Source organism: Doryrhamphus excisus, chromosome 6 (genome assembly GCF_030265055.1).
Source record: "Doryrhamphus excisus isolate RoL2022-K1 chromosome 6, RoL_Dexc_1.0, whole genome shotgun sequence".
In the NCBI taxonomy this organism is placed as follows: domain Eukaryota; kingdom Metazoa; phylum Chordata; class Actinopteri; order Syngnathiformes; family Syngnathidae; genus Doryrhamphus; species Doryrhamphus excisus.
This window is the reverse complement of record NC_080471.1, coordinates 3777551-3921729: the sequence shown is the minus strand read 5'-3', so window position 1 is coordinate 3921729 and position 144179 is coordinate 3777551. Positions and strand designations below refer to the sequence as shown.

General features: G+C 40.8%; 2 protein-coding genes across 4 annotated transcripts; both read left to right on the top strand.

Moving 5' to 3' along the window:
• The first annotated feature begins 44259 nt into the window (after positions 1-44259).
• On the top strand, positions 44260-45187 carry LOC131131408 (uncharacterized). Its single transcript, XM_058076102.1, has 2 exons — positions 44260-44431; positions 44599-45187. The coding sequence occupies exons 1-2, from the start codon at positions 44406-44408 to the stop codon at positions 45185-45187; spliced, it is 615 nt and encodes a 204-aa protein (XP_057932085.1). The 5' UTR covers positions 44260-44405.
• A 9576-nt stretch (positions 45188-54763) lies between these two features.
• tnmd (tenomodulin) lies at positions 54764-143566 on the top strand. Of its 3 annotated transcripts, none has more exons than XM_058076235.1 (7): positions 54764-54815; positions 63398-63532; positions 106026-106166; positions 120131-120238; positions 130598-130748; positions 132388-132494; positions 142826-143566. In XM_058076235.1, exons 1-7 carry the CDS (start codon positions 54768-54770, stop codon positions 143033-143035), a joined length of 900 nt encoding a protein of 299 aa, XP_057932218.1. In that variant the 5' UTR covers positions 54764-54767; the 3' UTR covers positions 143036-143566. The 3 variants fall into 3 exon arrangements, with proteins under 3 accessions (XP_057932218.1, XP_057932220.1, XP_057932219.1); XM_058076237.1 differs by lacking the exon at positions 142826-143566 and adding an exon at positions 139678-142782; XM_058076236.1 differs by lacking the exon at positions 142826-143566 and adding an exon at positions 136726-139448.
• The last annotated feature ends 613 nt before the right edge of the window (positions 143567-144179 follow it).

The following is a 144179-nucleotide window of genomic DNA, read 5'->3' as shown; positions in this document are numbered from 1 at the left end:
GAAAAATAAATAAACAAATCAAGAATAAAGAAAATCAATCAATCAGTAATAAATAAATTAATATAATAATAATAATAAAACGTCAAATAATAAAAACTTAAGAAAGCACATATAGTTGGTGGGTAGACAAATGATTTTTTTCAGATTAAAATGAACAAAGCATTATTAGAGCCCTGTAGACATGACAAAACACGACTATAGTCACATTTATACTCTTTTTATTTACAACATATTGCGCAACTGCAGGGTCTTGAGACACATGCTAGCTCGCAAACTAGAGAGCTAGCGACTTAAACAGTAGCCTCCAAGTTATTTCCTTTAAACTTAAAAAGCCAAAAACTTACCACTTCCACACGGATAGGGAGGATAACTATTAACAGTTATTTAACCTTTAACATGAACATGAATCAAACGTAATCATTTTTTCTGGGTACATGATACCATACAGCATCCATATCAAACTTGCGCGAGCCGCACTAACATTAAACTTTCATATCAAGGCGGGGGCCTCAAACTAGTATGTGGCCCGCAGGCCGCGTGTTTGAGACCCCTGCTCTAGAACAAATAACATGGCTGGTCTCACCACAGTTTGGTATACTTTTCTTTTCATTTTAGCTGAAACTCTTTTGGGATACCCATAATATTCTAAAAAAACAAAACAAAAACTATTGTTCAGGTGTTTTAAAGTACGCAATCAAATGATTTTTGAATTTATATCCACATCCAAAAGGTTTTGGGTTAGCTGGAGTCACATCTGGTTGCAGAAAAGCCTCCCCTGACATGTTTAGTAAGCGCATGCATCCCAACATCTCAATATAAGTCCTATTTCTAAAGAACAGCACATGTCACAGTCAAGTGTAAACATCATGACAGCCAATAAAAAGAAAAGGAATGAAAGCAGTGTTTCACCAGCCCAGCCAATTGTGAATGTCAACATGTCTTCGGTTATGAAAGTTTCGCCTTTGACGACCGGAGATGTGTTGAAAATAAAACAGGAAGTGTAAATGTCAGGTGTAAACAACAAACGGTAAGGAAGATGGCCGAGGACAACAGTTGTCTGTCAGTACTCTGACTGATTTGTGCCTCAGCGGGTTCAAGAATGGCTCATAATGCAGCGTGTTTTTTCCCCGACTCTATCGCCAAACATGTCGCAGTTCTTTCTCTGCACTTATCACAGCACCTTGACAGTGAATTAGTAGGTTATTTGCAGAATGAAGCCCTCGGCGGAGGCGGGGAGTGATCCATCCACAGGCATTTTGCAGTTGTAGCAAACTGTCATTTCCGCAAACAAGGTCAAAGCATTATGATAGCGCTCAGCATTGATTAACGAGACAATGAAGAATCTGCAGGCTGGCACGTAAGGGAGCGGGGTGACTCGCAGTGGAAAAAGGCTCGGTATTGAATTTTTACATTTAATAATCTTGGGTGTGGGATTATTTCGCCTGGCAAATGCTCACACGTGGTCTGCCTCCAGCCTTGATTATTTTTCTCTCATTACCATAGCAGATTGATAGTATATTGATATAATCATATGCTCCGCTTAATACGCAGTTTACTGCCGTATATATGTATCTGCATGTCAATAGGTAATGTAATAAGAGTCCTTGGGATTCACTTAATTGAAACGATAACTCAATTTTGTAACGCAATAACGTCTCTGTGCTCTTGCACAACAGGGGCTCATAAAAGCAGTTTTTTTTATCCTCCAACTTTAAAAGTGCAGCGCTCCCACGAGTGCATGCATAATGTGCACATTATTAAATCTGTTGATTTAATGGCCGAACCAGGCGATGACATGTAGTATCTTCTAATCCGCACGTGGCGCCCATAATGGTAATTGCTCATTTGGCGCCATATTGCCGTCACTTAACTCCAGATTACCGTCAGCGCAGATCATTTATCGCCATTTATTGGTGGATGCTCAAGTCCAAATACACCCCATTAATAGTGTCTGCAACATATGTCACTTTAAAGCATTAAAGGATAGCCATGATAGATAGATGCCAAGTGAAACTCTTTGACATTTGCCTCAATGACAAACACAGTAGCTTTTAATACAACATGTGGCATGGAAATATCATTACATTTTTGTGCCGAGAGAAGACGAGCAGTCTTATATTCGACATTTATTCATATTACTCTTGATTGAATAACACAACATTTACCCTTTCAATAGAAAAATCAACATTTCTCTTACCAGGCAGTTTTCTCTGTGAGCGTGGCGATGAATGAGGCGGCTGTGCTGTCCGTGTGTCATATTTTTGTGAGACACTTCTTCCATTCTGCAAAGTCTGTGTATGTATAAAATACGGATGCGCCACTAAGCATTAAAAAAAATCCCATTTTAATAGTTTTACTGCAAAAAGGCTAAATATTGTTATATCATTACTATTTACATCTTTTTCCTTCCTCATTGTGCAAAGCATCTCATTGTTTGTCTTTTTAATTGGCTAAAGCTCCTTTTTGTTTCTGTTTCATAAAGGAAAAAGAAGTGAAACACTGAAGAACTATAATTGGATGCATTCGTATTTAGCTCAATACTGGATTTATTTGAACAAAATAGTCATGAACACTCCAGCTGCTGCAATGTTTTCCACCCGGTGGCATAATACTTTTTTTTTTTTTTAAGCTAACGCCAAGCCAGCCGAATAATGCGCGGCTAAATGAAGTAATCATTTTTACTGGAGACATCAGTCACAGGAAGATAGCAGCTAGGTATATCACTTCCCACCATATGGTCATGGCTGTCAAGCAGCAGCCAATCAGAGGGCTACAATTGGCCATGGTGGTCCATGTTGTGATTAAATAGTTCCAAGGACGACTGTGGCACACAGGGAGGCTCTTTGACCAGACCGATACTCATCTCTGGATACTGATTGGAAGTTATGTGTCACTCTGGCTGTCTGGATTTGCTATGTTGTTGTTTTTTTTTTTTTTACATGCACACACACACACACACAAGGTCTTTTTCTCATGAATACTTATAAAAAATCTACTTGAGCCACTCAAGGTAGAGGGGGTAGCTGCATATGAATATATTGAATATTTCAAGTTGAGAAATCACAAATAAGTGGGCTGTGAATAATCAAGAATACTTCATAAAAGAGCAACTTAGTGGCCTTTGAATGCATCTTGTATTACATATTTCAATTGCATACAAATACACTTTTTCGGCTCGTGGCTTCAAACTTGTTGGATCATTGACAATGTATTGAGAGTTCAAGAAAGACAGTTCAAAAGACCAAAAGAGAAGAAAAAATAATCAAAAGGTTGATTAAAACCTTATTCCTCGTTAAAGGTTGCATATCGTAGTACTTTTCACCAGCCTTAAATAATTCTGCGAGTGTATTGGAAGTGTGTTGGGTAATATCAAGCCTTGATGTTGGAATTTAGATGCTTTTAGTAGTTCCTACGTGGAACTTGGCGTTATGTGTGTCTGTGGCTTTAATACTAGAGGGTTGCAGTTGAGGTGATGATGCAACTCCACAATAGAAGAGAGCACATTTGGTGCAGTTTTGACCCGAAAAACACAACCTCCATCTTGTAAAAAGTTTGTGAAAAAGCTTGGAGTCGTGTTGCGTGAAGGAAGTTATGCCTTAAAGGGAGATCTCGCACACGCGTGCACGTGCGCACATACAGTTAATTGAAAATATGAAAATTGAGAATAAGTTCATGGTGTTATGTTTGTAAAAACATGTGTTTTTATGTACAACAACCATTCTTTGTGTTGTTTATGTTGCTGCATCGTTGACATTTTGGGAAAAAATATATGGCTAAATTTGTGTCAAAGTTATGCTTGAAATTTATCTTTTTTATCCCTTTTGTGTTGAGAATGGATATTTTGCTGAAAAATGTTCTGCTGCTGCTTACTAAAAAGGGAAACGTAGAAACAAACTATGTTTTTCTGTTGAAAGATGAGTCTAATCTTTCTTTCGTTATATATAGCTCACAAACATAATATTCTGGGAAATCAGCAATCAACATAAAAATGGCTGGGATCGAATGAGTAAAGTAAAGTGGGACAAGAGGACCCTGCTGGGAAAAAAAAAAACAGCATATACCAGCATATGTTTTGTGCATATGTTGTGTTTTCGTGCAGGTAAGCTGGTCTGGGGACTAGAATACCAGCAAGACCAGCATATGTTGCTGGTATGCTGGTCTATACAGCAAGGGACACAAAAGTTAGCAACATTAGCATCGTTACCTGAGCTAAAGTGCTTGCATTACACTCGCATTTTCAGAATCAGAATACCCTTTATTGTCATTTTACAAATAGTAGAATGAAATCGCAGCAGCTCCATTTCCAGTGCAAGACAGTATGACTACAAAATATAAAGAACAGCAACATCATGCTAGGTTAGCCCTGCTGGAAAGAACAGCATAGACCAGCATACGTTTTGTGCACATGTTGTGTCTGGTCTGGGGACCAGCATACCAGCAAGACCAGCATATGTTGTGTTTAGCTGGGTAGCTGGTTTGGTTTGGAGACCAGTATACCACGTATGCTGGTATGCTGGTCATACTGGTAGCTGGTCTATGCTGTTTTTTTTTTTTCAGCAGGGGACACAAACGTTAGCAACATTAGCATCCTTTACCTGAGCTAAAGTGCTTACATTGCACTCACATTTCAACAGCAACATAATGCTAGGTTAGCCCTGCTGGAAAAACAGCATAGACCAGCATACGTATGTTGTGTTTTTGTGCTAGGATGCTGGTCTCGAGACCAGCATACCATATAGCATATCTATGCTGGTCTACGCTGGTCATGCTGGTAGCTGGTCTGTGCTGTTTTTTTTCATCAGGGAGCATATTGGCTGAAGAAAATAATAATAATCAAACTTAAATATTCCACATCCGTAGCTGACAGTAGCAATAAGTAGCAATAAATACTGACTTTTGCTGGTATGGAGTGTGCATTAGAAACAAACAGTAAACATTGTTTTGAGTGCTAATAATTGGTTTGTATACATGCAAGGGTCATGGCTATTACTGCAAATTCAGTGGACATTTTAGTGAGAGGTGTTTATGTAAATAAATGGCATATAATACGGCACATAACATTCAATCTACTGTAAAAGTGTCAGCGTCAAGACTGACCTCTTGTTTGGCTTTCAAGCATTTCTAAAGTTCGCACTGAAATGTCAAAGCATGCACTGAAAGCACGCCCAACAACATTCCATCAAGATGGCAGACTGAATACAGTAAATGCTGTGAGGTCAGTGCCAGGCAAGGCAAGAGAGATAAAATCATAAGCCTCATAAGCACACATGATTTTGAGGATAAATGTTAAAAAAAAAAAAAAAAAAAACACGTCAGGCGTCTTTTCAGTGAAGTTATTGAGGTTTCCATGAAGGGGTGTTAACCTCCAAACGGCCCTTACTTAATGTTTTAGCTGCGATAAATAGCATTAGCCTTAGACAGCTTAAGAGGTCAGACTAATGCATGTTATTGAAAGACAGTTTCAAGATGATAGTCACGCGGGGGGGATATAAGCATACAATATTCATCTTATCTGTTAACCTGGGGGTGTTTAATGGGAATGTCCACAGGATTATCACCTGCCTCAACAGACGTTCAATTCCAAAACATATGTCAAGACTTAAACCCCGCTGTAAACACCGACCAGTGAATATTGTCCAACACTTTACATACAACATGGCCGAGCGTTTTAAACGCGTCAGGCCGATCCAGCGACTCAGCTGTCATCACCTTGGCTGAGTACACGGCTCTCTTTATCAGGGAAACGACGCTCAACACTGCAGATTACAATCGTGATGTCATCTTAGAACATTTGTCATTCAAGCAACGACTCTGATATTTGTTGCATTTGCTTGCTCTCCTTTTGTTGATAGAGTATATTCACTCAGCTGCACAGGGGACAGTGCTACAAACAAATATAGATATGGGAAATGTGGTGTTGTTTGTTTGCTCTTTATGACAAATATATTTACCATTATATCAAAGATCATGGGGACTTTCTGTTGCCATTCAGTATTTTATTGTCTCACCATTTTGGCTGTGTTGTATGAATATAGGTGAAATTTGTCAGCGGATATTCATTTCTTACAACATTTAAGAATTGTCTCAGTTCCTTACATTTGCCTAAAATGGCCATGCTACAGAAAAAGACAAAAATGAAAAGCACTGAAAATGTCATTTTTGATCCCCAATTTATCTAAACACAAACAAATGTAGTCCTTTTTGTTCATATTTCAGTTTGGACTATTGGCTTTTGAGTTTTTTATTGTTATATTTGTACACCAGAAGACACAATTTTTCCCATTCAAAGCATGAAAACAATATTTTTTCAACAAAAATGTGAAATTGTACACTTTATATTGTTTTGTGCAATAGTGCCTTGGAGTTGTAGAACCATATTTAATATCATATTTACTTTAAAGGGTAATAATGCAATTTGGAAACAATACTGTATACTGTACATCCTCGCTTTCCGTGGGAGTTCGGTTCTGGATCTGCATGTAATTGATACACCCATTAAACTGTCTCTTTTTGGCATAGGACCAGCCTCCCCTCCCCTTTCTAAACCTTGTTGTCATTGTTAACCATCTCAGTCTGGCCTCTCTGACTTTATCTCTAAGGCCTACAACATGTAATGTCCCTCTGATGTACCCCTTCCTGATCCTATCCATCCTGGTCACTCCCAATGAGAACCTCAGCATCCTCATCTCTGCTACCTCCAGTTCTGCTTCCTGTGTCTAAACCAAACAACATGGCTGGCCTCACCACAGTTTTGTATCCCTTTCCTTTCATTTTAGCTGAAAGTCTTCTATCACACATCACACCTGACACTTTTCTCCACCCGTTCCATCCTGCCTGCACACGCTTCTTCACCTCCTTTTCACAATCTCCATTGTTCTGGACTGTTGACCCCAAGTACTTAATTCTCCACCTTCTGTATCTCTTCTCCCTGTAACCTCACTCTTCCACTTGGGTTCCTCTCATTCGTACACATATACTCTGTCTTGCTGCGGCTAATCTTCATTCTCTCCTTTCCAGGGCAAACCTCCACTCTTCTAGCATCTCCTCCACCTGTTCCCTACTCTCACTACAAATCACAATCACAAGGAACAGGTGCGAGTGGTGAACATCAAACATGAGGAACATGTTTACCACACCTGAATATACAAATATGTCACACAAAACAGCTAGGACTGCGAGATCAATAAATAATTTGGACATGAAATCAGTTTTCGTCCTGTCAATTTTAATTTTTATGTTCTGAGAAGGAAGTTGATTGAACTTCAAGAGTTGAATTCAAGGGCCCCCCGTGAATATTTAGCAGCGAGATGGAATAAAATGAGTATATACTATCAGTTTTGTCTAAGAACTGCAGAAAAATGTGTATTATTTGTTTTAAGCCAGGCGTGGTCAATTATTTCGACAATGGTTTTAAAAAATTTGCTATTGCGTTTAAACATCTGCAGGTTTTTAATAGTGACAGTAAGATAAGATAAACGTTAATTTATTATCTGTGTTTGCCATTTGAACTGGCTAGGGTTAGAAAAGGTTCAGAAAAGGTTGGATTGCTAACTTCGGGAATAAGACCCTGTTCAAGAATCTCGGGTTCTTGTTCATGAATGGAAGGAAGGTTAGCGTGAGGCCAACAGGCGGAGCAACGCAGCATCTGCAGTAATGTGGTCACTGTACCGAACCGTTGTGGTGAAGAGAGAGCTGAGCCGTAAGGCAAAATGGAGTAGACTTGCAGCTAACTTCATAAAGAGAGAAGCTAGTTGAGGTGGCTTGGGCATTTAGTCCGGATACTTCTGGGACGCCCCCCTGGGGAGGTGTTCAGGGCATGCCCAGCAGGCCTCAGGGCAGACCTAGGTTATGTCTTATGGCTTGGGACGCCTTGGTGTCCTCTCGGTGGAGTAGGAGGATGTGGCCGGGGACCCGGAAGTCTGGGAGACACTGACTTCCCTTTCCCTGGCTACTTTGTGTAGTAGCTCCTCCTGGCGGATCTTGATGCGTTCCCAGGCCAGCTGAGAAACACAGCCTCTCCAACGTGTCCTGGGTCTTCCCCAAGGACGCCTACCGGTTGAGTGTGCTCTGCACATCTCCCCAGGAAGGCATCCTGACCAGATGGGCGAGGAACCTCAACTGGCTCATCTCAGTGTGGAGGACCAGCCCTTCTACTCCGTTTTGTCCAGTGCTTCTTACGAATTTACAATTTACGAATTACAATTTTGTCCTTTCAGTGACTAACCTCAAAGCTCATGACCAGAGGTGAGGATAAGAACGTAGATCAACCGGTGAATTGAGAGCTTTGATTTCAGCTCAGTTCCTTCTTCACCACAACGAACCAATGCAGAGTCACATCCCATTAGATGCTGCACCAATCTGCCTGTCAATTTTGCGTTCCATCCTTCCTACACTTCTGAACAAGAACCCGAGGTAGGTAAAATCCTCCACTTGGGGCAAGATCTCACCCCCAACCCAGCGGTAGCACTCCCCCCTTTTCTAAGGGAGAAGCATGGACTCAGCTGTGCTGATTCTCATCACAGTCTTCACACTCGGCTGTGAACCGATTCAGTGAGAGTTGAAGGTCATGGCTGGATTAAACCAGCAGGACCTGCAAAAAGCAGAGACACAATCCTGAAGCCACCAAGTCAGAACAACTCAATACTCTGGCTGTGCCTGGAAAGTAACAAAACCGGTCCCATTTATTGCAGGCATTGTGACTTAACCTTACCAGAGGCCTGGCAGCCCCTGATCTTAGGACCTCAAATTTGATGTGGCCAAAAGTGGTCCACCATGCACTGTATGCCAGTACCATATCCATGTGGCCTGGAACTTGGATGGTATCATTAGGCTGTTTGTCTATTCTGTCTGAGCTTATTTTTTGTCAGTATGAATAAAGAAATTGAACTCAACCAGAGCCAAGTAAGCTTTCCCTAAGTCTTAGTCTGTCAGCAGGTCCCTACAACCACTTCAGGGTTTTGCAAGCCAAGTATTTCAAGGGTAAAGCATTATTTATCAACTTGGCAAAGAAAGCACGGGTACACTGTACACGGATGAAAAGTAGGCTCCTCCGCAAAATGTATACATCAAGGACACAGTAAATGTTGGCCTCGTCATACCTACATTACATTGATTAGAGTCGCGTGTAAAGCAGGTCTTTTTTTTTTCTTTCTCCATTTGCAGATTTGGTTTAATCACTGCCACTCTGCCCTTTCCTTCACCATGAGCAACTTCTCATTTCACAAATAGGCACCAACAGAAAACCTTTTAGTACAAACACTCACACAGGTTTTACAATGGGAATAATAGAGCATTTGCAACATTTTATCAGAGCGGGGGAAGTCTTATTTTATTGTGAAGCACAGTTTGACTATCAGGGTTTTTTTTTTTTTAATGGAGAATGAAATAGACTAGAAACCATCAATGGCGAGAACATGGCTCAGCCTTGAACTTACAAGCTCAAACGGAAAGCTATTTTCTGTCAGTAACTCCAAGGTCGTTAAAGGAAACTTTAAGACATTTGAAATCACTGCGCTTAATACCTTCACTTTTTTATATTGTAACTGGATATTACCTCTTACAGTTGTCAGTAATTTTCTTCTTTTCTCCTTTTCTTGAAAAGCCATTTTTCATTTTTGATCCAAATACAGATCATTATTTGTTACTGAAAAACCTTCCTCCAAGTACCGCCGCAGTTTAACAGTGTTAACTCTGGTGTGTTTGTTTTCCTTGTACGGTTCGTATTAGGGATGAGTGAGTACACCACTATCTGTATCTGTACTCAGTGTGGGCGGGGCATGAACAGGAAATGGGCAGGGCTTATACTAGTATATTGAAGTGTGAAATTGACATGGATTGATGAGTACTTCCTATATTTATTTTTTCACTATATGTGTACTGTGTATGTGTGTAAGTCAGGGGTCTCAAACTCAATTTACCTGGGGGCCACTGGAGCTAGGGTCTGGGCAAGGCTGGGCTGCATCAGGTTTTCCAAAAAAAAACAAAAAAAAAACGCATTTATTAAAAACGGAAAAATATACAAACTTTTTTAGTGCTTTGGTTCCGATTTTCTACAATAAAAGCTCTGATAAAACATTCCACTGTTCTCAAATATCTTAATTTTTATTTTTCTGCACAAATAAGATGAAAATAAATAAACAAATCAAGAATAAAGAAAATCAATCAGTAATAAATAAATACAATAATAATAATAAAACGGCAAATAATAAAAACGTAAGAAACCACATATAGTTGGTGGGTAGACAAATGATTTTTTTCAGATTAAAATGAACAAAGCATTATTAGAGCCCTGTAGACATGACAAAACACGACTATAGTCACATTTATACTCTTTTTATTTACAACATATTGCGCAACTGCAGGGTCTTGAGACATATGCTAACTCGCAAACTAGAGAGCTAGCGACCTAAACGGGAGCCTCCAAGTTATTTCCTTTAAACTTAAATAGCCAAAAACTTACCACTTCCACACGGATAGGGAGGATAACTATTAACAGTTATTTAACCTTTAACATGAACATTAATCAAAGGTAATAATTTTTTCTGGGTACATGATACCATACAGCATCCATATCAAACTTGCGCGGGCCGCACTCACATTAAACTTTCATATCAAGGCGGGGGCCTCAAACTACTTTGGCTATCATTTAATGATTTTTTTTAAACATGTTCTAACATGTTTTTAACAGCAATGTTCAGGCTCCGTCCCTACTATGGTCAAGGCCTAGCTCTGAATGACGTTACAAGCCCTTTTATCGGTCAGTTTCGAATTCTGGCTTGTACAGCTGGCTTTCTGATCTTTCTACACAGAGAGGAAAGAGCAACTTTAAAACGAGACATCGCTGGTCTTGTACATCAAGGGAGATGCGGCCTTGGCCTTGGAGTGGGCAGGACAGCACCAGCTCAGCGCCGCCATCCGGTGCAGGAAACTGGATGCAAAGGCTTTCTCACAAGTGATGCAAGGACAGTGAAGGAGTTAAGATGAGAAAGTAACCCTGTAACCTCAACCAATGGTGTGGAGAAGATCCAACAGCCCCTCTCTGTCCAACTCCAGCCAACCTGAAACACTTTCTGCAAGACCAGCCTGTTGCAAGGTTGCTACCCTGGAGACCAGACCACAAAGATCAATGCCCTGCCTCCCCCACTACTCCATTCAGCGTCTGGAAGAGTGTTCATCAGACGAGGTGCAACGCCAGCTGAAGTCCACACAACATTGGACATTACCAGCTTGGAGGGGCACGCTACGTGAAGTTGGTAGGAGACCTGAAGCAAAAGCTCTGTAGTCAATCTGAGATTGCCACAACAATCCTCAGATCAGACCTCGTCCTCCACACAACACAGAGTTTAAATCACTGAACTCACTGTTTCCTGGAAGGATGCTGCTGTGGCGGAGGCCTTTGAACACAACATCATCAACTACACCAAACTTGCAACTGATGCTGAAAACGAGGATGGAGAGCCAAGGTTTGTCCCGTGAAAGTCAGCTGCAGAAGCTTTGTGGGCAAGTCTACTATCAGGCTGCTCAATGATCTGGGAATTAGAAACCAAACCATTGCCTAGTTCATCCTCTGTGGGCCTATCATCAAAACACCAATGAAGCAGGGAGCCCACCTGACAACGTTTTGAGTGTGACACATTACACCGTGCAAGGACAGAGAAGAATGGAGAGAACTGGTTGACAGGTCATCTGTAGCGCCCCAACGGCGACCGCCATGGGACATATGAGAAGAGATGAGACAGTACAAGACAATACAAGACCCGCTGCTGCCAAGTAAGAAAAGTAGCTATTGGCTCTCCTAGAAGTGGCTAAATGACATCATTGTTTCATTTGCATAATTGCCTCCTACCACCCAGCAAACCCCGCCCCACACAGCCAGGACGAGCTTCACCACCAGCGAACCATCACCCACGAGGGCGAGGAAAGCCAAGGACGGCTCCCCAAGACCCTGCCCCGTGATTACCAATTAAAATTGGTGGAGGTATGGCTGGTATGCCCCATGCCAGCCCCCCAAATGATTTTTTTAGTTTGCAACTCTTTTTTTTCGTTTTTTTTGATTGGATAAAAATACACAAATGTCTCTCCAGAATGCCCAAATCATTACTGTAATTATTTCTGTAATTTTTCAGTAATAATTTTTACATCCTTGTCAGGATTTATATTTTTAGTCAGCAGGCTCAGAGAACATGCCATAAGTCAGAGAAATGTGTTGGAAGGGCTAACATGTCCGACAATGGTGCTCTCCACTGTAAACAATTACTAATTAATTAACGGCCAATCCCCAACAGTAATACACTGTGTTAACGGATTACAGTTTTTTACTGTAGTTTGCAATGCATTGTGGGTTGTTCAACGTGAAGCAATAGCACGGGCTGTCAACAGTATGCTACTGTTATAAATGACAGTAAACTACTTCTAAAATTTGGTGCGTACCAAACTCGCGAGATTTTAGTTTCTTTGATTATTCTTATTGTATTTTACAGTAACAAGATTCATGTTGACACTGCCCCATTAAATAAACATTTGTGTGATTTATATGTAAATTATATGTAAATTCTCTAATTTAACAGGAAAATTGTTACAGTGTAATTTTACAGTAGTAAGTTGTTAATTGAGAAGAATGTAGGAACTGTAAAATAACAGTATATTACTGTAATGTTTATATTCTCTTCTGTAATACTTTTACAGTAATATACTGTTGTTGTCGATCACAGTAGCACACCGTAAAATAACAGTTTGAAGCTGGCGATTCCAGCTGCCAGTAGTATACTGTAATTTAACAGCTAAATTTGTTACAGCGTATCCATCCATCCATCTTCTATACCGCTTCTCCTCACTAGGCTTGTGGGCAAGCTGGAGCCTATCCCAGCTCTGTTCAGTTGAGAGGCGGGGTATACCCTGAACTGGTCGACGAAATGCTCTCTAAAAGTATATTTTAGAAGGTTTTTGTGAAATCTAAGCTGGTAACTGTAGCATAATATGAAAAAAACACATTTATCCCAGCAGAAAGCATTCTAGTTTGGAACATTGGAGGTCTAGCTCATAGGCTGCGCAATCAAGTCCTTACTTTATGCATATTTTGCATCTGTGCAGCCTTTAGTCCCATGAGAAAAATAAAAGCGTGGAGCTTAAGTATGTGGACGAGAACACGGAACCACACGTGCTGTACAGAAAAGAACCTGATTAATAATCATTGACTGACATCTACAAGCTGTTATTAAAATGCACCTCCCCTTCTTAGTCCCCCTATATATTATTAAAGCAGTTCTCCTCTTGAGACAGAATGACCACACAGTTGCCATGGTTACAGACACTTACCACTATCCCTTTTTATGAGTTCTTCGGCCATCACCTTCTAATTACTTGGACAAATGTTTTCATTCCCACATCTGGCTTCCTTCATTCTGAGGCTGGCTGGGCGTTCCAACCCCATGGGTGCTCTCCCAAAAAGTATGAGCAGGAGTGATGCAACTCCAAAGAAACATCTCAGGATAACAAGTGTAGGGCTCTACAGGTAGTTAATATTACATGAAGGATCACAGCGGCCATGATGACGGCGACAGACTTATAAAAGCACGGCGGCTGTGATTGCTCCTCTTCTGTCGAAAAAAAAATCAGTTCCTCATTAAATTTGTCTTCACTGAGAGGAAAATATCACCTTTTTTTCTAGACACACCCACAGCATGACCCAGAAAGTAAAAGCAGATGGATGGTTATGATTGATTTTCATGTGCACCTGTTCGCCATTCAACAGGCGTTTCATAATTGAGAACGCTGTGTTATTCTTAGCAGATTTAGAACAGATCTTCAGGATAATGCATTGTGATTCCCATTTGTCACAATAACAATAACATATTTACTTCTTTGGGTGCAAAGATATCCAAGTGGTGGCGCGGTAAGTATGGTAATACATCCCATATGAGCACAAGCAGAGCTTTATTTAGCGATGTTGTTCATTCGATGCCATAAAAATGCAAAACAGTTCCAAGCAAGTTCCTGCATTGCCAAGCTTTTATATAGCAGGTCATTTAGCCTTCTTATTTTATTTCAATTTAAAGCAGATACACAAGACCAGCTGAATTGTTTTTTTTTTTTCCTTTCAATGCCATCCATTGAAAGGAAACACAATTAGCTCAACATTATCGCTTTCAGAGGTCCTGAAAATTCACTCGCTTTTGTCCCGAAGAGCCAAAAGGGTTGTCTTCCCAAAAACTATGCTGTATATCAGTAGTCACCATCCTTTTTGAGAACAAGATCCCTGGTCAAGTTCAACCCCCTCGGACTGTTTGATAGAGAGGTCACGGTTCGGTAAGCATGTGAATCAAACAATATGTAATAGGAATATGAATGTAACACATATGGCACACCCCCAGAAATCTACTATTTAATAATATCTACCAAGTACTAATATTTTAAGTTCTTGGGGTCAACGGTTCAGAACAATGGCGATTTTGAAGAGGAGGTGAAGAAGCGTGTGCAGGCAGGATGGAACGGGTGGAGAAAAGTGTCAGGTGTGATGTGATAGAAGAGTTTCAGCTAAAATGAAAGGAAATGTATGCAAAACTGTGGGGAGACCAGCCATGTTGTTTGGTCTAGAGACAGGAAGCAGAACTGGAGGTAGCAGAGATGAGGATGCTGAGGTTCTCATTGGGAGTGACCAGGATGGATAGGATCAGGAAGGAGTACATCAGAGGGACATTACATGTTAGAGGCCTTGGAGATAAAGTCAGTTATCGGCCAGACTGAGATGGTTGGGACATGTCCAGAGGAGAGATAGTGAAGGATGCCAGGTAGGAGGCGTAGAGGAAGACCAAAGAGGAGGTTTATGGATGTAGTGAAGGAGGACATGAGGGTAGTTGGTGTGAGAGAGACAGATGCAGAAGACAGGGTTGGATGGAGGAGATTGATTTGCTGTGGCGACCCCTGAAGGGAAAAGCCCAAAGAGAAAGAAGAAGATTGAGAAACTGCTATCTATTTATTTATCTGTACTTTACAGACTGAACTCGAATCTGGAACCAGCAAAATGCAACCAAACGGAGAACAGTGAACAATAAAAGCATATTCAGGAGTCAAATTGAATGTTGAGTATGACACATGTTGGCAACTGAGCCAACCGGGGTGAGAAGCACTGGGATAAAGGGATAAATATTGGGATAAATATTGATTTATTCATTCATTCATTTTTTACCGCTTTTCCTCACAAGGGTCGCGGGGGGTGCTGTAGCCTATTTCAGCTGTCTTCCGGCGAGAGGCGGGGTACACCCTGGACTGGTGGCCAGCCAATCACAGGGCACATATAGACAAACAACCATTCACACTCACATTCATACCTATGGACAATTTGGAGTGGCCAATTAACCTAGCATGTTTTTGGAATGTGGGAGGAAACCGGAGTACCCGGAGAAAACCCACGCATGCACAGGGAGAACATGCAAACTCCACACAGAGATGGCCGAGGGTGGAATTGAACCCTGGTCTCCTAACTGTGAGGTCTGCACGCTAGGAAAACTCTTTTGAAAACTCTGAAGTCAGCCAGTGCTTGGTTTGCATTAATGTCTTTTGTATTAAAGGGTACTTATTATGCTCATTTTCAGTTCTTTGTATTGCGTTGTGAACTCCTCTAGAGCAGCTACACACAATAACCAGCATAGATCTTCCAGAATCTGCCCCTATTCCAGTTGTATTTTTTTATGTGGGAATGTGGGAGGAAACCGGAGTACCCAGAGAAAACCCACGCATGCACGGGGAGAACATGCAAACTCCATACCGTGGGTGGAATTGAACCTAGCTGTGAGGTCTGCACGCTAACCACTAGACCCTCGTGCCGCCCTGTATTGATTTATATTGAGACAAAATTTGTCAGTGTTTGTTCAAGAAAAAAAACAGGTATTGAGAACATTTGGGGTGTTTTTATTTATATGGGTGTTACTTTTCCATAATATTATATTTTGTGCATCACTCTAATTCCGGCCAGAAGTAATAAAGATGAAAACACAGGGGAAAGGAGGGTCTAAAATGAACGTAAATGACTGCAGTACTGGTAAGTAATAAACTTGCTTTAATTAAAACCCAGTCTTATAGGTTTTATCTTGTAGGTTAGCAGTTTTTGGCTGCCCTCACTGTTATACACTGAGGCGGCGCTCCTCAAATCTGCTGACGGTGCTCAACTTTGTAATGACTATTTTGCCGCTCTTTGGAATGTAAAGGATGTATGCCGGCCTCGCCTCTTGGGAGCAAAGTTTCTGATTGGATCTCGTGCACAGAAATTGCCTCTTTGACCTAAAGCCTGCTTGATAGTGAAATGCACACCGTGCTGCCACTTTCACCATCAGTCAATTTCTTCTCAATTTCTTCTCTTTAATTCCAGTTACTGACCACCTTAAACTTATAACTTGTAAACTTATAAAGCTGAGATTTTGGATTTGTGTTTAAAAATAACCATTTGCATGGATACTAGGACACAACAGATACATTTCAGTCCTCTATTATATACATATTGGAACATAGTACACATGCAAAAACAGAAGATGGCTCCTGTCATATAGAAAATCTTAGAAGCAGACTCCTAAAAATAGCACAACACTCTTTTGCTACATAGAAGATCTTTGATTTGTGTTTTTGCAGGACATCCTTATAAAGTGCCAATGGATCCTGTCATATCGAGAATCTACAGTATGACTAGTATTTTAGAAGAAGGTCCAGTACAGTCATACAAAGGATCTCTGACAGGAGTTTTTGCTGGTCCTTAAACAGAGCACAACTGTCATCATGTATAGAAGATCTTTGACTAATGTTTTTGCAGTAGGTCCTTAAAAAGAGGCAATTGCTCCTGTCGTATATATGATCTTTGAGAGGCATTAACCGAATACTGTCGTTTTCATGTATGACTACGGTGCTGGAGCTGGAAACCTCATATTACAAATATACAACATAAGGTGGCCAGAAATATTTCAGTATTGAACAAAGCAAAATTTGTTCTCAATCAGAAATCACTCCACACTCTTTATTGCTCTCTGGTTCTACCATATCTTACTTATTGTGTGGAAATATGGGATAATAACTATAAAAGCAATCTTCACTGGCTAAATGTACTGCAAAAAAGGTCAGTAAGGATAATTCATAATGCCGCCTACAGAGAACATACTAACTCCTTATTTCTAAAATCACAAATACTTCAACTTGCTGATATAGTTCATCTTCGAACAGCTAAAATAACGCATAAGGCTAAAAATAAGCAATTAGCTAAAAATGTCACCCAATACTTCTCTACAAGAGAGGAGAAATATGATCTCAGGGAAGAAGTACATTTGAAACACTTCTATGCTAGGACTACGTTATGCTAGCCATAGCATTTCAGTATGTGGAATCAAACTATGGAATGGATTGAGTAAGGAAATCAAACAATGCACAACGATGAGCCAATTCAAGAAACAATACAAGCAGTTGATGTTTGCTAAATACAAGGATGAAGAGTCTTGAACCAGTCATGATGTGCTATATATATCACTATATTGACACGCACTATGGTACCCATTATGGCATTGGATGCTCATATCACCGAGTACTTTGGTACGAGGTACATTATTAAAAACAAAAAATACCTTAAAATTTATTTATAGAAAGCAGGAAGTGAACAAATGTAACAGTTAGTGATTGTAAAAGTACCAGATGGAGGGGTAGGATTTAATAAGCTTTGCTTCTTCCTACTCCTTTTGGACATGTGGAACTGTGAACTGATTATGGGATGCACTCAATTGTAATTTGATGCATGTTCAAATGAAATAAAACCATTACCATTACCATTACCATTACCATTACTATTACGGTATGATGTAGGCTTGAGGTTGTCAATCATGAAGCTAAATAGTCATATCCTTGACGATCATGACAGAAGTAATAATACTTGTTTGTTTCTACCTTTGAAAGGTTGAGGACGTGCGGGAGGGGAGAACAAAAGTAAGAATTTCAAATGATGATGATGATGATGTGAGAGCCGCCCCTTTGGGAATAATAAATAGTCAGTGAAGATGTGTTTGACCTGGTACCTGAATTTTTTCTAAAGGTGACCAGACTGGGTCCATCTGCATGCGCAAGTGGACACTTATAACTGGCATATAATTACAGAGCAAGGATGTGGCAACCTTGCCTGGGAGTGCGTATGCTGGGATGACGGAAGACTTGTGAAAGTCAAACAGCTACTTAGAAGTTGAAGGTGCATGCCAGTTGACATGAAAAATCTGGTTTGTTGGCCTAAGGGCAAGGCGAGGAATGTTGATGGGGATGGGCGGCGGTCGGAAGCTGAAAGCCCGCGATTACTCTCCGAGGCGTGCGGCGCGCTGCATGACGAGCCGCTTCCACATGACGAGACGACCTTTCACAACGACCTCCAGACAATGGTCATACGTTTTGAGCCACTCATTAGAAGTGAGCAAAAAAAAAACAGAGTGAGGGAGGGATATCTTAACCAAGACGCAGTACTACTTTCCGTCTCAGTCGTGTGCATCCAATCAATTACTGTAATTGGTTCCAGCTGTATACCAGAAAGTAAACATTGAGCAACTAGTATAGCAGCTAATGACTGCACCTCTGGGGATGCGAATGAGGTCCCATCATGTTCTATAGATCAGATTTAGTATACATTTCATGTAGTAGCTCACAAAAGCGGGATGACAAGAGATGATATATAATATATATAAATAATAAAATATATATGCATATATAAATAATATATAAAATAAAGATACTTCCTCCCTTCCTTCCGCTATGTCTGGAGACATACTGTACACTCCATCACCTTCGCCTTGAGCTTACTCTTGTCATCTTTGAGACGTGTTTGGGCTCCGTATTGTCAAGTTGGAAAATCCAGTATTCCGAGGAGGGAATCATGCTCTAATCCACAATGTCACAGTACATGTTGGAATTCATGTTTCCACTCAGTGAACCGTAGCTGACCATTGTCGGCAGCACTCTTGCAGCCCCAGACCATGACAATACTGCTTGACTGTAGGCAAGGCACAATTATGCTATTAGGACAATAATGGTTGTGTGTCGATTCATTTTCAGTGGATAGCAAATCTATACTGCAATGTTACTGTCACTGCAAACATATTACTAGTTGGCCGTGCGACACATGAAGTACTCCACTTGCTTCCCATCGCATTACCCACAAAACATTGCGCACACAAGCTTAACAATTCAGCAATTCTTAAAGGAGACCTATTATGCTCATTTTCGGCACTTTGTATTTAGTTGTGGACTCTTATAGAACAGCTACACATGACAACCCGCACAGAAAGCTTTCTAGATCTTCCAGAATCTGTACCTATTTCTGCATTATTTTAATTGACTTCCTCCTTCCTACCTAAACGGTCCCCGGATCCCCCCAGCCTTCCTCTATGTATGATTAGTCACACTCCCGAGGACTTCCAGATGCGTAGTTCCGTGTTTACTAATATATATGCATGAAGCACTTTTCACTTAAAAAATTTTAATGAACTGAACTTTCAACCGGTTCAAAATTGAAATGATGAACTATAAATGGGAACTATTCATATTCATACAATGAAGTGAACTTTGAACCAGTTAATGAGGACTACGAACTATACACAACACCCAAATGTTCTCCATTGGATATAGGTCAGGGGAACACATGGGATGGTGAAAGAAAAATCAGGGTATTTCTCTGGAAAAAAGTCCTCTGCCATGCCAGCAGTGTTGGAAATCACCAGGACCCTCAAGGTTACATTTTTCTCAGCAGAGAATACAGTTTTGTGGCACCGAAGGAGACAAAGTCCTTGAAGATGATAAAACGATTAAAAGTCTTTTCTTGCAGATGCCATCTGATGGGTTATTGGACTGCACTCAGCACCGGTAACAACCTTCATTTGGGCAGAAGATCGTCCCATGTCTTGATCCTGGTGAAGTTATTTGGGGATGGACCACTTGACAGTTTTGTGCCATAACCCTCAGGATCTTTTACGGGGTTTAAAATGTCTTACTGCATCCAACATCAGCAGCAATGGCGGAATGCGACAGGATTTGCTTGTGCAGCTCAACAATCCAACTGTTTTTCTGCCTTTGCCATCAAGAGATCATGGCAGTGTGAATACAGAATGACATTAATCCACATTTTTGCCAAGATGTTGACTTTTTTGGCTGTGGTCTTCAACTTATGATCAGCTGATGACCCGCTGATTTCACCTACATGCTTGTTTGCAGTGAATTGGATACTTCATTTTGAAGCTCCTTAAGATCCAACAGGGCAAATGTAAACATTCTTGCAATTTTACAACTGGTCCTAAAATTTTGATTGGGAGTGTGTATAAATGAGTTAAAAAAAAATGCGCCATGCACCTTTGTTGTGTGGGTGTTTCATATACTGGAACTCTCGTCTTCAGTATTTTTCCCGCATGTATGTCTTGTTTGTACTCGCAGAGGAAATAACTCATAAGGGGGGCAGGGATACAGGTGGAAAATTGGATCTCAGGAGAGTCTTGTGGTAAGACTAGGAGAACCCAGATAAGTCAATTTTAATAGCAAGTTTCTGGCAGAGAAATGAATGGAAGGAACGTCGAGGCTCTTGAGCACAAGAAAATACTAAGCTCTTGCTTGTATGTTATCCAGTCTTTTTTTGTAGCTCTTCTATTTTAATCTCTGAAGTAATAATATAAATGCTTTAACTATAGCTGACCCATTAATTGGAGGCAGGTGATAACTGCAGAGTTTTTATTTCTGAAATGAATGAAGGGGATGCAGAGATATTCGATAAAAACTCACCAACTGCCTACAGCCACAGATGTTAATGCCAATGTTTTTGAATTAATTATGAAATAAAATAATTATACATCCCAGTGGTTATTTTCTTATGTAGACCACACACCTGGCGACTTTGCTTAAGAGCTGTGCTTAAGAGGCATTGATTGGAGCATTTCCAGTAAAAGAGCTAGAAGGACTCCAAAAATAGAAACAATGCTGTACTAATTATCATGTAATTACTAATTACATCACAAATGTTTCTCCTTTCACATACGCCCACTGGAATCAGTGTCCTAAATCAGAGCTCTCAACTCAACAGGGGGGCACTAGAGATAGATTCTGCATCAAATAATATTATTATTAGTATTACATTTCATCATCAATGTACTTGTTCATGCATGATCACAGCATGTATATAAAATGCTGAAACTTTGTTGGAGGTTTTTTTTTAGGGGGCTTCATCATTGAAATGATGTGTATTGTTAGTTAGCTCATTAACTTGTGAATATGTGTTCATGTTTCACGTAAGGATTGTCAATGATGTGCAACATTCTTCAAACTTTAACTTTAACTTCAGCAACCTCTTACAAAACAAGTGCCGCAAAGCATGCTGGAAAGCCTGTCCTAACCATATAGTACAGTAACTCCTGTTGATGGTGGTTACACAAAACAGCAAATAAACATCAGGATTTGATCTTCCCTTGATCTGAAGTAACAGTACTGCCATCTTCAAAAAAACATCAACCACAGCGCTTGTTAGTTATTTATATTTTTGGTGACCATAGAAGTTAAAAACGGCATTGATTTCAAGTGGACCCACTTAAAAAAAAAAACTGGGTTGACTAAAATGACACATGAGGTGATTCAGTGAGGAAATGCCATACAGTAAATGGTTTGGTCCCCTTGCATGAAATATAGTTTAATCATTTTAGTTCCATTTCATTTCATTCACTGATAAATTACCAGTGATGTTACTGTGCGCAGCAACACATTAAAAGTAATATACTGTCTCCTGTAGTTCAAGCAGGTTATCATATATCATCATCCCGCGCATGTAAGCATAAACATCTGTGCATAAATGGTCTTTTTAGTGAGTTCTGTAATGTTTTGTGTCTACGTGGCCAGCTGGAGGCAGTGTCTAGCGTTGATGGAGAGCACAGTGAAACAATTTAACACTTGTGCCAAACGCATCTTTTTTTTTTTTCAAAAAAATGTAGCAATCGTTAGCAATGCTGTTTCAGCACCTGCTCGCTGGTCACGGGGAGTTGCTGCCTCAGGCTACAGCCGAGTCGTCATCAAAGTGACGAGTGTCACTTTTGGAAACTGACCGAGTGAAGAAAAGGAGACTGTCCTACCTGCGGGTAAATAAGATGGATATTCTAGATTCACAACATTAAACACATTTGGACCTGAAATATTCTTTTAGGCAGTGTTCATAGTTATGGTTCAGTACTCTGGTCCAGACAAAACTGCACATTGTGGCAGTTTGCATAGCGTTCACACTGGTATTTTTGTCATATGTATGCATAAAGTAAGGACTTGATTGGGCAGCTTTTATGACATATTGCGTGATGTAACACAAAGGACACTGAGGACGCTCCTTTCCATCATAGACAACCAGCATCATCCAATGCAGACCATCACCTCCCAACAGAAGAGTTGTTTCAGTGGCAGATTACTATCACTGCCGTGCTCCACCAGAAGACTGATATGTGGATTTTGAAGATTTTATTGCAGATGCAGAGGCAAGATTACTCCAGGTGAGAAAAAATGTTCATTGGAGCAAAATACAGTCCAAATGCACCGTGACTAGAGAGATAATAGGCAAGTCCAAAAAGTGGAATTAAAAGCTACCTGAGAGACACTGGAAGAGCGAAAGGAACAATAGCGAACAACCAACGTATACACAGTCCAAACTGATGCAAAGAGTGAGTCTAGTAAGATGAGACAAACCGGCATTTAAGGAACACAAACGGTACAGTAAAAATACAAAAAAATAAGGAAAGGCGTCCATGCCAAAGGTGTGACGCTACTACACAATAACAAGCATGTATTTCAGTTAATACTTCTCTGACAAAAGTCAGCATTATTACATTTGCAGAGGCATATTTCCTGTACTTTATCCTGTTAGACAGTGAATGTGTACCTGATGTTTAAGTATTGCACCACTTAGGCCCAGTGTTGCTGCGCTCTCCAGATGCCTCTCCTCCACTTCATCCCGGTCTTGTATTAAGCAGCATGAAGCACATCATGATCAAATATTCATGAGTTAACACCGGATTAAAAGCGTACAGTCACACAGTAACACTTAAATTGGCACAAGATTGTCATTTAAAGCTCCAGCGATCAAAATCACATTTTGTGGATTTTGCTTTGAAACGATGAAGTCATAAGCCTTTTGTTGATTATTAAAGCTGACACTTTAAGTGTTCCTCAAACAGAATTGTATAGTGGAAATTATAGAGATGTCTTAACAATTAAAAAAAAAAAATCCAACTGTCAAAAAATGACATTAAAATATTTAATATACAGACAGTGTCTGACGTATTTAATATTTAGATATGATATTAACTCCAAATTGTCCATAGGTATGAATGTGAGTGTGAATGGTTGTTTGTCTATATGTGCCCTGTGATTGGCTGGCCACCAGTCCAGGGTGTACCCCGCCTCTAGCCCGAAGACAGCTGGAATAGGCTCCAGCATGCACATGTCCCACGTGAGGATAAGCGGTAGAAATGGAATGAATGAATGAATATTTATTGTATACAGTATACATTTTACTTTACATACTCTACATACTGTATGCGTTCGTACCCCAGCTCTCACCCAAACCTGACTGGGATAGGCTCCAGCATACCCCCACAACCCTTGTGAGGATAAGCGGCATTGAAAATGGATGGATGGAAATGTAATTGTGGATGTTCATTAAAACATTAAAATATTATTCAATATTCTAAATGAGAGATGGTTTTCTGATGTGGTGCTGTGACTAATTTCAGAATTCAAATTTATTTTTTTAATTGAATGGATGCACTGACTATGTTAGAAAGCCTTAAATATTGCACTGTAAGTAAACGTATGCTTTTGAATAATGCATCTTTTTGTTTGGCAGTCCTTGAACAGGTCCTTAACGTCTATGACTTTGTTGATGCTGCACGGATGTATATTTTCTATTCTTCCTTTCCCCTCGTCCTTGTTCACAAATTTCACAATGCTGTGCGTAAATACACAGAGGTGAGGTTTAATAAAACGAGCTCTGTGCTGCTTGGTCCATAATCTCATGCTACAGCATATGTGTTCATATGTCCATTTGGCTCAGTAATAAGCCTCATATTGAATTCATTTCCTCATTATGGCCCTTTGTTTTCATAGTGATTTATAATTATTACATGACCTGTAACATTAGTTGCATATTGTACAGATGATTTCCATGTTGGTGCAAACCAAAGAGCACAAGTATGATATGATATGAAAGTTTAATGTTAGTGCGGCCCGCGCAAGTTTGATATGGATGCTGTATGGTATCATGTACCCAGAAAAAATGATTACGTTTGATTCATGTTCATGTTAAAGGTTAAATAACTGTTAATAGTTATCCTCCCTATCCGTGTGGAAGTGGTAAGTTTTTGGCTATTTAAGTTTAAAGGAAACAACTTGGAGGCTACCGTTTAGGTCGCTAGCTCTCTAGTTTGCGAGTTAGCATGTGTCACAAGACCCTGCAGTTGCGCAATATGTTGTAAATAAAAAGAGTATAAATGTGACTATAGTCGTGTTTTGTCATGTCTACAGGGCTCTAATAATGCTTTGTTCATTTTCATCTGGAAAAAATCATTTGTCTACCCACCAACTATATGTGGTTTCTTAAGTTTTTATTATTTGCCGTTTTATTATTATTATTATATTTATTTATTTATTACTGATTGATTTTCTTTATTCTTGATTTTTTTATTTTTCATCTTATTTTGTGTAGAAAAATAAAGAAAAAAATTAAGATATTTGAGAACAGTGGAATGTTTCATCAGAGCTTTTCTTGTAGAAAATCGGAACCAAAGCAAAGTTTATTCATTTTTCTGTTTTTAATAAACAGACGTAGAAAATGGATGTTGGATGACATTAAAATATTTAATATACAGACAGTGTCTGACATATTTAATATTTAGATATGATATTAACTCCAAATTGTCCATAGGTATAAATGTGAGGGTGAATGGTTGTTTGTCTATATGTGCCCTGTGATTGGCTGGCCACCAGTCCAGGGTGTACCCCGCCTCTAGCCCGAAGACAGCTGGGATAGGCTCCAGCATGCACATGTCCCACGTGAAGATAAGCGGTAGAAATGGAATGAATGACTTATTTATTGTATACAGTATACATTTTACTTTACATACTCATGTATGCGTTCGTACCCCAGCTCTCACCCAAACCTGGAAAATGGATGTTGGACATCTACAGTATATCCAGCTGCTGAGTACAATCAATTGACAATAATTGATAGAAGTCGCTGCATGGTGTTAGAGTGGTTAGCACGCAGACCACACAGCTAGGAGACCTGAGTTTGAGTCCACCTTTGGCCAACTCTGGGCGGAGTTTGCATGTTCTCGCCGTGCATGCGTGGGTTTTCTCCGGGTACTCCGGTTTCCTCCCACATTCCAAAAACATGCTAGGTTAATTGGCCACTCCAAATTGTCCATAGGTATGAATGTGAGTGTGAATGGTTGTTTGTCTATATGAGTGAGAATAAGCGGTAGAAAATGAACGAATGATAGAAGTCGACAATAATAAAAACCAAATGTACATGGGAAAGTCAACTTGCGATTCTTTGCATTGCTCGGTTTTTGTTTCAAGGTTTTATGCTTTTTTTTAGTCCTATATCTCTTAGAAAGTAGTTTTTTTCAATAAAAGGATTGCTTTAAATACAATGTATTACTATTAGTCAAGTCAAGTTTAGTATTTATATAGCCCTTAATCCCAAAAGAGCCTCAAAGGGTTTAACAAGCAGGCAACAGTAGATGATAGACAATAGACGACATCCCTGATCTGAACCCCATCAAGGCAAGGAAAAACTCACAACCCATTAGGGAAAAAGCAAAGGGACCACAGATGAGGGAATCCCCCCTTCTCGGATGACCGGGCAGCAATGGATGTCGAGAGGATAACATGTGACAATTAAGTAATAAGAGAGAGTATAATAATCCACGTCCAAGATGGAATGCCATCAGGAGAGTCTTGGGATGATCACCATCCCTCTGCTGCAGCGCCTCCACACGGTAGGCCACATTAAATGTTAAATGTTACGAAAAGGCTCTAGAGCCCGCATACTTCTTTCTGGCTCTCGGGATAGTCAAAAGACCAGCGTGTTGTGAGCGTAGGTTTCTAGACGGAGCATAGAGTACAATTAGGTCAACCAGATAAGAAGGTGCCAACCCATAATATTTTGTAAACCAGAAGCAGTACCTTAAAGTCACATCTTAAATGAACTGGGAACCAGTGCAGGTTGGTATTGACATTGGTATTGGAGAAATATGGTCAAACTTACGCGTCCTTGTAAGAAGTCGTGCTGCAGCATTTTGTACTAAGTGTAGGCTTTGAAACGTGCCATTGGAAGACCAGAAGCAGCACATTACAGTAGTCAAGGCGAGACGAGACAAATGCATGGACTAGGGTCTCTGCATCAGAAGTGGATAGAATAGACCGTATCTTTGCCATGTTGTGAAGATGAAAAAAATTCTGTTTTAGTAAAATTCTTAATGTGCTTATGAAAAAAGTCGGGTCCAATACCACAACCAAATTTTTCAGGTAATAATGCTTTTATCAAAGCTCAGAGTGGGCTCCTTAAACAGGCGACTCTGTTTAGCAGCCAACATCTCAGTTTTAAAGGGTTCAAGAGTAAAACGTTATTATTATTGTTATTATTATTATGGCAGTTGTTATGTTGCAGGTTAGTCATTAAAGTTAAGGCTGATCACATTTTTTACATTCAATTGAATGGTAATTAAAGACGCACCTTTTTAATCAGGCTTTTAACTAATATTGTTAAGCTTTTATTATGTTTTCATCCTTTTAGTCCTATTTTATGTTCTTATTCTTCACCTTTTAACTTCAGTGTTTTGTTTTTATCTTGTTAGTCCTATTTTATGCTCTTAATCTTCAGTTTTTAACTCCAGTGTTATGTTTTTATCTTTTAGTCCTATTTTATGGTCTTAGTTTTTAGCTCCAGCTCCAGTGTTTCCTCAGGGGGGTCCTCCACACTGGGGGCTGTTTGGGTATGCTGAGGGGGTGCCATCCTTGGGTCCCTTCGACACGGCCGGCTGGGGGGTTCCTCCCTTTAATGTGGGGGTCCGCCCGTCTAACGGAGTCGGAGGGCCCGGGTGCTGGTCCTCCGATGGCACGGCCTGCAGCTTCTCCCAGTGTGGACGGCCCCAAAGGTGGCGTTTCCTTGTTCCTCAGTACCTTGCCATGTCTCCCTAATGTGGGTGATTGTGTGCTTGCGTGTGTGTGTGTGTGGGTGGATGGGTGTGTGTGTGTGTGTGGGTCTAGTATGGAGGGTGGGAAGGAGGGGCTTTCTTTTTTTTTTTAATTGTGGTAATTGTTTTAACTCTGGAAAGCACTTTGTGTCGCATCTCCTTGCAGGAAAAGTGCTCTACAAATAAAGTTGATTTGATTTGATTTGATTTGATTTATTTCATTTGAACATGCATCAGATTCCAATTGAGTGCATCCCATAATCAGTTCCCAGTTCCACATGTCCAAAAGGAGTAGGAAGAAGCAAAGCTTATTAAATCCTACCCCTCCATCTGGTACTTTTACAATCACTAACTGTTACATTTGTTCACTTCCTGCTTTCCATAATACACTTTAAGGTTTTGGGTTTTTGTTTTTTGTTTTTTTTAATAATGCACCTCTTACCGAAGTACTCGGTGATATGAGCATCCAATGCCATAATGGGTACCATAGTGCGTGTCAATATAGTGATATATATAGCACATCATGACTGGTTCAAGACTCTTCATCCTTGTATTTAGCACACATCAACATCATGTATTGTTTCTTGAACTTGTTTTTATTTTCATATAACAGTTGCGCACATGAAAATATTACTGATTTTATTGCAACAGAACTAAAGCTTGTGTGATTAGACATCATATTACCATGAAAACACTCCCCAAATCATTTTTCTGCCATCCTCAAAATACCAGCAGGGCTGGTCAATCGATCAGATTAGACGTCCAATAAGTAGTTTGTTTGTTTCTTCCTCCCTCGGTTTAACCTTCAGCTCTGCACAGCTTCATCACCATCGTTTAATCCATCTCTGTGACTTTTTGTTGACTGTTCTGCTTTGCCTCCCTTACATCATATCGCCCCACGAGGCCCCGTTCAATACTTCAGTTTCACCAGCATTCAAGGCTGTCATATTAAAAGTAAAAGTCTGTCCTGTTCGATTTCAGTAACCAACCAACATGTTAGCTTCTGTATTATTACTTCCCATGAAGGCCATGTTTTTTTTTTTTTTTTTTTGGTGATGGAGGGGCTTAATATTTGCAGCCGGGCTCCAACATGATGATTTCCTGCAGCGAATCCACAAATCCTAGTTGCTTAGGAACCGCTTCCCAAAGAGCATCTTTCTGCACAGCTATTTATTCTACCTTCCCAAAGACCCTGAGGTTTTTTATGCAATGTACTGAATACCTTCCCCTCTTGGAATGCTTGTATGCAGGAGATTATCAGCAGCATTTAGCTTGACAATTGTTCACCTTCACCATCACTGGAGAGCCACCCTCCCCCCTCTACGGCAGGGGTCTCAAACTCAATTTACCTGGGGGCCACTAGCTCGGGTCTGGGTGAGGCTGGGCTGCATCAGGTTTTCAAAAACCAACAACAACAAAAAATGCATGTATTAAAAAAAAAGAAAAAAAAAACTGCCTTCAATGCTTTTGCTTCTGCTAGCCTACACCTTGTCAGTGCTTTGGTTCCGGTTTTCCACAAGAAAAGCTGTGATAAAACATTCCACTGTTCTCAAATATCTTATTTTTCTATACACAAAATAACATGGAAAAATAAATGAACAAATCAATAATAAAGAAAATCAATCAATCAGTGATAAATAAACAAAATCATAATAAAACAGCAAATAAGAAAAATTTAACAAACCACATATAGTTTTTCAGATTCAAATTAACAGTATTAACAGTTATTTAACCTTTAACATGAACATTAATGAAACTTCATAATTTGACCCAATTAGCAAGTTAGCATCGTACTCATTCACATCTGGGAGCAGCGTCGTAACTTTAACCACATGTTTGGTGAGCTGCTTTATCTTGTCACTTGTATTTACACTTTTATTCCAAATCATTTCCTGTATTTATTTGTACTTATGCATCATAAGCCTGTAGCTTCACTGCAGCTAAGCTAAGTAGCTTCCTGTAGCTTCACTGCTAATCCAATGTTGGAGTTGTCGTTGGACCCGCATTGACAGCATTGCCTTATTTATTGATTTGGACACAACAAACATCGCTATACTCACCAGAGACAGGCGGACAGGCACCTAGCGGCTGAAATAAAGCGCCTGTGGTTGGTTTCCTGTCTGGGAATCTTAGCGCTAACCCGAGCTAGCAGGTCCTCAAACTGAGCCTGAAGTACCGCTGGAAGACCAGTCGGAGCTCCGGTAAGAAGCATTGGAACAAGCCGAGCTCTGTGCGCCTCCAGAGGGTATCATGTACCCAGGAATGACAGCGGAGATTCGGACTTTCAGAGCAGAACAGCGCCGTGACGGTGGTGATCTCGCTGGCGTATGGGCGGGGCAAAATCGCGTTAATTGTGTCCAGTGTGCACACAGCTTTAAGCTGTCATTTCTGGGTCCATGATACCATACAGCAGGGGTGCTCATTAAGTCGATCGCGATCTACCGGTCGATCGCGGAGGTGGTACTGGTCGATCGCTGGTCGATCGCGGCGTGACATTAAAAAAATATCATCCCAGCATCAATGCCGTCACTTGATTGATATACAGGGCAGCCATTCAGATGACAACTGAATGTTGCCCTTCGGGCGACCAATCAAATCAAACAACGTCTCTAAGTGCAGCAGAACTTACGATGTCAGCCTATCATCCATCCCCGTTACTTGATTGACATACAGGACAACCAGTCAGATGACAACTGAATTTTGACCTTTAGGTCACCGCTCATGCGTAAACAACGATGCAAAGTGCTAAGCTAGTCGGCGAATTGCATCAGATTTTAAGCCCTCGCTAAAGTTTATGGTCACTAAAATGAGTGAAGGAGCTGGACCAAGTAAAAAGGCAAAAACTGGACCAAGTAAAAAGGCAAAAAACATATCACTTCCATACGGATATGGAATATTATACGGATATTATGATACGGATATTATCCATGACTGATAAACATTTGGAAGTGTGCTTGAGGCTGGCTATCAGCAGCTACTGTCCGGACTATGCATCCCTGGCTGGTTCAATTCAGTGCAAGTCATCAAAGTAAACTCAGGTAATTACAAAAAATGTTAATAGTTAATTATGTGTGTTTTGCAATATTGGCTCATTTGGTTATGTAAGGTACATCAACATACATTGTACGTACAAATAATCCTCAATACATTTGAGAATAAATAGATGTTTTGCATTTTTGTAGTGGGTAGATCATTTTGACTCGGTCATTTTAAAAGTAGCTCGCATGCTGAAAAAGTGTGAGCACCCCTGCCATACAGCATCCATATCAAACTCGCGTGAACCGCACTAACATTAAACTTTCATATCAAGGCGGGCGCCGCAAGTTTGATACCCCTGCTCTACTGTGTATGAAGGTAAGATACATATTCTAACCCAATTAAAGCATGTTGGAAAATCATGTCTCCATCTGAGTTTAAAATGAATGATAACAGACTTTTAGCGGCGTGGTTGCGTACCCAGCAGTGCACCTTTACGTACTTTCTGGGGGTTATGCAGAAATATGATGCATAAGCACTTTTTGCGCCTGTAACATCGCTAGCTCTAAAGGAAGATGTGTTCCAAAGCAACAGGTGTGTTGGTGCTTGTTCAGCTCAGGATGCTTCCGTAGATCATTTCATCACATTTCACACATGCTGCCATCTGTGGCGCTTTGGTCTGAGCTTCAAACGGATCAAGCTGTCCAAATATTACACTTTTTCAATGTACAATTTTTCTTTTTTATTGATTTCAATAAAAAAGTGGTAGAATCAAGACCAAGTAGTAGTACTATATGACTAAATTATGAACTCGGGCCTAATAATCCAATAATGGATTAGGAATTGATTGTTTATTTGCCATTAAAGCGAAAAGTGCATTACTTGGCTCCAACCAGCCCAAAAAAAGTAAAAAGTAAACCTGAAAGATGTTGAACAACACCCATCATATGGACGTTATCACACTCAATACAACACATCTGTGGAAACGGGAGTTCAGAAGATTCTGTGAACGATTATCCTATCCTTTTATAAAATGTACAATAATTCATTCATTTTCTACCGCTTATCCTCACAAGGGTTGCGGGCATGCTGGAGCCTATCCCAGCTGTCTTCACACTCACATTCATACCTATGGACAATTTGGAGTGGCCAATTAACCTAGCATGTTTTTGGAATGTGGGAGGAAACCGGAGTACCCGGAGAAAAGCCACGCATGCACGGGGAGAACATGCAAACTCCACACAGAGATTGTTGAGGGTGGACTCGAACTCGGGTCTCCTAGCTGGGTGGCCTGCGCACTAATCACTCGATCACTGTGCAGCCTTATAATAATATAATAATTGATAATCAATTTTGTACAGTATAGTATTCATTCATTCATTTTCTACCGCTTTTTCCTCACGAGGGTCGCGGGGGGTGCTGGAGCCTATCCCAGCTGTCTTCGGGTGAGAGGCAGGGTACACCCTGGACTGGTCGCCAGCCAATCACAGGGCACATATAGACAAACAACCATTCACACTCACATTCATACCTATGGACAATTTGGAGTGGCCAATTAACCTAGCATGTTTTTGGAATGTGGGAGGAAACCGGAGTACCCGGAGAAAACCCACGCATGCACGGGGAGAACATGCAAACTCCACAAAGAGATGGCCGAGGGCGGGGATGGTCTCCTAGCTGTGAGGTCTGCGCACTAACCACCAGACCGCCGTGCCGCCCAGTATAGTATATATAGTAAATTAATCTGGCTAAAGGCTACAATTAAAAAATGAAATACAACTATTTCAAATTAAACAATAAAATAATGAAATAATCATTTCAAAGAATGTGAAAAATAAATTAAAAAGTAAACTATGAATAATTATTTGTACAGCGTAATTATAGTTGAATATGTAATATTTATATGACTTTATTACACATTGTTATAAGTTGGTCTAATTTTAATTGAAAATTACTAATGAATTTTGTTCAATATTATTTATGTTTATGAAATAGAACACCATAAATGTATGTTGATAACCTTATTTAATTAGAATGTTTTTTCCACTTTTACGATACTAGTATATACTTTCACACCACTCACGAGCCAAGACGATACAAGACGATGATGGGATTGGGCCCACAAGACAAGATTTTAATATCAATTTAAAGAAAAATATGATGGAAAAATATGAGTGGACAAAAACACTTTTTTTTAGATTTATACATACATTGTTAACTTACGAGTGGGTTTTTTTTGTCTTTTGTCTGTTTTTTGTTTTCTGGTAGACATGGCCAAGAACAGGAAACAGTGTCAGTGTGACGAAGGCGGAGGTGAGCAAGCACACAACCTGCTCAATCAGACAATTCATTAGTCTTATTATTTATTACAGATTGATTGTGTTTGTGATTGAACTGCTGTGTTTGTTAAAGATGACAGAATAAAAGGTCAACGTTGAAAGACCTTCTGTGTCTTTTTGACCTTCGTTGAAGTGGCAAGATTAAGAAACGTGATCTCGTGGGTGTGATTGTGTGTGTGTGTGTGTGTGTGTGTGTGTGTGTGTGTGTGTGTGTGTGTGTGTGTGTGTGTGTAAAAAGAGCGTTGGGAAGTGAAGGAGCTTCTATCTATTTACCAAACAGCCACAGTTTACTAAGCATAATTATAATAGGTAATAATTATATCGACATTTTTCATTGATCTGAAGCTTTTCATTTATTAATATTTCATGACTGAGAAAGGAAATATATATTTCTTTATTTCCTCAATCCACCCCGATGAATGTGATTTTCCTCAAAGTTGTCTTAATATTTCTGAATTTCATGAGAAAGGTATTATTCTATCAAATGGGTGCATTTGCTCACATGATAATCTTTTTTTGTATTTTCTGTCACCTATGAGATGATTGGTAATTAGGCGTCTCACAAACAGCAAGCAGTGTGTTGCTCAGAAAGAATTGTTGTATCGAGGAATCCCCCAAAGATGTCACACACTTCTTAACTTGACAACACTTTCAGGAAAACTTTCTATTTATTCATGTATTTTTTCAGAAAGAATACATAAGTAAACACTTTCCTGTGTACATGTTTTTCCTCTTATGTAAGGCCACACTGTAAGCAGCCAGGAGATGTGGAAGATCTGGCTTTGAATCTGGGTTTGTTGGACATCTCTGTGTGGAGTTTGTGTGGGTTTTCTCTCGGTACTTCAGCTTCCTCCTTCCTCTTTAGGATAATTGGCATCTCGAAATTGTCCATTGGCATGAATGTGAATAGTTGACTGTATGTGGCCTACAATTGGCTGGTGACCAAATACTTGTAAGTATTATAAGCTGTATAAAACTGCTGTTTATTTGCAGCCACTATATCAAATATTAAGTCAGAAATACAGTATAACAACTACTTAATGAGTGGCCGAGTGGTTAGCATGTCGGCCACTCAGTCAGGAGATTGGGAAGACCTGGGTTCGATTCTCTGTGTGGAGTTTGCATGTTTTACCTGTGCATGCGTGGGTTTTCTCTGGGTACTCCAGATTCCTCCCACATTCCAAAAACATGCAAGTTAGGTTAATTGGCAACTCCAAATTGTCCATAGGTATGTCCAGTCCATGGTGTACCAACTGGGATAGGCTCCAGCATACCCTTGTGAGGACAAGCGACATATAAAATGGATGGATGGAACCTCTTAGTTTACTGTAAATCAGAAAAGACCCTAATTTGGCATACATACAATGTAAGATGATTTGATCTTACAAAGTGATGATGTACGGGACGATTTGCTAAAATAATACGCCTGCAGGATAAATATACAAATGTCAACAGTGAGTCATAAGTTCAGCCCAAAATAACATACTCGGTCTCCCTGTGCACCAACAATAGTCCTTCAGCCCGTGGCTAATCACTGCCCTTTACCTGTCGTCGTTCATCTCCAAGAGTCAATTGGTCTGGTTCTGCGGGGTGCAGAGGTAATTACCATTTGGCTATGACTAACGCCTGGTGCGATGGTATGATTGCGTATGCACTCATGATGGGATGTCAGGGACATGAGGCTCAAAGCTTATTCAGTTGAGAGACCCCAAGAGAGTAGATAACGGAACAGAAAGAGAAATATTTTTTATCTCCGACCCGGAGCGGCGTATTTGTTGTTACAGTGTAGACTAGGAAGCAAAATAATTCTCTCTTATTAATGCTGTTCCAGTTTTGTGTGATTAAAAACGCTGCAAAGCAGGAAGAGCAAATTTCTGCTATTCCCGTCGAATCCCACAAATGAGTCAGAGCTTTTCTTCCTGTCACACACACACACACACACACCAGAATCTGCTAAGAAAAACAGTTGAAAACTTGGTTGGCTTTATCACCATATTGACCCTTACATTGGGGTTCTTCTGCTTCTGCTTTATACATACAAACCAAGACGTGACGACATAAAAATGCTCCCCAAGAAAGACCGACTGGGAAAAAGCCTGACTAAAAGATACCTTTAGGCACTGTTTACACTTGCAGACATTTTGCCTCTGCATTATCCCACAGTTTGCCACGGTGATGCGTGTCATTTATTTATTATACTGTATACTGAAAAGCATGAAGACCAGTTCATGCAAAGTTTGAGTTATTTTTATGCATTAATGACACAGTTTGTGACTAAAAGTGGTGCGCAGTGGCATGGAACGACCCCACTCTTGCACAACTTGTGAAGTACTGTTTACATACAGTGTAAGACATAGTACTTGTGATGCGCATTGTTCCCACAGGGGGTATGCATTGTCATCGCCACGTCCTGCATCCGTGAAGCAGTCATGGCATTATTTGGAATCACTTACTTCATTAATTCCTCGATTTGCAAGGGACCTACAAGATGTTGGACTCCAGAGAAGAAGCTCTGAAAAGCACAGAAAAGAAAAGTAAGTCTATATTATCTCGCACTGGCAGAAAGAGTTATCGGGAAAGAGTTAGAAGGAGGCAGAAACTACCCAAAAGGAGGCACAGACAGTTTGGGTGAGTGATTGGCTACTCGATGAATTATAATCTCATTATTAATAGAAATTGACACGGAACATCCATCAGGCTACAGAAATTACTTGAAAGTTCCCCCCAACTTGCTCCATGAGGTGGGGGGGGGGGGGGGGGGGGGGGGGGAGTTAAATTTTGCCTACAACAAATTTTCAAAATTGTATTTGTATCTACGAATACATCATACCTGTTTAGGACAAATTTACTAGTTGGCATGGAAAACTGCATACCACTGTAGTGCAAATGTAAACGTGCCTTTACATTATGACATTATTATTACGTATTGACTATTATATCGTTTCAATACGCCTTTATGAATGCGTTACTACAATGAATGAAATTCATTTGTTCATTCATTTTCTGCCGCTTTTCCCTCACGAGGGTCGCGGGGGTGCTGGAGCCTATCCCAGCTGTCTTCGGGCGAGAGGCGGGGTACACCCTGCACTGGTCGCCAACCAATCACAGGGCACATATAGACAAACAACCATTCACACTCACATTCATACCTATGGACAATTTGGAGTGGCCAATTAACCTAGCATGTTTTTGGAATGTGGGAGGAAACCGGAGTACCCGGAGAAAACCCACGCATGCACGGGGAGAACATGCAAACTCCACACAGAGATGGCCGAGGGTGGAATTGAACCCTGGTCCTCCTAGCTGTGTGGTCTGCGCGCTAACCACTCATCCGTCGTGCCGCCCATGAATTAAATTATGAGATGGTAATTTTTTTCTTCAAAAAAAATGTGACTAATAAATATATCATTGAGATCATTTGCAGAGGAACGCCCCCTCTTCAAATCCAAAATTGTCTTCATTTTAATGGCATTACAAATTGCACAGGGGAGTAGAATTATATAAGTAAATACATCTGTCTCTCCAAGCAAGTAATTGAGAAAATTCCCCCAGCGAGTGGCAAGGTGAGATGTGGGAAATGACTGCTAAAGCGCAGAGCAGCGTAAATCCAGCACATTTCTATTCATTCACTTCCTCAGTGTCAGAGGAAGTCCTCGGAGATTGGCCTGGTTATTCTTCTCTATCAGATGTTTAGTCTTTGCTTTGAAGAGTAGCGATGAAAGGGAGCAGCCGATGCTGGAGCATATTAAAAATGTATAAGCAGCATTTCCATCTTGCGTTCTGTCACTGCAATTATCAATTAATTTGTGCTAGAGGTCTACAAATTGCTCTAGTCTGGTTGGTCTAAATAATAGGCAACCCCATTTTCCAATTGCTAAAACAAATAGATGCTTTCAAGTGTCAGATTTGATTACTGTAAAACATGCATTGGAAAAACTCACAGTGGACTCAATGCAATTCCTAAACAGACTAACTTTTGTGTTTCTAATGATTCTTGAATAGCACAAAAGTCAAACCACCAGGCTTTTGCCATCATGAGACCTCTCTTCACGGACATGAAAGGATTACATGTGAGTTTTGTGCTTTCTTTGAATTTTCTATTGGAACATATCTTACTAAAGGAACCAACATCATTAACCATGTATCACTAATCACGCTTGTTAAGAAGGACTGTTTTATTGTCTTCACATTAAAGGTGGTTGATTTCTTTATACACGATTATTATTATATCTTTGCAATACACATCCATATACTATATGAGACACTTATTTTCACGAGAAAAAAGTCTGAGAAAGACAAGTATCTTTTATACATGCAAAGCAACAAGTGGCGCCAAACAACGCAAATCAGAACTCCTGTCTCACACGAGCACACACACACACACACACACACACCTGTAACCTGGTGACTTTCTCTAAATGACACCCTGTGACCAGTACAGTAATACCTTGTTTATAGCGGTTAACTGTTAATAACTGTTCCAGACCCATCCATGATAAGAGAATGAGCAGAAAGTGGGATTACTTATTTCTAGACAAATATTTTCAAAGTTAGAGCATAGAAAACCTCTTTGCAAGATTCTAAATATGGTTTTAAAGCCTTTTTAGGCATAAATAAGACTCACACTAGCTGTGTGTGTTTTAGCTTGGTGTGGCTGCAACATTTTCTATGCCGCTTGTCTCCATGAGGGTCGCAGGGGCGTGCTGGAGCCTATCACAGCTGACTTCTGGTGAGAGGCGAGAGGCGGGGTACACCCAAGACTGGTCGCAGCACATATAGACAAACTTCCTTTCACACTCATACCACTCATTCATACCTATGGACAATTTGGAGTTGCCAGTTAACCTAGCATGTTTTTGGAATGTGGGACAAAACCTGAGTAACCGGAGAAAAACTGAGCACAGGGAAAACATGCAAACTCCACACAAGCTCAGATTCAAACCCAGGTCTTCCCGATCTCCCAAAGTTCATGACCATAGGTCAGGGTGAGAACATCGATCGACATGTGAATTGAGAGCTTTGCCTTCCGGCTAAGACAGTCTGGTACATCGACAGCATTACTGCAGACATAGTGCTAATTTGCCCATCAACCTCCAGCAGGGGCAGGACCTTATTCCCTACCCTGAAGGAGCACTCCATTGTTTTCTGACTAAGGACCATGGCCTCGGATTTTGAGGTGCTGAGTATCATCCTACACTCTTAAAATGCTGGGTTAAAAACAACCCAATCTGGTTTGTTTCCCAACCCAACGCTGGTTAAATATAGGACCAACCTCGCGTTGGGTTATTTTAACCCAACAAGTTGGGTTGGTTCTCTTAACCCAACAATTGGGTTGTACATTGGGTTGTTCAAATGACCCAACGCTGGGTTCATATTTACTACACGGCTGGGTTATTTCAACCCAGCAAGTTGGGTTGCCAATATACCATATATATTTATATATATATATATATATATTAATTATTATTTATTCATTTTTATTGTATGCTAATACTATTAATAATATATTACAATGATAATGACACCAATGTAACAATAAAATATTTATTAAAATTCAACATTTCCAGAACATACAAATATAACAACTCACAACATTTCCTTCACATATGAACAAATTATGTACAAAAAAATAACATTTTAAGAACGGGTGAGGGGGACAGCTATGAGAGAGTGATATATACATAGAACAAGAGGCTCTGTGAGCAGCAGCACAAATGGGGAGGCGATTCTGCCTGCTGCAAGTATTCCACCATGTTAGCTTCGACCTATGATGAGAAAAGAAAAAAAGGTAAGTATTTTGTAAGTATTTCTAGCAGTGCAGAGCAATTGTCATCAGCTCTCTACTGAAGCTATTTCAATATACATTCTACAGGGAGAAGTATGACACCTGTAAATTCAATGGAGTGTTCAACAATTTATTCAGGGGGTTTGGCCAGTCTTATGTTTGGTCTGTGGTTTATATGTTACACATCACTATGGAGTAACAACTTACACCAAGTTACAACTTGTAAGAATAGTGCTTCATGAAATGAGAAACACAGCCAAATGTTACGTTGTCACACATTCCATGAAATACAATCTTTTCAAGTAGCTCCTCAAAAAAAGAGTCCTTCTTTAAAACTGTGTAAGAGAACAACTGGAGTCATTTCACAATTCATTTACATTTTAATTTCTATTGAAAGGTAAATTACTTACGGGCTTAACATCGATGAAGGCTCTCTTCACCTCCTGAATACTCGCCCGGACCAATTTCCTGCCCTTTTTAAACACAGGCGGAGGGAGCAGGATGGGCAGAAGCGTCAGGGCGACTTCTCCCCTGGCATCTGTAGGACAATTATGGGTGTCATTACCAGATTGTTGAGAACATGAGTTTTAAATAATATAATATAATATTACAATTTTAGATAAAACTGTCTTGTTTTCAATATGTCCCACTACTGTGCAGTGTTGTCGTATTGCAATCAACCCTAACATAATATTAAGAAAATGTCTCGATTATGTTTACTTGGTCTATTTTAAAACACAAAAACACACCCCAAACATTTTTTTACCAATTGGGATCATAATGTGTACCATAGAGGGTTTGTCAGCATTGTCTAGAGCAGTGGTGAGCAAACTTTTTGACTATAACAGCAATATACGTATATTGGAATCACAAGATGGATCACAATCAAAATCAAATCAAAATTTGGGTATTGGTACAAGCTACAGTGACTGACCCACCGCCATTTCTTATGTATAGAACATATAGTAGGCACAGTAGCTACTGTTAAACAATACCCATAAAATGAAGGCATGAAGATGACTTACCTTTCAATCAGCCCCGGTAGCTGCCACTCAGTCAATTTGGAACTGTCAAACTCATCCATAGATGCTTTCCAGCGAACTGAAACATCACAAAGAGGGTCCATAAGAACAAACATACCATGAAATGAAATAAGATTCAGTAGTCCAAACGTATTCTCCACATTTATATGCGACTTACAAAACTGTCGTCGAATTCGCGCCCAAACTAGTTGAAACTGCTAAGTATACAGTGGACTATCGGTGGCTAATGGAAGCCCGCTAGCATGCAGCAGTCTAGCTTAAAAAAACACCGGTTCATCAGCACGCTCGTATTAATTCACAAGATTCTTTAACTTGATATCACATAAAATGGCAAATTGACGAGATAACTGACGTTGTCCTCATAACTATCACACATAGTGCATGTCTCTTGTAACTTCAACAACATAGTTTGGTTCCTACATAGCTCGCCAGCGAATGTGTTCGCTTGCCACTTTTGGAGGGAATGGAAGTTTGCTAAGGTTACCGATCCATTCATGAAGCTAGTACTCAACAGTGCTTCACAAACTTACATTTTAACTGTCATGCCTGCCATTGCCTACCCCGCCTTCGCCTTGGAGACCACGCCTCCTGCCTGATTGTGCTCAGGTGTCCCTCATCACCTCATTTCCTGCTGGCTATATATTGCCTCTGATCCCTCCTGTCTGGTGCAAGTTCGTTGTACTCCCATGTCTCGTTCTAGCATTCCTTGTCATCGCCTCGCCTGGTTCTCGACCCTCGCCTGCCTTTCGACCTCTCCTTCTGCCTGCCGCTCTTGGATACCTTTGCCTTATTGGACTGACTTCCCGTGTACCGACCCTCACCAGCGTGTAGAACCTTACCTCGTGTCGTGCCTGCCAATTCTGCCTTTGGGTCCTCCTCCCCACGTCCTGCCCCTGACAGAACGAACTTGCCATCATGGACCCAGCGGAGTTGGAGTCTGTTCGACAGGCACTCCGGACGCAAGTACAGCGCCAGAGACAGCAAGAGGAACAGCTTGCCGCTCTAGGCTCGGCGTTGCAATCCCTGTCGGAGCGACAAGACGCCATGGCTGGGAATCTAGGCTCCCAGCTGAACTCCCTGCTATTGGCTCTTCAGCCCGCTGCTCAACCCGCGGCTCCAGTGGATCCAGCAGCGGCTTCGCTTCCTCCACCGGTCCCGACTTCCGCCTTGCCGGCCGCCACGTGTCCACAGTTGTCACGGCCGGAGTGGTTCTCTGGCGAGTCGGGCGACGTACGCCCCTTTTTGACCAAGTGTGAACTCCATTTCGAACTTCAAGCCCCCGCATTCATGTCGGAGCGTGCCCGGGTGGCTTTTGTGATCTCCCATCTCACGGGCAGGGCAGGAGCGTGGGCCACCATGGAATGGAGCCGTCGGTCCGCGGTGTGCGAGTCCTACGCAGCATTCTCCAAGGCACTGGAGCAAGTGTTCCAACGCCAGCCGTCCGGCAGAGAAGCAGCTCGCTCCCTGCTCCAGCTACATCAGGGGCGTCAGCGTGTCACCGACTACGCTGTCGGATTTCGCGCTCTCGCGGCAAACAGCGACTGGAACGCCCCCACATTGTTAGACGCGTTTTTTCTTGGACTGTCCCCCCACATCCGTAAACAAATGATCCCTCTGAAACTGCCAGGAACAATTGATGAGCTCATCGCCTTGGCGGTCATGATTGAGAAGCACCTTCATGATCATGAGGAGGAGAGCAGGTCGCGTGGGCGAGATTCCATCACACACTGGGGTGGCAACCTCGGGTGCGTCAATGATGACCGGCCCACCCCTGTCGCCGTGCCACTTGCTGCGCCCTCTGCTGATGAACCCATGCAACTGGGACTAACCCGACTGTCTCCAGAGGAAAGGACCCGCCGCCGAAGTGAGGGCAGGTGCTTTTATTGTGGTCAAGGGGGACATCTAGTGGCTAATTGTGGGGTCAAGATGGGCAAAACAAGCAACCTGGGACATGGCTCGGTGAGTCTTAATGTTATTATCAGCAATCCGGCTCTCTATAAACCTTTGGTCCAATTTTGCTCTCAGCACACATCCATCATGGTACCAGTATTTGTGGACTCCGGGTCTGATGCCAATCTCATTAGTACTTCTCTCGCCAGGAAACTAAAGCTTCGCCTGTGCCCTCTACGACACCCTCTAACAGTGAAGGCGGTGGACGGAAGCTCTCTGGGCAAAATTAGTCACAGGACTCATCCCGTCAAGATTTCATTTCCAGACAGTCACACAGAAAAACTAAGTCTCCATGTATTTTCTAGCTCTGATCATGAAGTTATCTTAGGGCATCCTTGGTTAAAGCAACATAACCCCCACTTCGATTGGGCTTCTGGTCAGATCGTCTCTTGGGGGCCTGGCTGTCAAGGCAACTGTTTGGGGAGTGCCAAAACAGTGCTGGAACCTCAAGGGGAGGTGAATCTAGCATCTGTTCCAGAGTGTTACCATGATTTAGCAGCGGTATTCAGTAAGTCAAGGCCAAGTCACTGCCCCCCCACCGGGTCCACGACTGTGCGATTGACCTGTTGCCAGGAACCACACCCCCACGGGGAAGACTCTTCTCCTTGTCCCCTCCCGAACGTCGTTCAATGGAGGAATACATTCAGGAGTCACTTGCAGCAGGGATTATCAGGCCTTCCTCATCTCCTGCTGGGGCGGGTTTCTTCTTTGTCGAGAAAAAAGACAAATCCCTTCGGCCATGCATAGACTACAGAGGCCTTAACGACATCTCCATCAAGAACCGGTATCCCCTGCCCCTCATTGCCACCGCCACTGAGCTCCTGGAAGGAGCTAAGATTTTCACCAAGCTGGATTTGCGTAATGCCTATCATCTGGTCAGGATACGAGAGGGGGACGAATGGAAAACAGCCTTCAACACCCCAACCGGACATTATGAGTACTTGGTGATGCCCTTTGGACTGACTAATGCCCCAGCAGTGTTTCAGGGCCTTGTCAACGACGTTTTGAGGGACATGTTGAATATTTTTGTGTTTGTGTATCTTGATGACATTCTTATTTTTTCTCGTGATGAATCTACCCATGTGCAGCATGTCAGGAAGGTGCTGCAAAGGCTCCTTGACAACCACCTATTTGTGAAGGCAGAAAAATGTGACTTTCACCAGTCTTCTGTATCGTTCTTAGGGTTTATTCCAGGGGTGGGCAAACTACGGCCCGGGGGCCACATCCGGCCCGCCAAGTGTTTGAATACGGCCCGCCCAATCTTTCAAAAGTATTTAATTTAAACTCAACATACAACCTGGCATCATGGCCTGAGCCAACCTTTTGATGGTTGTATCAATTTCGTTGTTTGACATGGTCTGTTGTTTACAAAGTGCTCCTGAAAAAAGAGACACAAGCACATAATAATAATAAAAATTAAAATAATAATTATTATATTATTATTATAACTATTATGATTATTATATTTATTATATTAATGATAATTATTGTATTAATTATATATAATAATATTGTTATATTTGCATATTTTACATAATAATAATATAATTATTATTTTTATTTTATTTTAATTATTATAATATTTTATTATTTTTAAAATATTTAAATATAAATATAAAATAAGAAATAATAATAGCAGATTGCATGACAATTTTACAGATACAATAATACCAGGTGGACTGTTACGTGTAAAATATATAGTCTGCCCCCCCTGGAAATTTTGTTATATCAATGCGGCCCGCGAGTCAAAAAGTTTGCCCACCCCTGGTTTATTCTGTCTGAGGGGGAGGTGAGGATGGACCCGGGAAAAGTCTCGGCGGTTGCAGAGTGGCCCACTCCAAAGTCTCGCAAAGATGTTCAAAGATTTCTGGGATTTGCTAATTTTTATTGTAAATATATCAGAAATTTTAGCTCGGTAGCCTCTCCTCTCCATGCCCTCACCTCTCCGCACAAACCATTTGACTGGACTTCTGAGTGTGAGAAAGCTTTTGTGAAGCTTAAGGATAGTTTCACCACAGCCCCGGTGCTTGCCATCCCTGATCCCCATCTGCAGTTCGTGGTTGAAGTAGATGCATCAGATATTGGAGTCGGAGCCGTCCTGTCCCAGATCGGTACAAAAGACGGTAAACTACATCCATGTGCCTTTCTGTCTAAAAAGTTGTCTTCAGCAGAGTGCAATTATGACATTGGGGATCGCGAGTTATTGGCAGTCAAGACGGCTCTGGAAGAATGGAGACACTGGCTGGAGGGGTGCCGTTCCAGGTATGGACAGACCACAAGAATTTGGAATATCTCAAATCCGCCAAGAGATTAAATTCTCGACAGGCTAGGTGGTCATTGTTCTTCAGCCGTTTCAATTTTACCTTGTCATACCGTCCGGGTTCCAAGAACACCAAGCCGGATGCTTTGTCCCGTATTTTTTTTCCTTCGGAAAAGGAACCTGAGGAAGTCGCAACCATCCTGCCTAACTCATGTTTTGTCTCGGCCTTGCAGTGGGCAATAGAAGACAAGGTTAGGGAGGCAGGACTCGAAGTGCCTCGGCCCCCAAACTGCCCTGCAGATAAGTTATTTGTTGTGGAAGCCATGAGGGGTCCGGTCATTCATTGGGCTCACACCAATAAGACCTCCTGTCACCCTGGGGTTAAAAAGACCATATTCGTAACCCAGCAACGCTTTTGGTGGCCCAACATGGCAAAGGATGTTTCGGAGTATGTCTCTGCCTGTCCTGTTTGTGCTGCTAACAAATCTTCATCACAGAAACCCGTGGGAGAACTCCGGCCCTTGTCTATTCCCCACCGGCCCTGGACCCATATCTCGTTGGATTTTGTTTGTGGATTGCCCCCGTCAGAGGAGAAGACAGTGGTACTCACAGTTGTGGACAGATTTTCCAAAATGTCAAGGTTCATTCCTTTTGTTAAGATTCCCTCGACCAAAGAAACGGCCGAGGCACTGATGAACAATATATTTTGCATTTTTGGTTTCCCTCAGGACATAGTGTCCGATCGTGGTCCTCAATTTGTCTCCTTGTTTTGGAAGGAATTTTGTGGCTTGCTGGGATCCACAGTCAGTCTCTCATCCGGATTTCACCCCCAGTCGAATGGACAGGCAGAAAGGATCAACCAGGTGCTTGAGACAAAGTTGAGGTGCCTTGCCTCTCAAAACCCCTCCTCTTGGGCTAAACAACTCTTGTGGGTGGAATTGGCCCACAATACCTTGCCTAGTGCATCCACCGGTATGTCTCCGCATCATGTGGTATTTGGTCACCAACCCTCCTTGTTCCCCTCTCTCAGCAAGGATTCCGTTGTTCCCTCCGCCTTGGCCTTGGTGGGCCGCATCAAGAGAGTTTGGCAGAGGGCCCGCAAAAACCTTCAAAGGCAGTCTGATATTTACAAGGTGGCGGCGGACCGTAAAAGAATTCCTGCTCCTGCCTATACGGTGGGCCAAAGAGTTTGGCTGTCCTCCAAGACCCTTCCCCTGAGAGTGGAGTCTAAGAAGCTTGCTCCTAGGTTCGTCGGCCCATTTCCAATTTCCAAAGTTATTAATCCTGTCTCAGTCCGTCTGAAACTACCTAGGTCCATGCGAACCCACCCATCCTTTCATGTGAGCCAGATCAAGCCTGCGAAAACCAGCCCCCTGGTCCCGCCAGCCAGCCACCCACCGCCCGCCCGATTCATAGATGGAGGTCCGGTTTACACAGTCAGGAAACTGCTGGCTGCTCGACGGCGGGGTCGAGGTTGGCAGTATCTCGTCGACTGGGAGGGGTATGGACCTGAGGAACGCCAATGGGTACCCTCCCGGTTCATTTTGGATCCCTCCCTCATCAAAGACTTTCATGTAGCTCACCCTGAGGTTCCTGGGCCGTCAGGAGCCGGCCATTGAGGGAGGGGTTCTGTCATGCCTGCCATTGCCTACCCCGCCTTCGCCTTGGAGACCACGCCTCCTGCCTGAATGTGCTCAGGTGTCCCTCATCACCTCATTTCCTGCTGGCTATATATTGCCTCTGATCCCTCCTGTCTGGTGCAAGTTCGTTGTACTCCCATGTCTCGTTCTAGCATTCCTTGTCATCGCCTCGCCTGGTTCTCGACCCTCGCCTGCCTTTCGACCTCTCCTTCTGCCTGCCGCTCTTGGATACCTTTGCCTTATTGGACTGACTTCCCGTGTACCGACCCTCACCAGCGTGTAGAACCTTACCTCGTGTCGTGCCTGCCAATTCTGCCTTTGGGTCCTCCTCCCCACGTCCTGCCCCTGACATTAACAAGTTTATGAAGTTTTATATAATAATATAAAGTCAATTCTACGCTAAAACAATAGTGGGCATGTAACAAACCTTGCTCTGTGCTGAAATTCGTCTCCTCAGATGAAATGTGGGGTCCGAACGAAGTAAGTTTGTGGGCGGGGCTTTGTTGCTCGTGTTCAAAATTCTACCCAACGCTTTGGGTTGTCCAAAATAACCCAGCACAATAAGAGTGTAGAAACTTCACACTCAGATGCAAACCATGCCAGTAAACGTTGAAGGTCACAGCCCAGAGAGGCCATCAGGACCACATAGTCCGCAAATAGCAGAGATGACATCCTAAGGCCCCCAAACTGGACTCCTTCGATGCCTTAGTTGTGCCTAGAAATTTGGTCCATGAAAATTATGAACAGAATCGGTGACAAAGGGCAGCCTGGCTGAGGCCAAAGTTCACCGGAAACAGGCTCGACTTACTGCTGGCAATGCCAACCAAGGTCCTGGTGGAGCACACCCCAAAGGACGCCACGGGGGACATGGTCAAATGTCTTTTCCAAATCAGCAAAGCACATGTAGACTGGTTGGGCAACTCCCATGTACCGTCCAGCACCCTCACAAGGGTGTAGAGCTAGTCCAGTGTTCAGCAACTGGAACGAAAACCACATCACACTTTTTGCTGCTGAAGTGCGACTAACGGTCATACCCTTCTCTCAAGCACTCTGGAATAGACTTTCCCAGAGAGGCTGAGGAGTGTGATCCCCATAGTCAGAACACAACCTCCGGCCAGATAGCAGCAGACACAAAGGTTTCTGACAAGACATTTCCAACATTCAATACAACTTTGACAGTGAACACTCAACAATTCTATCAAATTAAAAACAATTACATTGGCCAAGCCCATTCATTACACGATCCTTTAAAATAATTTTAAATTCTCCAAACGTAATAAGTTGAGGTAAGTTTAATTAATTTTGCTAATCATTCCATGCAAAGAGAGCAGCATATTGGAATGCTGTCTGAACTCTGTTCTGACTCTAGGAACTACCATCAGTATGTTTTTCTGAGAGCGCAGAACATGTTGGTATTTGTGCATGTATGTACAGAGGTAAGATGGTAGGAGCCCGAGAATACATTTGTAGATAAAAATAAACCAATGAACCCACCTGCAAACATACAGGGATGGAAACTCAGCTGCAGCATACAATGTACATTGGTGAACACCAATGCCTTGGCCAGTCATGAAGCGTAAGACAGAGTGGTAAACGGTGATTTGATGCATTCAAAAAAAGTCACCATAATCCAGCAAAGATAATAAAAAAAGTAGCAAAAATTAAATACTTTTAAGTTGAAAGTTTTATAAAATGAGTAGCAATGTCACACTCTGTGTGACCGGTTGATCTATGTTGTGTTGGTTCTCCCCATTTCCTGTTTTATTTTGCAAGCACTTCCTGTTTTTTGCCATTTTACTGTCACCTTTGCTCCGTTTCCAGGGAAGCTGCTGCTGTCTGTCCCAGCTGGTGGCATTTGGCAATTAGTTGGCTTTTTCAGGAAAGTGTGTGGCTTGTCTCAGTGCTGTTTCATTAGCCACATTTACATGGACCAAAATATTCCAATTCCATCTAACCTTTGTATACACCTCATTCTGAAAGAAAAGTGCCAATCCGAATGAATATATATATATAATTATATATATTGTGACATTTTTGCAGAGCTTTTGAAACTAACCATGAGTATTCTGTCCACAGCGAAGACAAGAAAAGTACAGCACGTGTGGACTTTTTATGCGGAAATGAACTTTCCCATAAAACCCATCATGAAGCTTGTCATGGTTTGACAAGTTAAGAGTGTAACCTGTGGAACTTGAGGCTCAAACCGCTTCCTCTGTGAATGTTTTGCACTTTTGAAGCGGTATTTCATCACCACCATCAGAACTTCCCTGCAGCCTGTAGACAAGTCAAGGGGGTCCCCTGGGAGACCAAAGAGCACAATGTAAACTTCCTGCACAGAGGCGTGCTTCATACTGCCGCTCTACCTTCAATGGATCTATGGATATGAAAACCAGTAAAAGATGACAGTTGGAGGGTCTCAAATTGTTAGGCCAAAGATGGTAGAGGTGAGCCAGTCCACTCTGTTGATGCTTGGTTCTCTTTAATGAAAGCCTGAGGAGTTGTAGCTGCATGGAAGCAGGAAGAGGATGATTAAATCACACAGGATTGCTTGTCATATTTGACCTGAGTGCACCCAGAGGAGATGGGCCACAAGTGGGAAACACATTGCCCATTTTCAGCCCCTCTGAGGTGGTCTGCTTTTTAAATCTATCATGCAAAATTGTTTGTCTTGTTGTATGTTCAATACTTTCCCTTCTTCTTGTTGTCGACTGCCTGTGTTCACAGTTGTGGTTCAATACTCTGGTCTTGATTTTTTTTTTATTAGACATTTTTCCTGACTATAAATTGTAAAAATGTGCTTTGCTAGACTATTCCTAACTGTATGTTCATATGTTCGTATGTTTCATTGTTTGTATTGTTCACAAAAAAGGGTCTTTATCACACACAGAACAAAGAGACAACACTTACAAAGCATTTTCTCTTACATATTTGTCATTTCTGCTTACTTTCAACTGTCATTTTACCACTGGTCTGCGTCTTTTGTCCATGTAGCATTTGAGCTGAAGTGAACCCAACTGAACTGCAAATAGACCGAGAGCCATGTCTTTGGTTTGCACCAAAGTAACGAACCACAATTGTGAATGTGGCCTTGGTCCAATTGTTTGGTGAATACCAGGGTTTGGATGTTCTTGTTCACACTTGGGATGCTCCAATCGGGCTCTTATATGGTAATGGTAATGGTTTTATTTATTAAATCCTACCCCTCCATCTGGTACTTTTACAATCACTAACTGTTACATTTGTTCACTTCCTGCTTTCCATAATACAGTTTAAGTTTTTTTTTGTTTTTTTTTTAAATAATGCACCTCGTACCAAAGTACTCGGTGATATGAGCATCCAATGCCATAATGGGTACCATAGTGCATGTTAATATAGTGATATATATAGCACATCATGACTGGTTCAAGACTCTTCATCCTTGTATTTAGCAAACATCAACTGCTTGTATTGTTTCTTGAATTGGCTCATCGTTGTGCATTGTTTGATTTCCTTACTCAATCCATTCCATAGTTTGATTCCACATACTGAAATGCTATGGCTAGCATAACGTAGTCCTAGCATAGAAGTGTTTCAAATGTACTTCTTCCCTGAGATCATATTTCTCCTCTCTTGTAGAGAAGTATTTATGGTGCCGATTCCAATCATCCATTCGTCATATTCAAGCATCCCAAGTTCACACTTGACCAAATGAACTATCTGAGGAAATGGACCAGTTTGTTTTAAATGAACCTAAAGCTGGCCTTACATCCCAACGTATAATTATTCCCTAACAGATATATTTTGGGGTGTGAATGGATTGATTGGACTAACATTAATTTCAATGGGAAAAAATGCTTCGGTTTTGGTATGTTTAGATTTCCTGAAAACAAATTACCACTGTACAATCACTGTAGCTGTTATCAATTTCTTGTATTGATATGATGATGATGATATCATTCAGTATGAGAGTGCCGCGAAGTCTGAAAAAAAAGTTAGACCCCAAATGGATTCCCTCCGTTGTGCCATACGCCTGCCGGAACCGGAGCCTACATCCGGGATTTCAACCTTGCAGACTACTTACGGAGGCTGCAACGGATTCTGTGTGACATCTGCCCAGTGATGTCACAGTTACTAAGAAAAAGTAATCCGATTACTGACTACTGATTACTGAATTAAAAAGTAACATTGTTATGTTACAGATTACGTTATTTTGAAAGTAAGGAAGTTACAAGTTATTTTTTCAGTTACTTAACAGCGGCTGCCTGCAACGTCCTTTCACCACAGAACATCACCCAGTCTATTAAATTAAATAATTATTAAAAATATTCAAAATAGAACTATTTTTATTGGTGCAACATCAGCAATGTTTTTAAAGTTGAAGAAAAATATTGTAGCGTTGGGTTGTTGTGTTGCTCCGAGCTGCTGTTTCGTGTGTGGACGCTGGAGGGCAGTTGGGTTCAGCCTTCGGGTTGGCGCGGCCATTTGGAAGAAAAGGGAGTAGAACAAGAGTTCTAAGGAAGTATTGCTGTGTGTTTACATGGGTCAACATAAGACACTTACTGTCCTGCCGGCAGACCGAGCAGGACAGTAAGTGTCTTATATTGTTTTTGAAAATAAACGGCCAACTGAATACGGCCATCCTGACCACTGTTATTCAGCTGCCGCTACAATAGTAATGCAAAGTGACGGTGGATAAGTAACTTAAATCAGATTATTTGTTTTGAAATAGTAACTAGCTGGATTACTTCAGCTACATTACTGAATAAAAGTTAATGCAAGAGTAACGCGTGACCGACATCACTGGCTCTGAGATGAGTTTTAACAGTAATCCATGTTATTATTTCAATCATGACTATTATTACATTATCATTAGTGGTTGTGAGATCATTTGAACCTGAAAAAAAGTTTGTTGTTTAAGTCTGGTGCTTCGGTGGTGGTCTAGCCGAACTAACCAGCAAATACAAATAGACGGTGTAGACATTGAAGGAAAATACATTTCTGGGGATCACAATAGATGAAAATATGAGCTGGAAACCTCATATTACAAATATACAACATAAGGTGGCTAGAAATATTTCAATCACTCCACACTCTTTATTGCTCTCTGGTTCTACCACATCTTACTTATTGTGTGGAAATATGGGCTAATAACTATAAAAGCAATCTTCACTCGCTAAATGTACTGCAAAAAAGGTCAGTAAGGATAATTCATAATGCCGCCTACAGAGAACATACTAACTCCTTATTTCTAAAATCACAAATACTTCAACTTGCTGATATAGTTCATCTTCAAACAGCTAAAATAATGCATAAGGCTAAAAATAAGCAATTAGCTAAAAATGTCATCCAATACTTCTCTACAAGAGAGGAGAAATATGATCTCAGGGAAGAAGTACATTTGAAACACTTCTATGCTAGGACTACGTTATGCTAGCCATAGCATTTCAGTATGTGGAATCAAACTATGGAATGGATTGAGTAAGGAAATCAAACAATGCACAACGATGAGCCAATTCAAGAAACAATACAAGCAGTTGATGTTTGCTAAATACAAGGATGAAGAGTCTTGAACCAGTCATGATGTGCTATATATATCACTATATTGACACGCACTATGGTACCCATTATGGCATTGGATGCTCATATTGCATGCGTGCATTATTTAAAAAAAAAAAAAAAAAAAAAAAACCTTAAACTGTATTATGGAAAGCAGGAAGTGAACAAATGTAACAATTACTGATTGTAAAAGTACCAGATGGAGGGGTAGGATTTAATAAGCTTTGCTTCTTCCTACTCCTTTTGGACATGTGGAACTGGGAACTGATTATGGGATGCACTCAATTGTAATCTGATGCATGTTCAAATGAAATAAAACCATTACCATTACCATTACCATTACCATAACTGACACCTACTGAATTCGACATTCATAAGTTGGTGGTCTCATTCAGCCATTTTATTCTTGAAAATACTTAATGTGAGCATAAAATATGTTCTAAAATATGCATATTTTCTGACAAATAGCAGGCAATAGTCAAGCACAAAACAGAAATCATTAATCAATTTATGAATGTTTGCAAATCCACGGTAGAGTGAGGGAGTGATGTTAGAAACGTAGTGAGGAATGATTGTGTCGTCCTTTCTGAGCGACTGTCTGAGGCGAGCCAGGGAAGTTGTTTTAAGGGGAGTAAATGGAAACAGCTTTTTCCAGATGGTCGGAGCAAGACAAAAGCATATATATGCTTCACAAGGAGGAAGCATCTGCTTAAAGAAGTCTTCTTCTGTTTGTTTTAAACTGTGCCGGGTCAAAAAAATGGGCTTCTCTTCTGGTGATGCAGCACAATCGGCTTGGAAAAAGAATACCAATCAAAGCTGTAATGAGGAGCCAGATTGAGTGTTTATTTTACAATCTATGCTCTCCAAATGAAGGCGTTTCTATTCCGTGTGTTACCAGAGGGAATGGAGGTCCCGGGATGCTCAACACAACTGCTGACACAACACAAATCCTGAAAGAGCTGCCACTTGATTTACCAAAGCAAAATGTCACAGTAATTGTGAAGATTTATATCAAGGCTTGGAAAGAGCTGACGAGGTGGTGCTGTTATCAGATGTGACAAGAACCATATGAGCTCAAATGAGGCCTGCTAAAGTGACCACTTCTGCCCAAGGTTGCCCCCCCCCTCCTCCCCCCTCAGACAAAGCTGATTTGAACCTTCATTTTTCACCCAACTTTAAAAGCCCTCATCACTTCCAAGACGGTTGGTTTGGATTTACATGTTATCATCATACATCCTCATCGCCTGCTCCAAAATACACTCTGTAGTTCAAATGCATTTGCAGGTGACCTCCTATGAAAGATGATGATAATGTTTAAGGTGATGATTACATATGAATGAAAGTAACATAGCAACATAGGAGGAAAATGTACAGACTGTATGATATCAGATAAAGTCAACGCTACAGACAACTGAGGTGATAGCAACACTTTGCTAACGGTGGTTTGCAAATTCATTCATTCATTCATTCATTTTCTACCGCTTTTCCTCATGAGGGTCGCGGGGGTGCTGGAGCCTATCCCAGCTGTCTTGGGGCGAGAGGCGGGGTACACCCTGGACTGGTGGCCAGCCAATCCCAGGGCACATATAGACAAACAACCATTCACACTCACATTCATACCTATGGACAATTTGGAGTGGCCAATTAACCTAGCATGTTTTTGGAATGTGGGAGGAAACCGGAGTACCCGGAGAAAGCCCACGCATGCACGGGGAGAACATGCAAACGCCACTCAGAGATGGCCGAGAGTGGAATCGAACCCTGGTCTCCTAGCTGTGAAGTCTGCGCGCTAACCACTCGTCCACCGTGCCCCCGGTTTGCAAATTCATTAAAGACTAAAGATGAGAAGTACACCACTATCTGTATCTGTTCACCCGGCTAAATGATCTGTATCCGTATATGTACTCGGAATGGGCGGGGCATAAACCAGAAGTAGGTGTGATTTTTCAAGAAAATTGGCGGGGCATGAAGATGAAGTGGCTGTAGTTAACTGGAAATGGTCGGGGCTTAATTCGGTACATTATTTTTAAATCTTAAATGAACATGTATTGATGAGAAGTTACTATATTTATTGTTATTAACCAGCTATATGTGTACTGTGTATGTGTGTAAGTCATATGTCAGATTTATTCTTTTTTTTTTTAATAAATCTTTCCATAACTTTCTGTTTTTGTCTTCTTAATTTTTTCTACACTGTAATTTTCACAGGCCCATAAAAAACAGCCACTTTGGATATCTCTGGTTTACAAGGCGCCGACACGCTGGGTTGAGGTGTGCTTCGGCAGCAAACCTCTTTTACACCTCTTTTAGGATTACACAATTTGCATGATGAAAAAAAACACTTCTCTTTCTAATGCACGCTGCACGGGAATTCGGGAAAAAAAAACTTTTTGAGGAAAATTTGCTTTTCAAGTCAGACAAAATCTAAACCACTACTTTTTGGCATCACTAAACCTCAGCTCGTAGCATGAAATGATTAAACCTGATTTTTGTTGTTTGCTTTTTGTTGGGCTTTTAGGTTTTAGAAAAAATACCTATACATTCTCAACAAAATTGGCCTTTTAATATATACATGTGTTATTTTGCAAAACAGTGAATTCATCTACTCTATCATCTAATCTATCAGAGCTAGGAGACCAGGGTTCAATTCCACCCTCGGCCATCTCTGTGTGGAGTTGGTGCATGTTCTCCCCGTGCATGCGTGGGTTTTCTCCGGGTACTGCGGTTTCCTCCCACATTCCAAAAACATGCTAGGTTAATTGGCCACTCCAAATTGTCCATAGGTATGAACGTGAGTGTGAATGGTTGTTTGTCTATATGTGCCCTGTGATTGGCTGGCCACCAGTCCAGGGTGTACCCCGCCTCTCGCCCGAAGAGAGCTGGGATAGGCTCCGGCACCCCCCACGACCCTCTTGAGGATTAGCGATAGAAAATGAATGAATATTGAATCCTACTCCACAAAAAGTCACTTATCACAGTCGGGTCTGGAACCGATTAATCAAAATAAATAAGGGACAACTCCACTTTACACCCACTCGTTGTTATTGATAACCACCACTTTGCATAAGAGAAACAAATACTATAACTCCAAATAAGCCACGTAGTCATAACCGTACCCACCAACCACCAAATTTGAGATGTGTTTAAATTCAATGCCACTGCTCCTCCCACCAGTTATTAACGGAAAACACCACCATGCGTAACTGAAGCAAAAAATAACAAATAATCACAAAATCAAAGTCCTCTGCAATGGGACAATAATCTTCCCACCAGTTATTAATGATAAATGCCACCTTGCATAATATAAAAATAATACTCAAAAATAGCACACAAATCGGAAAAAAATAGTACTGAAGTGTTGGCACACATAAATTAAAGGTAAGCCAAATCCTGCTAATGACCTTCATCATATTGAGTTTAATCTTTTGAGCCATTTTTATGAGGGCTGATGTGCACTCGAAGTAGCCAATGAAAAAGACTATTTTCACTTGTTTTTAACACCTCTGTGGTGGCATTTTCAAAGTACAGATGAGACAAACAACTGGGTGTCACCAGCTGGCATTATCAAGCTAGCCAAGAACAGAATAAAGTTTTATGGTGGAATTATTTGAAGGGCTTGCATGCGTTGTTCTTGGGTACCTAAAACTACTTCAATACCTTTTGCATTTAGGGGAAAAAACAATATTGCAGTACAAAAAGTGGGTCAGACCATTTAATACACTACACTATTTCTATTTTATTGTGTTGCTGGTGTTAAACAACTGTGTCCTGGTGCATATTTGTATTTATCCTTCCAGCAGTGTGTCATTTCTTCATTTTGAGGCTTTGCACCTTTGAAAAGGAGAGCAGGCAAGCAGGAGACATCTGCTTCACTTTAATGACTATCACAAATGTTGCAGTAATTCCACTCCGACTTACAGACTTCCCGCCCCTTCAGCGTACTCCCAAATTACAGCAATGGAATGGGGGCATTTTTTTCGGCCAGCTTGGAGAATCTGAACAATTCCGTCTGTGGGCTTGCATCATGGAGGCTCGCAGCCAGTCCAGCAGCCAACAGGTTCTATGCAAAGATGTGAGTACTTTTTTTATATACTCTATATATACCATGTCATTATATTCAATTGTATTTGACATTTAGCTCTCAAAAAATTGGTTGTCGCTTTCTGGTTCAAGAAAAAGTAGACACTAATAAAATATTGATCCATCTCCACAAATTACAACTATGCAATCTGAATAATAACTCCTCTATTTGCCTTATATCTACAATATTCTTCTCTCATTCTCTTTATTATAATCCATCCTTCTCTTATCCCCTGTTGCACACAATGCCTAACCTTGGCTGATTCAGTATATTAATATTTATACATCAGGTTTTTTTATAAAATGATGTGAATCAAAAGGTTATATGATGTTCACATGACAAATATTATCAATAAGGATAGTGTGTTTTGTTTTTCCTTCCAATGTTTTGGCAACACAAAATTACTACTTGAAGCTTTCGTCATGGAAAAAATGATTAGACCACTTTGTTTCTTCAGTTTCTTGTTCATTTTAATGCCCGGTACGATTAAAGGTTTGGCCAAATATAACGATGACAAAAATATCTCATAAGAGTCATTTTTTGTAAAGTGATTTTGGAAACATTGTCAAAACAAATATACCTTTAGAAGAAAGTGAAGAAACAATGGCTGTTTTTCCATGACTGTATGGGTTACTTTGAAAGAAGAGTAAACGTGGAATAACATGTTTGAGACTCTTGGTCTGCAATACAATTCATATAATATGAACAATTAAATACCAATTAAATATCTAATACAGTAATTGCTCAAAAATATATTTTTTATTTAAATAAAATCAAATGTTTTATTTTTGAGTAATCACTGTTGTAATTTAAAAAATTTTTACCTCGTAAACCTGAGGACCAACCTGAGTGCTGAGGACCAGCAGCGCCTGTCCCCTTTCTATACTTTGATTTCATCCACATCACCTGGTGGATGTTTGATTACGTTATCACGCCTGTAAAGGGCCTTTATTCACAAATGACGAAAACATGGAACATGAGCCTCCCCAGTAATGGCTGGCCAACCAAAATGACCCCAAGAGCGCAGCAACGACTCACCGAAGCGGTCACAAAAGACCTCCAAACCTCCAAAGAACTTCAGGCCCCACTTGCCTCAGTTAAGGGGGAACTGCACTTTTTTGGAATTTTGCCCATCATTCATAATCCTTGTACACATATTTTTTTTCCATTTTCTGCGCATTATAAAACAACAAAACCATGGAACCATGAATTCTGTTGTCTACCAAAAAAACCTCAAGGAGAATGACCGGATATCTGTTTGTGCCCTCAAGCTGAAACCAACTTGGGTTCTGGTTCTGCAAGTCCACCTCCAGTTCCCTAGTCAAAGTTCTGACCTGAATTCAATTGAGATTCTGTGACATGACCTTAAAAAGGCGGTCCAAGCTGAAACTAACTTGGGTTCTGGTTCTGGTTCTGCAAGTCCACCTCCAGTGCCCTAGTCAAAGTTCTGACCTGATTCCAATTGAGATTCTGTGACATGACCTTAAAAAGGCGGTCCAGGCTGAAACCAAGTAACAACTTGGGTTCTGGTTCTGCAAGTCCACCTCCAGTGCCCTAGTCAAAGTTCTGACCTGAATCCAATTGTGATTCTGTGACATGACCTTAAAAAGGCGGTCCAAGCTGAAACCAACTTGGGTTCTGGTTCTGGTTATGCAAGTCCACCTCCAGTGCCCTAGTCAAAGTTCTGACCTGAATCTAGTTGAGATTCTGTGACGTGACCTTAAAAAGGCGGTCTAAGCAGAAACCAACTTGGGTTCAGGTTCTGGTTTTGCAAGTCCACCTCCAGTGCCGTAGTCAAAGTTCTGACCTGAATCCATTTGAGATTCTGTGACATGACCTTAAAAAGGCGGTCCAAGCTGAAACTAACGTGGGTTCTGGTTCTGGTTCTGCAAGTCCACCTCCAGTTCCCTAGTCAAAGTTCTGATCTGAATCCAATTTACATTCTGTGACATGACCTTAAAAAGGCGGTCCAAGCTGAAACTAACGTGGGTTCTGGTTCTGGTTCTGCAAGTCCACCTCCAGTTCCCTAGTCAAAGTTCTGACCTGAATCCAATTGAGATTCTGTGACATGACCTTAAAAAGGCGGTCCAAGCAGAAAACAACTTGGGTTTTGGTTCCGGTTCTGCAAGTCCACCTCCAGTTCCCGAGTCAAAGTTCTGACCTGAATCCAATTGAGATTCTGTAAAATGACCTTAAAAAGGCAGTCCAAGCTGAGACCAACTTGGGTTCTGGTTCTGGTTCTGCAAGTCCACCTCCAGTTCCCTAGTCAAAGTTCTGATCTGAATCCAATTTACATTCTGTGACATGACCTTAAAAAGGCGGTCCAAGCTGAAACTAACTTGGGTTCTGGTTCTGGTTCTGCAAGTCCACCTCCAGTGCCCTAGTCAAAGTTCTGACCTGATTCCAATTGAGATTCTGTGACATGACCTTAAAAAGGCGGTCCAGGCTGAAACCAAGTAACAACTTGGGTTCTGGTTCTTCAAGTCCACCTCCAGTGCCCTAGTCAAAGTTCTGACCTGAATCCAATTGTGATTCTGTGACATGACCTTAAAAAGGCGGTCCAAGCTGAAACCAACTTGGGTTCTGGTTCTGGTTCTGCAAGTCCACCTCCAGTGCCCTAGTCAAAGTTCTGACCTGAATCTAGTTGAGATTCTGTGACGTGACCTTAAAAAGGCGGTCTAAGCAGAAACCAACTTGGGTTCAGGTTCTGGTTTTGCAAGTCCACCTCCAGTGCCGTAGTCAAAGTTCTGACCTGAATCCATTTGAGATTCTGTGACATGACCTTAAAAAGGCGGTCCAAGCTGAAACTAACGTGGGTTCTGGTTCTGCAAGTCCACCTCCAGTGCCCTAGTCAAAGTTCTGACCTGAATCCAATTGAGATTCTGTAAAATGACCTTAAAAAGGCAGTCCAAGCTGAGACCAACTTGGGTTCTGGTTCTGGTTCTGCAAGTCCACCTCCAGTTCCCTAGTCAAAGTTCTGATCTGAATCCAATTTACATTCTGTGACATGACCTTAAAAAGGCGGTCCAAGCTGAAACTAACGTGGGTTCTGGTTCTGGTTCTGCAAGTCCACCTCCAGTTCCCTAGTCAAAGTTCTGACCTGAATCCAATTGAGATTCTGTGACATGACCTTAAAAAGGCGGTCCAAGCAGAAAACAACTTGGGTTCTGGTTCCGGTTCTGCAAGTCCACCTCCAGTTCCCGAGTCAAAGTTCTGACCTGAATCCAATTGAGATTCTGTGACATGACCTTAAAAAGGCGGTCCAAGCTGAAACTAACGTGGGTTCTGGTTCTGCAAGTCCACCTCCAGTTCCCGAGTCAAAATTCTGACCTGAATCCAATTGAGATTCTGTGACATGACCTTAAAAAGGCGGTCCATGCTGAAAAACCCTTCAGTGTGGCTGAATTACAACAATTCTGCAAAGATGATTCCTCCACTGATAGACATCAATGACTTTCTTTCTGGGGGTGGGAGGCTCTGGGCCATGTAGCTTTGTATCTTTTTAATAATCCGTCCATCCATTTTCTATGCCACTTATTTTCCCCTTGATAATACATTTGTTTAAATAAAAAAGATGTTGTAATTGACTAATATTTAATTTAGTTTGATGGTCTGTAATATGTGAAAACAGAAAAAAAAAATCAGCACGGGGGCAAATACTTTTGTCCACCAATATACGTATGATTCATCATCTATCAAATGTATGTACGGAAGTGCGTCCTGGTGTGACAACGTGCGCCTCCTCTTGCTTGCTTTTGCTGTTTTCCTGGGGAAGCGTTCACTCTCTGCACACGAACAGCAGTAGGCTGCAGGCGTTCTTCTTCTCTAAACCTCTGGAGGGATCGTCTGGCTGATTCTCAACTCCAAAAACCTTTGAGCAGTAGCTGGCGGGGGGCCCGTGCTCTTTCACACCGCTCAGGCGGTCGCCGCTGCTGCCTCGTTGCCTGCCTGTCTTTCTCTTCACCGGCCCACCTTCCTCTTCCTGAAACCACTCGTGATTGCAAACGGCAGACAGTTAGCATTCCACTCCGTTTAAGTTGCCAGCGCTTATGCAATCCGCCACCGGAGAGTCATACGTTCACTCTGCAGACTTGGTGGACACTTTGATGTGCATCACGTTTTTATGGTCACTGTCACTGACATGTCAAATCTTCAAGAATACATTAATGGCAAATGCATTAATGGGGCTTTACCAAAGTCATGCTGGAGATAAAAAATTCTATCCATAATGCATGGAAATGATCTTTGCCACTACCTTCACCTCCTTCTAAAACAATGCAAATGGCACTTTATAGAATTATAACGTGTGAAATACAGTCATCCCTCGTTTATCACAGTTATCTGGTTACAGACCCGACTGTGATAGGTGAATTTCTGGCAAGTAGGATTCAATATTAATAAATGTAATATTTTAATAGTTGGAGCTAACTTGTTTATCACCTTCTAAAAATGGGTTTTAACATTATTAGAGACCAGTAGATATGAAATAACCCCCCTATAGTCGGGAAACAAACATGGAAACAAAACATAATAACGCAATGTTAGCATTGGGAAAGCTCCTTGTTGTTGTTTTCGTATCTTGAATGTTATATGGGTCAACGTCAGAGATCAACACCAGTCTATCAGTCAGTCTAACATTCATCTGGCAAACATCATCCACTCCGACACGACTGCTAGCTATGTTTACATCACATTGCGCCAGGTAAAATGATATCATCAGTTGTGGGGTTAAACTGTAACCATAATAAAAACTTGAGTAACTGTACAGTATTAAGAAACATTTTAACATTCTAATTCTAATACAAGTTTAAAAAAACTTTTGAGTGATAACCATGGACATACGTAGACGCCGCATCGATTGGGTTTGCCCAATGCTGCCATATTGAATGTGTCAAGGCTGCATTGTAGAGGAATACGAATAAGTAAATGGACTTATTTTATTTGATTTTTTTTAAGAACTTTATTGATCCCACACAGGAGTAATTCACATTTCATCAGCTATAGAGCACACTGTAGTGCTGAACATTTATACAGTAGTTTTAATGCAATATGCTATTATATAATAATATGATTTTTCCTTGAGTAAAATTGTAACATTACAATACTCATAAATGAGTAGAGTTGTTATTTTGTCGGGTACTCCACCCATCTCTGAGTAGATAATTCATATATTACATATTTTCATTGTTTTACATTGCTGCTGTTTGTGAGTCTACCATTAAATACGATCTATCCAAGCCAGCCACCATGCCTCCACGTCCTGAGGTGACGCTACAACATATAATAGCAAAGTGTGACATACCTATTCTCAGTAGTAATGTGTATTTCAATTCAGGGGGTGTACAGGTTCTCAATAGTATTTGAAATCTCCTCAAGCATCACATTTTTCAGACATTCTTGTTATATAACATTGGATGAAACTGCTCCTAATGCATAACAGGAGGAGAAAGTCTGAAGCTTTGTGTGATCTATTTAGATATATTTGCACAAGAAATCTGGGCTGTATTCCACATATTCAATTTTTAATTTCATATGTCAGTTAAATGCAGTGATGTGAGGTCGGGGGGGGGGGGAGCAGGCGAGTCAGTGTCACAGTATTCCAAATGTATTTTTTGTATGATTCCAGTCACTTTTCACATTTTCTTCAGTAAAAAAAATGCTGAATTTGCAGATTTGGTGGTGTCAACAAACAAACAATTGGAGTGTAAAAGTGACTTGGGTGGTATTTCATGTTGAAAGGGCTCTAATAATTGTAAGGTATTTACGTATATAAAAGGCATTTAAGAAAATCATTAACAGGCTTTCTATGCTCTAACTATGAAAATATTCAGTTAATTAATTTTAAACCCTACGTATGTCATATCTGGAACCAATTGACGGCAATAAACTAGGGTAGGGGTCTTAAACACGCGGCCCGCGGGCCAAATGTGGCCCGCAGGACACTAGTTTGAGGCCCCCGCCTTGATATGAAAGTTTGATATGGATGCTGTATGGTATCATGTACCCAGAAAAAATTATTACGTTTGATTAATATTCATGTTAAAGGTTAAATAACTGTTAATAGTTATCCTCCCTATCCGTGTGGAAGTGGTAAGTTTTTGGCTATTTAAGTTTAAAGGAAATAACTTGGAGGCTACCGTTTAGGTCGCTAGCTCTCTAGTTTGCGAGTTAGCATGTGTCTCAAGACCCTGCAGTTGCGCAATATGTTGTAAATAAAAAAAGTATAAATAGTCGTGTTTTGTCATGTCTACAGGGCTCTAATAATGCTTTGTTCATTTTAATCTGAAAAAAATAATTTGTCTACCCACCAACTATATGTGGTTTCTTAAGTTTTTATTATTTGCCGTTTTATTATTATTATTATATTTATTTATTACTGATTGATCGATTTTCTTTGTTCTTGATTTGTTTATTTAATTTTCATTTTATTTTGTGCGTAAAAATGAAGATATTTGAGAACAGTGGAATGTTTTATCAGAGCTTTTATTGTAGAAAATCGGAACCAAAGCACTGAAAAAGTTTGTATATTTTTCTGTTTTTAATAAATGCGTTTTTTGGGGGGAAAACCTGATGCGGCCCAGCCTTGCCCAGACCCTAGCTCCAGTGGCCCCCAGGTAAATTGAGTTTGAGACCCCTGAACTAGGGACTAGAGCTAGATTTACAAACAAGTCAAATGCAAGCTCTGCTGAATGAATGCATGGATTTGACTGCCAATATGGAGGATCATATTGTATATCCAAAATCACCAGGAGGTAATAAAGTAAAAAATAAAAATAAAAAGAAAGAAACACAAACGTTTTTATTTTCAGATCAAAAATTATAAATTGGAGGTTTCGGAAAAATTTTTTTCTTGACAACGTATTTTTGAAGCTTCTTTTAAAATAAGCATAGCAAAAAAGCCAAAAAAAAAAAACTATCTCACACAAATTTCTAAATATTTGTCCATGTTTGTCCATGGATATTTTTCCAAAGATTTCAGTCCAGTTGTACATCTTGAGAAGGCCAGCTTTTGAGCTTGAGTGTGTTTTTGTATTCAAGTAAATCAGCAGGCTGTCAAATCTACTGTGGCTGAACAGAAACAATAGAAAACCAAAAGTGCAAATGAGAAGCTTTCATTTTTCTCCCCGCAGAAGGTCTGCTGGAACAAAAGCCCGCCTTTATTAATTTGTGCTGTCGGGCTGAGGGAATTGCTGACAGCGGGCAGATTAAAATTAAATTTGAGAAGAAGAAAAAAAGAAATTAATAATTGTAACCTTTCTGTGTGGAACTTCCTACAATCTGCTCGTCCCTGTGCTCTGTGGAGGTAGGATGCTGCTGGTGAAGTAGTTCAGTCATCAGGAGCATTAATGGTGGAGAAATCCTGTAGCATGCCAGAGCCAAAAGGCCATTTCTTGTTTTAAAATAAGACCAAAGACAAGAAATGAAGATATATCTTTAATGACTGCATGAAGTTCGCACATTCGCTACTTGGCTTGAAATAAACAAACTTGAAATAACTTTATTTGATCGTAGAGTGCCAAGCTAAAATGAATATAGTCTTTCATACAGCTTTATAGCTTATAGCTTGTTGTTGCTCTACTGTATGTAATGTGTACATTTACAATTAAAAGGCTTGAGGATTTTACGTTGAAAATAGCAAAAAAAAAAAAAACATTATGGGTTGTGCTAAAAAATTGTGTTCTCCCCGTGCATGCGTGGGTTTTCTCCCCCGTTCCAAAAACATGCTAGGTTAACTGGCCACTCCAAATTGTCCATAGGTTTGTTTATTCATTCATTCATTCATTCATTTTCTACCGCTTTTTCCTCACGAGGGTTGCGGGGGGTGCTGGAGCCTATCCCAGCTGTCTTTGGGCGAGAGGCGGGGTACACCCTGGGCTGGTCGCCAGCCAATCACAGGGCACATAAAGACAAACAACCATTCACACTCACATTCATACCTATGGACAATTTGGAGTGGCCAATTAACCTAGCATGTTTTTGGAATGTGGGAGGAAACCGGAGTACCCGGAAAAAACCCACGCATGCACGGGGAGAACATGCAAACTCCACACAGAGATGGCCGAGGGTGGAATTGAACCCTGGTCTCCTAGCTGTGAGGTCTGCGTGCTAACCACAAGACCGCCGTGCCGAGGTTTGTTTATGGTTTATGAAAATATTCAGTTTATTAATATTGAATCCGGGGCTGCACGGTGATCGAGTAAATATGAGTATTTAAATACGAGTTAAATATGAAATATCACACCTATACTCACCGTTACACTGCTATTATTCATTGTTTACACCACATTATGCAACTCGTATGCTACAGGGACTCAAAATGGCCACAAGCTAACAAGCTAGCAGGCTAAACAGTTAGCTAAACAGTTTATTTCTTCTAAACTTAAGATGCCCAAATCTTACCACAAAAATCTTCCCCAAAGAACGACAAGAGAACTTTTTTCACTCTGTCATGTCGGCCATGTCATGGCTGACTTCATGACTTCATGCAGTTTTAAGGTAATTTAATGCAAGCTAACCCTGAGGGGCGCCATAATTGCCATCAAAAGATTACATTTAAATCTCACCATTTGCAGGTGGAGGGGTCGAAAGAGAAGAGGGCCAAGTACCACGTCTACCAGCGTGTGGCGCTAATTATGGCTCTGGCCGTCCTCATTTTGGGTCTCTGCATTTTCAGCTTGGCCTACCTGTGGAGCCCAGGCCTGGAAAAAGTAAGACAAAGCATAATACTTCATTTTATTGTATTGTTTGTCAACTTTTCAGTGTACTTACGGAACTGTGATTATGGCGTACTGTTACACCCCTACTATTTGGAGATGGAAGCTGAGGTTTACCATTGAATGTGCTGTACGACGGTTTGTCACACACAATGTATGTGGTAACATCAAGATAAAACCAAGTTTGCAGTGCATGTTTGAAAGCAGCCTCATAATCCCCACATGTGGTAAATCTTATCGAGATGAAAGTCAGATGAAAAACACCCCAAGTTTCCATTACAGCTAAAATCACACAGGTTGCATCAAAGCAAAATGACATAAGTACTCCTCAGGTTGTATTCATGCAATCTTATGAAAGGGCGAGAAAACATGTTTTTGCCTGTTGCATTTATCTACTTTTTGATCATATTGTCAATGTCTTCTTTTGTAATGGAACAAGCTGACCACAGTGGTTGGAGCAAGATGCGACAGACCTCCTGGCAATGTAATTGTCCTGGCAATTTATCTTCCAAAAATCCAATCCAATCACACTTGATGGAGAATATTTTCATTCAGCTGCTTTTCCCAAGGCACCAGAAGAAGAAGGGAGAAAAAAAGAAAAAAAGCTATTTACACAAACTAGAAGGAAAATAAATCAATAATCTGGCGTCTAGAACCATGCAACAAAATATCAGCATCGTTGAAAAGGAAATGATTGAAGTAACTGCGTTTACATTTGTGGTACAATACTCCGCACAAATTTTTAAGTACAGAGTATACACTTTGGTCTGGTTTGCTTTGCTTTCCCAATAGGAGCTGCTGCTGCCGATAGGAATACAAATCAATGATGAGTGAGACTGTCCGATACCGATCACCTGGATTAACTGTAAATTTTTCAGTGCATTTATGGTGATGATTTATCAGACGTATTACGTCCCTGTGTCAGCGGGAAATGGTTGGACAGTCAATCAAGCGACGCGCCAACCAAAGTAGCACAACAACATTTTTTGCAGATGTTGGAAGAAGGATATAAGCACAGGATAATAAGGCGCACCGTTGATTTTTGAGAAAATGAAAGGCACCTAATAATGCGGGAAATACGGTAAAACTATTTATTGAACATGCCATCTCTGCAATATATAAATATTTTTTTGTGATTGCCATTGAAAGGCATTGATCCACATGTACTTTCCACATGTGCTTTTGTGGCATAACTCAAATATTCCAAACAAAAGGGGCATCTGGGTGGTTGCATACATAGGTTATTTTAATATTGTCATAGTTTAACCAATTTAGATTTTACAAAAAGCTTCCAAAACATACTTTAAACAGCACTATTTGCCACACACGCAGAAAGAGAGAGTAGAGCAGAGAAACAGCACTTCCAACGCATTTGCTAGGACTACGTTATGCTAGCCATAGCATTTCAGTATGTGGAATCAAACTATGGAATGGATTGAGTAAGGAAATCAAACAATGCACAACGATGAGCCAATTCAAGAAACAATACAAGCAGTTGATGTTTGCTAGTACCTCCTACTTCGGTACGAGGTGCATTATTAAAAAAAAAAAAAAGTCTTATGGAAAGCAGGAAGTGAACAAATGTATCAGTTACTGATTGTAAAAGTACCAGATGGAGGGGTAGGATTTAATAAGCTTTGCTTCTTCCTAGAACTGATTATGGGATGCACTCAATTGGAATCTGATGCATGTTCAAATGAAATCAAACCATTACTATTTTCTGTAACATATTTGGCATTTCTGCATGCCTTTCGATGTTATTTTAACACTGGTCCGTGTCTTGGGTTCGTTTAGTGTTGCTCGAGTGAACCAAAATCGCTTGCAAATGAACCAAGAGCCATCCATCACTCAAGCAGACTTGGCCGGCTTATTTGGTGCCGACCATGGTTCAAGTTAGGGATGCCTGTGCATAAGAGTTGCACAATGTGGTCTAACCAAAGAAATTCGCATTTAGTGATTAAGATGGAAATGGGCGGGGCTTACATTGATGCATTATTTTAAGTCTGAAATTGACATGGATTGATCAGAAATTGCTATATGTATTATTATTCCGCTATATGTGTACTGTGTATGTGTGTAAGTGATCTGTAAGACTATTACTTCATCATTTTTTTAAAGGTCTGTCTGAAGTTGGTGATTCATGCAAACATGCAATGATGGCAAAAAGGGAAATAATCTGTCAACCTGGTTCACTGTATTTTTCTACAAAAACACAGCATTCAGTATTCCAAGCAATTTTTTCCAAGTGACTTTATGTCACCAGCCAAATTACAAGCGAGCAGACAAAAAAACACAGGCAGTGACACAACGTGGAGGTTTAAGATTGCAACATGCATGCTGCAACAAGTGTTCAATAGAACTACTGTGCAGTTGGTTACTGTTACCACTGTCTGTGTACTGCCAACTGAAAATGAACAAAATTGAATTGAATCAAACATAAATTAATCGGTAACCTTTATTTCATTATGTTATGTATAGTATATGATCGTCCCTGTTACAGTAAACCTACCATAAATATCATGGACTATTCATTTTGTGTAAGGAAGTAAACCTCCAAAATCAGCATTGGTTGAAATACTTATTTCCCTACTGTATTCATTATTCTGCTATTGACTGCTTAATGGTGAGTTCCATATAGGATGCCCTTTACCGTTATATCATCACTTCCATGACTTTTTTTTAATATCATCAAGATGCCAAAGTCTCATCTAAGCTCAAATTAAATAAGGTTCATCTTGACTTGCTGTGTGGGCAGTGTTGTCCACGTCCGCTGCTTTCAACATAGATATGAATCACCTTTAAGCAATCTCCTTTGTCCTTGTTAAATTTTTCATGCCGGAGGTAGAGCAGTCATTATTTCCACTTTAATAAGCTGTGATCATTCTCACAAGGCACAAAATGTGTTGATGGCAGAGGTTGCCAAGGCAATGAATAGCAAACCTGAGGATCCAGGGTTTTGCTTTAATGGGGTCTTTAGGGTGTGGGGGGTTCATTCTCTGGCCTCCTCATCAATCGAGCGTCATGAAGCCAATTTAAAGAGGAGAGCCAGGCTGTTCCATCTGACAGACAGGTGCTTCTCACATACAATGAAAGCATAATTCTCCAGCTTGTCTCCTTAGCAAACCACCGAGGACGCCATTCTCAGGTGGATTTGCAAACAGGTGGACAGATGGATGAAAGGATCGGTTCTGCTGGATGGATTGGTTTTGCTGTGATAATGTAGCAGTCAGTCAGCACCGCGACTGGTGATCAAGTGCAAGCTGCTAACAAGGTGGAAGGCGGCTAATGGCTAACATCTGGGTCGGTCGGACTGACTTGAGAGTATTCTTTGACAGCAAAATACAGGAAAATAGAGCTGGGTTTGACCACATTGTCGATATCGTACAACACAGCAGCAACAGAACCAGTGTTGTAATAACAATGGGAGCAAACTGCTTATCTTGTATTAATACATGACGCATGATGTATGCAACAGCTGAGTGGCAACATTTTGCAACAAATAGCACATTTCATAGATAAAACGGCCTGAAGCTGACCACTCAATGCAGATACTATCATGTTGTGGCGGTACATCATGACCGAGTATATTGGGGAGTATAGGCGACAACAGCCTCGGCCATCTGTGTTGTACCAGATGGATCTCCTCAATTAGGCCCAACATGAAGGTGCAGTGCACGGCTTTAAGCGCACTTCACCTCCTAAGATGAGTGTATAAGATGATATCAGCATGCTGCCATTGTTCAGTGGAGAGGAGAATGTCGCTGCAGTTACTAACACTGCACTTCAGATGAGGAACTTTCCTAAAAATAATCCTCACACTGTTTAAACGCTTACTTACTCTTGTACCCTTGTAAAAAGAAATACTGTAAAACGGGGTTGTCCAAAGGGAGGCACAAGCGCGAGGCGCGAACCATATGTACCATGGTACCATACGTACCATACTTGGGTTACCTGTACGATTGCATCCCCTATTACCCTGGCAGAACCTAAATTGGTCTCTAAATTGTCCTTCTTCTTTCTCTTTTGGCTTTTCCCTTCAGGGGTCGCCACAGCAAATCAATCTCCTCCATCCAACCCTGTCTTCTGCATCTGTCTCTCTCACACCAGCTACCCTCATGTCCTCCTTCATTACATCCATAAACCTCCTCTTTGGTCTTCCTCTACGCCTCCTAACCTGGCAGCTCTAAACACAGCTTTCGTCTACTGATATATTTACTATCTCTCCTCTGGACATGTCCCAACCATCTCAGTCTGGCCTCTCCCCTCCAAGGCCTCTAACATGTTAGGTCCCTCTGATGTACTCGTTCCTGATCCTATCCATCCTGGTCACTCCCAATGAGAACCTCAGCATCCTCATCTCTGCTCCGTCCAGTTTTGCTTCCTGTCTTTGCCTCAGTGGCACTGTCTCTAGACCAACAACATGGCTGGTCTCACCACAGTTTTGTATACCTTTCTCGCCTGGCATCGGGGAGAAGGCTCTGCAGCATCCGCTGTAGGACGACCAGGTTCAGAGACAGCTACTTCCCCCTGGCCATCAGACTGCTGAATGCCAAATAAGCCCCTCTATCTTACTTACATTATTATTATTTATTTTAATTATTTAAATTATTTGGGCGATTTACTGTTCACGCTGCACTTTACATTATGTTGTTCATATTTGGTGTCTATTTATTCTCCACATTATTATTATTGTTATTATTTATTATTACTTATCTTCTTTTGTGTCTGTTATATGGGAGCCAGGCAACGACATTTCGTTGGCAATTTCACTACTGTGTTTTTGTGCAATGACAATAAAGGGAGTCTATCTATCTATCTATCTTTCATTTTAGCTGAAAGTCTTCTATCACAAATCAGGCCTGACACTTTTCTCCACCCGTTCCATCCTGCCTGCACACGCTTCTTCACCTCCTTTTCACAATCTCCATTGTTCTGGACTGTTGACCCCAGGTACTTAAAATTGTCCACTGTATCTCTTCTCCCCGTAACATCACTCTTCCACTTGGGTCCCTCTCATTCACACACACATATACTGTCTTTACATATATGTCTTTCTGCGGCTAATCTTCAGTCCTCTCCTTTCCAGGGCAAACCTCCACTCTTCTAGCATCTCCTCCACCTGTTCCCTACTCTCACTACAAATCCCAATGTCATCTGCAAACATCGTAGTCCATGGAGATTCTTGTCTAAGCTCATCTGTCAGCCTGTCCATCACCATAGCAAACAAGAAGGGGCTCAGAGCTGATCCCTGATGCAGTCCCTCCTCCACCTTGAACTCTTCTGTCACACCTCCAACACATCTACCACTGTCTTACAGTCCTCATACATCCTCCTGCACCACTTTAACAGGTTGCGCAATGTTCTGTAAATTGTCCATTGGTGTGAATGTGAGTGTGACTGGTTGTTGCTGGCGACCAGACCAGGGTCCACCCCACCTCTCACCCAAAGACAGCTGACCCAAGTGAGGACAAAGGATATTGAAAATGGGTGAATGGGTTATTTGCTTTTGTAGAACGTACTGCACAGTTGGCAAAAAACTCCAACAAGCACTAATTTTGTGTTTTTGCTGTAGTTTTGATATTCAGTTGTCCCTGCTTTATCAGGGTTAATTGGTTCCAGATTCAAATAGAAAACCTGTCCATGACTGTCTAAATACAGCTTTACCATGATTAGAGCCCCGGAGACAAAACACCTTTGTTGTCACCTTTACACTCCTATTATTCTTTGTTTACACCACATTGGGCAACTCTTCTGCAAGGCAATGGGATCACTTCAGGGACACAAGAGATGGATGCTGCCTTACTGAGATAACTAGTTTGCCTCTTAATTCATTTATTGTAAACATAAGGAAGGTTTTCAAACTGAGTGGTGAAGAAGGACAAAGTAAGACGCCAAAAATATACCTTTTCCAACATATATTTTTTACTAATAGTAGGCCATAGTCAGCCAGAAAACAGTTATCATTTAATTGATTGTTTTTTTTAAAAAAACACTGTAGCGTGGGAGAGCGATGTTCGAAACACAAAATGGTGAGAGACGACTCAAATCCTTTTAATAACTTGACCTTGTCAAGTTGGCCCAGGCTCTTTTACAGATGTAGATCAGTCTCAAATGGCATTTTCATATGACAAAAAATGAAATTTCCAAATGCAGACACACTTGATGATGAGTATCCAGTCCACTAAATGCCTGAAAGATACATCATTATGTTAATTAAATGCATAAATATGAACATGTTGGCATACTATGTCTGTGTCGGTCTTTTGACCATGCAATTAGAATGCACTGAATGTATTGTATGAGACAACAGTGAGTCAGTTCAGACGACTGACGTCAGGGTGCTTGCAGCAAAGCAATATTTCATTGCAAAGAGGCACAGCAGCCTTCAGTGTATCCATCCGAGGGACAAACGTCCATTATATCTTTCCACGAGGCAAGCGAAGTAAAAGTCAGAAGGGTAGCAGCTCAAGATAGAAATACGAACACACACGAGGTGCATGGGGGGATTCAGGTGGACACATCATTGGACTTGCAGACAGAAGGACAACAGAGTAGCAACTAGAAGCAGAGAAACCTGCAGGGAAATGCACACCAGCAAGAGACTAGACGAGACATAGGTGAAGCACATTACGAGGGGCCAAGCAGTCAAAAGGTGAAGCAAACACTTTAGGAAGCAAAAGCACAGAACTTGACCTGAATAAAGGAAGGGAGGAAAAGCAGGTCCAAAACTTAGCACCAGAAAAGTCCACTCTTGTCCTGTGTTCATATTCCAAAATGAAAACGTAGCTCTTCGACCACATGATCAATTATTGCATTGCATTATTGCATTGTAATAATGCATTGAACAACAGTATCAATGTTGTAATAGCGGTATGGAGTGATCAATACCATTGATTTTAAACAACAGCATACGTACAGTAACAATTGCAACACACATGAGCTAGCTCACTAGCAACCCTTTAAAGCACATGCAGAGGTAAATAAAGCTTCTTTTGACACAGCAGCGGTTACTTGTTTTTCTACTTCTCAGTTGTTAAATATTAGGAATTACTAAACGAGTATTCGGGCGGCATGGCGGTCAAGTGGTTAGCGCGCAGACCTCACAGCTAGGAGACCAGGGTTCAATTCCACCCTCGGCCATCTCTGTGTGGAGTTTGCATGTTCTCCCCGTGCATGCATGGGTTTTCTCCAGGTACCCCGGTTTCCTCCCACATTCCAAAAACATGCTAGGTTAATTGGAGACTCCAAATTGTCCATAGGTATGAATGTGAGTGTGAATGGTTGTTTGTCTATACGTATGTGCCCTGTGAATGAATAAACAAGTATTCGTTACAGATAATGCATGTTTGCCAGATACAAGCATGAAATGAGTACATTTCGTCATTATCCGTATTCCTGTTTAAAGAAGATGCTCATTATGTATTCACTCTTCACGCTCTGTGATTGGCCAGTCACGCACAGCGACCGCCTCTCCCTCGACAGCGGCAGCTGTTTATGACTCCTCGCTGCCCGTCTTTTTTTTTTTTTTTCATCTGCTCTAACTAAATGACTTGGAAAATTTTGCTTCAAGTACCGGTGTGTTTTTTGAGAAAAATACAGTGAACAAGGCTGACAGAATATTTCCCTGTTGAATGACTCATCAACTTCACACAGATCATTAAAAACATAATTAAATAACAAGTCTTACAGATCATATACACAGTACCCATATGGCGGGATAATAACAAATATAGCAACTTCTGATCAATCCGTGTCAATTTCAGACTTTAAATATTGTATAGATGTAAGCCCCACACATTTCTATGCCCCACCCACTCTGAGTACCAATACGGTACAGATCATTTAGATCAGGGGTCTCAAGCTCAATTTACTTGGGGGCCACTGGAGCTAGGGTCTGGGCGAGACTGGGCCGCATCAGGTTTTCTAAAAAAACCAAACAAACAAAAAAACGCATTTATTAAAAACAGAAAAATGAATAAACTTTGCTTTGGTTTAGATTTTCTACAATAAAAGCTCTGATAAAAGATTCCACTGTTCTCAAATATCTTACTTTTTATTTTTCTACACAAAATAAGATGAAAAATAAATAAACAAATCAAGAATAAAGAAAATCAATCAGTAATAAATAAATATAATAACAAATAATAAAAACTTAAGAAACCACATATAGTTGGTGGGTAGACAAATTGTTTTTTTTCAGATTAAAATGAACAAAGCATTATTAGAGCCCTGTAGACATGACAAAACACGACTATAGTCACATTTATTCTCTTTTTATTTACAACATATTGCGCAACTGCAGGGTCTTGAGACACATGCTAACTCGCAAACTAGAGAGCTAGCGACCTAAACGGTAGCCTTCAAGTTATTTCCTTTAAACTTAAATAGCCAAAAACTTACCACTTCCACACGGATAGCGAGGATAACTATTAACAGTTATTTAACCTTTAACATGAACATTATTCATTCATTTTCTACCGCTTTTTCCTCACGAGGGTCGCGGGGGTGCTGGAGCCTATCCCAGCTGTCTTTGGGCGAGAGGCGGGGTACACCCTGGACTGGTGGCCAGCCAATCACAGGGCACATATAGACAAACAACCATTCACACTCACATTCATACCTATGGACAATTTGGAGTGGCCAATTAACCTAGCATGTTTTTGGAATGTGGGAGGAAACCGGAGTACCCGGAGAAAACCCACGCATGCACGGGGAGAACATGCAAACTCCACACAGGTTGGAATTGAACCCTGGTCTCCTAGCTGTGAGGTCTGCGCGCTAACCGCCGTGCCGCCAACATGATCATTAATCAAACGTAATAATTATTTCTGGGTACATGATACCATACAGCATCCATATCAAACTTGCGCGGGCCACACTAACATTAAACTTTCATATCAAGGCAGGGGCCTCAAACTAGTGTCCTGCGGGCCACCGCGTGTTTGAGACCCCTGATTTAGATGGATGAGCAGATTGAGACGGCGGTGTATTATAGGTGTATCCCTATTAAACATGCACCATACAAACCAATCCATCTGTTTTGCTATGGTTTTGGAGAGGCTATTGAAACCACTCTAAGTGGTCAAATAAAAGCATGACCCCAGTTATTAGTACTTCAGGACCAGCTCACCAAGATAACATGTTGCTATGTAGCCATCATGGTATGCCATTTGCTCTGTGCATTTTATCTTGAGATGACATAGAAGAACCATATGGGATTTTTTATTAATTACCTGCAAACATGTGTTGTTCCAGAACCTTTGGGAAGAAACCGCCATCTTCCCAGTGCCATTGCGGGTATGTGTGTGTGCACACATCCGGGTGCACAGCATTGCATCAGCATGTGTTGGTACTGTCATTCGCACGTTCTCTTTTGGCTCACGGCAAATTTTCTGTTTGCACTGCGCTCATTATTGTTCTGGGCCGCAAGTCTCGCTGGGGGAATCAGGCCTCCTTGTGAATGAATCCTCCGTTATTACTGCTTTACATCAGCAAGCCTCTCAAAATGGAGTGTGCCTGCTAAAAAGTATGTTTCCAAAAAAATCCCAATTTGATGTTGATGTGAGTCTGCACACGCGTCTGAGTCCCAAGCTTTAGAAATCACATTTTTTCTATCATCAGATGTGATAAATCCCGTGCTATTTTTAATTCATGAACCACTTCGACGGGGATTATCTGCAGACCGACAGCCGGGTGGGGAGTAATTGTGGACCTGTAGATGAACCTTGAATGGCTCACAGGTGCTTCTGCTGGTGCTGGGCTGTTTGGCAAAAACCTGCCTGAGAAACACACCAAAGTGATGCCATTTCATTATTCAAATGAAAAATGCATCGTTCATCCCATCCCAAGGTCGCTGCTGGTTTGTCGCCGCTGATAGCCTCGCTGTCGGGGGTCGGCTTTTTGTAATGATTCCATCGGTCACAGGTATATGGCCTCTAAGGGTTGTTTGTTTATTTATAGCTGGTAAGCTGTGTACGCTGTACATGTAACCATGTAACAACCGATGGGGGCCATATTATTTGATGTTAATCCGTAAGGAAAATAATCGAATGCCTTTTTTTGCTGTACCCTATGTTTATTCGAGAGAGTCGAGGAGGGAGGTACAGCTGTCCTGTGGATCGAACTGCTGCCTCAAGTAAAAAGGCAGTGGGTTTGAATCTGAGTTTATGTCTTCATGTGTAGAATCAACATATACAACATCTTCTTCCTACAGTACCCACATATGTACAAGAGTAACTGAAGACCCTACATTACCAGTTTTTGGTGATTTAACAGAGACAATATTTTTTTATATTTACCCAACAATAATATTACTATTTGGCGGAGGTAGAGCAGTTATGATTTCCTATGCAGTTAGTTCATCTAAGATATATCAACAGACAGGTGACATGATGGTTTTGCAATTTTTTTGATCAAATAGTAACAAATGAGAATTGGAAGTGTTAAAGTATAGGTTGACTTATGTATTTTGATTATCGCAAACCAGCAATGTTTCATAATATTAATCCATTTCAAGTATGCCTCGTCTGTAAGGATACAAAATTGTTAAACTGGAACAAAAATGTTCCATAAACAAAAACCCGAGGTCAAATGCTGGTTTTGTTTTAGAATGTAACCAATCTTTGTGGGAATTATGAGCCGCCCTAAAGTCGCAAGAACTTGGGAATTTGAAACGCCATTGTGCATGACGCCCAAAATTTAAAAAAATTCCATTTAGGCAAGTAAAAGATTTTTTTTTTTTACCACTTATCCTCTCGAGGGTCGCGGGGGTGCTGGAGCCTATCCCAGCTGTCTTCGGGCGAGAGGCGGGGTACACCCTGGACTGGTGGCCAGCCAATCACAGGGCACATATAGACAAACAACCATTCACACTCACATTCATACCTATGGACTATTTGGAGTGGCCAATTAACCTAGCATGTTTTTGGAATGTGGGAGGAAACCGGAGTACCCGGAGAAAACCCACGCATGCACAGGGAGAACATGCAAACTCCACACAAAGATGGCCGAGGGTGGAATTGAACCCTGGTCTCTTAGCTGTGAGGCCTGTGAGCTAACCACTGGCTCACCGTGCAGCCCCAGAAAAGATTATTTTACTTATAATTAATATATCAACATTTTTTTGTTTTTGTTTTCTCCCAAACATGGATGTATTATCTTGAGGGTGGACTTATGTATATTGTGGTCAACCATTGTAAAATTCCACCACTACAGATATGCTACCTGACCACTAGGCGTCCTTCATCCATGATGCATTCAGCCTTCTAGACTGGGAAGTGAGGATGATGCAGGAAAAAGGGCCAAAAACAGTAGCGGTGTTGTTTTAAATTGTTGCCAGTGGAGTGCCTGAGGTAAGAGCGCTTGATTGTTGGTGGCTGCTATGCAGCGGAGCGTGACAGCACTGCAAAAGCCCACCATCAGGTATTTACTGTGGCACACAGCTGGGCTGAAGCAGTCATTTACGTCTTGAAGATATGCATCTTAATTACCAACACATCATTTGGCCGGCAGCTCAGTGTGAAGTCTGATGTACATACAAGCACGTTGGGTACGCAGCATGGTGGGTAAACAAAAAATGCTTCCCTCTTTTTTCTTTTTCTTGAACTCTCTCTTAGCTTTTTCTCCCAGACCGTTTCCTCTCTCTCTCCGCCTCATCTCACGAGTTTCACTGCCAAGCAGACTCCAACTGCTCTGTTGTACAATTTACAACCTGATTGAGCTTTCACATCCACTTTCACTCTCACAGTAAGTCGGCAACACTCGCCTCTGCGGACAGAACACGAGCACATTGTGAAACATTTCTCCAGGACGGCAAAGCAATGCAGGAATGTGATATCGCTGGAGCCCTGATGAAGTTCTTGGAAAGGATTTCATCTCTATTCTGAAAATAGGCCAATTAGTCACCTCAATCAATATGCAAGGAGAGTAGCAGCATCTAAATCATCACCGCAGGTCTCTGTCTGCGACTCAATCTGACACCTCGTGAAAAATAACCACAGCTCATTAGCCTGTTAATGTGAGAAAAATCGTTGCGGCTCCAAGGAATTTCAATGGCACGTATGTATATGAAACGTTCTCCAAAGAATCCAAGAATCTTCTAGTCGACACCGTAAACCTGACAGCTGAGTTGAACTCAAACTGTTTAAGGAAAGCCTTAAATTATTTATTTATTTATTATTAACTCAAATAGGGTGGCACGGCAATCGAGTGGTTAGCGCGCAGACCTCACAGCTAGGAGACCAGGGTTCAATTCCACCCTCGACCATCTCTGTGTGGAGTTTGGGGTTTTCTCCGGGTACTCCGGTTTCCTCCCACATTCCAAAAACATGCTAGGTTCATTGGCCACTCCAAATTGTCCATAGGTATGAATGTGAGTGTGAATGGTTGTTTGTCTATATGTGCCCTGTGATTGGCTGGCGACCCCGCTTCTCGCCCCAAGACAGCTGGGATAGGCTCCAGCACCCCTGTGACCCTCGTGAGGATAAGCGGTATAAAATGAATGAATGAACTCAAACAGTATAAGATGATTTTTTTTCAATGAAGTCAAAGCAACCCTTGTTGTTTAAGACACAGGGCTGAAAGTATTCCGGCACCGTGCGGAATCTCCCGCGTTTCAATATGACCAACGGAAAAAAAAGGAATCTGCCGGACCCAGACAAACACAAAGTCATTGTAGCCATGCGGTAGGACACTGAATGCAGCAATTGCCAAGCCCCTCCCCCCACAAACTGCTCCTGTCCAATCCTACGATTATGCTGCATTCAAGACAACTCGGGGAAATGTTTTTGTGTGCTGTGCTCCAAGAAGCTAGTGTATGCCATGAGGTTGGAGCCGTACCCGAATACGGTATTCAGAACAGCATGAATAATTATTTTTTACAAATAATTAATTCAAACAAATACTTTTAAAATGGGTTAGCACGCAGACCTCACACCTAGGAGACCAGGGTTCAATCCCACACTCGGCCATCTCTGTGTGGAGTTTGCATGTTCTCCCCGTGCATGCGTGGGTTTTCTCCGGGTACTCCGGTTTCCTCCCACATTCCAAAAACATGCTAGTGCCCTGTGATTGGCTGGCCACCAGTCCAGGGTGTACCCCACCTCTCGCTCGAAGACAGCTGGGATAGGCTCCAGCACCCCCGGCGACCTTCGTGAAAAAAAAAAGCAGTAGAAAATGAATGAATGAATGAACTTTTAAAATGTTTGTATTCGGGAACAATTAAGACATATCAGAAAGTCATGAGACGGCAGTGCATGCCCAGATCAGCCAACAAGTGATTGGTGTTCAACAGTCGGGGGTGCAAACAGAGCAGTTGCTTGCCCCTCACAAGTTGCTGCGGCGGAGGAGGAGGCTGAACTTAGTTGCATCCGTACTTTCTTTGTAAACATCCTGTGGCTGTCGCAGGAAAGACTCAATATTTGGTCTCATGCAGAGCTTTATGTCACAATGTGGGAGTTAGCCTCCATGACAGTTTATTTCATTTCCTTACATGCCTTACTTCCTGGTTCATGTCCTTGTTTGTATTCATTTCCTGTGTTGCTCTGTTCCGTTTTCCGTTGTTTTGCATTTATCCTATACTGTTCCCCATTTGTGATGACTATTTAGTTCAGGTACATGCTCCTTACTTTCTTGGATCATTGTCGTGTTTGTGTTCATGCATGCTAGCTGTTTTGCTGCATGGCATCAGCCATTAAAACACGTTTACCTGCATTTGGGTCCTGCTCTCTGCATCCTGGGGTCGCAACGCAACGCCGACAAGCGCAACCGTGACACTTTATTTCCTAACGGCTCAAAACCACTGCCTCACAACGATAGACGCTAACATTTGCGCGCCTAAAAACAAGGGATCAAACCACGTCCCCAACCCGCCTGCCGAGTTGGTGAGAGACCAACCCCCGAGTGTCCACCACCATACGACCTTTCACCTCAACTGGGTTTCATATGCTGTTTTCAAGTATCAGTAATGGCGGAGTTTGACCAGGAGAATATTCTGTTGTGCTTCATTTAGTTTGTTTAGCTGCGTTTGTGGGGTTAAGTGTGTGTGTTGGGGGGGGGGGGGGCATTAATGTTCACAATGATATTTTAGTAGTTTTTGGTTCAGACCGATCATGTTTGTGATTTGAGGAATCATGTTTGCTCCGACGTATATTATAAGCAGTGTACTTTTATATAGTAAGACAGCTGGAATAGGCTCCAGCACCCCCGCGACCCTTGTGAGGATAAGCGGTAGATAATGAATAAATGAATAATTACATAATTAATTATTAATTTAAGCATTGACAGCAAATATTCACACCCTATTCGCATTGATTTTTGAAACGGTTGAAATAGTGTGCTCACAGAGTGATAATTAAGAATTGAGATTTTTTTGTAAACTATTTTCTATAAATAAAAATTACATTATCCCTGAGTAAAATTGCACATTACCATTTTGTTCTGTTTCAAACAAATTGGATTTTTTTTTTACATGAAGTTGTATGACATCCCACTCATGAGTGTAGACCATCAAGTGTGACTTACCCCCCGCTTTGTCCCATGAGCGGAGATCTGGTCGGATTTCGGTCAGGAGGAACATAGTTCCGGGTAGTTACTGGGGTCACTTAAGTAAAGTCTTTGGCTTCTCAAAACAATATGCATTCAAATGAGAAATACTACATTTAATAACGGTTCTGTGATGCAAACGTATGTCTCTACAAAAACACGTTTTTGTAAAGCCAAACTCTGTACGTGAGTAGCCCCAACAGCTAAATGGAACTACGTTCCTCCTCACGGAAATCCGACCAGAAGTCTGCTGAGTCCAAGTGGGGGGTAAGTCACTGTTGATACACTACTGATGGGAATGCCATACAACAATAATACCTGGCAAGCCTGCTGTCCTAGCTGCAGCAATCTTGTTCTTGTCCTAAAGTACACAAAAAAGACGTGAACATGGGAAGTTAGCCTGTGAAGGAACTAATCAGGTTTTATCATTAATTTACTGTATGGGAGTAGCTACGTATATGTAGCTGATCGCCCATCGCCATATGCCATCAAATGTTCTTGCAACCTCTCACCAAAACTGCCAGTTTTCTTTGTTTTGCAGAGCTGAGATGTGTACTTGCCGAGCTCAGCAAAGAAGGAGTAAGGAAGATTCTGATTGGTGATCTGATGGAATTCACAGTAAAGCTGTTAGGCTGCATAGTGTAACTGTGCAGGCTATATTAATTCATTCATTTTTACAGAGCACCCAATACACATTGAAAAAGTTCCACATCTCAATTTTAAACTTAGATACACATACACAAAAAAAATGATGAGTCAAACATACTGTTGAAGAGTCCTGGTTTAATTAACTAAGGTTAGCTATGACGAACGTTGGATAGCGCTACCAACCTATTCAAAAACTTCACTTTTTAAGCAGCCGAAAAATATAAATCTGTGAAAAGCACCGGAATAATGAACTATCGTTAACTACAACTAATTTTTGCCAGCAATACCAGTCAACAACTTAACTCTTTTATAGCTGAAAAATATAATTCTGTGGGAATCCTCGGTTTAATGAAGTAACATTAGCTGTGACGATTGTTTGCTCAACTTCAGTCTTTCAGTAAGTAAGTCAACTTTATTTATATAGCACTTTTCTCAGACATTATGTCACAAAGCGCTTCACAACATAAAAACATCATGTGCATATACAAAATACAATCAACAGGTCGGAGTCAGTGGAAGTTAAAATGTTTGTCTAAACAAATAAGTCTTTAAATCCACTGAGTCCAAAAAACTTTAAGGATTAAGGAGGTCAGTTTGTGGCTCTAAGATGGTTTCAATGAGCAGTAGAACTGAAGATGTCAGCAAATAAATGATAGGAAACATCGCTGAACTGCTGTATGAGCCGACTGAGAGGTAGGGCATGCAATAAAAACAGCATGGGCCCCAGGACTAAGCCATGGGGGACACCACATAGTCCATTTCCGAATTTTGACATGATGTGGTTGGCAGACACACTAAAACTTCTGCCAGTCAAATATGAGTTAAACCTCCAAAGAACTGGACCTGACATCCCACCCAGGTCTTGTAGTGTGTTAGAACGTTGTGGTCAAGCGTGTCAAAGTCCCAGGAGCGGTCCGGCAGCCTAGGCCTGTCCTTAGAAGGGCAGTGAGAAGGATCATCACAGAGACCACAGCTGAGAGATTTTGTGCCATGTTTGATCCCAGTACTTGAAATCAATGTGCTGACATTGATGGCTTTATGATTCTTTTGACAGAAATTGAACATGGATTATAGACTGAGCGGCGCCAATAAAATGTAGCACTGGCGCCTGGAACTGTCCGGTCTTCCTACGTCCGCAGACATCGTGATGTGACTGGATACATTCAGAAGGGCCGTTTTGGTAGGGTGGTGTTTACGAAAACCTGGCTGAAATGTTTCATAGATGTTATGTGATGGAAGGAATGACATACGTTGTGTGGAAGCCACTTTTTCTAGCAGTTTGGCCAGGAAGGAACTTTAGATATTGGCCTGACGTTCTTCTGTCCTGACTGGTCAAAGATTATTTTTTTTACGTTTTGGTTCCACAATGGCGTGCTTGGAAGAGCTAGGAAGCACAAGAGAAGAGAGTGACAAATTGAACAGCTCGGTCACCAATGGTCCAATTGTGTCAAAGGCATTAAAAAATCTTAAATGGCAGTACTCGAGTACTCCTCCAGAACTGCAGGAAGGCTTCACTTTAGCAACCAGTGTTGGGATTTCTTCAAATAACACATGATTAAAAGGGGACCAGGACCGGAAGGGGGGGTTCAACATCACTTTGACTACACTGAAAGTGAGAGTGTGTCTTTTTTGTCCCTGAACTTATTGATAAAAAATCTCATAAAGTCACTGCTGTCTGCCTTACAGAGCCCAGGAGCAAGAGGAGTGGCAGCAGACACATCCATTCATAGTGTCAAACAACATTTGGGGGGGTTTCTTATTTGAATAAATCAGTGAAAAATAGTTGGATCTTGCCTCCTGTATAGTTTTATTTAAAGAGGAGATCAGGTCTCTGAGATGTTGTCTGTGAACCTCAAGTTCAGTGGATTTCGAAAGACATTCAGTTTTGAGACAGGTTCTCCTTAACCCTTAGATGCATAAGTGGGTCAAAAATGACCCAGTCAGGTTCATTCATTCATTCATTTTCTACCGCTTTTCCTCACGAGGGTCGCGGGGGGTGCTGGAGCCTATCCCAGCTGTCTTCGGGCGTAAGGCGGGGTACACCCTAGACTGGTCGCCAGCCAATCACAGGGCACATATAGACAAACAACCATTCACACTCACATTCATACCTATGGACAATTTGGAGTGGCTAATTAACCTAGCATGTTTTTGGAATGTGGGAGGAAACCGGAGTACCCGGAGAAAACCCACGCATGCACGGGGAGAACATGCAAACTCCACACAGAGATGCCCAAGGGTGGGATTGAACCCTGGTCTTCTAGCTGTGAGGTCTGTGCGCTAACCCCTAGACCACCGTGCCGCCCCAGTCAGGTTGTTTTCGTGAAATATCTTCGTAATTAAAAATTTTTATCATTTCATATTCCAGGTATTCCTCAAAAAACATGTTTTTGATATCATGCCATTCACATTTTTAAGTTACCTTTTATACATTTTAAGAATTTATTGTTTTTGTGTTACTACCCCAACCTTCCATAAGTGGGTGAAAAATGACCTGCATGCATTTTCTATGGAATCCAACAGGAACCTTTGATTCTTATCAACTTTGGCTGTCAGGAATGAATTAACTGTAGACCATACAGACTATATCAGACGTGTCACCCCTCAAGAAGATTATTTTACACATAAAGTGCTAATACATGTAAGTATTATCTTCATATGATATTGTGTATGTGTCCTTCATGACTGTTAGTATTATCAACAAATTAGCCTACTTTATAACTAGCTGACACTAGCTGGCTAACATGACTATATGTATTGTTGGGCGTACTTTATAAATAGCTAACACTAGCACAGTTTTTGTAAAATATAATATGCAGTATAGGTATTACACCTGTCTGAGATACTGTCAATATGGAATACTATAGCATTGACATAGTCAAGTATGCTATAGCATTATTCCTAACCAAAATGGCAAAAATGGTTTAAAAACACATTGATTCTAATATGGCTCATTTTTGACCCACTTATGGAAGAGTGTCGGATCCAGTAACTCATGCATCAAAGGGTTAAATTGAGACTGTTTATATTAATCCAGGGGCCGGACAGTTTCCAGGCACCAGTGCTACATTTTATTGGCGCCACTCAATCTATAATCCATGTTCAATTTCTGTCAAAAGAATGCATAAAGCCATCAATGTCAGCACATTGATTTAAAGTACTGGGATCAAACATGGCACAAAATCTCTCAGCTGTGGTCTCTGAGATGACAATAGAGAACACCAGATCCAAGGTGTGGGTGGAGCATGATACATGCTTCTAGAGATTAAAGGGGACCTATTGTGCTTTTTCCACTTTCTTGACCTATAAATGTAGTTAGAATGTTGTATTCTTGTGATAAACATTTCCAAAGTTTCAGATAATGAGGTTTGTGCATTTGGAAGTGAGCCCTGAAATACGTTTGGGATAGCTCAAAATGCTCGGTTTCAGAGGGCTGTTCTTTTGTGATGTCACAGAGAAGCTTTGCTTCCTTCGCCCTCCACTAAGTCCTGCCGACTCTTTGAGTTCATACATGGTAAGTCAGTCTTTTCAATTAGCTCTCCAAAGACTTTTTTCATTTAATATCAACTCCTACACCCAGAATATTAGGAAGTGGTTAGGAAGCACTTTTGGTGTGTGCCGTTTCTGGAGAGTCTAGAAAGTTTTCCGTGCAGGTTATTGTGTGTTGCTGCTCTATAGGAGTCCAAAACTCGATACAAAAGGTCGGAAAATCAGCATACCAGGTCCCCTTTAAAAGATTTTCTCATGGTTAAAAGTTCCACTGCTGGGCTGGAAAAAACGATTGTCGATATGCAAGTTGAAATCCCCCATAATTAAAACTCATTCCAGTTATTCCATTTATAAAGATGCAGTCCGACTTTGAAAATCACTTATTGTGGTAAATGAATGTGTTTATGTTTAAAAAAAGTATCTCTTTGAAAACGACTTATGCCTCAAAACTGTGTTTGGCCTACCACTTGTTGAAGTATACAAACGGGCCGCAGCAGCATAGACTTGAGTATTATAGCACTGATTTTGAGTCATTTGAGTCACTTACTCTTTACTCTTACTCTTTACAGTTACTCTTGGAATCTTTCTTGATGGTTCCTACATAAGTTCTAGGTCAAGATCTTTGTACTTTATTTTCTCTGCCTCTTTCTACAAGATGTTATTGTCATCTGGGATGGTCATGTTGGGATGACCATGTCCCACATGAGAACATAGGCACCATTGTCAAACACTTTCTCCATCCTGTACTCGTACAACTTTCCAGATCCCAACTTTGTTGTGTCTTTTCAAATACTCTTTTCGGGCCAGTAGTTTGCAACCAGAGATGATATGACTGATGGTCACCTCTGCTTCGCCCCAAACACACAACATAAGCTGCTGACCAGCATGACCACCATCACATTCTTCTGGTGGTAACGGGTATTTAACGCTTGGTCCTGTGCCGATTCCAGTTTCTCCTTTGAGTCCTGCACTCTACAACCGTGAGTGAGGAAGTTATATGTCCACATAATGCATGTCAACATTGTTGGCAAACTGATCATGCATCGTTGTCCTTGTAGCATTGTATTCTTGCTGCCAGGATACTGGCTTATTAGAAGTAGCAGTAAGTAGCAGTATTTAATTTTTCTATTATCATAATTTAATTCTTTTTAAATTAAAAAATGCCATAAAATATTATATATTGTTATATATTTCACCCGAATTGCAAAAATTGAGCTACTGCACATGTAAAATGTAATTGAAATACAAATTATTAGTTGTGTTGATGTGTTCTATTGAGGAGAGAGACGAAAGCATCATTTTTCACCGGGGGTCTCTGACTCCTCCGAGCATTGTGCATCCTCTGGGGCTTTTTGTGTCTCTTGCTGAGATAATTTCGGGCTCATTAGTTGCCTGACAGGAACAAACAATAGCCTAGGTGAAATGTTGCAGGGTTTAATTAACAACAACGCCGTAATAAAGTAGACATTAATATCATGGAGCCCACTGTCGAGTGAGATTAGAGTTGAAACTTCTGGTGACTCCAGAGTTTTCCTTGTGGCTTCTGGGGTTGATAGCTTGAAATTATCATCAGTTTAATTACTGGTTATCACTGAAGGTTCATTTTTGAAGGTTAAAAATGTGAAACCTAATATTTGTAGCAAGGGTAATTATACTCTTGCTATACTTTGGTCAATACTAGCATCGATATGCCTTTGAGACACTGTAGTTATTTTCTCAAGGGTTCGTTCCTTTTATCTTCTTTGATGTCGAGCTCTAATTTTTTTGTCAATCCCCTATAGATGAGCTACACACAATCACTTTTTAGATTTTGCAGAATCTGCACCTATTCCAGCTGCATTTCCTTTGATTTGTGCTGCCTGCCAAAACGGTCAGTTTTAATTTATTCCACCCACGGCCCGCCTCCGGGCATGCCCACTCAGCTGTGATTGGTCACATGCCCAAAGTGCTTCCTGACTATTGACCATATAAGGGAGTCCGCACCTTGTGACATCACAAAGGAACGGTTTCACCACGCCTTTTCAGACGGTGTGTTTTGAGTCATCCCAAACTTCTTTCAGGGATCACTTCCAAATGTGCAAAGCTCATTATCTGAAACTTTGGCATCGTTTAACACGAGAATACACCATCGAATTACATTTATAGGTCAGAAAAGAGGAAAAAGTAGAAAAAGCATAATAGGTCCCCTTTAAATCGTACATACAACAGCTCTAGCTCATCTCTCCTGTCAATCATGAGTGATGGGAGGTGTCCCAATTGGAGGCCGCTGTAGTGTGAAGGCCCTACCAAATTTAACTTGATGCCACGGACTGGATCTGAGATCAAATCAAAATCCTGGGAGCGTGAAAGGAACGTGGTACAGTGTTGAACACATGAAGTATCTACTGTATTAATACACATCATATGGCTGATGTGTTAGCTGATAGTAGTAGTTGCCACCATATTGAATCACGTGTGTCTGCGCTGTCTTTGGTCAATGGAATCACCCATTGACATGGTCTCAGTGTCTTACTTGACTAAACCTGTTTAGTCTGTGTCTGCTGTGTATTGTTGGGATTAAAAGATTAAATTTGTACTAACGACTACAGTAGGCCGTGTCTTTAAATGTCGCAATTTAAATGTTCTCTAGTGTGCATCAGGCATTTAGCAAATTGCCAATAAGTGTTTGCTGGCTCCCATACTTCCAACTTAAGTAGTCGTTACAGGTAAATGGCTGGAGGCTTTCATTCAGTGAGGTAAATTTATGTTGTTTTTTTTCCTGATGCATCATGTGGATGTCTTGTTTCTGCATTAGCCATGATGGACAATGGGTGTCCAGTGGTGTGCTGCAAAATGTAATCAAATAATTTGCTTTGCTTTTGATTTGAATAGCAGGAGACATTCTTAATCTGTAAAAGCCCAGGCCCTGACCATTAAGGAGCACAATGTGTTATGCTCCCTCAAAGGGTCTTCAAAGTATTATCTAAAAAAATAATAAAGGCAGCGGCACTGACATGCAGCCCACTCAGGGGCCATGGCAACAAACCAAGAGCTTTTCATCATTACCCAGTGTCCCTGTGTCCCTGCATCCAACCATCACTCGCCCTTTTATTGTGTCTTCAAGGCAGACACATCATGTAAACACTGTTTGAACACTTATGAGTCCAGCAATTCTTTTAGGAATCATCTACCTTGTCGAGGGCATATGTGATAAGGAGCTGAGGAACTTTGATCATCTTTGATCATTTTTCAAACTAGAATTTATCCTTACAGTTCCCTCCAAAAATACTGGGACAATGAGGTCATTTTCAAATTTTTGCTGTACGCTGAAAACATTTGGGCGTGACATCAAATGAGACCGGACAGCAGAATTTCGAGGTGTTTACATCTGGATTGGATGACCAACTTAGAAGATGGCATCGTTGTTTGAACCCAACCATTTTTCATGTGAAAAAATACATTATCAGTACATATCACTGATTTTTGTTTTTTTTTGCCCATGTGTGTCCAATTGCATCGCATCAATACATCAAAAGCACTAGATGTCGATATTTAGTTTCAGGTTTGGTATCTGTAGACTTCATTTAGAGTTAAATGGGACCTATTGTTTGACCTATTGAATTGTGGACTCCTATAGAGCAGCTATACACAATAACCAGCACAGAAAGCTTTCTTGTTTTTCCAGAAGCTGCACCTATTCCCTACCCTAAGGGCAGGGTAAGCAAGGCTTGGGAGAGGGATAAGAGAGCCTATATGGCTTACAGCCACGCCCATATAAGGACGCCCACTCCACTGTGATTGGTCACACGGCCAAAGTGCTTTCAAACTAGGAACCATATAAATAAGTCTACTCATCTGTGACATCACAAAGGGGCAGTTTTACCATGCCTTCTGAAACTGAGCGTTTTGTGCCATCCCAAACTTCTTTCAGGGCTCACTTCCAAATGTGTAAACCTCATCTGAAAGAAAGCAAAAAGCATAATAGGTTCCCTTTAAAAACATGAAAACCTGAGAGTTATCTATGGGTGAAAAACAAACGGGTACGACACTGGTCTAACTGTGCTGGTTAGCTAATGTTTTCAAAATCACATCTGTCTATAAAACAGATTTAGACAGGTTTGCTTCAAAATAATATTTACATTTTAAAAATATATAACTTGCACTTCTTTATCAGTTAAGAAACATGTTAAGACATCAGGCGATGTCTTAAGCTTTGTGGAGAAATAACACACCGGATGATTTACCATCACCACCATCTTGTAGCAACACCGCCCCAGTAGCACTTGCATCTACGTCAAGGTTGAAAGGCTTTGAGAATTCTATTACAAGTACGGGAGCACAAGAGAGACTTGGCAGCATGAAATGCGTGTTCACACTCATCGTTCCACAAACGGAACTGCAGGGCTACATATTTTCGTTAGGGGACATACAAGTGTAGAAAAACATGGATAATAGCCTGCCATGCCGAGAAAACATCTTAGCTCACGTCGAGTGGTGGGGACGGGAAAGGACGCCACTGCGCTAACTTGGTCTTACCAAACTCAGATTTGGCCAAGTTTAGTGTCGGTTCGGCACTGAAACACAGTTTTTGGACAAGACATGTGGCTCTCCCAATTACTAGAATAAACAACAACATTGTCGAGATACAGTCAGGAAGATCACCGAGTAGACACTGCATCAGGTGTTGGAAATTGGCGGGTGCATATTTTTGCCCATAAGGCATGAACACATCAGGAGTGACGAATGCAGAATGAGTGAAAAATCTAGGAGTTTCCAGAGACTTTGGCACCACCAAACATGGTGAACTCTATGGGCTGCAATTGGGCTTATCAAACCCCTTCGTTACCAGGTAATTTACTTCCTGCTGCATGACCTCCCTCTTTGTGGGTGGGCAGTGGTATGCATGCTGCTTTATAGAAGTTGCATTACCCACTTCAATGTCAACAGTGCGGGGCCGAGCATCACACAACACTACTGGGTATATCATCTCTGGAATGGTACAATTTCATCATGTCAACATCTTCAGCGGTCAAGCATACCGATGGTATAATCGGTGTTAGCGATTCTTCTGTCTACCACTTCAGGACCTAAGGACTTAAGAATTGAGTTGTAAGAGTGGAACCAGGCGTAGGGAACAACATCAGCACTTTGTCACTTGGCTGGAACTGTCGCTGTACTGTTTGTTTTTTTAAATCATACCTAGTTTTCATCTTCATTTGAAGAAAGAGACTATTTAGCAAACTTAACAGCATGTTGCAGCCACTCCCGACAAGAACCTACAAAAACTGACACATCAGTCTTTGGAGGGGCGTTGCACACCGACTGTTTAACAATTTAAGGGGACCACGCACATTATGCCCATGAAAAAATTTCCACGGGGCTGAAGCCTAGAGATTCCTACTTTGCGAATAGTGGGTGGGTTTAAGAGCTCATATGATAATAATATGCTAATAATAAAGAAAAATAGTAATACAATTGTAATACAAAAATATGCTTGATGACGGTATACATATTTTTTTCCCCAAAGTTTATATCCCTTTACATAAAATTTGAAGTAGTTATCACTATAGTTGCACATTAAATTGTTTACCACAAAGGTATTTCCCCTACTCATTATTAATAAAAAACTTATTTCTATCTGCAATTAAATGGACAAAATGTGAGTAATCGCAATTTGCACTGCCACGGGAAGTTCAATTATCAGAATCACAAAATGTTGACTCCCTTTAATGTTCACCTGGACAAATTACAGTCTTGCGTCTAAATAACCCAAATTGCAGCCTTAGCACTGTTGACAAGCTGCTTATTAAATGCAACTTGGCTTACCACATCCCGCCGTGTGCGCTCTTGTGGATTTATTTGGACTGAACTTGACATTTTACAACAAGAAGCGACAAGGAGATGTATTCACTATGGAGGTCACTCAGAAACTTGTACGTAGTCGGCATTTTTGTTTGCCTTTGCGTTGCTGCTCAATGAATACAGCCTGGCCTTTTTATTACAGTAGGAAGTGGCATTGAAATGTACGGCTCTATGACAACGACTATTAGTGGGATCTGGGCAGTGCAGCTGAAAAAAAGAGCAGCTTGGTCTACAGCTGACCACCGTGCTTGGCTCAGAGAGACATACAGATCACAAAACCTAACTTTACTTCCACTTTGAAACAATGAAGCTACTTCATTTCCCATGTAAAATCACCAGGACTCAAAAAAGTAGGCTTCACTACACGTGTTAAAGTAAACGCTGAAGCTACCAACATGGAAGCTTGGGCGCTGTAAGTAGCTTAGCATCATCTGCTGTAGTTCAAATGTTGCCAACATTTGTGTTCTCCCATAACACTCCTTAAAAGGGACCTGTTATGCTTTTTCCACTTTTGTAACCTATAAATGTAGATAGAATGTCATATAATCTTGTTAAACGATGCCAAAGTTTCAGATAATGAGGTCTGAGGATTTGGAAGTGAGCCCTAAAAGAAGTTTGTGATGGCTGTGAACGCTCGGTTTCAGAGAATTTTTTCTAACACTGGCTCTCTGTGACATCACAGCCTTGCCAGGCGTCCTTATATGGGCGTTGGCTCTGCTTCTCTGTTTATGGTGTTAGCAATTTTGGAATGCTGCTGTTGCCATGTTCAGGATGACAGTGCCTCTCAGGACAAAACAATACCTTACATACAGGACAGAATATACATGTTCTTTTAGCTTCTTTTAGCTAACACTTTAAATATCCTTATAGGTGCGAATGTTGGCATTCATCCATAACTAATACAACACAGCCAATTTTGGCCTCCATGACCATAGTTACAACCTATGTTTACTGGGCATGTCCTCATTTTTAGCAGACGACCGGTTTTAAGTGCAAAGATGATGGAAAATCCTCCTGTGAGATTCGTTTTCCAAAGGTTTCAGTCACCAAAACACTGCTGTCGTATAAACCAGTATCCAAAACAGACCCCCCCCCCCAGCTTCTCTGCAACACCAGACTGATGAATGCTTTTTTACAAATCATGTCCAACACTTAAAGTATGCCTCATATTTGCTGATTTTATAAATGAAAAAATGACAGTACTGTATGTGTTTAAGTACATCATATTCTCCTGGCTGTTGGTACAAAGACTCTGCAACTCTTTGTTGTTTTCACTTTGATTTTGCCCAATATCATCACGACAAACTACACACTGTGCAACAATATGCCCCAGTCCATGAGTTAGTGTCATCATGCTGTGTTAGCCAACAGCTCCCTAAGTTCCTTGTACCCCCCTGCCCCCCGTGCGACTCTATTACTGGTACAGTAGCACGTATCAAGGTGATTTATTGCCACTGAGAGCTCAAGTTCTTTGAAATGACTGCTGTGATTAGTCATATATGCTTCAGAGCAGGGAAAAGAAGGCAAACGGCGCTCCTAAATTAACAGCAGCTGCAGACTGTAGTGGACCACGGCGAGGTGGTCAAACGTGTTGAGTGGTGAGAGTCGCCGGGGGACACGGAGAAAGTGGGTCATTACGCCCCTTTCAGGTAGGAGTGAGTTGACAGGAAAGAGAGAGAAATTCAGAGGTTGCGGGATTAATTGATTTTTCCGCAGTGGAAATAAAACAGCAGAAGAATGATAGCCTGTAACCTCTGCCAAACTCCTGCTTGAGTAGCTGCACATATGCTCCATATATTCCACAAATTCCCCCCCAGATAAATCCATAGTTCATTACTCTCCGGCAAAAATGTGCTTGTTGAAGAGCCGTTTGACTTGGAAGTAGTTTTTTGTTTCCAAAATAATGAATGTTTTTCTTTATCTTGATATGCTATACTATTAATAAGGTTAATTAGATTCTCTGTGTTCTCTGTTATGTATGAAACTGCAAAGCTCATCAAGCGATGAAATCCCGTCTATGACGGTAAACTCAATTTGCAGTGATTACAATGGCATTGCACTGTATTTCTGATTTCTGATCACTTTCATTTTTGGGGGAATTGTAGAAATAACACTCAAATACTCAAATTTCACATTGTATGTCAATGCAGATATTAGCTCATTTGCATACGGTATATCAAATCAAATCAAATCAACTTTATTTGTATAGCACTTTTCCTGCAAGGAAATGCAACACAAAGTGCTTTACAAAATTAAAACAATTTCCACAATTAAAAAGAAAACAATGAAGCAAAAAGAAAGCCCCTCCTTCCCACCCTCCATACTAGCCCCATACACGCACACACACACGCAAGCACACAATCACACACACAGTAGGGAGACATGGCATGGCACTGAGGAACAAGGAAACGTCACCTTTGGGGCCGTCCACACTGGGAGGAGCTGCAGGCCGTGCCATCGGAGGACCAGCACCCGGGCCCCCCGACTCCAATAGATGGGCGGACCCCCACATTAAAGGGAGGAACCCCCAGCCAGCCGTGTCGAAGGGACCCAAGGATGGCACCCCCTCAGCAGACCCGAACAGCCCCCAGTGTGGAGGACCCCCCTGAGGAAACACTGGAGTTAGAAGCTAAAGACTAAGAGCATAAAATAGGACTAAAAGATCAAACATAACACTGGAGTTAAAAGCTGAAGACCAAGAGCAAAAAATATGACTAAAAAGATAAAAACAAAACACTGGAGTTAAAAGCTGAAGAATAAGAACATAAAATCGAACTAAAAGGATGAAAACATAAGAAAAGCTTAAAAATATTAGTTAGAAGCCTGATTAAAAAGGTGCGTCTTTAATCTTCTTTTAAAAATATCAACTGTACACTTGCATACAGACTTCCTCCATTCAATCTTAGTTATATCGTGTGTGTTACATTTAACAAGATGTAGCGTTTTGTCAGGCTTTGGATGCACTAAATTGCATTTGGTGCACAATGAGGTGTTAAATCACAGCAGCTGCAACATAAGTTCCAGCCATTTCATATCATCGACAAACTTTTGTATGCCACAAAATGACGATGCGCAAACAGGCTGAAATTGACATTAGATTGTGTTGTATATACAGTAACAGTATACGTACGGCTCGTGGTGTCACTGCTGGTGTTTTTTGTTTTCGTCTGCTCTCTTCTAATTTGTCTGGTGAGATAAAGTCACTTGTAAAACTTTGCTTGAAGTACTGAATGGTGTGTTTTTTGAGAAAAACCAGTCAACAAGGCTGACAGATTATTTCCCTATTTGCCATCAATTGCATGTTTGCATGAATCAGCAACTTTACACAGATGATTAACTAATAAAGTCTTTCACATCACTTACACACATACACAGTACATATATGTATAGCGTAATAATGATAAATATAGCAAGTTTGGATCAAGGGCTTGTGTGTATCTGCTCTATAGGTGTCCACAACTCAGTCCACAACGCAGAAAAATGACTGAAAATGGGCTTACATCGACATTATTTTAAGTCTAAAATTAATATAGATTGATGACAAGTTGTTATATGTATTGTATATTATTCAGCTATATGTGTACTGTGTATCAATTTTTCTACAATTTTGAGGTTTTTCTTAAGTTTTCCTTAAGTTTTCTTGATAAGGGTTCCATAGTTACTGACACACTTAGTGACTCCGGTTTAATACATCAATGAAATCATTTGATGACATTGTGATTTTTGTGAAAACATGTCATTTTAATTTGCTATCTACGATGGCTAAAGAAAAGAATATGGAACAGGAGATTTTTTTTATCATAAATTTACTGTCTGTTTAATTCCTTGTGGGCCTGACATCCCAGACCACCATCAGTGAGGTAGAAGTAGAATGAAGTACTACATATGCAGTTACAGTGTCAACACGACTGACATAATTAAAGCACTTATTTCCATCCTTCCCCCCTTTTGGAGCTTGTAAATGTACCCGTAGAAAGCCTTTCAATCGACCTTGTGCTTTTTCTCATTGAGCGATAAGTGACAGCTGTTGGTGCACTTCTTCACAAGTACACAAAATTACATGAAAAGAAAATAGCTGAGGTTTTGGGCAGAGTGGTCAAATCCAAAAAGGCTGGTTGTGCCACACAAGGTAACATTTGTTGTAAAAAGTGGACCGCCGGTTACCCTTACATTTCACATCCAATCATGTTTGTTTTGCAGTGAAAAGCATGTCTTTGGTATTTTTTAAAGTTGAAATCAAATTTTGAAAAGCACCTCCCGGCTCCATGGCAACACATTCGCTAATCAATCCAGACATATCAAGAGTGATTCCACCTAATTCTCCCCTTTCAAATCGTCAAAGACCTTGAAGAAATTGCTATCTACGGAGCTGCCCGCGCCTCAAATGGAAGAGTTCACATATCTTCCACTGATCTTTCACCAATGACCATTTGCTCTATCCGACACCAATCTGATAGCAATTTGATCAAGGACAGAAGACCTGAAAGTATCCCAACACTATGTCCAATACTAAAATCTCAACTTTTCTACTTTGCTGCACATTAAAAAGTCAGACATCCAACCTTGTTGTGTTATGAAGTGTCACCCCTGTGTGTTAAGTGCACATGTCTGAACTTATTTTTTTGGTCAAACCATTTTCTTACATGTCTGAGGTGAGATTTCTGTCGAGATGGATTTTCACATGCGCCCTTATTCTCGTGTAGATAGATGCTGTATGTGTGATTAACCAATCTCACTGCACAAAGGTGAGATGAAGAAAATTATTTTGTTCTCTTACTCCTGTGAAACGGACTTTGGAGCCTTGGAAGTGAAACGCTTTTGAGGGTCTAACATGTATTTCATGATTTAACTGCCTTGGATAAATGGCGTGGATTTCATCATTAATCTATTGTAAAAGGTCTGATGAAAATTAAAGTAATTTTTGTAGGAAATACAATTATATATATATGGAACCATAGGGAATAAGTATAGATTTACATGCAGAAAACATAAATAAAGAACAAAAGACACTTGTTGGTGAACATGACTTTGTGTGAAGGGAGAAGGGGAGAACATGGATGCTGTTTGACTCCAGTCCGTTACAAACGTAGCGTTGAAGACCGGCTATTTCGTGCTGCAAACTTGCTCAAAATGTATTGTCAACTTCGGCAGCAGGTGTTCTGTATTGTCATCCTTAAACCCTTCCTCCTGCAACCTGTGTTAAAGTACTTTTATATTCCAATCATACTGTAACAGACGCCGAGTTTCAGTACCTCCTTAAATTCAACTGAGTGTGTTGCATTCATTCCTGTTCCAGCTGTTCCAGCACTTTTTTTGGCATCACGGTGGATTATTTTTCAGGCACAAAGAACACTCCAACACCTCCAACATCCACACAGGGCACGCAGTAGTACTAATGAGGAAGAAAGGAAACAGAACAAAGTTGTTCCTTGTTCTGTGTGTTCTATGAACAAATAAACAACAAACACACATATAATGAAGATGACTCAAGGATTCTCTGGCCGGCATCTGTCTATAACAGGGGTGCTCACACTTTTTCAGCATGCGAGCTACTTTTAAAATGACCGAGTCAAAATGATCTACCCACTACAAAAATGCAAAACATCTATTTATTTTCAAATGTATTGAGGATTATTTGTACGTACAATGTATAACCAAATGAGCCAATATTGCAAAACACACATAATTAACTATTAACATTTTTTGTAATTACCTGAGTTTACTTTGATGACTTGCACTGAATTGAACCAGCCAGGGATGCATAGTCCGGACAGTAGCTGCTGATAGCCAGCCTCAAGCACACTTCCAAATGTTTATCAGTCATGGATAATATCCGTATCATAATATCCGTATAATATTCCATATCCGTATGGAAGTGATATGTTTTTTGCCTTTTTACTTGGTCCAGTTTTTGCCTTTTTACTTGGTCCAGCTCCTTCACTCATTTTAGTGACCATAAACTTTAGCGAGGGCTTAAAATCTGACGCAATTCGCCGACTAGCTTAGCACTTTGCATCGTTGTTTACGCATGAGCGGTGACCTAAAGGTCAAAATTCAGTTGTCATCTGACTGGTTGTCCTGTATGTCAATCAAGTAACGGGGATGGATGATAGGCTGACATCGTAAGTTCTGCTGCACTTAGAGACGTTGTTTGATTTGATTGGTCGCCCGAAGGGCAACATTCAGTTGTCATCTGAATGGCTGCCCTGTATATCAATCAAGTGACGGCATTGATGCTGGGATGATATTTTTTTAATGTCACGCAGCGATCGACCAGCGATCGACCAGTACCACCTCCGCGATCGACCGGTAGCTCGCGATCGACTTAATGAGCACCCCTGGTCTATAATGTCCCAATTCTAAAAGAACCATGGTGTATTCTTCACAGATGCTGAGTCACTAGTGTGTGAATGCTTTGTCTGGGCACCGTTTGGCCTGATGATAACAAAAACGTAATTTTGGTCCATAAGCAGCGCGTACAAAAACCGAGGTTCCACTTTGTTGGTGATTTATATTTCAACATCATACAATTCAATAGGAAAGCTCCATTTGGGGTACGCTGCCAATGGCTGTTTGTTTTCCAAGATCTTTCCCGTTAAGTCTGACATTCTGACACGTTCTGGTTTATTCGTAGAAAGGCTAATAGCAGCATTTTCCTCAACCCGTCTTTGGCATCAAAGTGATGCTTAAAGTAATTGCTTGGGAGGGTTCCCAAAAGCACTTGACCGCCCCTGTGCCATCCTTGCTTTTAATGCTACATACGAAACCTGCTCAGCTGGTGGGCTCAAATATTATTTTGAAAACCAATGAAATAATTGCTGAGGAATTGAAGACGTTACAACAGCATCAAGAACGTGAAAATAGGTCTAACTTTCTTTTTAAACAATCAGAGCTTGGCAAAGTTGAATTTATTCACCCCCCCCCCCCCCCCCCCACACACACACACACTAACTAACTGGCACTAATTACAAAGCAGCACTGTAGCAGTGCCTCATAAGTGTTTATATTTAGAGGGACTTCCTTTATATCCTTTCATTACATAGCAACATAACAACCGAAATATAGGATATAGGATTGGGACTGACTCCACTCCTGGACTGATCTGAGTAAGCTAGCGCCACAACATAAGATCCTTAAACTCTAGAGACACGGAACATCGACAATGAGAAACTGCTTCAACTGTCGGATATGCGCCTGTGGACTCAGTCAAAGCAGGATTCAGCAGTACTAAATAAAACAGCTGCCATGCACCACTAGGCCACCGCGCACAGCAACAAACAACAATACACAAATTGGCAGACGTCGTAGGGTCCCTTATTCTTTTGGCAAATGGTAATACGGAGCTTGGCAGCCCATAACGTCAGCATCGTACAGATGCAAGACACACGACGCCTGTTTGTGTCTTATTCTATGGACTTGACTTGAAACCACTGATAAGAATTCCATCATTTCTGTGATTGGGATGAAGTTGGGAAGTCTTCATCATGGAGATGCTAAAACTGTCGGTTTGATTTAATTCTCAAGGGAGGGGGGGTCGCCAAATGTGGCCCGCAGGACACTAGTTTGAGGCCCCCGCCTTGATATGAAAGTTTAATGTGAGTGCGGCCCGCGCAAGTTTGATATGGATGCTGTATGGTATCATGTACCCAGAAAAAATTATTACCTTTGATTCATGTTCATGTTAAAGGTTAAATAACTGTTAATAGTTATCCTCCCTATCCGTGTGGAAGTGGTAAGTTTTTGGCTATTTAAGTTTAAAGGAAATAACTTGAAGGCTACCGTTTAGGTCGCTAGCTCTCTAGTTTGCGAGTTAGCATGTGTCTCAAGACCCTGCAGTTGCGCAATATGTTGTAAATAAAAAGAGTATAAATGTGACTATAGTCGTGTTTTGTCATGTCTACAGGGCTCTAATAATGCTTTGTTCATTTTAATAAGAAAAAAATCATTTGTCTACCCACCAACTATATGTGGTTTCTTAAGTTTTTATTATTTGCCGTTTTATTGTTATTATTATATTTATTTATTACTGATTGATTTTCTTTATTCTTATTTGTTTATTTATTTTTCATCTTATTTTGTGTACGAAAATAAAAATTAAGATATTTGAGAACAGTGGAATGTTTTATCAGAGCTTTTATTGTAGAAAATCGGAACCAAAGCAAAGTTTTATTCATTTTTCTGTTTTTAATAAATGCGTTTTTTGGTTTTTTTTTTTGGAAAACCTGATGCAGCCCAGCCTCGCCCAGACCCTAGCTCCAGTGGCCCACAAGTAAATTGAGTTGGAGACCCCTGGTTTAAGGATTCCGAAGTACCAGATCAGAACATTCAAGGAGAATCTTTTCATTTGCTAAAATATTGCAGTTGGATTTGATTGGTCCTGATCTGTGTTTCCATTGTCAAAATGTACGAAAGGCGCACTGATTAGACCTTTCAGCTTAGGAAGCAAACAAAGGCACACTCGTGTCCATCACCATCAGATTTTTGTGTAATGTTCAGTTAACTTCTGTTGTGACGATACAATATTTCCAAAGCTACCGCTGGTGGCAACAATCCCGTATCCAGCGTCAGCATAGGACGGCCATTGTAACAACCAGACGCCGTGACATGGACTGTTGCATTCACTGTCATTGTCTTGAAAGAGATTTGTGCCGCACGCTGCCAAAAGCCTCATTTTACCCCATCGCAGCTGAGTTGATGACACATTAGTGATTGACCAGAACTCTCTAAATTGAATTTTCCTGAGCTGGCAACAGTCCAGAAATTGCTACTGCATTCATCTGGCGTCGCCAAACAGCAGGCCGCATGTGTTATTCCACCACAGCGCGTGTTCATACTCCGTTTATCTGAATCCTGCAGGCCTTGGGAGTCGACAGGCTTGGTAATTAGTGTCCACAAGCATAATCCCCCTGGTCTCGAGACCCCACACTATCAGATCCAAATCACCTCATGAAAGAAAGCAGATCATCCCGCAGAGTCTGACAGCAACAAAAAAAAAAAAAAAATACATGTGTGAAGGCCATCTGTTTCTGGGAAATCTATAAAGGGTATGAATTATTTCCCTTGCAGTTCCTCATTTTCCAGCGGTATCTTTGGAAGAATCTACTGCTGCTGTTGTTTGGCTTTAATGTGTGCTACTTCTTCTTCATTACCTGTAATTATTCTGTGTTGTTTTGCTGATAAAACTTCAGCGTGCGCCGGTCTCTTTAATCATCATTATACGAGGGCTTGGTTTCATTAGTCTGCCACAAACAACAGTACTTGTGTGCTTGTATTTGGAGGTACAAATATGCAGGGGTAATTTACAAGAGGTGTAGCGGAGATGCTCTATTTTTAAAGGCTGTGATACTCCCAAAGTTGTTTTTTTCTTCACACTGAGGTAACAGGCCAATGTTGTACTTCTCCTGTGGCTGCCAGAGAACCGGACGGTGCATTGACTTTTCATGCTTAGCTCTTTTGACGTCTAATTCCACTCAAAAGTCTTGCTATTTTCTTTTGTCAACATCATTTTTGTCTTCTACGCACCTGATGAAAAGCATAGAAACATGGGACATTGAAAGGTGGAAAAATTATATGTTAGTCCAACATCCCTCAGTACAGGTCTGTTACCTATTCAGGTTTTTCTAAATATTCCCACATGTAGTGTCATTTCATACTTTCTGGGAAAATGTTTCCATTAGAAATGAATGCCCAATTTAAATGGCGCCCTCTGCTGGTGAAAAGTCATTTCAAATTGTCCATTCCAAATCATTTTGTGGCTTCTTTTACAGTGATGGCATGTTTTTTTCTTTTATTATAAAGTATGCACTTCCCAACCCATGGGTTCAATTCCAGCTTATGCATTCATCATGTTGTTTACGGTTAGATTCCATCAGACAGAAGTACCACCACCTGTCAACTAATTAGGGGCCATGGCTGAACTGACAAGACAACAAATGCTGATTTATCGACAACATTTATTTGTATCAATAATTATCCGCTATCTAATAATAATAAACATGGGAAAAAAGTCTACTTAGTCATTGTACTAAGTCAAAAGGCACCAAAAAACCTACAATAATCTACAACACCGCAGCTGTGGAGGCAAATACGGCTATTGCCTACAAGTACTTCCTGCATCCAAGGTGAGTTATCGCGTGAACATCAGCTCATGCTCACCGCGGTGCCCACCGGAGTTGCGGCAAATCGGGCTCAATGTCTCTCTCCCGTTGCCCAGAAACACATAAGCACAGATAAGCAGTGTATTGGATTGGCACGGGATTTCTTCCGGCCCACTGAAGACGGTTTCATGACCCAAAACCCACCAGTTGAGGCTAGCCTCGTGTTTGAAATCAAATATATTAAATACACACAAAGGTAAAATATGCCATGCATGAAAGTTCTAAATCAAAAAAAAAAAAGCGGAAGGGACCCCAGAAGGACCGAAACCAAAAGGACACAATGTTCACCAGTGTAGCTGTCTAAGCTGCTGCCCACCTCAATCCATCACAGGACCGCCGATGGCTCCCGAGGGGGCCCGATGCACCGCTCTGCCCCTGCGCCACCTTTCTCTCCCACAGCTGCTTCCTTACACCCACCACCGCCGTTACGGCAGCCGCTACCACCGCATCGCCCCGCGGTGAGTGACAGGCATCTAGTTCCGCCTGACTGCAGCCTCTATCTCCTTCCCCTCAAGGACAACGAGGAGGACATATTGTCATCAACTCATCTCTCTCACTCCCACGTCCGCTACCTCCTCCTCTTCTCCATCGCTGAACATATGCACACTGTCTGCTACACACACACGTCCATACATACGAGCACCCAGCCACCTGTAACATCATCTATATGACCTTTTCCCAACGGCCCCGGGCTCGGCAGCAACATTCACACAAACCACCGGTAGGTTTAGTAGTTCCTGCCGCTTTTCATTCACTGCTTCCACTCAGAGTCCTCAGTAGAAGAAGCATCTTAGCCGCTGTTGTTAAAACCACTTCAGAGGGAAACCTTGGCTGGAGTCGATGAACAAAAAGAGTCTTTCACTACATCGCGTTGGGATATCACTCCCTCGCTCTATCGTGGCCATTGGTTTTTATTTATTATTGTCTTTTATTATTATTATTATTATTCTACATACCAAATTTTGGAAAGCAAGTCATATGTAGGATTCTGATCACTACGAGGTGTCAGTAATGTTACCTTGATGAGATATCACCTGCATTAAGTCAGCCATCAAACATATTCTTAAATGTCATATAAATAAATTGCAGGCCAGGCTGCACCGCGGACGAGTGGCCTCACAGCTAAGAGACCCGAGTTCAATTCCGCCCTCAGCCATCTCTGTGTGGAGTTTGCATGTTCTCCATGCGTGGGTTTTCTCCGGGTACTCCGGTTTCCTCCCACATTCCAAAAACATGCTAGGTTAATTAGCCACTCCAAATTGTCCATAGGTATGAATGTGAGTGTGAATGGTTGTTTGTCTATATGTGCCCTCTGATTGGCTGGCCACCAGTCCAGGGTGTACCCCGCCTCTCGCCTGCTTATCCCAGACAGCTGGCATAGGCTCCAGCACCCCCGCGACCCCCGTGAGGATAAGCGGTAGAAAATGAATGAATGAATGAAACAAGAACACCAGGTGTATAATGGACGCCATATTACAGATTTTGAATCAGTGTCTCTTTGTTATTGTTTGAATATTAATGAAATAACCAGAATGTGTGTCAATACGGCATAAGGCATATCTTAATACAGATATCGACTCATTTGTATTTACTCTTCCTTGATTCCATTTTCGCTATATTGCGTGCAGACTACACTGTTTCCATTTAATAAGGTGTAACCGGCTGAGATGGACAACATCTGCAGCATCCAGAACAAGCATGTCCGCCACGTGTGGGAATTCCAGTATTTGTGAGGGTGATAGAAGTTTTGCACCCTGCAAAATGTGCCGCAAAAATGTCTCACCAGAGCCAAAATAAGACCAGAAGTACTACAGCATGTCGGCCATTTTTGTTTACAGGTGGCATTTATGATGCGGGTGGTGTTCAATTTTATGTGTAGACTATTCCATGGGCCAACAGGGATCCAGCTGTCAGTGTCAGATTAGAGTTAGTTATGAAAAGGTTGGAGTGGGTAACTTCGTATGATGACAGCAAACTCCTTTTGAATCAGGGGGCTGTCAAAAATCCCCAAATCATTAAGTGAGATTTCAAGGAGAGCACTGTGATGTCCATCAAATATTGACGTTTACATTTTCAAGGTAAAATTATTTATCCAAGCAGCTAAGCGTGCTTGGGATGTCTGCAAACATTTAAAGAATAGAGAGTAAGTCATACACAGATGAATAATGTTATTAATGATGGGTCATTTCATGGGAAGGGGTCACTTAACCCATTAACCCATGGTTGGAAATTAACCCATGGAAATTAACCCATTGTAGTTATAACTTAACTGATTGCTTTAGCCCAGGGGTGGGCAAACTACGGCCCGGGGGCCACATCCGGCCCGCCAAGTGTTTGAATACGGCCCGCCCAATCTTTCCAAAGTATTTCATTTAAACTCAACATACAACCTGGCATCATGGCCTGAGCCAACCTTTTGATGGTTGTATCAATTTCGTTGTTTGACATGGTCTGTTGTTTACAAAGTGCTCCTGAAAAAAGGGACACAAGCGCATAATAATAATAATAATTATTATTATTATGATTATTATTATTAGATTATTAGATTATTATAATTATTATTAGAACCATTATCATGATTATAATTATTATATTAATGCTAATTATTATATTAATTATATATAATATTATTGTTATATTTGCATATTTTACATAATACTAATATAATAATTATTATTTTAATTTTATTGTAATTATTATAATATTTTATTATTTTAAAAATATTTAAATATAAAATAATAAATAATAATAGCAGATTGCATGACAATTTTACAGATACAATAATACCAGGTGGACTGTTAGGTGTAAAATATATAGTCTGCCCCCCCCCCCCTCCCCGTAAATTTTGTCATATCAATACGGCCCGCGAGTCAAAAAGTTTGCCCACCTCTGTTTTAGCCTGTACAGTAAACTGTATGTATGTATGTTTGTATTGTCTATATAGTCTAGATTTTTTTTTGTTGTTGTTGGGGGGGGGGGGGGGGGGTCTCCATGCTACATAATCTACACTGCTTGTCTGTTGTAATTTGTAATTCCAGTCACGATTTATGATCATATCTTAACTTGTGTTCACCTCGCTGCCAGTTATGAAGTGGGCTTAACTGTTAGAGTAGTACTTTTTAACCAAACATATTTTTGCATCTCACAGCACACAACTATGGTGAATTCAGGGACTGCCGAATAAAGTGTGAAGTCTCAACGCTTCACAAAAAAAATCAGTAAATCATAAAGACATAAACATGTAAAAACGGTGGTACAGGTATGCCTGACATTTTACTGTGTTATCACATACTGTCATCTCTCCTTTTCCAGACCCGATCAGTAGGATTCAATAGGTTCATATTCACATCCTATAAAACGTGCTTCTGACCTTCTACAAATGTTTTTTTTCAACATTATTAGAGCCCTCTAAACATGAAATAACACCCCTATAGTCATCCTTATACTCACGTATTACCTAATGTAGTAGATGCCAAAAGTAATAATACCATTTGGAAACATGACATTGGGTTGTAGTATCTCAAACGTAATGTGGGTCGATGGTATGGTATATAAAAAACTATCATCACACATCAATATATTCATGGCAGTTTGACATTATTGCTCTCTGGTTCTACCATATCTTACTTATTGTGTGGAAATATGGGCAAATAACTATAAAAGCAATCTTCACTGGCTAAATGTACTGCAAAAAAGGTCAGTAAGGATAATTCATAATGCCGCCTATAGAGAACATACTAACTCCTTATTTCTAAAATCACAAATACTTCAACTTGCTGATATAGTTCATCTTCAAACAGCTAAAATAATGCATAAGGCTAAAAATAACCAATTACCTAAAATTGTCATCCAATACTTCTCTACAAGAGAGGAGAAATATGATCTCAGGGAAGAAGTACATTTGAAACACTTCTATGCTAGGACTACGTTATGCTAGCCATAGCATTTCAGTATGTGGAATCAAACTATGGAATGGATTGAGTAAGGAAATCAAACAATGCACAACGATGAGCCAATTCAAGAAACAATACAAGCAGTTGATGTTTGCTAAATACAAGGATGAAGAGTCTTGAACCAGTCATGATGTGCTATATATATCACTATATTGACACGCACTATGGTACCCATTATGGCATTGGATGCTCATATCACCGAGTACTTCGGTATGAGGTACATTATTTAAAAAAAAAAAAACAAACAAAAAAAACCTTAAACTGTATTATGGAAAGCAGGAAGTGAACAAATGTAACAATTACTGATTGTAAAAGTACCAGATGGAGGGGTAGGATTTAATAAGCTTTGCTTCTTCCTACTCCTTTTGGACATGTGGAACTGGGAACTGATTATGGGATGCACTCAATTGTAATCTGATGCATGTTCAAATGAAATAAAACCATTACCATTACCATTACCATTACCATTACCATTACATGCATCTGCCATGCATAGACATATACTCCGATAGTACTGCTCGCTTTATTTACATCATATTGCACGCCACTGATGCACAGGTTACGACACAGCCGCCGCTTTAAACAAAGTAATACTGTACATCAAGCTAACTACTTGGCCTCCATTTTATTTATCCTAAACCAAGGGTCTCAAACTCAATTTACCTGGGGGCCACTGGAGCTAGGGTCTGGGCAAGGCTGGGCCGCATCAGGTTTTCCAAAAAAAAAAAAAAAACGCATTTATCAAAAACAGAAAAATATACAAACTTTTTCAGTGCTTTGGTTCCGATTTTCTACAATAAAAGCTCTGATAAAACATTCCACTGTTCTCAAATATCTTCATTTTTATTTTTCTACACAAAATAAGATGAAAAATAAATAAACAAATCAAGAATAAAGAAAATCAATCAATCAGTAATAAATAAATAAATATAATAATAACAATAAAACGTCAAATAATAAAAACTTAAGAAACCACATATAGTTGGTGGGTAGACAAATGATTTTTTTCAGATTAAAATGAACAAAGCATTATTAGAGCCCTGTAGACATGACAAAACACGACTATAGTCCCATTTATACTCTTTTTATTTACAACATATTGTGCAACTGCAGGGTCTTGAGACACATGCTAACTCGCAAACTAGAGAGCTAGCGACCTAAACGGTAGCCTTCAAGTTATTTCCTTTAAACTTAAATAGCCAAAAACTTACCACTTCCACACGGATAGGGAGGATAACTATTAACAGTTATTTAACCTTTAACATGAACATTAATCAAAGGTAATAATTTTTTCTGGGTACATGATACCATACAGCATCCATATCAAACTTGCGTGGGCCGCACTCACATTAAACTTTCATATCAAGGCGGGGGCCTCAAACTAGTGTCCTGCGGGCCACATTTGGCCCGTGGACCGCGTGTTTGAGACCCCTGTCCTAAACGCAAGAATGGGTTTGAAACTGAGTCAGGAGGAAGAAGAAAATAAGCAGGTAAAACTGTACCACTTCCACACAGAATAATAGGCCATAGTCAACCATAGTGAATAGCCGTGATGCTGAATCCCAAGGATTCCACTAAATATGACTTTTGTATGGTAGCCTTAGCTAGCAAGTGTAACATCACAGTGGTATAACGAGCTTTTCAAAGGCATATAAAAGTCTTTGTTGATACAGAAGTGACATGGTGGCCTTTCCGAGTTCTTGTACAGAAAGTGTAACATGAATTGGAAGGGATTTTTTCATCTGCCCACACTGTCATGTTTTCATATTACTGTCATGGTTTTCATATTGGCTTTTTAAATGTCTCCCAGACCAGGGACGCTTCCCTGGAACTTGATAGTGGGAACTTTAGAGTACAGTTGCTGGAGTTCAGTGCTGCAGCAACAATAATGAGAACTAGCACTTCAACTAATATTAGCCGATAGCATCTTTAACAAGACAAGATCATGCACTGCGTTGTAGCACCCTCCACTAATTGCAGCACACATCCTGGATGCCGTACGCAAGTGTTGGTGGAGCAACCACAATTATGTTGCATAGCAGCGGCTTGGCAGTTTCACTTCAAATTAAACTTTGGTAATATGTTATTATTACTTGTTATTTCAGATATTTTTATCACAGAGGTGCAGATAGATGGAATTATAACCAGTCGCTGTTTTAATACAATATCAATGAATCCAACCCAACAATTTTGCAATCGTGCTAATATACTGTAAAGAACGCCAAAATAGAACTTATTGCCACTCAGATATTCCGCCTGTCTCACATTTTAAACCCATCTTGATTTGACTTCTGTTGGAAGTTTTGAAGGTTCCATTCCCTTTGTGGCGCTGATGCCGCAGTGACCCGTGTTAATGGAGATGTAGAAGTCAGAGCCACTCTAATGGTGATCTGCTGCTGAGAATGAGAAGAGTGGAATGGTACGCCATCACCATAGTTCGGTCTGCACCTCCGTTTTAAGGTCACGGATCACTTCATTGTCAGTACAGTAAGGTAGCAAAATCCAAAACATAAAACAGCTTAGCTCTTGTGTAACACCTTTAGTGATTTTTTTTAATGTAGCATAAAAAACTGCAAACTGCTAGGAAGTAATTCTCCAATAAATCCATCCGTCAATCAATATTGTATGCAGATTGCCATGCCAAAACGTGACATCTATGATACTAAAATTACACCATTTTTCCTCATAATATTATGATTTTAATCAGGAAAATTTGGGTCATTTTTCCTCATAATATTATGATTTTAATCAGGAAAAATTGGGTCATTTTTCCTCATAATATTATGATTTTAATCAGGAAAAATTGGGTCATTTTTCCTCATAATATTATGATTTTAATCAGGAAAAATTGGGCCTTTTTTCTCTAATATTTTGACTTCATTCTCATTCTTCCTGTAGATTTTTCCCAATATTGCCGTTGTTTTACAACTTTATTTTCAATAATTAACTTCTCGTAATAATGATTTTATTCCCACAATATTTCCATATATATAACTTTTCTCCCGAAACAAATTCTACTGAAGATACTACAGATTTTTCCATTTGTTCTGCTGTGTTTATTGTTAAATCATATTGTTAGAATATTCCACAAGCCAACAAAAAAAACAGCATTGTGCCACAAATGGCCGCCCCGGCTGCACTTAAAACAGCCCTGGTTTATAGATTAAAAGCGTGACAATATTATAAAGGTACCGTCCCTCACTTCATGTGTAGTTAATGCGTGTTCTGTAGCTCCATTTTTATTCCAAATACATGTGGCATTCCACCCCTAAATGTATCCCATTATGACTCTGACTACCATTCCGGTTCTGTAACCAGACAAAAAAAACCATTGCTATGTCCTGAGGCCGACACCAAACAAAGAACATTTAAAGTGAAAGCTCATTTTGTCTTTGCAGCATTGGAGGACATTTAAAATGTGTCTGATGTACATAAATCCTAGCAGAGTTCTGCTTGAACGTATTCATTAATAATGCGTCTCATTGGCGGGCATCTGATTTAGAAAGGAAGAAAGATGAAGATAGACTCAGCGATATATTTCTCCTCACAAACACAACCCCCATTGCATAAATATTAATAGCGTATTTTCAGCTGGTGGGCATGAATCGTTTTTCAAGCAGGGAATTTTAACTGCCATCCAAGCGTGTCGGCGCCGCTTTAGGGCCAGCATGACACGAGAGCTTTAACTATTTATTTTAGTTACTTGAGGAAAACACTGATCAATAATCTCGTTCATCTTTTCCTGGAGCAGCATTTTAACTGTCATTTTGCCTCAAATTGTTTTGGCATTTTATTTATCCGTTCAATTTATTGCAAAATTATGGCCTAATTTTTTTGTCATTATTCTTATCCTCTTAGGTCTACGACCATGAGTACACAGCAGTACTGGACGGCGTTGAGCGAGAAAGCCTGATGGAGATCGACCCCATTCGACAGGTTGAAATATTCCGAATCGGAAATGGGAGTGAGGAGGTTCTTGAGGTCCATGACTTTAAAAATGTAAGTAAAGGGACTGATGATCATCTAACTGATGACCACGCCGCAAAGCGAATGCATTTTCAGGATTAGTCAGACGTCAGTACACATTTTGACATCATCCATTTACACCAACTTCATGAAATGTTATTTGCCGTTATTTGATGTTTTTGTTATGCGAATTTGGAGCAGCCGAACCGGATCTTATTTGATTTCTGCAATGAGTTATTACCACAGATGGCCCATAAGACGGACGATAGACAAGATTGGTCCTACGGGAATGAGATTAGAAGAGATTTCAACATTACTTGTACAAAAGTACAATGACAAAAAATGACAATATATGACATTATATTGAAATCTGACATTTCTACTCCATTACCTTGCTTTGTTCGGCACAAGGCTACACAGTTCTTCACTCTCTGTGTACCGTAATTCAAATTCTGCCATTTATGTACTTATGTGTTTTATATATGCATGTGTGTAGTTTTAACTGTTGCTGCATGGTGGACGAGTGGTTAGCGCGCAGACCTCACAGCTAGGAGACCCAAGTTCAATTCCACCCTCGGCCATCTCTGTGTGGAGTTTGCATGTTCTCCCCGTGCATGCGTGGGTTTTCTCCGGGTACTCCGGTTTCCTCCCACATTCCAAAAACATGCTAGGTTAATTGGCCACTCCAAATTGTCCATAGGTATGAATGTGAGTGTGAATGGTTGTTTGTCTATCAGGGCTCTACATTAAAAACAAAAATGACTTGCCCATGGGGAATCCTTAAGGTGAGAACTACTTGCCCGAACTTGCCCCATGTAAAATGAAAAGACTGCCATAATGATATCATATATCAATATATGCTGATAATTCATCAGATAATAGTACTGATGCATTGTATTTGGAGGAATGTCTGAAAAATTGTGGAGATGTATGTTAACATGGCAAGCCATGCTACCTTACACATGGTAGTCGTAGTAAGCAGTGATATTTATAAGTTGTGCACCACAATGAAACATTATTGAATAGACACATTTGTGTACTAGTAAAGTGTTTTTAATCCAGAAGAAAAAGCTCAATGGTCAAACAATAATTTGTGAAGCAAAGGTGATAAAAATCCACAGAGAAATGGAAGCGCTAGATTTTGTAGCTTGTGCAAAATCAGCACTTGGTATTGGATCTAATGGGTGGTGTTTCATTGTGACCACTTCAAATTGTCACAGCAATGTGATTCACTCACCTGTGCCATCATTTGATTTGCTGCCGCTAATAAAATACTTGTTTAGGAGGCACTGGTTCATCACTTTTTGCTGTTTTCCTTCACAAGTTGTTGAAGAATTAGACGATGTTGGCAGGGACGCCATGATAGATGTTTTCCTAGTCAAACCATCGCTGATTGGTTGATTGCCAACAAGAACGGGTGTGGGTAAAACGCGGATTGTGGATTACGGACCGCGGTCTAAATAAAGGATTCTGATTGGTCCATTTAAAGATTTGCAAGGATTGCTCTGCAAATTACCACCGGAATTACGCAGTCCGTGTTTTACCAACACCCAACAAGAACCGCTTTTAAAAAAACTCTTGGCAGTATGGCATGCCAAAGTACACTTGCCCGACGGGAATATCACTGATTGGATTTACTTGCCCCAATTTTGGTTTAACTTGCCCCGGGCCATCGGTACATCGTTATTGTCAAGCCTTGTCTATATGTGCCCTGTGATTGGCTGGCCACCAGTCCAGGGTGTACCCCGCCTCTCGCTCCAAGACAGCTGGGATAGGCTCCAGCACCCCCGCGACCCTCGTGAGGATAAGCGGTAGAAAATGAATGAATGAATGAACAACTCTGCACGGTGACCTGGAGTGTCCTGAAAGGTGCCTATAATAAAACGTATAATTGTTATTACCTTAGCAGCGCCACCTCCACACACCGAGGCAAAGTGACTGTATGACTGACAAAATGTCTTACTCTGTTCATGCCGTTGTTCTATGGAACAAACACACCAAGGTGCTGAAACCAGTTTACAGAATGAACTCTTTTTCTGTCTGTTTGAAAGCAGCAGATGAGGAAAAACAGACATGCATGACACATATTTTATTACACATTACACATTATTTATTCTTTATTTTCATTTACATTTCATTTACTTTTACATTTGTTGCTGAATGAGATATCGAGTTTTGTCTGGAAGCATTCTTAACAGGTCTAGAAATCGAGCAACAAAGTCTTCTGGGTTGCAGAACTGCTCTAAGCGGAAAAGCAAACTTGATTGACACATGGGGTGTTGTGACAACGATTAAAGGGGACCTATTATGCTTTTCCGACTAAAAAATAGAATGTTGTGTTCTCCTGCTAACTATACCTAAGTTTCAGACGTGGTAGAACTGCCCCTTTGTGATGTCACAGAGGAGCAGACTTCATTATATGGTTCATAGTTGGGAAGCACTTTGGGAGTTTGACCAATCACATCGAAGTGGGCATGCCTGGAGGCGGGCCTTGGGTGGAATAAATTAAAACAGACCGTTTTGGCAGGTAGCACAAATCAAAGGAAATATAGCGGGAATAGGTGCATATTCTGGAAGATCTACACAGTGTTCTGTGCTGGTTATTGTGTGTGGCTGCTCTATAGGAGTCCACAACTCAATACGAAGGGAAAATGAGCATAAAAGGTCCCTTTTAAGCAGAGAACCCCAGTGTCTTAATGTTGCCTAGAAGAAGGTCAATTTCCAGGATAACTTCATCATTTCCAGGTTGTTTGACCTTTTCTCTCATTTTCCATATGTTGTCCATCACTGGAAAAATTGTCAGTCATTTTCCAGGTTTTCCAGGATGCTTGGTAATGCTGAGATTCATTCTTTTTTTTTTATTCCTTAAGAGAAAAGTGAATAATCGATTTGAAATCATTGATTTGTATTCTATCGCCGATCCTGTTCAGAGTCACAGATCAGCTGGAACCTATCCCAGCTGACCTAAATTGAATAGGCCACTTCATAATAGAGCAGAACTTCCAAAATTTAATTCCGCTGAAGTCGTACAAATGTAGTGAAAAAGGCATAGTGTCATACAATAATTCCATACATCTCAGTGGGCATCTAAGGAACTCTACCAGTGTGAAAAAGGCAGAATTTATTGTGACCAAGTAGTAGCGTGGCCCCTAAAGTGGTTCAATAAATAATAATTATATAATAAAATAATTTCATGTGCACAACAGCAAAAGCTTCCAAGCACATGTAAGGTTTTATCATGGTAAAACTTATTTTGAACAAGCGTACAAGTTAGATTGGAACTAGGGCTGTCAAATGATTAAAATGTTAAATGTTTATATGCTTTTCAAATTAATTAATCACGATTAATCACCATGTCTCACTATGTCTGAAATATGTCAATTTTTACCGTATTTTTATTGACAGAAAAACAATATATAGGGAGGGATATGTACTACAAATGTATGTAATAGCAATACAATCAACGTATTAAATCAAATCAAGAGATGGCACACGTCTGAAAAAGTCTGTTGTCATAACAGAGGGTGGTGGCTTGCCATGATGCCATGAAAAAAAAAAAAAAAAAAGCTGAAGTTCATCCCACCAATTAACCAAACATGCATGGTTTTGGACGGGTTTATATGAAGAAAACCATAGAAAAGCAATCTCAAAGTGGAACCCAGCACCACTTTAGCGTGGAGCCTGATGTCACTTTAAATTCAGAACAACAGTGGCTTAATGGTACCACAAATAAACCTCCATGGATGGCCTGCTTGGGCCACCAGACATACATTGCTGTCACTTTGCAGCAAAATGCAGGTCAGGTGCGATGTTAATACGTGGGCCTGGAGATGAGGGGTGTCGGGAATGGCTGGTGCTTCCCACAAACAGGATAATTGGTGCAGATAATGAGTGAGCGAATGGCCACAAATTCCTGTAATAACTGCTTAAACACACAGTCATTAGAGGAGCTCGGGCTTTACTGTTTAAATGCACTCACTGCAGCCCCAAGAGGGGGGTTGTTCTTTCCCTAAAAGATTCATTCTAAAGTAGAAAGTTGTTTGCCGTACAAACACCATTAAGAGAGCCCCCATTTGTTTTCTCACACCACACGCTTTTGTTGCTGCAATTTTGTCTCCAGCAAAACTCATTAACTTACCTTTCATTTTGAAATCCTTCTCAAGTGTGCTGGAGGTTACACAAGCGGAGCCTCACACAAGCAAGCCACCAAACTGGCAGCATTATTTACCGTGAAATGTGGCCACATGAATCTCAAATCAAATACAAGAAAACACATTTAGTTGGCAATGTTTTGCTTACAATAGCCTGGCGGAATGTTAACATCCGCAATGCACTCCTTCTCTTGCTATGTCTATATCTCAGGGAAGAAGTACATTTAAAACACTTCTATGCTAGGACTACGTTATGCTAGCCATAGCATTTCAGTATGTGGAATCAAACTATGGAATGGATTGAGTAAGGAAATCAAACAATGCACAACGATGAGCCAATTCAAGAAACAATACAAGCAGTTGATGTTTGCTAAATACAAGGATGAAGATGTGCTATATATATCACTATATTGACACACACTATGGTACACATAATGTCATTGTATGGTACCTTGTACTTCGGTACGAGGTACATTATTTAAAAAAAAAAAACCTTAAACTGTATTATGGAAAGCAGGAAGTGAACAAATGTAACAGTTAGTGATTGTAAAAGTACCAGATGGAGGGGTAGGATTTAATAAGCTTTGCTTCTTCCTACTCCTTTTGGACATGTGGAACTGTGAACTGATAATGTGGTGCATTCAATTGTAATCTGATGCATGTTCAAATGAAATTAAACCATTACCATTACCGTTATGTTTTAACACCAAGCTGACACACACACACACACATATTGTACACATATATGCCTATTGCATGTTCCACTTCCTGCCAGTGAAGCAAATCCCCCGAGGAAATCCAGTGCTCCTCCATGAAGGGTAGCTAAGCGGCAAGCAAGAAAGCACAATAATTAAAATGTTATTCTGAGTGGGGAAAAAGAAGACTGGGAAGGAGCTGATATAAAATAGGCAGCCGCATGCTGATGGCAAAATTGATTTGAAAGGAGCGCTGCTTGTCATGAAAATGACCACGCTTGGCCAGTCCAGACGCGGTGGACATCATGCCTCAGGGCGGTGCGGGTATGCCATCACAATTCGGAGGCCACAGCTGAAATCCACCTGCTGTTCTTTCACAACAATTCATGCCCCTCCAAAACAGTGGAGGGGCAAACAAAACACATCCCCAAAGCAAACCATCAGTCATTCTCACATTAGAGCAAAGTTATTATTATTCATAAAACTTGGCGAAGGGAGAAAAAACAATAATATTGTACAGTTCAAGGCACACTATTTAGCAAAATGTACTTTTTGATTGCTATTCTAACAGTAATGTGAAAGCAGCAAACTTCAGAAAAGTCTATCATTCTCTCACTAGTTTAATCAACATTTGAGAATATTTATTCACATTTGAAGTTGTGACTTTTCATGACACCATGACAGAAAAACCTCCTTCCTTATGGACACGATATCGTCTCAAACATGGCCTAGCTTGATGATCCCATTGTGTATGCCCACCATTCCACTCGGGACAACTTTATAATAAATCAAAAATACAATACAGATTGACCGCATGGTGGGGAGTGGTTAGCATGTTGGCCACACAGTCAAGAGATTACACAGTCTGGGATCGAATCTCTGTGTGGGGTTTGCATGCTCTCCCCTGCATGGGTTTTCTCCGGGTATTCCGATTTCCTCCCACATCCCAAAAACAGGTTCATTGTTAATTAGCGGATCTATATTGTCTACAGGTATGAATGTGAGTGTGAATGGTTGTTTGTCTATATGTGCCCTGTGATTGGCTGGTGACCAGTCCGGGGTGTACCCCGCCTCTCGACTGAAGTCAGCTGGGATAGGCTCCAGCATTTGACAATGTGAAATTGACCTGTAGTGTGAACTCTGCTCTGTTGGAGACTGATGTGGAGGAACACGGTTCATTAGCATTAAAGCTACAAACACACTAAATCATGTGACTTACTAAATCTAAATCCTAGCACCAGGGCTCGATTTTCTATACATTATTGTCCGAGACCTTTTTAAATTTGTTGAAAACTTTTAATTAGTGCTAAAATATGAATATCTCTCAGCGTAAAGCTAAAAAAACAACACTGCATCCGACCTTTGAGCCAGGTGACCTTTGGTCTTGCCTTCAAGTCTACTGTGGAGAAGATAAAAACTGCACACAAGTGACATTAGAACAGTTGACTTCAGGATGTACTCGGGTCCAAATAGATCAGATTGTTTTTCCGTGTATGTCATGGATGCTGTGCCCGCCGGCCAATCACATCCTGATTGTTCCCGCCCCTATACGGTTGACAAGTCAGTATCTGTGGTGCAGGTTTAACTCCACTGATCCTTATTGTGAGCGTGTCACCAAACAATGTTTGGAAAAAAAACAATAAGAAAATGTATAAGTATTCAGATAATAAAACGGTTTTGTCATCTGCCAGTTACTTTTACGCCAAATGTAACGAACACACACCTTCCAAGTTTTTTGTTTGTCAGACCACATAGTATTTCCCCAGAGGTCTTGGGGCTTTTACCAGCTGTTTTCTGGCAAAACTGACACAAGCCCTAATGTTCTTTTTCCAGCAGTAGCCATGCAGCCATGTAGCCATAACCACTTTTAGGGGAATTTTGCCCATCATTAACAATCCTTATGTGAAAAATGAACACATATTTCTTTCCATTTTCTGTGCATTTTAACAAAAAAAATGCTTTAGTATGAGCTAGCTAACAAAGCACATCATTGGGATTTACCTATTTTGACTACAAAGCTAAAAAAAAAAAACCCTCTCATGATATTTTATTATTTGCTGTACAAGTACACTGACGATAACATGTACTACTTACTTTTGATTATTAAAAAAACTATCAAATTTTTTCAAACTAATTACCAAAACTTTACATTGATACATCGGCACACTTCACTACACTTCATATAGCTTACGCTACTTCAATCAACAACAGCAGCATAAATACACTGGATTGGGATGGCTGTGTCTTCCAGCACAAGACGTGTGCTGTAGTCCTTAGGTAAAAAAATGTTGTGTCACTGAGATTAGCACAGCATTGTGCTACTCCGCCAGATAGATATAGTTTTTCATGTTAGCTGCTACAATAATAATATCACTGTAGCTTGGTTAATGTAGAAGTCCGTTATGTAAAGAAAACACCGCATGTGGTTTTTTTGTTGTTTGTTTTTTTTTATTGTCAAAATAGACACTTCCCATAGCTAGCTTATAATGCATAAGGCTAAAAACAACCAATTATCTAAAAATGTCATCCAATACTTCTCTACAAGAGAGGAGAAATATGATCTCAGGGAAGAAGTACATTTGAAACACTTCTATGCTAGGACTACGTTATGCTAGCCATAGCATTTCAGTATGTGGAATCAAACTATGGAATGGATTGAGTAAGGAAATCAAACAATGCACAACGATGAGCCAATTCAAGAAACAATACAAGCAGTTGATGTTTGCTAAATACAAGGATGAAGAGTCTTGAACCAGTCATGATGTGCTATATATATCACTATATTGACACGCACTATGGTACCCATTATGGCATTGGATGCTCATATCACCGAGTACTTCAGTACGTGGTACATTATTTAAAAAAAACAAAAAAAACAAAAAAAAAACCTTAAACTGTATTATGGAAAGCAGGAAGTGAACAAATGTAACAGTTACTGATTGTAAAAGTACCAGATGGAGGGGTAGGATTTAATAAGCTTTGTGAGTGTGAATGGTTGTTTGTCTATATGTGCCCTGTGATTGGCTGGCGACCAGTCCAGGGTGTACCCTGCCTCTCTTCCGAAGACAGCTGGGATAGGCTCCAGCACCCCCGCGACCCTCGTGAGGTAGAAAATGAATGAATGAATGAATGCTTCTTCCTACTCCTTTTGGACATGTGGAACTGTGAACTGATTATGGGATGCACTCAATTGGAATCTGATGCATGTTCAAATGAAATAAAACCATTACCATTACCATAACTTGTTTTCTTGCACTAGAATGCACAGAAAGTGGAAAGAAATGTGTTCATGTTTCACATAACGTGAATGATGGCCAAAATTCCCCTTCAAGGGGGAGTTACATCCCATCATACATGCTCCTGCTCGCTGGTTACGTGCAAAAATGGGGAAAATCGCAAGAAACACGCACATAGCTCGCATTTAGCCCGCACGGATTTTCCAGCACACAAAATCCTGTGGGAAGAAAATCGGGATGCAAATGCAAAAGTTGCACCCAGCCAGATGGCAAGGCCAAGGCAGTGGAGGACCCTTGGATGTCGTAAGTTTAAAAGTACATTGTGTACATTGTGTACATTGTGTACATTGTGTACATTGTGTACATTGGCCGGGCGACAGCAGCAGCTCCTGTCGCAGCAGGCAACTCCTGCAGCTGATTTTCCTAACCTCCATGGATGTACGGCGGGTGCTCACCAATTTGAAGTGGGTTCCAATTATGGGGGTCAAACTGGGATTCAACAACAGCATCAACATGTGGGGAAAATAATAGCGCAGGCAGCACAGTAGGCGTGCAGTTTTGTGTGTAGTGTTTCAAGAATTGAAGAGTTACACCATGTGGTTTCCTAATTTTTTCACAACAGCTTACATTGCGATATAATGTGATATAAAAACCTTAACTGTTTTGAAATGAAAATGGGTTAAAAAGAACATGCGACTCACTGGAGTCCAACTTTTTTTTCTTCTTAGAACGAGACTCGCTGACATCGCTTTAGATCTTACTCACAGGAGCTGAATGATGCATGGGGTTGCTTCCCATCCTGTTAAATAGACGCAGATGAGCATCTCCCTAGTGAATTTCTATATTTGTGTATGTCGTCTTTTTCTAACGTCGCCTCTGAAAATGACATTGCTTTTCCATTTCTCATCCCTGCGTTAATGTGTCTCTCTTCATTTTCTGGACGACCAAGCCCAGTAATCATTGTATGTCATCCAAACATTGCCCTTTGCTTTCCCGCCGCTACTCAGCAATACAGCGGAGCCAAATTAAACAGAGACTCATCACAATAAAGCCAGGCAGAAACATCATGCTTGTGTGCTTGAGACCATTATTGCTCCATCCTTCCCCGTGCCGATGAAATTACAGGCTGTAGATTACGACAAGCTTCACTTTGTATCACGTTTTACGTGGGCGCGATCTGCTTTTGTGGGTGACGGCGGCACCACCTTGGAAGAAATTGTCGAAGCGGCAGCCTCATGTTCAAGTTAACTGATTCCAAAGGAGATGTCACGCCAATTGGTGTGTTGCTGCAATTAAATTTAGATGGAATCAAGTTCATTTTCATGGCGGCGGCGCTCATACATTTCTAGGCGGTGCCATTCTGGGGCAGCTGTAGATCCCGCCATCTCTTCTAATGCGGCGTGATGAATGAGCGGCTCTCTGCAGAAAATAAATTGCATAAAATGGGATTTTGCGAGCGTGTTGCAGATGCCCATCTCCGCTGAATATCTTTACACGTGTCATGTTTGATTCGGTTCAAATGAACTGGAGTGCGTTTGCTCTGCTGTGTGTGAACGCCATCGTCGGACTGACACTGCTGGAGAGATCTCGGGCCACTTGCAAGGGAACTGTAGCGGTGTGGTTCACTTGAGCTCAAATGGGAACGTTACATAGGGAACATTTGCTCTTTAAGCCAAGTTTAATAGAACTTCATGTAATTATTTTTGCTTTGCTTTTATTTGAGCAAAACAATGCAACAAGTCAAAATTGGCTTACTAGGACTTCTTGAAATAAGATTAAGATTAAGATGTGCCTTTATTCGTCCCTCAGTGGGGAAATTTGCATTGCACAGCAGCAAGAGTACAGAGTCAGTTAAGCAGTACAAAATACACAATATAGAAAAATAAACAATATAAACAACCCAAGTATTAACAAAATCAACAGTTTTTATATACTCATTGTTATCTATATTGTGAAATTATGTGTTGCTCAAAAGTAGTATTTTTACTTTCCTCTATGTCACCTTCTTCATATTAAATGCATTAACACATTTTGAGTTCCAGTTGTAACACTGTTCTAGATTTAAGCCCACCATCTACTTGAAATATGATCATAAATTGAGGCGAAACGTCTTAAAGTAAGTGTTTTGGGCAAGCCCATACTTGATTCGAATATTCGAAAAATGTGTTGTGACCTTGTAGACTGTCTATTTCCATTTCTTTTAAGAAAATGGGTTTCGAACAGCTGCTTAACTGAATGCTCTGTTTACAAAAAAAATGGTACAGATAGAGTGTAATAAATAAAGTGCTGCTGTTTTTAATCATGTGCGGTTAAATAACATGTGCAGGTATATTTATTTGCCCCCGGCCTGAGTTTGCCACATGTGTCCCAGGGGAAAAATTGGTATATATAGCGAAATACAGACTAATCTATGTTTTCAACCCAGCATATGGGATTTTGGTTTGTGATATTTGAGGTATGTCACAAAAGTCCTTACATGCTATTTACTGTATTTTCCGGACTATAAGTCGCACTTTTTTTCATAGGTTGGTTGTTCCTGCGACTTATACTCCAGAGCAACTTATAAATGAAAAAAGTGTTTATGTTCCATAAACACTGGACACCTTTTGTGTTCATGATTATTTTTTGTGTAGCTGAATAACTATTGTGTTAGCATATCTTACACCTATTCAGCCTGTTCTCTATTCTTTTATTGTTAGAACTTGCCTTCCAAGAGGATGTAATGTCTGTTTTGGTCAAGTAGTTTGTCAAATAAATTACCCGCAAAAAATGCGACTTATACTCCAGTGTGACTTATGTATGTTTTTTCTACCAAATTATGCATTTTTGGCCTTTGCAACTTATACTCCAGAGCGACTTATAAATGAAAAAAGTGTTTATGTCCCATAAACACTGGACACCTTTTGTGTTCATGATTATTTTTTTGTGTAGCTGAATAAGCATTGTGTTAGCATATCTTACACCTATTCAGCCTGTTCTCTATTCTTTTATTGTTACAACTTGCCTTCCAAGTGGACGTAATGTCTGTTTTGGTCAAGTAGTTTGTCAAATAAATTACCCGTGAAAAATGTGACTTATACTCAAGTGCGACGTATGTATGTTTTTTTCTACCGAATTATGCATTTTTGGCCTTGTGCGACTTATACTCCGGAGTGACTTATAGTCCATAAAATACGGTACTACACAGGTTTTGATTCCATGAGCAAACTAGCAGTGTAAACGTTTTTGGTGCGGACCAGAGTACCAAAGCACCAGTATGGATTCATCCTTAGATGAACATACAACGGTGCAGGGAGAATTACCAGATCTCTCTGTTTCTTGGCGTGTCAGACGGAGGTGGAGGATCGCCAGTGAGGCTGAAGAGAGTGACTTCCACACTTGACTGCACACATGAAGAGAGCGAGCGCTACCTGCGACTGACTAATTCAATGGGGGCAGCGCTGCAGAAAACACCTCGTTGGCGACATTGTCACTCAAGTCTCTCCAGCGTATACACTATGAAGTGTTGTACAGCCACGCTGGAGCTCCCGGTGCCATTTTTCTTCTGTTCCACTTTAAAAAGCAGGAGCCATGCTGCAATGGTTCATAGTCAGCCATTATATAACATACTGCAAAAGTATGTTATTTTGTTACAAGAGCGGGGTGAACATATTTCCCTTCTATGTCAATATAAAAGGAGGATTACATGAAGTCCTGCGATGCAATAATTAACATGATGCAATAATCATCAGATATTATTATGTATTATAGTGATATATGGGTTAATATTTGTATTACTACGATGCAGATTATATTTCATTTTACAATTGCATAGTAATGTGATGATTTAACTGTAAAAACTGTGCTCCGAACAGATCTCCCTGTCCTTTCTCGGTTATATGGGGCAGGAGGTTGATTGTGGTGCAGGTGGTAGGGCAGTTTTGTCAGAAAGTGGAAGATTGCTAGTTCAATCCCTGCTCTACCCACCCTGTATGAACTTCATTCTTTAGCAGTTGTAAGAAGGTAAAAAATAAGTATTTTATTCTTAAAGTAAGTATTTCCAGCTTAAAGAAAAAAAAATCTTGGATTTCTAGATATAGAAATCTTAATTTAATAAATCTCAATTGAAGATTTCTTTCCAGGTAAAATTTACTTGCTGCATGGACAGATAATTTCACTAGTTTGAAGTCTTTTTTCTCCAAATCTAGTATTTTTATCTTCATGTATTACGTCCAGTTAGCATTTGCAATCAAACGATACAGATATACAAGAAATGAAAGTGATTATGCAAAAGACAATGGAGCCGAAATCAAGACAACATATTAAAAAGGTTTTAGCAATGGGCACTGTTTCAAATTAATGATGAAACAATAATCTCCCAAATAAAGGTGTAAAAAAGACATGTTTCTATAGTGGAGCTCAGGGCGCAAAGCAGAGGCATCAAACAATTGACATTTTTTCTACATAACTAAAAAGCGCCCTTGCAGAGGTCCAGCCTTTTTTCGATGTAAATGGGATTGTAGCTATTTTTCACTTAGGTTACATCGTCTGCACTTTTAAATGTGTTAATGACCTATTTTTTATTTCTGATTCTGGCGGCTGAGCCATTTTAGTGCTTTTAGACTTGACTGCTGCATTCCACACCACATGGACCACACTAGTCTTTTAGCCCATTTAGAAAACTGTGTGAGTGTCGGGGGGGGGGGCAGTTGTTAAGTAGTTTAGGCCTTATTTGCTAGGGAGATACAGTATCTACTGTGGAACTTGGGGACTCCTCTACATCCACCACCCCCATTGACTGTGGAGTCCCCCAGGGATCAATTCTTGGGCCCATCCGGGTCCATGCATTTAGAGTAACATTTAGAAAGGTATCTTCTATCACTTTTATGCAGATGACTGCCAAATATACCTCTCTACCAAAAAAATGACTATACCTCCCTATGACCCCTTCTCGAGTGCTTAAGCAACGTCAAAAATACATCATCACCGCATTCCCACCTCCCTGCACTGGTTGCCTGTGCATTTCAGAATTGATTTTAAAATTTTATTTTTTGTTTTTAAAGATATTGAATGGACTGGCCCCTCATCATCTAAATTTACACCTCAGCATGCTCATTGTGGTTTGAAGGCCAGCTCCAACAAGTGGTGCCCAAGACGAGACATAAGACCACGGGAGGCTGAGCCTTTTCTGTAATCTGAATTTGAAGGACCATTTTAATTTGACCATCAATCTTAGTACGTAAAGACCTGGTAACGACGATATCGATATTTCAATATCGATCCACACATAACTAATATCCTCTTGAGCAGGGGTCCTAATTACATTTTCAGCAGGGTATGGGTATGGTTTAAAAAAAAGAAATGCTATATGTATGTATGGATATGCATAATCTACAACCGCCCTTCCTGTTAATAATAAGGAGTGATGGGGGATGGACGCATCAAAGTTGTGATGTTTCTTCTGTCATTGCCAAGGCAGGTTTTACAGCAGTCCTTTGAAACAGTGTGTACTTTGTTACAAAGTAACAAAGTCATCTTCTTCTACTGCTGCTTTATTTTGATGCGTACACCTCGCTGTTGCCCCCTGCAGAGCGGAAGAAGTACATCATGAACGAGCACTTCACTCGTGAGACTGAATGGTTTCACTATTTGTGTGATGTTTTCAGGGCTAAATGAAAAGCTGTGGTGGGCCGGATGTGTGTTGTATGTGCAACCTTGCCATTTTCCTTCTATTCCGCTTTAAAGTGCCCACTTGTGACGGTTAACAGCCATCAGTTGTATAATACAGTACAAAAAATAAAGCATCATGTATTAATTTCAGCTCAAATGGGCGCCTTTCAATGCAACTGCATTACGGCAAACACACTTTGCAGGGACTTAATGAATGAAAGATATATCAGAATTTCTGAGATCTGCCTTTTTCCTTATTTTCAAAGGGACTCACTGGGATCCGCTTTGCCGAACATCAGAGGTGCTACATCAGGAGTCAAACCAGGAAGCTCCCCAGGGCTCCAGAGGAGGAAGCCGAATTTGGCGACTTAGAGGTACGGGTCCCCGTGTAGCACTCCAGAAGCGGCCATGCCTTTGAAGGGAGATAACCAGAGTGGACGCCGCGCAACCCGTTCATTTCCATCCTGTCCCTCTTACCGGGCTGTGCGGTGCCTGTGGATCTGTCAGCTGCCCACAAGCCCACAACCTCTTTGTGGCTCACATCAATTGGTGTTTGCTGTCAATCTTGAGCCAATATTAATTTTTAATCATGTCCTCCAAAGGCTCCACTCAGATAGCCTAAAGGAGGGAGTGTGCAGGAGAAGCCTGACTGAGAAGGATGACTGTAATATGCTTTTTTTTTTTTGGTAAAAGTCGTTTTCTTTTCCCAAACTTTAGAGGGATTCATTTGACTTCTCAGAGTGTTGTATCGCTGTACGGTGAACCTGACTGCAAAAGAAATGGAAGAAATTCAATCAATCAAACTTTCAATTTTTTTCCCTCCATGTCACAGTGCAATTCACTGAGTGGGCTGTGTGTTCAAAGAGAAAATCCGTACTTTGCATGCGCCCATTTCCATTTTACCTTGTAGCTGAGAAGAAGAGCCTGGCAAATATATGCAGCTTAGACACTACATTCAAAACACAGAAGGCCAAATGTCGGCCCGAGCTAAACTTAAGTCTCAGTTTCAACTTGAAGAACACGAGCGGAATCATCTAGAATAAAAAACAAACCGCGCTTTCGTTTCTCTCTCATCGTTGTCAAGTCAGATTCACGTTTACAAATATTAATTCCCTGGCTGGCACCATATGTCCACAGAATGAATCATCTGAAGCCAAGACAGCAAACAGGGTGATTTTTGGTAGCTTTTAGTGTGACTGCCACATGGAAATGTGGAGGGATTCTGGTCCTGGTTCAGTGGAAACCACAGTTTAAACGGTCTTTTTAAGCCATGACTTACAGTATGTTGTAGTAAGTAACCATCTGATGATAGAAGTCTGATTGATTTAACTGGACTATTAGCCATGTGCCAGTTTAAAGAAGCAGTACGGTTCTATTAAGCCTGGTACACTAATACACATTACTATTCATTGGAAGAACATTAAAATGTCCCCTTTATAAAAGTACGGTAGTTTACCGTCGTGGGAGGATTCAAAGCCAAATTTCTTGCTGCTACTGTTATCACATATAGACAAACAACCATTCACACTCACATTCATACCTATGGACAATTTAGAGTCGCCAATTAACCTAGCATGTTTTTGGAATGTGGGAGGAAACCGGAGTACCCGGAGAAAACCCACGCATGCACAGGGAGAACTCTACACAGAGATGACCAAGACGAGGTTCCAACTCAGGTTTTCCTGATCTCCTGACAGTGTGGCCTACATGCTAACCACTCGGCCATAATCAATTCATCATTTTTTAAATTGAAATATGTAAATATCCTCTGATTTCATCATCTCATTATTTCATTTCCTTAGTCATCCATGAAAGCAGACCTATTATATTTAGCCAAAACAGGATATCCACACATATGAGCTTTGACTTTGGAAAAACAGTATGAGAATTTTTTTCCTCCTTCTGATTTGTTGTGGACCCAACCAATAACTGTAGATAGTTTCTTCAAATCTGTTTCTGAAAAAAGAGGCGAAAATTTAAAATGTGTTTTTGAAAATTCCGATTCATTGATTAATAAAAAAAAATCAACTAATTAATCAGTTTTGAAAATAATCTTTAGTTGCATCCCTAGCTTCCACCAAGCGGGTGATTATGGCTTGGCACAGTTCTCCGACACGACGTGTCCACTGCAGGCTATGGAGGAGCTACTGTTGTGAAATCATTTTTTGCCTCCATGAATTTTTAGGATTTGATGTTTGACGGAAATGATTGCCACATGTCTGTCTGGGTTGTTGCACGGCCAACCAGTGTGTCCAACAAACTAGTGGAGTGCCAAAACGAAGCATCTACGCCTTGGTGACTCATTATTGTAAAGAATGGATAGTGGTTCTTTTAAAGTTGGGCCACTATAGACAGATTCCAGTCAGGGAATCCTGTATATTTTATTATGTATGGAATAGTATGGTGGTTGTTTTGTTGTTTTATTTGTTCTCCTTTCAAACACGGCACCTTTTACTTTGATGAGGCGTTTACCAACAAGAAAATAAAACTACATTTGTCATTCAAAAAATTCAAAAATAACTATGGACAGTTTTAGGGGTCGCTAAGTAGATAAGTTGCTTATAAGTAGATAATAAAAGTAAAAATTATTATAGGCATTAATTTGCAAGATAAATGTGTTTCTGGAGCCTGAAAAAGCTAGCATTTGAAGTTGATAATATTACTCTTTCAGTCTAAACTCCTACAGAAAGTCTGTAATCTTTTTTTTAAATTAGTTTGTCCTGTTACGGTAACCTGTATATATTCTCCCTTGTTTATCTCTGTTAATTGGCTCCATGCAGACCCAACCGCAATAAATGGTTTTAAATTAAGTAGGACTCCTTTATATTTATAAAAGGTAATATTTTTGCACTTAGAGCACAAAACCTGTTTATGACTTTCTAAATATGTTTTTTTAGAGACATGACATAACATCCCTACAGTCCCCTGTATGCTCCTATTACCCAATATATTGGGCAAAAAAACTGAAAAAATAACAGACTCAAACGTTAGCATCGGGAGAGTTGTTTGTTTCTTTCAAGGCACGTCCCTACATGTTGCATCTTTTGACTGAATGCCTTATTTTTGCCTTGTGTTTTCATTCCTTTTGCCATTTTTATGCTTGAGAATGCTTAATGTGGGCAAAGAATGTGTAAAATAGGCTTGAATATGCATAATTCTGGACTAATAATAGGCCGCAGTCAATCACAAAACAGGTAATATTTAATCATTCATTTACTTAAAAACGGTGATAGAGTGAAGCTACAAAATTCACACTGAAAAGTAGACGACTGCGTATCTTTTTTGTTCACAGCAATTATTATGACAAAGTAAAGACTAAATAGTGGCGGAGATACAGCAAGCAGGTTCATGCAGCCAATTTTCATGAAACTTTTTGGCCTGCTGACCTCAGGGCCAAGGAAGAACTTGATATATTTTGGTGGAAAGTCTGACACAGGAACCATTTTCTCCTTAATGGCATAACAGTCCATAACGAGAATCATAATGGCACCGCACTGTTTGTCATCCTGCATGAACCAGCAAGTAGCAGTGTGTTTATCCACCTATGTTTAATGGTCTTTCCATTTTCCACCCCACCATGCGCTGCTCTTAAGGATGTTTTTCCTCCAACTTAACACCGGATGGCATAGGAGAACTCCAGTAACTATCATGGGGGCTGTATTTAGATAGTATCTAATGACCTTGGCCTGGCCTCACCAACAATAGACTGAAGCCTCTGATCCGTCCCTCAGTGAGAATCCTCCCACGTTTGACCCGCACAAGTTCCTCCTCAAGTGGTGGAACACATGAAGCTCACAGGGGTTAAAGCAGAGCACTAATGGCTCCTTGCTCAACCCAGCCTCGGGCTTTCAGCAAGGAGGGCTCAGAGCAACCGCGGCGGGCTTCAGAGTGCCAAGGAAAAACAATGGAAAAATGGTGGAGAAACTGCAGGCGGCTGATAACAAAAATCCAGCCCATACGAGGGCAACACCAGGTGACAAACATGAATTGTTTGCCAGCGCATCCCCCCCAGCCCCCACCTTTTCAATTTGCCTCTTCCGTGCGACGTCTGAGGGAGTAATCCTTGAGCTTCATTTCAGTCTGACACACAAGTCGCCTTCTACCTCCCTCACTGCCTTTATTGTCAACGGATGCTGCCTGCTCCATTTAACAGTCACTTAATATGGATGACCAAAGCTCGCCCGGCGCTCAAAAACCTCCCACTCAGACGACTGCATACACAAGTGCATGTCCACACACAACAAAGTCCTGCTGCTGCCTCTTCTTCCTCTTCAGACTGCACCGAGACACCAGAGCAGAGCACAAGAAAGGTGTGATGACAAAAGTATCGACCAAGGTAGAAGTCATCCTTTGAAACAACTCGGGATTTTATAGGGTGAAGACAACACAATATTTTGAAAACTGCATTGGTCCAAGTAGTATAACTGCATTGTATTCATCTAATGGAGTAAATGAGGGTACGGTGCTGTTTGAAACCAATGCAAAGCACCACAGGGACGATGCAAGTCAATCAGCCTTAAAGGGATTGTTTTGATCAAAGCCGTGTATTAAATCTCACCAGATGATATGGGTGAGTGTACAGTCATTGCACTAGGAGTAGAGCACAACAACAAAATAAGGTGTCGTGACAAAAGTATTGACAAAAGTCTAACACACACACAGGTAGGTATACTTGGCTGAGTTCAATACAAGAGCTGGATCCAAAACCAAAAAAACCTGTTTTTACAACAACACACATACATTTCTGAAGGTATTAATTTACAAACGTGCGTATTATTATCCTTGGAGTTTGCAGTGGAGTCGGACTTCAAGGTGTGATACTAGTATAGCTCATTAGGATAACCAAATTAAATACAAACAACCTGAGCTTTGAAGGCTGATTTTTTTAAAAGTAGGTTTTGAATTCAATTTTACCAGCCGGCACAAGTCAGTGTATATTCTGTATTAAAAAGAAATAACACCACAGTAGCAAAACACAACATCATTAACCACTCACAAGCACAACCAGAGACATTTGGTACTGTCAAAAAACAAACCAGAGCACAAACACTTCAACAAGCCTTCTGCATTATTACCAAGCTCTGCATGATGGAAACTGTGCCACAAATGTCTTCAAAGTATGAGTATTGATCTTTTCACTCTTTCACTTTTAAATGCTAGTAAAAGCAAATGTGGTGTTTGTATTGGCAGCAGCCAACAGCCTCATCACATTAGAATAACATTTAGACTGTATATGATTATATTGTATTACTTAACATCTGGAGTTTAGGATGTGTAAGATAGTAAGGTCATTACAGCTTAAATGTTTTGGGTAAAAGTGTCAGTGATAGCGTGTAGTGTCTCTGAATGATGTTGTACTGCTGTACATCTTCAAACTAACTCTGTTGTTGGCTAAGTGGCGCCAAGCCAACACACCAGTTAGCCAACAACATAGTTTGTTTTTGTTTTTGTTTTTTTAATGGCCAATGGAGATGTGGAGAAAAGCATGATTATGTCTAGGGATCGACTGATATGGCTTTTTTCCGGCCGATGACGATTTTTTTCCCATCACCCTTACCCGATGGCTGATTTTGCTTGGGCCGATATTTGTGTCTGCTTTTGCTCCCTCAATTTATATGAAAAAATTACAATGCTAACAAATATTCCAGGTCTCAAGTTTAAACAAATATTTAATAACAATAATACATTTTATTTGTATAGCGCTTTTCAAAATATGCAAAGACACTTTACAGAAGAATGGAGTTGAATAAAAGCAAGTAAACAGAGTAGAAGACACACCAAAATACAACATTCATTGGTTAATACACAGTTAAAACATGAGAAAAAGCGGGACGGGGCACAGCAGTCAGATATAAAAACTTAGATATTAAAAACAGATTTAAAGAGGTGGGTTTTTTGTTGTTTTTTTTTAAACTGAAATTTATTTAAATGTAAACACTGAACACAGTAGGATTCAGCTTTCTTAAACACACATTTAAACGGCATTATCAACTTTAAAAGGAATAAATATTCAACCATGTGCAAAACATTTCTGACGTACTTTACGTTTTATCTAGCATCGATGTGATGACTGCTCCTCCACAGCGTGACGCGTACCCCCCCCGCCCGCCTCCACACACACAAACACATCACACTGACACAATTTAGTACGATATATAAAACATTTCTCTCATCGTTAAAGTTCGTGTTGTGCACGATAAAGACCTCTGACAAGCAGACATGGCTGCTCTAATTCAATATGTGTGTGTGCGCATGCTCGGAGAGAGCGCGCACACACATAACACGACACGCATTTAACCTGAGCCCGGCGTTGGCTGGATGAAACTCCTCCAAACACCATGGGACTGAATTGCCAAGGTTGCCATTAAAGCGGTGTTGGTAACAGCTGTACATATTAGCCTCCAACTACATCAACAGCTCCCTAATTCCAACGGTAGGCACTTTCAGACCCACAAACTAAACTATATTGTAGCGTCGCTAGGAGCACTTCCGGGTGTCCAGCGTGATTTGCAGCAGCGTCGATGTAAATAGTTGGTCAGTTTGTAGTTCAAGTAGCATAGTTGTTCATTCTTGTTCTGCCCAACTAGTGAGAGTGCTTTTATTCGTCTGTTGCGATGGTATGTGATGTTTTTGGGATTTCTTGTTGTCACACCATGACTGTTATGCCTAGCTATCACACAGTGAAACGTGAAGGGCTATGTATGGTGTAAAAAGCAAACTTAATCTTTAACTTTGCATTTATGTCGGCAATTTCAAAGCAGGTTGCATTATTTCAACTAAATAAAAGTTGAAAACGTACCCTTGTTATGATGTGGCAGCGGGGTGCCAAGACTGTGTGTGTTGCTGGGTCCTGCGGCAACACATAGCTGCCCGGCAGATGCCTGTCTGTAAATCATGTGGCAGAAAAATATATTGATGAACCCCCGCGCGTACCGGCCGATACCGATTCAAGTAAAGAACGCAAATATCGGCCCGATATATCGGCCGATCCTTAATTATGTCCCAGTGTAAGAAAGACTTATCACCACAATATCAGCACAATATCACCTCAATGCAAAACTGTGTTGCCGCTAGCTGTTAGCTAGCTAACAGATAAGTAACTGCGGAAATGCTTTCAAGACACTGAAAGGGCTTCAAAGAGACCTTGTTGAGATAGTTAGCTCAAAGAGCGGCTTAAAATCATATTGCTACATTTAGACAAAGCTGTGGATGTAAACTTCTCAATTTTAAGTGAGAATGTGATGTAATGTACATAATTGCTGTGTCATTCACCTGCTGCCACTCCTTCATCTTGGAGCTCCGCCTCCTGCCTGATTACACACAGGTTGCTCCTCACCTGATTTCCTGCTTCCTGTTTATTCCCTCTGGTTCTTCCTGTTTGTTGTATTCCCTTGTCACGTCCTTGCACTCCTTGTTATTGTCCTGCCTGGTTGTTGACCCCTCGTTCCGCCTGCCGTTTTTGGATACCTTTGCCTTATTGGACTGACTTCTTGTGTACCGACTCCTGCTCATGTATTGAACCTTACCTTGTGAGGTGCTTGCCGACTCTGCCTTGGAGTCCTCCTCTCCATGTCGAGTCTCGACAGTAATTAATTGCAATTATTTCATTTGCCTGAGTTTGCATGTTCTCCCCATGTGTGCGTGGGTTTTTTCCGGATACTCCGGTTTCCTTCCACATTCCAAAACATGCTGGGTTAATTGGCCATAGGTATGAATGTGAGTGGGAATGATTGTCTATATGTGACCAGTCCAGGGCGTACCCCGCTTCTCGCCCGAAGACAGCTGGGATAGGCTCCAGCATACCCGTGATGGATGGATATTTAATTTGATGGTTGGTGACTATGCTGCTGACACATGATAGAACATGAAATGCTTCCAATTGACCTTGTTGCCATGGCGGTTGCCATGGTAGCTATAATGGAAAGTAATGACCTGAGTGTGACTCATATCCAGCGTATAATGTACAACAAGTGACTATTAATGGCTTTAGAATGACAACAGGTTTGAAATTGTAGTGCTGATAGGACTTTGGCCATCACGGTGGAAGTATAATAATTCATAGCCTCGTGTGTCACATAAAAAAGCAGATATGTACAGTACAGCTCCTGGGTGCCATGGTAAAACGGTTGATGATCTCTGGCGAAAAACGAAAGAGCAGCACTTTAAACAATATGTTATGCACAATGTTTCCCCAATCGGCTCATGCTAGCAGGAGAGGGTAAATTCATTAACGACAGTACAAGCAGCGTATAATTAAGTCAACAGCACCGAAGGCGTAAAGTTGTACATACACCGGCAGCACACTTCACCAAACAAATTACCGTTATTCCCAGGGTTCAATAGTTGATGTGAAAAAGTTGGCTGTGCCCTCATAATACATGATTAGTCAATAGCCAAATAGAAGGACCTTGGCGAAGTGTGCATAAACCAAAGCGCTGTAATCATGTTGTCTTTGTTCTTGTCAACTGGCATTTAGAAATCTCTGCCCCAAGCTAAAAGGGCTGACCTTTTAGCACGCCTCCCTCTGGGTACCCCCCCACCCACCCCGCCCCCTAAGCTATTGCAGTCGTTTCTCAACTGTGAAGCCCAAGTCGTGTTGCGAGCCTCATGTCATGACCTCCATTTACTTTACGAAGAAGACTTCATGCGGCTTCAGCGGTTAAGAGGTCCAATTAGAGAGTGTCTACTTTGTGTTCCTCCAGTTTGACTTTAATTTCCAACACTTGACCGGCTTAATGATGCCGGGGTCCCTCCCACTTTCCCCTGCAACAACCCCCCCTTTGCCTGCCACCCACAGCTCTTATACTGCAAAAAGGGGCTTGAGATGTGCAAAAAACTGTTATTAGACTGGAACTTTCAAAGTCAAAAGTGTCCCCAAAGTAATGCAATATGAAGTTCAAGTTCTGAAAATATATTGTACAAAAGTCAAGCAAAACTGGAAACATGACATTTGAACATCTCATCTCATATTTAGCTTTATTTTTGGCTTTTTTGTGTGTTTTCTCTTGTGTTCTTCCATCACTCTTGGTTTTATTGGATTTTTTAAAAATATATTACAATGATTTTATTCACAGTAAATAGAAGTAATAATATCTAATTTCATTTAATAAAATGTAAACATTTTAATTTAAAAATATCATTTTATTGATATAATAAAATTAAAATTATATATATTTTACCCGTAAATATTCTACACAACACTTACAATTCCAGCAATACCTGTAAAACGTCACTAGGTGACCGCATCGCTATGCAAACATCTTCCTGTTCTTTCTCCATTTTGTGCCAAGCATATAGTGCTAATTAATTTTACTTTATTTTAGTTTTATTGTATGGTTTTACCTTAACATAAACATTGTCTGCACAGTTTTTCTACACAGGTTTTATGATGGTCACTATAACCAGGGTGTCCAGAGTGCGGCCCAAAGGCCATTTGTGGCCTGCAGCACATGGTTAACATAGTCTAACATAGTTAGACAGAAAAACTGAATGGGGACAACAAAGGGATAAGGTAAGGAGAAAAGGTTGAATCGTTGGTGGTAGTGACCTGCAGGCTGTATTTATTTTCTGCTAATATATACCAAACAGAAAGGCATATTTGAAGTTCTGTCCTTGTTTGCAACAGCGGGTCACAAGCGTGACGCTCGATTACAAACACAGCTAATTTTTAATGACGGGGGGGTGAAGGGGAGAAAGGCGTGCGACCCCTTATAAATTGTTCCTGCTCTCCTGACTATAGCCGCGAGGAGACGAGTGCAAGCCTAACTAATGTGCAATTAAGCTTTAAACTGAGGGAAAATCACCTTGTAAAAACATTTGTCAAGTGAACTGTTCTGGCGGGCTAATTATCGAGGGACTGCAAAGACGGGCTCGTTGTTTGGTGTGTTGGTGGTGTTTATTAACATATACACTACATGAAGTAAATCAATATGTGCACTGTGAGGATGGAGGCTTACTAATCCTTGTCATATGTCTCTATTAGACAACAGTGACATGTAGCCGCTATCATTAAGCAATAATAGTTTACTTTACAGCTCATGAACTACAATATCAACAAATTAAGCCTGGATGCCAAGCCATGCATCGTGGTGGAGGAGGGAGGAGGAGAAGTGGTGGAGAAGAAGAGGAGGAGGAGAATGCAAGGCTTTATTGTGTCTGTCACATTAAACCATTCTCCCGCCACACTTGTAGTAATGAAGATGACTTCTAAAGTCATTTGAAAGTCAAATCATCAGTGTCTGTGAATTTCAATGATGTGTAATAGAAAGAGCATGCCGCAGGCTTGATGGAGGGAGTCGGGGCAACAGGAGTCAGGAAGTCGACACCTTCACCTCACACATAGGATCTTTTAATCCGAGATCCCACAAATATGAATAGATGCTTCACTCATCTGGAAGCAAAATGCTTGATAAAGCATGGAAAGGTGGATAAGTACCGGGTCAATTGTGTAAACCCCTCATCTACTTGTTGGGATGCTGTAGCAGTTTAAAAGCAGTTTAAAAAGCACATTCAAACAAGTATTGTCTGCTGTTCTGTGAAAAGAGGCTTACAATGCAAAATTGTGCAGTCAATTTTGTCCTCCTCTTCTGCGTCTGTGCTTTTTGTACAGGAAAATAGTCGAAAAAGAGCTTTTCCGGACAGTGTATTAATGACAATGCCAATACGGCCAATAGTAGATGCTATTTTGCTCACAGCATGTGTATTTAAGTGTGTGTATTTGTGCATACTCGCAGGCGGATGTGGTGGATACTAAGGTGGAGGACTCCCAAGTGTGGATTCCAGCTGAGGAGCCCATAGTTGACCCGACGTTCCTCTTCCAGTCCAAAATCTGGGAATTCTGCCAGGAGCTGCCCATCCACTGGATCCATCCCTCCCCCATGAGCGGTGAGGCATAAGGAAAGGGGAGGGAGGGGGGGTGTTTACTCAGCGCAAATGCTCTCTATTACCAGCCTGACAAGAGGGCGTGTGGATGTTTGTCCATACAGGATGCAACCTCTACAAACTCTACAAACCATAAGTGCTTCAATTAGATATCCATCAATGAACCAATCAATCAATCAATTAATTAGTCACGTATAGCCTGGCATACAAACTCAAAGAATGGGTCAGATACCACTTACAGTTTCATACAGGGCTCTACATTAAAAACTAAAATGACTTGCCCATGGGGAATCCTTAAGGTGAGAACTACTTGCCCGAACTTGCCCCATGTAAAATGAAAATGATAATATCATCTAATTTTTGTGGCATCACATGAGAATCTCAAATAAAGATGAAATGATTATCATTTCTTGTGGTTGTTTTCCATGGAAATCTGGATTGCCAAGAGACTTCTAGGCACTTTGCCTTGATAAATAAAAGTAGTAGTCGTAGTAAGCAGTGATATTTATAAGTTGTGCACCACAATGAAACATTATTGAACAGACACATTTGTGTACTAGTAAAGTGTTTTTAATCCAGAAAAAATGCTCAATGGTCAAACAATAATTTGTGAAGCAAAGGTGAGAAAAATACACAGAGAAATGGAAGCGCTAGATTTTCAAATTGTCACAGCAATGTGGTTCACTCACCTGTGCCATCATTTGATTTGCTGCCGCTAATAAAATACTTGTTTAGGAGGCACTGCTTCATCACTTTTTGCTGTTTCCTTCACAAGTTGTTGAAGAATTAGACCATGTTGGCAGGGACGCCATGATAGATGTTTTCCTAGTCAAACGATCGCTGATTGGTTGATTGCCAACAAGAACGGGTGTGGGTATTGCAAGGATTGCTTTGCAAATTACCACCAGAATTACGCAGTCCGTGTTTTACCAACACCCAATAAGAACCGCTTTTAAAAAAACTCTTGGCAGTATGGCATGCCAAAGTGCACTTGCCCGACGGGAATATCACTGATTGGATTTACTTGCCCCAATTTTGTTTTAACTTGCCCCGGGCCATCGGTACATCGTTATTGTCCAGCCCTGTCATATAAAATCAACAATAATGACAATGTAGCGAACAGCTTATGTTCCATGTTCTATCCCGAAAGTAAGTCTGAGGCTTACGCCAATGGTTGCAATTGATGTGGCTGGCTGCTGGCCTGTGCTGGAACATCTTCGACCTCCCACCCCCACCACCACCCCACCCTGGTGCAAGTCTTTGAGTTCTTATGTCATGTTTTTATTTGAAGGTCATTCTGATCAAGCTGTTCCAAATCATTAAGTTAAAACAATATCACATAGATTGCGTTTTGAAATTTTGGAAGCAGTACCCTCTCCAATTATTATTATTATTATTATAGCACCATCATCTTTAAGTTATAGATAAAAAAAAATGCTCCAGCTATAATCTCAATCTCAATACTAATGGTACTAAAGTATAGGCAGTAAAAGCACTACTACCACTGTGAATATTCTCATTCATCCACGTCACTGTATTCTCAGTAAGCCCTGAGACTATTCATATATTTGTTTTTTTGCTTTTCCATCAGCGCTTGAGTATTAAAAACAGTATGTAAACATCCCACCTCTTTATGGCTTAGATTCGGACCTGCAGGAGGAGGTTGATCACCTGGACGCCCCCGAAGCAGAGGTCAAAGGCCATCGCTTCACCCGTGAAGTTGAGTTCCAAGCTCCCGTCAACGACTATGTAAGTGTCGCTCTGCTGCTCCGTGACATCCGTGGACCCCCACCGCCAGATACAGTGGAGCCACTTCAATTAGCTCCGGCTCATGCCTCCACTTTGTCCCCCGTATAAATTGCTCACTAATTGATGTTAAAACTGACTTTGTGCACCAGAGGGCACAGCAATTGCTCTATATATCTGTTTAAGTAAGGCCAGTTCATTGAAGACTCCCTTAATGTCCCTCCATTAATTGAGAGGAACATCCAGCTTCTCTCCAAGGCAGCAAATTGTGCCTAAAGCACCTCTTAGTGCCTTTTCTCACTTTGCTTTTTTTCCCTCTTTGAGGCGCACACACACACACACACAAAGCACGCTCAAGGTCACTCGCTACTGCACAGATAAGTTACATTTATTAATAATGCTTTAATTATCATGAAGGGAAAAGACAGACGGCGTGTTTTGCCGTGCTGCATTTCAACCACTCAGCAGTGCGTGATTAATTATCCAGAAAAATATATTACACACTGACAAAGGAAAGCACACTACAAACCATAGCTAACACACGGTATGCACACACACATCGCACATTTATCACCAACACACCAATAGCACAACAGCTAAGGCTGTCTCTCGAAGGCGCCCACAGGAAGAAATGAGACTTCCTGTAATGATGGCATTTATCAGGACCAGCTCCTGCTCACAAATCCTTGACTGTACGGACTTGGAATTTGTACCAAAGATTAAGAACTTGATCATATCCCTCACATTATGGCTGGCGTGCTTTATTCAATGGCAAAGGTAACGGTAACGGCACAGCTCTGCTAAAGTGTGATAACGATATTGTCTTTCTTTCCGAAGATGATCATCAACTTACAAGCTACCGACCAGTTTCCTAATTACCACAATTTTTTAAAATGATTGGAAAGTTATTCAACAACAGATTGGACAAATGTATTAATAAGAATGAATTACTCATGTACAGCCAATACGGAGACAGAGCTAATATTACAACCTCCATGGCACTGGTCGAAATTACCCAATACTGCAGAAAGTTCACAGCTGGATTCATTTTGGATTTGGATTCATTCATGGATTTGACAAAAGCTTTTGATACAATTCATCACAAAACTTAAATACAAAAGGTATGGAATCAGAGGAAGTGGTTAGCCCAGGGGTGGGCAAACTACGGCCCGGGGGCCACATCCGGCCCGCCAAGTGTTTGAATACGGCCCGCCCGTTCTTTCCAAAGTATTTCATTTAAAGTCAACATACAAGCTGGCATCATGGCTTGAGACGACATTTTCATGGTTTTATCAATTTCGTTATTTGATGCGATCTGTTGTTTACAAAGTGCTCCTGAAAAAAGGGACACGACCACATAATAATAATATTAAATAATAAATTTATTCTTCTTATTATAAATTGATAACGCACTTTACATCAAATAAATGATTTCAAAGTGCACATATAGCAGATTGCATAACACTTTTACAGATACAATAATTTTGTTATTTGATGCGGTCTGTTATTTACAAAGTGCTCCTGAAAAAAGGGACACAGGCACATAATAATAATAATAACAAATAATAATAATAATATAAAATAATAATAACAAATAATATAAAATAATACTAAATTTATTCTTCTTATTATAAATTTATAACGCACTTTACATCATAATAATAATAAAAATAATAATATAAAATAATAGTAACAAATAATATCAAATAATAATAAATGTATTCTTATTATTATAAATGTATAACGCACTTTACATCAAATAAATTATCTTAAAGTGCACACATAGCAGATTACAATAATTTCGTTATTTGATGCGGTCTGTTATTTACAAAGTGCTCCTGAAAAAAGGGACACAGGCACATAATAATAATAATAATAATAATAATAATAATAATAATAATAACAAATAATAATAATATAACATAATAAAAAAATATTCTTATTATAAATTTATAACACACTTTACATCAAATAAATGATCTTAAAGTGCACATATAGCAGATTGCATGACACTTTTACAGATACAATAATTTCGTTATTTGATGTGGTCTGTTATTTACAAAGTGCTCTTGAAAAAAGGGACACAAGCATATAATAATAATAATACAATTAATAATAATAAATAATAATAATATAAATAATAATGCATTTATTATTATAAATTTATAATGCACTTTACATCCAATAAATGATCTCAAAGTGCCCATAAAGCAGATTGCATGACACTTTTACAGATACAATTAAGATATTTTAAGATATGCCTTTATTTGTCCCTCAGTGGGGAAATTTGTAATCATTCAATCATTCCAGGTGGCCTCTTACGTGTAAAATATCGAGTCTGGCCCCTCGTCAATTTTGTTAAACCAATGCGGCCCGCCAGTCAAAAAGTTTGCCCACCTCTGGGTTAGCCTGTAGGCCACACTGTCAGGAGATCGGGAAGAGTTTGATTCTTAAGCATCTCTGTGTGGAGTTTGCATGTTCTGTGGTGTGTGGGTTTTCTCCGGGTACTCCGGTTTCCTCCCACATTCCAAAAACATGCTAGGTTAATTGGCCACTCCAAATTGTCCATAGGTATGAATGTGAGTGTGAATGGTTGTTTGTCTATATGTGCCCTGTGATTGGCTGGCCACCAGTCCAGGGTGTACCCCGCCTCTCGCCCCAAGACAGCTGGGATACCCGGGACCCTAGTGAGCCTAGAAGATGGATGGACGGAATCGGAGGGTTAGTTTTGAATCGGGTTACAAGCTACCAAGCAAACAGGAAGCAATATGTGAAGCTATGAGAATACACATCTGCAAGCTTGTGGAGTACCCCAGGGTTCAATCCTGGGACCAAAACTGTTCAACTTGTATAATAATGACATCTGTAAAGCAGCGTAATTCAACTCTTTTCTTAAATTTGACAAAATCTAACCACCTTAGTAATAATAGCACACCACTTTGCACGTTTCCTTTCATGACGAATGCAACAGGAAAGAAACAGGAGCTTTGTGAACTTGTTTCAGGCTGCACCTTCACTCACTCGTACTGCAGTTTGTGGCAGGTATTCCACACATGAGTCACGTTTTCAAAGTACCTCCAAATTACTGAGCCACTACCTTTTCTTTTCTGACCCGTTCCTCCACTGCAGACATTGTCGCTCATGTTTGTTGATGAGGCTTCTGTTCCGCCCCTCCTTTATCCTCGTTCATACACAGAGGGGGCGGGGCAGGAGCCCGGCTCAGTGGCACTCGGGCACAGTGCATGCGGAGTGAGTGAGTTGCAGTGCAAATCCAGTCTATATTGATATGATGATATGCTTGTTTTTGATATTGTGCTTAATAGAAATAGCCATATATTATACGTCGTAGTGAACCACGAAACTGCGATCATTTGTTCATTAATTTTTGATGGAGTGAGGGATCGATGGGCGGCACGGCGGTCTGGTGGTTAGTGCGCAGACCTCACAGCTAGGAGACCAGGGTTCAATTCCCACCCTCGGCCATCTCTGTGTGGAGTTTGCATGTTCTCCCCGTGCATGCGTGGGTTTTCTCCGGGTACTCCGGTTTCCTCCCACATTCCAAAAACATGCTAGGTTAATTGGCCACTCCAAATTGTCCATAGGTATGAATGTGAGTGTGAATGGTTGTTTGTCTATATGTGCCCTGTGATTGGCTGGCGACCAGTCCAGGGTGTACCCTGCCTCTCGCCCAAAGACAGCTGGGATAGGCTCCAGTACCCCCCGCGACCCTCGTGAGGAAAAGCGGTAGAAAATGAATGAATGAATGAATGAGGGATCGATGATCAAAACGACATGTAGCAAGGAACAACTGTATCGTCAAATTGCTACCAAAGTTGGCACACACTTTTAGGGACCTAAGAAAAACATGGCCGCAATCAAGCAAAACATCTTTGCAGCGGCACGTGCAACTAGCCATAAGTCATGGACCATTTGTGTAGTATTACTACATGTTACACAAAAACTGCTTAACCTAGTTACACACAATTTAGCGTCTTCGTCAGTATCCTGCTACATTGTCACCAAGCCCACCAAGCCATATTGAGGCACTGAAGGGCAGGCAGTGCTCTCTGTTTGTGAGGGTGCGCCATATATGTCACACAACTCATGTTAAATGTCCACTCAAGTTAAATGTCCACACAATCCATCAGAAAACACACACTCACATAAGGCGTTTTCTCCCTCGGGCATGGTGCACATTTGTGAAGCATGATACCTGTTTGGCTCCCTGTGACAGGCTGTCAGATGTATGAAGATGACCTTTGACACAGCCGTACGCGGATCACACTCTTTGTGGCCCAGGGAAACTCCAAAAGGAATAAGTGCCACCTGACACGGCTGAGGGGATGGTGCCGGCGTCCTTGACCCAATGCTCTCAATGCAGAATGACATCACCCACACAACCTCCAATGGAAACCTGTGTGTGTGTGTGAGTGTGAGTGTATTTTCCTGGCCTCTCACCCCCCCCCCAGCTACTGTTCAAGCATAACACTGAAAATAAGCTGTAGAAATTCCAACGCATCAGCGCAGGGAGCCTCCAGAGAAATCTTTACAGTGGCGCACCAAAGCTGCTTATCACTCGGGTGAACCAATTTAGTTTTTTTTTTTTACAGAAATAAATAGCTATCGCCTTATTCAATTACATCCACCTCACTGCGGAGCACAGTGCGACGCAGATCTGAGATCAGACTTTATATTTTGCACCCATTCAACGCAGCACAGTGAGCGTGAATGTTATCACAGCTGTTTTTGATGCCAGAATGAAACTGCAGTGATGTTGCGGTACATTTCCTTTTATAAGACGTACAGTACAAGCATTATGCTTATGGTGTGTGTGTGAAATAAAGTCAGCAAGTGTGCAGATAGGAACAAGGAATGACATGGAAGCATACATGCTAGCATTAGCTCCCCTCAGATCCAAAACAGTACGCCTCATTTGATGTTCATGACTGGTGAGACTCTGACTCCTTTCAGTTTTTTTATGTTAATGCAGGTTGCTCATGAACAGGATAACAAGAAAAGGAAGACATGGCTTGGACAGAGAGCTTGCTTTCTTTAAAGGGGACCTATTATGCCTTTTCTATTTTTCTGAACTACACATGTTTTAATAATGTATTTTGGTGTTAAAGGCCAAAGTATCAGATAATGAGTTTTGTACATTTGGAAGTGATCCCTGAAAGAAGTTTCTTCTAACACCGAGTTCTACTGTCAATGTGATCAGGACTCCCTATATGGGCTACAGATTGCCTGGACTGAGTAAACACAGTTTTATGTATCTGGAAGTTCTCTGGAGCGCTGGGGAGGGCGTACCTAGAAGGGGGCCGGAGGTGGAGTGATTTTAAACAAACCGTTTGGGTCAGAAGAGGTGCAGAATCTGGAAGCTCTAGAAAGCTTTCAGCGCAAGTTCAACACGAAGCACTGAAACTGAAAAATATTTGCAATTACTTTCCCCGGAAAAGTGCTGATACTTTTTGTAAAAGTCTGATCATCTTCTGTTCTGTATGAATATACAATCGGCCCTCATTTACCGCAGTTAATTGCTTCAAGACTGCGATATGTACATTTCTGAGAAGTCGGCTTTGTTACTTATCTTCCTTATTTATAAATTAAATATTTTGAGAGCATATAAAACTTGTTTAAGAACTTCTAAATATGTCTTTTTAGCATTATTAGAGCCCTTTAGACATAAAATAACAATCCCATAGTCACTTTTACACTTGGATTTCCAATATAGTTGACATAATATTTAGATCTTTTTAATCAAAATTTAAATAAAATTAATCCGTTTTCTGATTAATTATGCTTAATCATCACCATTTACAGCAATCGTGGGATAATGTTAGTTAATGCATTCAAGGACCAACAAATAAAATATTAAATATTATTAATTAATTAATGGCGGCACGGTGGTCTAGGGGTTAGCGCACAGACCTCACAGCTAGGACACCAGGGTTCAATCCCACCCTCAGGCATCTCTGTGTGGAGTTTGCATGTTCTCCCCGTGCATGCGTGGGTTTTCTTCGGGTACTCCGGTTTCCTCCCACATTCCAAAAACATGCTAGGTTAATTGGCCACTCCAAATTGTCCATAGGTATGAATGTGAGTGTGAATGGTTGTTTGTCTATATGTGCCCTGTGATTGGCTGGCCACCAGTCTAGGGTGTACCCCGCCTTACGCCCGAAGACAGCTGGGATAGGCTCCAGCACCCCCCGCGACGGTAGAAAATGAATGAATGAATGAATAATTAATTAATGTTAATATTTTATATATTAAATTTGATGTTATTTGCAAATATCCCAGTGATTGGGGGCCCCTTTCTTGCTTGGGGATCTGATTTGTCACATGAAAATACTGTAAGAATGCCACATTTATAGAACTGGCGTCTTGTAAAATCAACGTCTACATCAACAAATGTAATGTTTATTTATTTATCTTTTATATATTTGTATACTAATCCTTGTATCTAGGTGCGTATATAATAATTTACCAAAAAGAGATTTACATCCCTACTTATTATAAATAAAAACGTGCTTGTACATGTGAATATTAAGTATGATTCGACAATGAACAAAATGTGATTAATCTTTTAATCGATTGACAGCCATCGATAGGGGGCCATTTTCAACCACAAAACAGTGGTCATTTACTAATTAATTCTGAAAAAAAAATGTTTGAACTGCGATGATGACCATTATCCTCAATGCTGGCAGTCAATTTCCTTCATTCAGCTGACCATAAAAATATATTTCACGCATCTGGATTGTTGGGTACGGCGCCCCAAGAGGACAAAGAGGGAAAAAGGCAAATATTTGCCAGAGAATGTTGCAAGAGCTCACTAAAGTTTTGTTGTGATGTAGACATGTTGCTGTATGTGCGTACACATTTTCACATGTGCACAAATCACATGTAACAAAGGCAGCTAATGGCTCTTACTCTTCATTAACGCTGCTTGTTTGTGAGCGGCTGCCTCAGATTTCCCAAGGTGAGCCATTCTTATCACCGCGACGTTCCCACCAGAGGAGCCGACTCAAAGCCGCAGTGATTAATATGTACCCCCCGTTTTAAGAGGCTACCTCTGATTAATTGTCTTTAAGGTACAATGCTGCCTTTTGGCTGTTTGTTTGATTTGTTTCCTGGTGCGCCGTCATTTGAATAAAAGATTTTCTCTCTCATTCTTTTCTTCGCACAGCAGCACTATTTGGTTCAGAGAGGCAAGCAGATCAGATGATCGTTGGTCCACTGACGGCTTTGCTGTTGTTTCCATAACAGATTGTTGACAGCAAGCTGATGACCTGAAACTTGACTGAAACAATAAATCATTAAAAGCCTACCTCTGCATGTCATGCCAATGAATCAAACACGCCTAACCAAGATATCATCCGCCGTCACACATTTCTGTGTCTTTTAGGTCTCAGGAGTTTGCAATTTTGCTCCATTCATCAGAGCGCGCATCAACAGGTTTTATGTCGGTAATGTAATGCTTGTGGGAAAAGTAAAAAAGACTACAGAAATGAAAACAAAAACAACATTAGAGAGAAATATTTGTAAATATAGTATGTAAGCCGCCCTGAAATATAAGCATCAGTCATTGTTAGATGATAGATGACAACTTTATTCGTCTCCAAGAGACATGACATTGTATGTTTTGTTTTAGATGGTCTATTGTATGTGTACTTCTATTTATTGACGTATAGTACAAGTGACTGGATATAATGTGTACTCCTGTGGCACTATGTACATTGAGTACATTTGACTTATGGCCACTTTGGGAACTGCTGGATTTTACACACTATTTCTGCTGGAGTTAATGCTCTGGACTCCATAAGAACCACGGTGCAGTGGGACCAGGCAGATGTAGGGATGTGGCAACAATGATGGCAGCACATAGTTTAGCTGTTTAGTGGTTGACTATGGCATATTAGCATATTATTAGTCACAACAAAGAAACACAAGTCATGTAGTGTTCTTGTTGCTTTACATCAGCTGAAATACTGAAAAAAATCTCCTCCCACTCTGTGTGGAAGTGGTTTCTTACTTCTTCTTACCTTCTTACCCACTCAGTTTCAAAGCTATTTGTATGCTTAGAATACTTAGAATACAAACTGGTTCGCTTGGTAGGTGGCTAAGGTTAAAGCGCTGACCATCTCGTGTGTCACTTCAGAGACCACATAGCATGCGCATAAGCGGTGCACAATGTTGTGTAAACATCGTGTATGTATGCCAACGCCATGTCTGACTGGCTGTCTTGTAAAAAAAAAAAAAAAAAAAAAAAAAAGGTAACGTCATAGAATGGCTGATGTCATGGCAATTGTCAATGGCAATTGACCCGCATTATGTTCGAGATCCAAGGCTACAACAACAAGGAATCCCAATGGTTATGGTGGATTATTATGTTTTTGTATTGCTTATCATGTATATTATATTAGGTAATACGAACATAAAGGTATATATATATGTGTGTGTGTGTGTATATATATATATATATATATATATATATATATATATATATATATATATATATATGTGTGTATGTGTGTGTGTGTAAAGGTGCCATGCCTACAGGGCTCTAATGATATTAAAAACTGTAAACAAAAACATTCCTACTTTGCTGAAATTCACTTATCGCAGTCGGGTCTGGAACCAACAAAACACGATAAACGAGGGACGAGTGTACTCGGTAAACAAATAGAGTGCAGCCCAACCTTTGGCTAGCAGGAGTCCTGCATAGCCAGGATGGTGCCAAGGAGAGGCCAAAACTGGAGTGTGATTTGTTTTACTACTTTAAAAAGAACTATACAAATGAAATATCATATTGTTGTTGTTATTATTATTATTTTTTAAACAATTAAAACAATTAAACAATTATTTTTTTTCCTCTCACTCGTTCCCACGTAACAAAATCCCTCTGTGTGCGTCTCGCCCCAAAGATTCTCTGCTAGGTTATTGTCTGAATGTGAAGCCAACGTGGATCAGCGACATCCTGATTATCTCCGTGGATCCATTTACTGAAAAAGATTGAAATGAGGTCCGACGTGGACCGAGGGCGGTGGAGTTTAAGTGGCACTTCTCAGAACCCCATTAGGCTGTGCTTTTGATCAAAGGCCCAGCCCCTACGAGTCTTCCAGGGCGCAAACCAGCCAGCACAATAGAAAAAGCCAAGGGCCATTAAATCTACCTAATTTACCTTTGGTTCGGGCTCCAATTGGCCCCTCCATAAATTCAGAGGCAGCCAGCGAAGAGCAAATGAAAGAATCCTTGTTAGGCGATCATTAGGCTTGCTAATTGCTGCAGAAAAGTGACACATACTTTAAGTCAAGGTCAGGGGGCGGGTGGCGATGCTCTTAATTTGAATGCCGTATGGGAGGTGTGGTCAACATTGGCGGGTGCCAGCCTGGGTGTGTGGGTGTAGGAGTTATGAGGTCGGAGATGAATGGAATAGTCTAATTATGCTGGGTACAAGAGAGCTTCGATGGACGATTGCACCGCGACAGGTAGATGGTGACAATAATGAAAAATAAAACAAAGATTTGTCGAGCTGCACGGTGGTCGAGTGGTTGGCGCACAGGCCACATAGCTAGGAGACTTGAGTTCAATTCCACCCTTGGCCATCTCTGTGTCGAGTTTGTTGTTCCCCCCGTGCATGCGTGGGTTTTCTCCGGGTACTCCGGTTTCCTCCCACATTCCAAAAACATGCTAGGTTAATTGGCCACTCCAAATTGTCCATAGGTATGAATGTGAGTGTGAATGGTTGTTTGTCTATATGTGCCCTGTGATTGGCTGGCCGCCAGTCCAGGGTGTACCCCGCCTCTCGCCCCAAGACAGCTGGGATACCCGGGACCCTAGTGAGCCTAGAAGATGGATGGATGGAATCGGAGGGTTAGTTTTGAATTGGGTCACAAGCTACCAAGCAAAGTGGAAGCAATATGTGAAGCTATGAGAATACACATCTGCAAGCTTGTGGAGTACCCCAGGGTTCAATCCTGGGACCAAAACTGTTCAATTTTATTTATTTATTTTATTTAATGACATGCCCTGTGATATGGCTGGCCACCAGTCTAGTGTGTACTCCGCCTCTCACTCGAAGACAGCTGGGATAGGCTCCAGCAGGCCCGCGACCCTCGTGAGAGTAAGCGGTAGAAAATTAATGAACGAACAAAGATTTGTCTTTGAATAAAAGTAAAACTTTTTTTTTTTATTCTAAATATCAAAGCTACTATACTTGAGCCAATAAGGACAGTAAGTCTTGAAGAGTTACTCAACCGCTTCCACAGAAATGCACCCTGGTTTGAACAAATGTTGGTGGCACCGACTGAGTCTTGAGTCTGCCTCCCCTGCAGAGAGCCGTCGGTCTGGAGCTGGACAACCGCCTGGACGAACGCGGCTACTGCTGCCAGTACTGTCAGCAAGGCTACCGCTTCTGTCGCCGCTACCACGTGCCCCTGGGCGGCTTCAACCCGTGGCCCTACTACTACCGAGGAGGCCACGTCATCTGCCAGGTGGTCATGCCGTGCAACTGGTGGATCGCCCGCATGCTGGGGAGGGTCTGAGGGCAAACGCCTGCCAAGTCCATTCTTGTTGTCCACGCTTTGATCCATCTTTCCACACCACTTGTGAGATGAAAGCGGACCGTCGGCTGTTAATTACTGCCTGATCTGAAAGTCGGGTACTGGTCAGACTAAATGCCCCCCAGGACTTTTGAAGTCTCTCTTCAAAAGCATCCGCCATTTATCCTCATTATTTAGATTTTTATGCCGATTAATTGTTATTCTGATAGCATGCTAGCTTGGAAGACTGATATGAAATATTTGTGGAAGACGTCGTCTGATCTTTACTCCATGGGTTAAAGTACTGTAAAGTGTGCTAGTAAACACAGTACTCGCAGTAGTGATAACATGTTTGATGAGGACTTTTTCATAAGTATTATTAAAAAATATTTGATGCCTTAAACTGATCCTGTGTGATGCATGCCAGCATGTCAAATATATATTGATATATTTTACAATATCAATAGTAATATTTAAGTATTATCTCTGAATATTCGACTGTATTTCTGTTCCTTCAATAACAATTAAAATCAATATCCCTTACCTTTCTTTCATCAGTCTACATTCATTAGCCAAAATTCTTCCAAAATCCCAAATTTTGCATGAAATTTAGTGTATTTTCTGATCAAAAATGCAAAAAAAATCAACTAAACGAAATATTTTTGGTGTTGAACTAACAACTACACAGAAGACGATAACAGAAAAGTTATAGCATGTCAAGTCAGCTTTTTGTTTAATTTTTTGTTCATGAACCCCAATCTTATAAACCCCAAAATGAAGCCGACTTTGAAGCCGAAGTACATCCCAACAATTTTACTAATTCCTAATTGAACATGATTATAGCATGTTTAAGGGATTTTTTCAAATGAAGATGTATGACCTCCCCATCAGCAGTGTAGTGCTACCATCTCATGTGGTCAGCAGGGACTTTTCCTCCACTACGTCCCGTGAGTCCAGTTCTGGGGTCAGGGTCTCATCTATAACCTAGGTTCCCAAAGTGGGGTACGCTAATTGTCATGGGGGTACAAGTGCGTTTGAACGCCTCACAGAACAAGGAGAATGGAGCAGAAAGGAGACAGAGCGTGAAGTTGTTGCTCTGTGTGCATCATAGGAACACAAAGGTACGCTTCATGATTATTTGATGTGT

Coding starts and splice junctions, on each gene's coding strand:
- LOC131131408 (XM_058076102.1), top strand. CDS start 44,406: ATGGACAGGCAGAAAGGATCAACCAG. Junction 44,432..44,598: donor AGGCAGAAAGGATCAACCAG/GTGCTTGAGACA, acceptor CCCCTCTCTCAG/CAAGGATTCCGTTGTTCCCT.
- tnmd (XM_058076235.1), top strand. CDS start 54,768: ATGGAGGCTCGCAGCCAGTCCAGCAGCCAACAGGTTCTATGCAAAGAT. Junction 54,816..63,397: donor AACAGGTTCTATGCAAAGAT/GTGAGTACTTTT, acceptor CACCATTTGCAG/GTGGAGGGGTCGAAAGAGAA. Junction 132,495..142,825: donor AAGCTCCCGTCAACGACTAT/GTAAGTGTCGCT, acceptor CCTCCCCTGCAG/AGAGCCGTCGGTCTGGAGCT.